This window comes from Oncorhynchus tshawytscha, linkage group LG02, assembly GCF_018296145.1.
Source record: "Oncorhynchus tshawytscha isolate Ot180627B linkage group LG02, Otsh_v2.0, whole genome shotgun sequence".
Taxonomy (NCBI): domain Eukaryota; kingdom Metazoa; phylum Chordata; class Actinopteri; order Salmoniformes; family Salmonidae; genus Oncorhynchus; species Oncorhynchus tshawytscha.
In genome coordinates this window covers 51,208,141-51,352,319 of record NC_056430.1, presented here as the reverse complement: position 1 = coordinate 51,352,319, position 144,179 = coordinate 51,208,141, and the positions used below count along the sequence as shown (strand labels likewise).

The following is a 144,179-nucleotide window of genomic DNA, read 5'->3' as shown; positions in this document are numbered from 1 at the left end:
AAACAGACACCCGACTGCTACTCCATCCTGGAACGAAAGTCAGGTACCGTCATGGCACCACAACACTATTCTTGCTCCAAAACCACACAAACCACTCACTCCCAAAACAGTCCTGCAGACAGAGAAGCTGGAAGCTACAAATTCAAATGTTTCTCAGACATCTTTAGTGATGTATGGGAGCTGTATGGACCAGAGCAATTCAGACAAGTGACCGCGTTTTCACAGCTCTTTATATGTACAGTGAGGGAATAAAGTATTTGATCCCCTGCTGAGTTTGTACATTTGCCCACTGACAAAGAAATGATCAGTCTATAATTTTAATGGTAGGTGTATTTGAACAGTGAGAGACAGAATAACAACAAAAAAATCCAGAAAAACGCATGTCGAAAATGTTATAAATTGATTTGCATCCCTTCTTTTTGGTTTAGTTTGAAATCCTCTTGTTGTGAAATACACTGTCTTGTATAACCACTTATTCAGCATGGTCACACCGGATGCACTGCAATATTCGACATTGACCGAGGTCCCCAGGATGTTGGCAGATGACTTGTGCATGCCATGCAATTTCAATAAAGACAAACAAATGTAAGAATCTAATTTAGATAATTCTGATAACTGTTGTAACTCTTGCTTTCTGCTCAGGAAGCTTTATCGTCTGGGATTCAGGCCGGTCCTAATAGGAAACGCAACAAAGGGAAGCAGCTGGGCAGCTGATGTTATGGAGCCTTCTAAAGATTCAGAGATGCTATGAGTATATGTTGAAGTTATTCTCCAGCTGTATTCCATTTGAATAAATACATACATGAAAATGCTGGGCTACGGATATAACCGTGGTTCTCTGAGTAGAGTAACGGGTCACCAAACGACCTATGGGAACACCTTTCACGTGATATGATTGAGATATTTCAGGGTAAGGAATGGTAAATAATGTGTTGTTTCATTTTGGAGTAATTTTATTGTAAATAAGAATAGAGTATGTTTCTGAACACTTCTACATTAATGTGGATGCTACCATGATTACGGAGGATCATGAATGAATTGTGAATAATGATGATTGAGAAAGTTACAGAGGAACATACTCCCAAGACATGCTAACCTCTCACCATTACCAATAATCTGTGTTAGCAGTTGACATTACTCTCCAATAACACAGACCCCAAGGCAAATTAGGGGGAGAATCAGGGGGAGAAAAATAGTTTTATTCAAAGAGGACAAATCATAGATGTTATGCTGAGAGGTATTCATTCTCCCCTGTCTTCAGTGATTCCTCTACAAACAAAGGGACAGGATGTAATTTATAACCCCCAACCCTAGCCTGTGGTTGAACAATTAGAATTCCTTGCAGTAACAGTGGGCCAATGACTAAACACAGGGATGCAAACTAGTCAGCTCTTGGCATAATTCGCTGTTTTGAATCCAAAATAGGTGACCTACGTGAATCGTGTAGATCCGATGAGTGACGCGCATTTGGAGCATTACTGTCTGTATTCAAGGCTCTGCCAATCGTTCACATAACAACAGAATGCAGCATGCGACTGAAGAGATAACCAATAGGCTCTATTCTATGCATTATACCGCCTCCAACTTTCTAATTGACTTCCTACCGGGTTGATGACTTACAGAGCGATTTCTGCTATTATTTTATCATTAGCTTGCTATCTAACTGTTGTCGATGCATTTCTGACTGAAATAGTTGACTACGTTTAAATTACAGCCATGCGAATGGGGTGCTAATATGAGGTTTCTGTGTTATGCACTATAGCCCATTACCATATATATGATTGAATATTATCTGCTGTTGGCTTGTGTGGATGTATGTATGTGTTATGCAACATAGCTGACTTGAAACATTGTTAAAAGTGTCAGGGCCAAGGGACTTTCTCATGATGGAAAAATACAGAAGACAGGGCACATTCAGAGCGTGGGGTTGCAGAACAAGCGGTCTTTTGTTAGATAACAGGAGCCAGGTGCGAGATAACGGTATGGAGCATGAGAGCCTGGATGTTCTTCACAGCAACACGTACATCTATCAACAGAAGCGCCAAGAGGCGGGGACCCGCCTGAGCGCCTGCAATAGGCTGAGCAAGTTTAAACCACGCCCAGCCTCTACTGTGATAGGCCAACAGACGGTTTGGAACTGTCTATCACAGTATAAAGAATACTGTTTACATACATCTTGTCAGTTCTCTGTTTTGCCCTGCGAGGTGGGACAGAGAGCCCGTATATACGAAAATTGCATTTACCACTTATTTGCTTAGCTAATAAAAAATACATAGTATACAATCGGTGACTCATTGTCATATTTATCCTGATACCAGATTTGAATTTACGCAACTCTAACACGAACGAACATTGTTCAGTTTCTTCCAAATTTAATGGTATTGTGAGTTTCCATAGTTTCCCGGTCGATGTAGAGCTCAGAGAGAAAAAGGTGGTTGGTGGCAGTACGTCGTGACAACTTTACTGTCACCTAACACACAAAGGTGTGTACTACACATTTCATCGAGAGTGACTTTGTTGAGGGAAAAATTGGGGGGCAACAATACCTACAAAGTGGTGTTGTTCCTACAGTCTTCGCATGGAACTGGCACATTCAAGAGACCTGGTGTTTGGGAAAGAAGACTGACACCTCCTGCTCCAACTGAGGAGGATGAATAACAAGGTGCGCTTATTGGCTTTAATTAGGCAATGGGTTTAGGGGTTGGGGAAAGAAATCAAGTAAACACAGAATAGCCAGAATACAAGACTGTATACATTGTTAGAGATGTGTAATTGATTAACTGAACTGTTGAACATTTGCTGAAATACATTATTTTAAACAAATATATTCTACTGCAGTTTTCTTCACAAGAACATCAATAGTTATTTTTCATGAAACCACTAAACTTGGCACCCATGCAGGGGATCCATTCAGGTGTGAGAGACACTTCTGCAAGTAGTGGTAAAAATAAAAGTGTTTAACCTTCTCTCTTAGTTTTTGAAACATGTAGATCTTTAGATATCCTTTCAACTAGGATGTCCTCCTGTGCACAGATGACAGATCACACCAGCTACAACCTGCGAGAAGAATTTGACCTTGCACCTGCCAGTAGTAAGCATGAAATCTCTTCAACTTCAGCTCTCCATTCTGTATCCTCAGGTAAAGGCAGTCAACCTAACTTGGTACATTTGGGCACTTGACCTCTAAGAGTCCAAAGTATAGTCTCACATTGGGATCAAATATGATGCCACCTGGAGAGGATCCTAACCACGGAGCATCTGGGTGCACTACGAAGCCACACGGAAAGAAGTTAACATTATTCAGTGTGCAATACTACTGTATAGCCACTGGCTCCATGGCTAGCCCCCTCTTCATCTCCACGGTCTGCACACCAGATCCCTTGAACATCCGCTCAGCTCGGTGGTCAGCTGAGGTCTCTCCCCGGACATGGCAAATCTCTCGGAAACGAGAGGATGCCATTCCGGGCTGCTGCTCTGCTCCCATGTAGCAACCTCGACTTTGTGTGACATCTCGTAGGTTGTCTCTAATGCCTTAACGTGGAACTGCTCCTGATGGCTAAGGATGTAAGCACACTGGGAAGACTGAAGCCTGTTGCCATCTAATGGAACTATTAGTGGAGCAGGGGCATCGGCAATCTTCACAATTTCACGGGTCTTTGGCTGTGGAAGTTGATAGGAAAGCACACTGCCAGCTTGCACTGGCCCAAAGGCGGACTCAACCAGGGGCACATCAGCTGACATTTCCATTGTTTTCACAAGAGGGGCAGTAAGTGGAGAAAAGTTGGCATACGTTTCTGAGATGCAGAGAAGCTTCATGTCAGGCATACGTATATCCATTGAGTGCTTTGTAGAAAACCTCTGCAAAACATTTTAAAACCTTAACATCAGGCTGGAGAGATTACTATGACAAAGACTCATGTAACTTTTCCAGAAACAGCACAAGCCCGAAAGTTGAAATAAAATCGATTAAAATATACAGATTTATAGATGATATATTTCCCCCGTCTTTGTCCCCAACATTTGTCATTACATCGTAAAGACACCACTGTTTAAGATCCACATCTTTTGAACTACCCTGCTCTCTTCGCCTGACTCCTGCACTCACTACTTATTGAAGCCGTGAAACAAACAAATCAATGTATTAATAATACAACAAGTTTTAATTGCCTTTTTGTTTTTCATTTTAGTTAAAGTAGTGCCATATTGTTTAAATTCATTTATAAAGTGAAAAATGTTAGGTTTTTGAATTAGACCATTTGCATTTGTGAATATGAAATTTACCTAGTATTATTAGCAGTTGAATTAAATCTACTACATTTTTATCTTATGTCAGAATTTCTGAAATAAATCATTTTATCAAAACCATCAAATAGTACAACCGGTCCTATTTTTTCGTAACAAAATTCTGTATGTCAATCCAAAAAATTCTACTAAAAACAAATGCAAAATTGTCTCCTTCTCCATTCCACAGAAATCACAGTTAAAGTCAATATTTAGCTTGAATCTTTCCAAAACATGTTTCACAAGATAAATTATATGTAACATTTTAAATATAACTTTGTTACTAATGCAATATTTGTTAGCAATTTTCCATGCTTTCCCCCATTGTATATCACCATAGATATTTGTCCAAAATAATCTTGCTGAGTGTCACGTTCTGACCATCGTTCGTATGTGTTTTCCTTGTTTTAGTGTTGGTCAGGACGTGAGCTGGGTGGGCATTCTATGTTGTGTCTAGTTTGTTTATTTCTGTGTTTGGCCTGATATGGTTCTCAATCAGAGGCAGGTGTAAGTCATTGTCTCTGATTGGGAACCATATTTAGGTAGCTTGTTTTGTGTTGGGGTTTGTGGGTGATTGTTTCCTGTCTTTGTGTCGATGCACCAGATAGGACTGTTTTTGGTTTTCACATTTGTTGTTTTGTAATTTGGAGTGTTCAGTTGGGATTTATTATTAAAGAAGATGAACACTCACCACGCTGCACTTTGGTCCTCTCTTTCCCAGGAAGAAAGCCGTTACAGGGACCTATTGTCCTTAAGGCTTTTAATACAGTCTTTTATCTCAAATTCAGATAACTCATCATCACAAAAATCCCTGAAATCATGATCTATCTTCTTAGCAATGTTTGCTACATTTTCTAAGAAAATATCCATATTGGAAGTTGACTGGGCTGATGTATAGACTCTGATAAAACTGGGCAACATGCCGAGAGATTTCTTTTGGATTGTCACTGGGAGTATTATTAATCATTCATTTACATATGGAAGTCTTTTCGCCTGCCTTTCCCCCTAAATTAAATAAATATTTTGTATTTTTCTCTCCCTCTTCCATCCATTTCCATCTTGTTCTTACAAACGCTCCCTGGGCCTTTTCCTCATAGATACAGTCTAACTCTATTTGCAATGAGAGCTCCAGTAATTCCTGATTAGTGAATTCAGTTTTTTTGTTGTATAATCCATTATTCCCTTTATGTCATATTCTTTCTCTCTCTTGGCACGAGCAATTTATTTCCCCATTGAAATGGCCAAAAGCCTTATATCAAATTTCATTAGCTCCCAGTAACTTCCAAACGTATTCATAACACAGGCACAATTCCAGTATTTATCAATAATTCATGCTACTTCCTTCTTAAATACTTAATTCTCTAGTAAAGTCTTCATTTTCTAGTAACCTTTACTAACTTTTTTTTGTTGACAAACCATGCATATTTATCTTTATTGAGATCCCTTTGTGGTCTGTTAAAATAGATGGTTCAATCGAGACTGTATCAACCTTGTCAGCCATATCTTCAGATATCAGCCAGAAATCAATACAGGATTGTATAGATAAATCTTTGGTACTTAATGTAAACAATCTTATCTGTGTTCTTATGTCTCCAAATATCTAGAACACCTAACCTTATACATATATCCCTTATCTCACAAACATAATTGCTATCCTTAGGAGGCCATATATCTAGATTATCATGTAACACTGTATTAAAATCTCCACCCCATATTTCTTTGGCCAATGGAAATTTAGACATAATTTTACTTATTTTCCTTTCAATGTCTCTAAATAAAATAACTTGTTATTGGAAGCATAAGTATTTACAAGAGTTAATTGAACGTGGTTGACATCTACCAATGGTATAATCCATCTCCCTGTAGAGGTTGACCGATTATGATTTTTCAACGCCGATATCGATTATTGGAGGACCAAAAAAGCTGATGCTGATTAATCGGCCGATTTTTATTTTTGTTTGTTTGTAATAATGACAATTACAACAATACTGAATGAACACTTATTTTAACTTAATATAATACATCAATAAAATCTATTTAGCCTCAAGTAAATAATGAAACATGTCTGTTATATTGGTTAAATTAATTGGTGCCCCAAAAAGACCGATTTCTGATTGTTATGAAAACTTGAAATCGGCCACTAATTAATCTGCCATTCCCATTAATCGGTCGACATCTACCCAGTCAGTATTATCTGCTTCATGACTCAATATGACCCTTAAAGTTGCCTTTTAAAACAGTGACACCTGCTGACCGATTAGTACCAAATGAAAACCAAATAGTATTCCCCCACTGACACTTCCAAAACGCAGTATCTGTGGAACAGGTATGAGTTTCTTGAATACAATTTTTAAAAGTCGGCACTCTTACCCTTACAATACAAAAATAAAGATTTCCTTTTCAAAATATTACGGATTCCCCTGGCATTAATAGATAAAACAGAAATTGACATTTACTATCACAGTGACTATATGAAGAATATTAAACTTGTATACGTTCACATAAATCGGGTTCTCACAAAAAGAAAAGTTCTTACTAGTTGCAAATAAAAACAGTCCTTTGCACCACGCAAGTGTTTGACCTAAATTATATATATTTTTAGACAATTGCAAATAACATTGTACCATAGATTGGTAAAACGAATAGCCATCAAGCTAACATTAAGTGTCAGTGCGAATTTCCCTGCCATAAAATATATACAGTGGGGCAAAAAAGTATTTAGTCAGCCACCAATTGTGCAAGTTCTCCCACTTAAAAATATGAGAGAGGCCTGTAATTTTCATCATAGGTACACTTCGACTATGACAGACAAAATTAGAAAAAAAATCCAGAAAATCACATTGTAGGAATTTTAATGAATGTATTTGCAAATGATGGTGGAAAATAAGTATTTGGTCACCTACAAACAAGCAAGATTTCTGGCTCTCACAGACCTGTAACTTCTTCTTTAAGAGGCTCCTCTGTCCTCCACTCGTTACCTGTATTAATGGCACCTGTTTGAACTTGTTATCAGTATAAAAGACATCTGTCCACAACCTCAAAACAGTCACACTCCAAACTCCACTATGGCCAAGACCAAAGACCTGTCAAAGGACACCAGAAACAAAATTGTAGACCTGCACCAGGCTGAAAAGACTGAATCTGCAATAGGTAAGCAAGCTTGGTTTGAAGAAATCAACTGTGGGAGCAATTATTAGAAAATGGAAGACATACAAGACCACTGATAATCTCCCTCGATCTGAGGCTCCACGCAAGATCTCACCCCGTGGGGTCAAAATGATCACAATGGTGAGCAAAAATCCCAGATCCACACAGGGGAACCTAGTGAATGACCTGCAGAGTGCTGGGACCAAAGTAACAAAGCCTACCATCAGTAACACACTACGCCGCCAGGGACTCAAATCCTGCAGTGCCAGACATATCCCCCTGCTTAAGCCAGTACATGTCCAGGCCCGTCTGAAGTTTGCTAGAGAGCATTTGGATGATCCAGAAGAAGATTGGGAGAATGTCATATGGTCAGATGAAACCAAAATATAACTTTTTGGTAAAAACTCAACTCATCGTGTTTGGAGGACAAAGAATGCTGAGTTGCATCCAAAGAACACCATACCTACTGTGAAGCATGGGGGTGGAAACATCATGCTTTGGGGCTGTTCTTCTGCAAAGGGACCAGGATGACTGATCCGTGTAAAGGAAAGAATGAATGGGGCCATGTATCGTGAGATTTTGAGTGAAAACCTCCTTCCATCAACAAAGGCATTGAAGATGAAACGTGGCTGGGTATTTCAGCATGACAATGATCCCAAACACACCGCCCGGGCAACGAAGGAGTGGCTCCGTAAGAAGCATTTCAAGGTCCTGGAGTGGCCTAGCCAGTCTCCAGACCTCAACCCCATAGAAAATCTTTGGAGGGAGTTGAAAGTCTGTGTTGCCCAGCAACAGCCCCAAAACATCACTGCTCTAGAGGAGATCTGCATGGAGGAATGGGCCAAAATACCAGCAACAGTGTGTGAAAACCTTGTGAAGACTTACAGAAAACGTTTGACCTCTGCTATATACCCTTTGTTGGCAATGACAAAGTATTGAGATAAACTTTTGTTATTGACCAAATACTTATTTTCCACCATAATTTGCAAATAAATTAATAAAAACAATGTGATTTTCTGGATTTTTTTCCCTCATTTTGTCTGTCATAGTTGAAGTGTACCTATGGTGACAATTACAGGCCTCTCTCGTCTTTTTAAGTGGGAGAACTTGCACAATTGGTGGCTGACTAAATACTTTTTTTTGCCCCACTGTATATATAAAATATTTGGCTCACACAAACAATGCTCTTTCCTCAAGAAATCTAAAGTTTTATCAGATGCAAATAAAACTCAGTCCTGCACAACTCCCTTGATAAATCCAGCAGTCATCAAGCTTGGAGTCAGCGTGAATTTCCCTTTCATTAACAAAAACCTTGGCTCCCGCAAAGTATGCACTTTTCCCTTCCTTCCTTGCTCTCTCAGTCATCGGCCACAGACAATTCCCGATCTTCTTTGTCAAATCCTCAGGTTGTTCTTCTTGAAATAGCCATTTTTCTTTGCAATTTTCCATGTCATATCCCTCGCTGTCCTGGAGATGAATCTCATGATCACGGTGGCTGGTTGTTTTCCCCATTTCTCAGCCTACCCAGGCGGTGCACAACATCCAGAGAACCTGCAACAACATTTTGTTTCTCCTCCGGGACTATTGCCCTGCAAATGTCCTTCACTCTTGCTTTGATGTTCTCGTCAGATTTTTCTACTATTTCATAAATTCGAAGATTCTATCTCCGACTAACCGGTCATTCTCGTTTACCTTTGACTCCATTTCAGTGAGTTTCGTCTGCTTTGCAACTTGAATATTAATGTTGCGTTCTGCTGCTTCAGAGTTTTTACTTCCTCAGCATTGAAATCAATTGATTTCTTCAGGTTAACGATACTGATAGTGTTCTTTTTTCCACCAAATCCATGATGTCATCTGCGCTCTCTTTGATTTTAGCCATGAGGGTGCGGACGATGTTGTCCTGTAGCTGGCTCAGTGATGGTTCACTTCTCAGCTTCTTTGGAAGTTGCTCCTTGGTTGGGGTATTCGGGTATGAATCACATTCACCCCTTTTTTTTTACACTGCAAGCATATGAGCGACAATGCCTATTTTCTCCTCGGAAGTTTCAACAACCATTATCTCAGCAACAGTTTGGTCATGTCCTGATTCCATGCTACTAGCTATGAAGACGTTAGCAGGCTAACTTAACGACACACGCTGAAATGTTTCGATAGCTAGCTTCTTCATTGGAAATCATCAAAAATATACAGTGCCTTGCGAAAGTATTCGCCCCCCTTGAACTTTGCGACCTTTTGCCACATTTCAGGCTTCAAAAAAACATAAAGATATAAAACTGTATTTTTTTGTGAAGAATCAACAACAAGTGGGACACAATCATGAAGTGGAACGACATTTATTGGATATTTCAAACTTTTTTAACAAATCAAAAATTGAAAAATTGGATTTCAATGGTTTGATTAATTACAAAATTATTCAAAATAGCTACATGGTTTGATTGGATATAATTTTTTGTAAAATAAATTGCAACTGCAGTCTAAAACTATAAACTTTGTTAGAAAACCCTAAAATTGTTCCTCAGCTGGAAATGTTATGCTCTCTCATGCCTGATCTTGAGCCCCCTCCCCGGCGATTTTCTAGTTACAGAAACAGCGCGCAATCTGGAAAGACAGCAGTAGGTTGCAAAGGCAGTTCGCCAGTTACAGCAGCGTGTCTGCTGAACGATAAACGAAGAGGTAGGTGAGATCACGGAGACCGGGGTGAGAAGGTGATGTATACACTATAGCCCTTACCATATCATATGTGATGGAATATTATTTGCTGTTGGCTTTTGTGGGTATATGTGTTATGCAACATAGCTGACTTGAGACATTGTTAACAGTTTCAGGGCCATGGGCCTTTCTCATGATGGGAAAAAAACAGAATAACATGAAGACAGGAACTGTGCAATGAGTTGTGGGGGGGCACATTCAGAACGTAGTGTTGCGAGAACAAACATTATTTTGTTAGATAACAGGAGCCAGGTGTGAGATAACTTTATTGAGTGTGTGAGCACATAGATATTCTACACAACTACAACGACTGACCGCTGAAGCGCTTAGGAGGCTGGGACCAGCTCGGGCGCCAACAATCAACGATAGGCTGAGTGAGTTTAAACCATGCCCAGTCTCTACTCTGACAGGTCGGCTCGGAAGCAGGAACTACTTCTGTCAAGAGTATATTATAATATCTTTGTCAGGAACAAGTCAGTTCTCTGTTTGCCCTGCGAGGTGTAACAGAGAGCCCGTATATACGTAAATTGAATTTACCACTTATTGCTTAGCTAATAAAAAGTACATAGTATACAATCGATGACTCAGCGTCATACTTATCCTGAACGTGATCTGGTGAAGGACTTCGCTGTACATTGGCGTGCCAGCCAATTGACCATTGCTGTCGTTGAACGGTGTACCTTACAAACTAGACCGGTCAACTAAAAAGGTAAGCAGACACCTATTGTGAATAAACTAAAGTTCTGCATATTGGCATTATCGAAATGTATTTTTGTGAGACACCTGTTCGATGTAAGTGACCAAATTTCATTAGTTTATATTGGTAAAGGATCATAGGGAATACATAGTGGTAAATGCAATTTTGAACTGATCGATCACTTTTATGGTATGACAGTGAATGTAATGTACTAGGTAGTTCGGTGAAGCTACTGGTTTATATGAGGGTGGGTCGGCGAACTTACTGGTGCGAGTGTGGATGAACGGCAATATAACAGCGAATGTAATGTACTCGGTGGGTCGGCGTACCTACTGGTTGGTGTGTGGGTGAGTTGGCCTACTTACTGGTGTGAATGAAGATTTGACAAGGACAAATCGAATGATTGTGGTACATTAGTCAGTCGGCGTACTGATGACGGGCTGAATGATCTACGGATAATAGTACAGGCAAGAGACCTGTGTTATATTCCAAATAAGATAAGTTCATCGAGTGACTGTGGTACATTAGTTATTAGTCGGCGCACAATAACAGTTTGAATGACCTAAGGGTAATGAGATGGGTTTTATTGGAAATAAGATAAGTTCACTGAATGAATGTAGTACATTGGGTATTGAGTGGGAATAGCTAATACCAGTTTGAACGACCTACGGGTATTTCTTGAAGTCATACTGTTAATTGACTAAGGAGGTAGCAACGTTAAATAAAAAGTGGTGAATTGGTGTTGGAAATAATTCAAAAAATGATATGATAAACACCCCAAATGTACTTAACAATGACTAGTCAGGAGGCTGAGAAGGTGTTGAAAACAACACTGGAAATTAACGGAGGTAAAGATGGAAAGGACTGGAAGAAACGAGGGGAAAAATTATACAGAGAATGGACAGAAGAGGGCAGTATTGCCGCGCCCAACAGGCTCACAGTCGAAGGGGAGCTTGGTAAAATACTGGAGACACTGAAACGAAAAACATATAAAAGCAGTTCGGAGTAGATAGAAAGAGTAAGGAGAATCCTCGCTGGGGAAAAGCTTGGCCCTTTGAATTGTAATATATTCTGGGAATTGTCTCAATAGCGTTGGTGGTTCAGAGGTCAAGTTTTTGCCTACAACGCGGGATACTCAGGTTCGTATCTCAGCCTTGACACCGATAGACTAAAATTCATTCAGATTGTAATTCAAATATTTGTAGGTTTTGCCCTGAAAAATACGGTTGTTAGTGTTTGTTCAAGATCTGAACTGAATGTTTTAATAGTTTGTTTAGGTTGAATTGAGAGACTAATTCATTCAAAATAATGGCGAGGCAATTTCTATATAATACGTTGTGTTTCCCAAATGATCTGCTGGAATAACCTATTGGGAATGGAGTCGTATTTTAAAATGCTGAATAATAAGATGAGACAGTTGCCTAAATCTGATGAATTCTAAATAATACTGAAGAGACAATTAGATTTGTGCCCATCGAAATGTTCTTATGAATTTAGCGAAGTACATGGTATGTTTAAATTTTGGGTAGAAGTTGGAAAGTAAAACTGCGTCATTACGTTGGATACACAATAACGTTACTCAAATTGATTTGACCATTGTTCAGGTACACTCTTTTCAGTACTTCTGGCAGTACAATTTTGATTGAGAAATGTTGATTGATGTTGTAAGTTCTATTCAAGATCCAACAGTTTTGATAAATTGGGTTTGGTTGATCGAAGCCGTACTACTGCTGCTGCAGTTAGCCAACAATGATTGGGCTGGGCTGAGCGCATGTTGCTGAGATCACTCACAATGCACTTTTGCAGTTGGGCAAGGATGTTGTGACTGAGGGTGACAGAGAAAATGGTTTGTGTCATTTAGAGGGAAATGTGTGCATTATAGCTTTGAGTAAACGTTTGGGTTTAAGGGGATTTCCATGTTGCCCAGAGACAAGATATCTTTCAAGGGGTACACTCACATATGGAATATTATGAGTTTTATTTTTAATTAAACAAGTTTTAAAAAATATATAGATAAAGGGTTCTTTAATATGTCTAATATGGTATGGAACACAAATGTAAAAGGGTGCTGTAACCTTTGACCTTTATCATGGCTTTCTCTTGTGGTCTGATCAGCCACAGTGGAGGGCCATTTGGATAATGAATTTGTGGTCATAGGTGATACTGTTTTTTAAGGTAAATTAATTATAATGTAGTTTATAGCTCTTGGACATAATTATAGTTTTGAACCACAGAAGAGAAAGTGGAATTGAGGCAGGATAAATTATGGGGAGCAGGGGAATAAACTCTAGTGAGGAAGAAGGCCAGGTTCAGGATTCTGTTTTAAACATAGTCTGTGAAGGTTTCAAATGGGCTACTATTGATTTAGTACTACAACAGGAACAGAAATCATATTAATCATCGATAATAAATGGGGGATGATGGTGTGAGGATTTATGTCCATGCTCGATAACCCACTACTATATCACGTCAGATTGAATTGTTTGAACAGCAGTTGCCTGTGTGTGTGTGTGTGTGTGTGTGTGTCAAGGACCGAGCAACATGCTGAGACTGCTGCATGTTGCAAAACTGTAGATAACAGCCCGGCAGATGCTTTGTCCTTGTGTTTGTATGTGACAATATTGAGCATATGGTGTGACTTGCTGTATCTTACAAAGTTGTGGTTAATCAGGTACAGGGAGGGGAGGCTCATCACAAGGTTTGATTGAATTAGAAAATACTGAATAACACAATAACAGATAACGGGAACTGAGTAGTTGCAGTAACTAGGGTATGGCACCAGAACAGTGAGAACCTATTGTTAGGGTTGCGTAAATTCGAATCTGGTATCAGGATAAATATAACAATGAGTCACCGATTGTATACTATGTATTTTTTATTAGCTAAGTAATAAATGGCAAATGCAACTTTTGTATATACGGGCTCACTGTAATACCACGCAGGGCAGAACATAGAACTGACAAGATGTATGTAAACAGTGTTCTTATACTATGATAGACATTGTCCCAACCAGTCTGTTGGCCTGTCACAGTATCGCAGGCGCTCAGGCGGGTTCCCGCCTCTTGGCGCTTCTTGAAGTCCTCCCTCCGTCGATGTATAGATTCCTACTGTTCTGGTATCACCCCCTAGTTATAACAGTTGCTCAGTTCCTGCTATTGTGTTGTTCAGTATTTTTCCATCTCAGTTAAACCTCTTGATGACCACCCCTCCCTATCACAACTTTGTAAGATACAGCAAGTCACACCATGTGCTCAATATTGTTACATACAAACACAAGGACAAAGCATCTGCTGGGCTGTTATCTACAGTTTTGCAACATGCAGCAGTCTCAGCATGTTGCTCGGTCCTTGACACAAATATCAAATATATCAAATATAGATCAAATATACTTCTAATCACACTTATGGATAAATAGAGTACTAACCTATTGCCCTGGTCTACTTAGTACACTGCATTTATATGGACATCAATACATGCATGCACTACTCGGACTGTGTTTATAGTACAGTATAGTATTTAAGAGAGACTGTGTAGAGTGATACTATCTCTGATTTGGAGGATTTAGACCTGTTCTCTCCTTCCTTCAGACCTCTGTCTCTTCAGGACCATTCTAGCCCAAGGCCCCAGAGGCCAGTCTCAGGTGCCAGACTTCACAGGGCCAGCTCAGCCACCAGAGGGTCAGAGGAGACCCAGGGGGACAGAGGAGAATGGGGGGCCCTGGTCAACATGGAACTTCTTGGGTAAACAATTCCTGTGGCAAAAGGTTTACGTGATGTAACCACCACACACGCAAATGCATTGAAAATGAGCTCTTTATTTTTTAGAGATCAACGTCTGATATACTATGGGGATGGGGCTTACTATCAAGCATGGCAGTTTTATTAGATATTTATAGACCCATGAATTATGGTCATCTTGGTCTAAAAGACATCCACTTCTTTGTGTACTCACAGAATGACAAAGAACTTATACCTGACCAAGATGGCTGCCATTGTCAGCACTTTCTAGAGTTATGAAGGTTTATCACAGGGCACTCTATGTTTCTAGGTTATTGTATCTCTATGTGTGTCCTGATGGCTGGTTCTTCTTCACAGGTTGCCTAACATTGGCAACACTTGCTTCCTAAACGCCACCCTGCAGTGCCTCCTGGTCCTGCCTTCCTTCTCAAAGGAAATCCTATGCCAGGAACAACTCTGGAACTCCTCCCCCTTCTCCAACCTGCTCAGGTAAAGGGAAGGCTCAAAAGCAGACACACAATCACCAACACATGATTTGTGGTCATAAATTAAAGAAGGGACACTCTTTTCACGGCACTTGTAGCCGGTTAGGAAAGCATTTTTGCTAACCCTTTCCCTAACCACGTCATATTCCGCTGTGTATTGCATTTATTTAATTATTTCCATTTTTTTGTTTTTTTCTTCGGAATCTTCATAACCCGCCGGAACAACAATGACACGATGATTATGATGTAGATATTTGTAGGCCAATTTGGAAACTGTAGAATGACTACATTGCCCGTAATATAATGCTCATCGACTGAACATTCCACATTAGTTTGGGAAATTTGGTAGTTTTTAAAATGCTCTGCAATTGAGAGCAGTATCCTAACCAAATATCTTAGGAGAATAAACAACACATTTTTGTTGTTTTGCTTCATTGTCAGTCCTCTAAGGTGAAATTGCATTGAATCGAATTAATCATTTCTAATGATGGAGTGCGGCTAGATAAAACATATTTGGATAAACTCATCTGCCTCTTCAGCCGTAAGCCCGTAGGTTGACCTAATTTACTCTCTGTCTCCGATACAGGTGTCTGTCTGATGTGCACCGTTCGGGTCTACCTGACAGTGGTGCAAACCAGGCCTCAAAAGCAGACCTCATGTGGAAGGTCAAGTACTCCTTGTCGGGATATGATTTGAAGTATCTTGGGGACACGCAACAGGTAACTAAGGCGCTACTCTCTTCTGAACATGCACTCTTTTTGCAAGGGTTCATTTTCTCTCAATAATTAGATTTTATCTTGGTATTTTTCTTTCTCATCATAGGACGCATACGAGTTACTTGTGAATATGCTGTGCCAGCTGAAGGAGAAGGGCATGATAGTGAAGATGCTCGGAGTGAACTATACCTGCCCTGTTTCCCAACTGGAGTTCCAGCTTGCGTCAGTGCGCACATGTACCAGGTAAAAGCTCCCATTGGTTGTAATGTATCTACTGGTAACATGATCTTTCTACAAATAATATTACAAAACACATGGCATAACATTGCAGAGACCTGAAACAGAAACCCGATGCATTTTTCTTCTCTTTGTCCTAAATTTGAAGCTGTGGGCGCGAGTCGTCCACCAGAGAGGATTACAATCACCTCTCATTGGACTTCAGCTCTGAGCGCACCTTGCTAAGCAGCCTAGCACTCACTTTCAAAGTCAGCACGTAGGGTTTAGCCCTGGGTGTAGAGACTAACACCCAGGGCAAGTTGCCCACTGCCTCAGAATACGGTATCTTATTATTGAAGTGGTATCACTCATTTTGTAATACTTCTGTTTCTAACCCAGGGCGAAAAGGTTGAATTCACATGTGCGGGCTGCAAAGGCTTCTACAGCTCAAAAGTGGAGCAGTTCCACACATGCCTCTTTATAACCTCTCATAACATTGGCAGTGTTTAATGAAAAGAGTGGTCATTGTGTCCTGAGACTTTAAGAGTAGTTACCTTCCTGAGCAGGTTGTAGGACTTAGGGATGAGCACAACCGAACAAATTTCACTCATCTGTTATTTTGTTGACTGGTTTCATTGTCTGTTCCTCTCTCTTCCTCTCTGTCTCTGGGCAGTGTGCTGATTCTGCATCTGAAGAGGTTTGGAGGACCTGGGGGGTTGGAGAAGCTGGAGACTCCTCTTTTGTTTCCTTCGGAGCTGAGGCTCTCCACCTTCTGTGGGGACACGGTGCCACCCCTGCACAGTGCCAGCCCATAGGCCCTCACCAACCAGACCCTCGCCAGCAAAGTACCCAGCCCACCTGGAGAGGCCAAAGATAGCGACCTCTGCTGTTCAGGTTGGTCATGGCACCACAACACTATTCTTGCTCCAAAACCACACAAGCCACCCACTCCCAAAATGGTCCTGCAGACAGAGAATCTAGAACACGGGTGTCAAACTCTGGCCCCTGGGCCAAATTTGGCCCGCGGGGTAATTATATTTGGCCCGCGAGACAATACCATATTACTACTAGAGCTGGCCCGCCGGTATTATACAGCGCATTCACCACTAATACTACGAATCCCATAATGCTCTGCTGTTTTCGCGCGCCAATCAGGACATGACCCATAAACGCTCTCTCCTCTGTGACAGTAGTCATAGCAACATAGACGCTACAACTGTCAGCGAGCTAACCCTTCCCAAAAATGGCGAAAAGAAAGGCAGAAAACAGGAGCTTTCTGGACAAGTGGGAGGCAGAATATCTGTTTACATATATGTAAAAGACAAACCTGTTTGTCTTGTTTGTGGAGTCAACGTGGCTGTAAGTAAGGAGTACAACATTAGACGACACTATGAAACGAAACACCATGACAAATACAAGGACCTGGACATGACTCAAAGGAGCCAGAAAGTAGAGGAGATGAAAAGAAGTTTGGTTTCACAACAGAATATGTTTAAAAAAGCCACATCACAAAGCGAGGCTGCTGTAAAGGCTAGTTATATAGTGGCAGCAGAGATCGCAAAATCAGCCCGGCCCTTTAATGAGGGAGAGTTCATGAAAAAGTGCATGATGAAGGTTTGTGACCTCGTATGCCCAGAGAAAAAACAAGCATTTTCAAACGTGAGCCTGAGCAGGAACACAGTAGCTGATCGCACATGTGATCTTGCCACCAATCTGTATGACCAGCTGATGGAAAAGGGAAAAGATTTTGTTGCGTTCTCCCTCGCTGTGGATGAGAGCTGCGACGCATCTGATACTGCTCAGCTGTCAGTATTCATCCGTGGAGTGGACTCAAATCTGTGTGTTACGGAGGAGCTATTAGGATTCAAATCAATGCATGGCACAACCACAGGAAAGGAAATCTTTGAGGAGGTTTCCAAATGTGTAACTGAAATAAAGCTGCCGTGGGATAAACTCGTTGGATTAACGACAGATGGTGCACCAGCGATGTGCGGTAAAAAGAGTGGACTGGTGGGCATGGTTCGGGAGAAGATGCGGGAAGAGAACTGTGCAGGTGAGCTAACTGTTTACCACTGCATCATACATCAGGAAGCACTGTGTGCCAAAGCCCTAAAGATGGAACATGTTATGACCACAGTAACACAGGTAGTTAACTTTATAAGAGCCAAAGGTCTAAATCACCGCCAGTTTAAATATTTTCTGGAGGAGTGTGGTTCGGAATACGCAGACGTGCCGTATCACACAGAGGTGAGATGGCTAAGCAGAGGAAAAGTACTGAACAGATGTTTCGAGCTGCGTGAGGAAATATGTCAATTCCTAGAAACCAAAGGGAAGGATACAGCAGAGCTCCGGGAGCAAAAGTTCCTGTGTGAGCTGGCCTTTCTCTGTGACATCTCGAGCCATCTCGATGCGCTGAACCTGCAGCTTCAGGGGCGGGGGCGCATCATCACAGACATGTACGCTGCAGTGAGGGCCTTCAAAACTAAACTGTGCCTGTGGGAGAATCAGATGCTGCAAGGAAACCCTTGCCATTTTCCCTGCTGCCAATCCATAAAAGCGCAGATCTCTACCGCCGTGTTCCCATGCGCAGTTTGCTGAAAAACTCAAGTGTTCTCGCCGCTGAGTTTAGCCGGCGATTTGCCGACTTCGATGCCCAGAAATGCAAGTTTGAACTGCTTAGTAATCCCTTCGCAGTTGATGTGGAAAATGCACCAACCAACATCCAAATGGAGCTGATTGAACTCCAGTGCAACGACACGCTGAAGTCAAAGTATGATGCTGTGGGCGCCGCACAGTTTCCACGGCTCATCCCTGACACATTGCCTCAGCTCCGCACCCAAGCTGCTCAGATGCTCTCCATGTTCGGCAGCACTTATCTATGCGAGCAACTTTTCTCCTCGATGAAGATGACCAAAACAACTCACAGGAGACGTCTGACTGATGAACATCTTCGCTCGATACTGAGGATTTCTTCAGCTCAGAGCTTGAGCCCAGACATTGATGAACTAGCATCCAAGAAGAGATGCCAGGTATCTGGCTTGGGCACATCAGATTAGACCAGTGTGCAATAATTAACGTTTTCTTTATGCACTTTTTCTTGCTACAAGGCATGGGCTTGAATGGTTGATTGATTTATTATCATTTTATTTGTAAAATTATTAGCCAGTGGAAAAAGTTTATTTTGGTATTTAAATCAGAAGGCTGCAAATAGAAAAGAGGCATACAATTTTTATTTAAATTTTATTTATTTAATAAATGAATGCCATTGATGTGTTTTTTCATTTGAAATTCGATTTTGCATGTCTCCACTATTAAATTATATATTGTATGGTAATAAGCGATGCTTGTTCCATATTCAATGTTAGAGCAAAACTTGTTTGGGTCCATATTAAAAGGTTAATTTGTTCAATGTTGGCCCGTGACTTTGTTCAGGTTTTACATTTTGGCCCACTGGGTATTTGAGTTTGACACCCCTGATCTAGAAGCTACAAATTAAAATGTATCTCAGACATCTTCAGTGATGTATGGGAGCTGTTTTAGACCAGAGAAATTCAGACAAGTGACCACGTTTTCACAGATCTTTATATGTATATTTGACCCCTCAGATTCAAATGACCAGGAACCAGGGAAAGTGCTGTGGACAGCCTCAGTGGTGAGGAGAGATAGAGAGTGAAACCAGTGAAAAATAAGTTACGACAGAACACTGAGATTGTTATGAGGAGTACACAATATAGTAGACCTCCCGCAGTAGACTAGTAGTGTAGTGGACTGTAAGACAGTGTGGTGGACTGTAGCGGAAATGAGAATCCAATGATCACATGTGTTCTTACTGAAGAAGCAGCCAGTGAAGTCAGTGAATGGCTACTACCAGCTGACGCGGGAGGCTCCGCAAACTCCGGTAAGTAAATTATTATATAACAATACCTTAAAACAAAAATGCCTATGCACAGTACATATGGCATAGGCTGAATCCCAAATCACTCCCATCTCCTCGGCTCTCAATTTGCGCATTCACACTCTGCCATATAAACAAGTATCCCAAAGCTGAGGGAGTGAAAATTATTGAGGGTGAAGGCCAGGGATAATAATCATTTGTAGCCTGCAAATTGACCATAAGAAGCCCAAACAGATATCATATTTGACTAATTTCAAACCTTGCTTACATTTCTGTACAATGATTTGCTGGTGTTTTTACAGTTTTTTTAACAATTACATTTTTTTTTGCTCAGAAAACATGGGGGGACCAAATTAAATCATCCGTGGGCTAACTCTGATGTAGGGTTTAATTAGACCCTCCAATAGCCACTTCGGCCAGGCGAGCAAGGCTGCAGGCTTCAGAGCAAAGTGCCATCCCGACAAGCACTGCAATATGTTTAGAGTTCACGCAATTTAATTCAAAGGAATGGAGAGGCATGCCTAATTATATGCCACGTGTATTTCTTTAACCCAGATTTCCAAACTTGACACATGTAACAGATAAAATACCTTCCAAATGAACTGTTATAACACACTCCATTACCCACAAGAGCCTGACGCTTGACCTCAAGTCTGCCTTCTTTGTGCCACAGGGCACTACATTAGTGACATCTTGAATGCAAGTGGAAACTGGTTCTACTGTAACCACAGCCAGGTCTCAATGTACAATGAAGCCACTGTGCTGAGGACCAGAGCCCAGAGTGCTTACCTGCTCTTCTATTTGTTCAGGTACTGCTTACTCCCTTTATCTATATTCTTGTGTTGCTATATATATGTGTACTGTATGTACAGTAAGTGGTTCCTTTCACCCTTCAGAGCAGGAGAGGAGGCCCCAGCACACAGGGCCTAACAGGGCCACCAGTCCCAGCCTCAACAGGTGCAGCACTTGGACCAGCCTCAACAGGGGTAGTTCCAGGCCCAGACTCAACACCCTCAGACCTGCCTCGACAGGGGTAGAACCAGGCCCAGTCTCAAAACCCCCAGCCTCAACAGGGGCAGCACTGACCCAGCCTCACATCCCCAGCCCAACCTCAACACCTCCATGTTTGCCCCTCTTCATGTTTTTCCCTGACAACATTCCCACTGTTGTGTAAAAGGAAAAGAAAAATAACTTAAGGAATCGGACCTCCAACCCCCCCTACAAAAAAATGATGACTGGTCTGTCAATCATGCGGCTCAAGGGAGACTTGATCTTCAACACAAGCATGAGCATCCTTTTCAGTAACATATGTCATAAATATCTGCCCTTGTTTTGACTACTTCACCTAATCTATAAAGCGGATGTAAAAAATAAAGTATACACACTAAATGTAGAACACATGTAAATGTGGGGGATAGAGTCTCTGATTATTTAGAGGGAATAAAATACCTTCTATTTGAAATCCTCCTGTTTGGAAATACACTGTGGTGTATAACCTTATTCAGCAAGGTCACACCGGATCCACTGCGATATTCTACATTGATCCAGATCCCCAGGATATTGGGAGATTACTTGTGCATGTCATGCAATTTCAATAAAGAAAAACAAACTGAAGATAATCCAATTGAAGATAATTCTGTTAACCGTTCTAACTCTTTCAGCTCAGGAAGCTTTATCGTCTGGGATTCAGGCCGGTCCTAATAGGTAAGGAGACATGCTATGAGTATATTTTGAAGTTACTTTCCAGTTGTATTTACCATTTGAATGAATACAGACATGAAAATGCTGACCTATGGATGTAGCCTTGGTTCTCTGAGTGAGATGCTTAATATCAAAAGTGATGCCACACCCTTACTGTACCCATGTGACCTGTCACCACAAAAGGGGGTGTGACGTGACATACTGTCTTTTATTCACTCACGTACAGTCCCCTATGTATTTATTTCGACAGTTGAAGCTACAACTTTTAATTTGGTTCTATACTCAAGCATTTTGGATTTGAGATAAAATTGTTTCATATGACTATATAGAATAGAATGTCACCTTTTATTTAAGGGTAATGATAAATAAGGTAAATAATGTATTGTGCCAATTTATTGTAAAAAAGAATAGAATATGTTTCTGAACACTTCTACATTAAAGTGTATGCTACCATGATTACGGATTATCATGAATGAGTGAGAAAGTTAGAGGATCATACCCCCAAGACATGCTAACCTCTCACCATTACCAATAATAGGGGAGGTCAGCATTTTTGGGGGGCATGCAATTTACACCGCTGTAACTTTATCACTCATTATTCACGATTCTTTCATGATTATCTTCAATTATGGTATTCTATTCTTTACAATAACAGTGACTCCAAACTGACACAATACATTATTTATTATTCATTTCTATTACATTACATTTTATGTATTGAAAATTATTTAAATTAAGTATTCACACCCCCAAGTCAATACTTTGTTGAAGCACATTTGGCAGCGATCACAGCTGTGAGTATTTCTGGGTAAAGCTCTAAGAACTTTCCACACCTGGATTGTGCAGTATTTGCCCATTATTCTTTAAGCTCTGTCAAATTGGTTGTTGATCATAGCTAGACAACCAATTTCAGGTCTTGCCATCGATTTAAGTCAAAACTGTAACTTTGCCTGCCACTCAGGAACATTCACTGTGTTCTTGGCAAGCAACTCCAGTGTATATTTGGCTGGCTAGCTACTAGCAAGCCTTTACTAGCAATACAAAACCGATTGTCATTGCTAGCTAAAGTTAACCAAATATATTCTATGTTAGCTAGCAGGCCAGCCATTGAACTTCAGCTGGCTAGCTAACAGCAAGCTTTAACTTGGTCTTTTTAAGGCATTTAATATTAAGAGTTAGCTTACTAGCTATTCAAATGAAATCAAATCACAATCCATAGATAGATAGAGTTAACCAAATAGGTTCAATGTTAGCTAGTTAGCAACGCGAAATGGCATTCTGAGAAAACATCGCTAATGTTACAGACATTTCACACATGTAAGTTAATGTTAGCTAGCAAGCCAGCCATCGAAGTTAGGTTGACAAACCAATTGTCAGAGCTAGCTTAAGTTAACCAAATAGGTTCCATGTCACCCAGCAAACAATGACCTGTCGGTGCGGCAGCGTTTTTTGGGGTGGCACGCCATCAGCGGCACACGCTCATCGGTACACTAGCGTTTCTTAAGCTCGACTGAAGACAGAAGAAGAGACAACCAACTTACTAGTTACAGCATCAGCACACACTCTGGAAAGGCAGTATGTCAGTTACAGCAGCACGTTCCCCTGAACGATAACGAAAAGGTCATGTTAGGTGAGAAGCCTAACCACGGCGATGGGGGTGAGAAGGTGATGAAGCGTACTTCATGAGCTGTAACCGAAAAACTGGCATTTGGAAAGTTCGAGGTGAGGGAACAAGTATTAGCAGGATCAAATTCTCCATTAACTAGTGTCATATATATATATATATATATGTAAACATTCATACACATAGCTCATTTATTATACAGCGCCAAGCCAAACCGCCTGACTCAAGTCATCTTACCTACCCCTGTTAAAACAGGAACTAGCTCACACAGCCAGCAATAAAACTACCCCCCTAACACTATCCCCTCAGCTTTGTTGTCTCCTGACCCCAGGAAACAAAGACATTCCATTGCAAGAACACATACACCCAGCCATAAAACTGACCCCCTCTGCTCTCCTGTGTCAGATTTCCTGATACACAAATGTCTCCTTGTATAAACACACATCTCACCCCCTCTACTGGTCAGGGAGCTCAGAGAACAAGACTCTGCTATGCACCAATGGGGCCCGCTCTGGCTAGAGCAAGGCCCGCCTCCAACCCTTTGTGACCAGTCAGAAGACCAAAACGACAAGACTCCACCTACTTTATTCTATGTATAAAAATGAATGTAACCTTTGTATAAGGCCTCTTTTTCACCTGACTCCTTGCCGAGTTATATGAACTAGATCCATGCACGTAAAACTGCGGGACAAGATATCTTTTGACTCATTAAAACTGTCTTTTGTTACAACTGAAATCCACTCTGTCCAGCGTCCATGATTTGGTCTCAACTCTCCAATAAATAAACACTAACTGAACACTAGCCAGCCAGAGAAATGTTGAGCAACATTAGCCAAGTTAACAGATCCAATAATTGAGTTTATGGTGTGAAAATGAGCTTGCTAATAAAGCCAGACAGCTAACATTAAGCTAGCTAACATCACATCAGATGAGCTAACATTAGTAACCCAACCAATTCGCTATAGTATACAACTACTTGCCGTTCTTTGTTGCTTACTGTGCCAAATCAAATGTATTTATATAGCCCTTCTGACATCAGTTGATATATATCAAAGTGCTGTTCAGAAAACCAGCCTATAATCACAAACCGCAAGCAATGCAGGTGTAGAAGCACGGTGGCTAGGAAAAACTCCCTAGAAAGGCCAAAACCTAGGAAGAAACCTAGAGAGGAACCAGGCAATGTGGGGTGGCCAGTCCTCTTCTGGCTGTGCCGGGTGGAGATTATAACAGAACATGGCCAAGATGCTCAAATGTTCATAAATGACCAGCATGGTCAAATAATAATAGTCACAGTATTTGTCGAGGGTGCAACAAGTCAGCACCTCAGGAGTAAATGTCAGTTGGCTTTTCATAGCCGATCATTGAGAGTATCTCTACCACTCCTGCTGTCTCTATAGAGTTGAAAACAGCAGGTCTGGGACAGGTAGCACGTCCAGTGAACAGGTCAGGGTTAGAATTCCATACCCTGACAATCTCTGTGAAACTAGTTAACCACTATATGTTAACTAATGTTTTCCCTCTACAGTATGTGGTTCATTTTCAGATTGAGAGAATTAGGTGAAGTGTAGCCCAAAGATATTGTTTTTGTTGTGTTGAACTTGACAGTAATGTGTGAGTGAGGGGGGGATTATATATATATATTTTTACTCAGTGAACATTATTTCTGCACACATATAACCTTGTGGCCACCATAATACAGCAAAAATGCATGTTTCAGTGCAACAAAACAAATGTGTCACTTTTTTTGTCCCTCACCAGATTGCATTCTTGAAAAAGGTACAGAATGGTAGGTAGTTTCAGTCCAGGGCGGCGTGACAAGGTACAGAACGCCAGGCAAGCAGAATGGTCAAAACCGGAACTATAGAAAAAGACAGGCGCAAGGGGAAAACCACTGGTACGATTGACGGACAAAATGAACTGGCAACGGAGAACACAGGTATAAATACACTGGGGAAGATGGGCGACACCTGAGGGGGAAGATGGGCTACACCTGAGGGGGTAGAGACGAGCACAAAGACAGGAGAAACAGATCAGCGTGTGACAACGGACCTGCTCAAATTGATTTGCAAATCACCATTAAAAGGCGCCCCTTTCCTGATGTGTGGTGCCACATATAAACGTTGCCCTGTGGAATCCTCTGGAGAGAACAGCTGGATCACCTATCGATCACCTTGCTCGCGCATCTGTTTCTAAAAACCCAGTCGGCGTCTTTGTTGTCCCAGTAAAAAGCCAAGGTGATGATAAATTAAAGTTTGTTTAAGTTATGGTTATTGTTTGATAGGTTATATCATGACACATAGTATGGCTAAGGTTAATGTTAACAAGGACCCTAGGAACTGTCATGTGTCAATAAGTCAATAGTGCCTTTAGACGCTAAAGTTAGACCAGTTAACATAACGTTAGCTATGTTGGCAGACAACTTTAGGTTTGGCCAACTAACATTACATGGACAATAAAAAGTGCCCTACGAGTTAACATTGTCGAGTTACAAACAGTAACCAGCTAAAAGTTTGCAAATAGTAAAGCGATTTGACTAGTTAGCTATGCTAGCTAGTCAACGGTCTTCAGAACAAACTAGCAAGCTGCAGGGGTCTCGTGAGTGGCCTTTGGAACTGCACTGTTGTAACGTTAGCTTGGCTAAATTGTAAAGATCAACCTTAAAACTAGGTTACTTAAAATTATTGCTACAATTAACTATTTAGCCCTGTTCACTCACCAAATTGACCTGAATTTATCTCATTTACCTCTCATCCAGCTGCACGGAGGCATACTCATCACGTTAATAATATTCTAGCATACCTCTTCGGTGTCACTTTAATTCAGAGTTTAGAGCTGAGACACATTTAAATACTGAGTAAAAGGTAATGTGGTCAACAAAAATGAGCACCAATTATAATCGCCATTTCACCGATTTACGCACCAATAGAATTAACTGTAAATATTTTTAACACTGTTCTGCGATCAGCCAAAGGTATTTATTTTTGCTCCACAGCTGAAGGAACATCATATTCTGAGAAAAAGCACTAAAGAAGTGACATACAATCAGGTCTAACCTACGCACAGTATTTGACTAATTAATGTGCTACTATTGTGTCCACGAAATTAGCTGATGCATTTTCATTTGTTTACAATTGACAAGTTTAAACAACAATAAAGTGAAAATACTGACTAAAGCAAATATGTCATTTTTTGGAAATACTCAGCCCTCATGTGTCTTCAATGATATATTTAGTTTTTAATTAGGACTACATCAGTCTAGTATTGGTGTTATATGTTCAGTGTAGCATTATCTGCATGCATAGTAAAAACTTTCCACCATCCTTAGACACACACAAAGAAACATACCATGGAGATTCATTTACATTTAATTTTTGTGTTGTTGCCCTTCATATATAACCAGTGACCAATCTTGCATTGTTTTGTTGTCGACGTAAAGTGATGTTGAACATTTCAGCGTTGTTTGATTTTCTTTGCAGATATCCAGTCTACATACCAAAAGTTTCCAGGTGAAATGTCCAGTTACTGGAGTAAACGTAGAAAAATTCAGAGGGGAGTTGCACAAGATTTGTTAAAACTGAAGTCATGATTGTTATAAGCAATTTTGTGCAAGTGGCTCTTCCAATGCAGGAGTGAAATAGTAGGGTTTAGCCAGCTGATGTTTGCACACTAAGTGGTAGTGAGGATGGGGATAATGAGAGCTTCACTGAGAGCACAGAGGTTGAGCATTGAAAAAAATACAGACGAGGAGGATGAGATCAGAAAGTTACTTTCGGATTGGGCTCTTAGGAAACTAATTTTATTAACGAAAGGATAAGATGCCATTATTAGTTACATTGTTTTAGTTCGAACGTGCAGACTGGCACTAAGAACAGAACAGCGGAAACGTTTCCCTTGTCAGTATGAGGATTCTGTGTTATGCACTATAGCCCGTTACCATATATGTGATTGAATATTATCTGCTGTTGGCTTGTGTGGATGTATGTATGTGTTATGCAACATAGCTGACTTGAAACATTGTTAACAAGTTTCAGGGCCACGGGCCTTTCTCATGATGGAAAAATACAGAATAACATGAAGACAGGAAATGTGCAATGAGTTGAGGGGGGGGGGGACATTCAGAACGTAGTGTTGTGAGAACAAACTGTATTTTGTTAAACAACAGGAGCCAGGTGCGAGATAACGGTATCGAGCATGAGCGCATAGATATTCTTCACAGCAACAGTTACATCTATCAACTGAAGCGCTGAGGGGGCTGGGAACATTCTCTGCGCCAACAATCAACGATAGGCTGGGTGAGTTTAAACCACGCCCAGTCTCTACTCCGACAGGCCGGCTCGGAAGCAGGAACTGTTTCTGTCAGGGTATATTTATAATGTCTTTGTCAGGTACAAGTCAGTTCTCTGTTTGCCCTGCGAGGTGGGACAGAGAGCCCGTATATACGAAAATTGCATTTGCCACTTATTGGTTAGCTAATAAAAAATACATAGTATACAATCGGTGACTCAATGTCATACTTATCCTGATACCAGATTCGAATTGACGCAACTCTAACAATAGTCAGCTCCATTATTAGTGCAATGCCCCTTAAAGTGTTGCCAGTATGGCGGGGGTCCCCCCTCCCTTCCCCATTGAACCGCACACGCTTTCAGTTGATACAGCTGGAGAACTGCAAGGCAATCAAATCCCATTGTGTGCCACTCGGGAGCCATGAACAATATATATTGTTCTGCTAATAACAGGGATAATAATATATCTGTGAGAATATCCAACAGGCTTTTATCTAATAATAATCATAATAAATTGCTTTTGTTTAAAATATAACAATATTTTGGAAATCATTTCGTTTTCAAATAACGTAAAATGAGTGAGAAAAAGGCCATTCTTGAACATGCATGGCGTGAGGAGACATTGTTACTAATTTGTAAATAAAGCCAGTTTGTTATTTAGAATTATTTATTTCGGTTTTTAGAGGGAGAGAAACCAAAAACTAGTCATCTCGTGGGTCTCCCAGTCAAGACCAGCACAGGTATTGAACCAACACAGCTTGCACGGCTATGCAGTATCTTAGACTGTTGCACCACTCAGGAGCTGTACAATGTGACTGTTTGGGAGTGGTCTACAGTACTACAGTAAGAGCAAAATAATCCTAACAAAATAATAAAAAGTTTTGGTAAGTAACACTGTAGTCGTGCACAATTATCAGTTTCTATTTAGGTTTATATTGCCCATTTATTGTCAGTTAGAAACACAGTAGGACCGAAAAGCATAATCAGTGCTCTTAACGCCCCCTTGCGCTGGGCTGGAGCAATGAAGTGGTGACGCAGGGTACCGTACTAAACCACAAATTACCTCTAAATCCCGCAGCAGAATCGCACAACTATTATTGGAGCAACCACTGTTTTGTTAGGTCCTGATCTGGCTATGCCAAATGGCTATGAGCTACACTCGTTCATTTAGCAGAATTTGCTTAAAATTCTGTGGCAGTACTTTATATTATGAAGAACACAATTGAACAAAGCTGAATAAAATTGAAAGGATATTTTCTCAAAACAATTTGAGGGGGTGCAAACGTGGCTATTCTATGTTGAGCGGTTAACAAATAAATAGGTACTCCTGTATGCTTAATTTAGAATTATTAAATGTAACTTCAGTTGTTCTACAAACATTTGGCTATATGTTTTGATTTTTAATACATTGTAAGGCTGCATGATGCGGATCTAATGATGATTTGAAAAAGTCGCTTGAAAAGTCATGAGCTCTACTTAGTTTTTTTGCGCCGGCTGTACACGCTCAATTTGACAAGCACTAGATAATGCCTCAAATTTCACTGCGGCATCCTCTTTGTGTGGCCGTAATGCACCCTAAAGAAATCCATGCCTTTTGTGGCCAGTGGCCGTTGTGCCCTCGACCTGGAGTTCTGTGTTGTGCCCTTCTCTATGAGTGCTGCCCGCTCTGTAGCACCTCTCACTCACATGGCTTTCCATCACTTGATCAGGTCTTTCTCACAGGCTACAAGTGAAGACAGACACATCACTTGACCAATTCTGAGGTTGCATATTGAAGACATTGGAAGAATTCTCTGCATTAACTTTTCGTCAGCCAACAAGATTAGTAGGCCTAACAAACAGCAAAAGCAATAGCCTATGTCAATCTACTATCTCCCATAGTACATGAAGTCGGAACTATTCTATTCAAGAAATAAATATTCCAAACAGTCTGGGACAACCACTTGCATCATTTTTTTTTAGAGAATGATTTATTTCCGCTTTTATTTCTTTCATCACAGTCCAAGTGGGTCAGAAGTTTAAATACACTCAATTAGTATTTGGCAGCATTGCCTTTAAATTGTTTAACTTGGGTCAAACGTTTCGGGTAGCCTTCCACAAGCTTCCCACAATAAGTTGGGTGAATTTTGGCCCATTCCTCCTTACAGAGCTGATGTAACGGAGTCAGGTTTGTAGGCCTCCTTGCTCGCACATGCTTTTTCAGTTCTGCCCACAAATTTGGAATTGGAAGTATGCTTGGGGTCATTGTCCATTTGGAAGACCCATTTGCGACCAAGCTTTAACTTCCTGACTGACAGTCAATGTCTTGAGATGTTGCTCCAATATATCCACATAATTGTCCTACCTCATGAAGTGCACCAGTCCCTCCTCGCAGCAAAGCACCCCCACAACATGATGCTGCCACCCCCGTGCTTCACGGTTGGGATGATGTTTTTCGGCTTGCAAGCCTCCCCCTTTTCCTCCAAACATAACAATGTTCATTATGGCCAAACAGTTCTATTTTTGTTTCATCAGACCATTAGACATTTCTCCAAAAAGTACCATCTTTGTCCCCATGTGCAGTTGCAAACCGTGGTCTGGCTTTTTTATGGCGGTTTTGGAGCAGTGGCTTCGTCCTTGCTGAGTGGCCTTTCAGGATATGTCGATATAGGACTCGTTCTACTGTAGACAGATACTTTTGTACCTGTTTACTCCAGCATCTTCACAAGGTCCTTTCCTGTTGTTCTGGGATTGATTTGCACTTTTCACACCCAAGTACGTTCATCTCTAGGAGACAGAACACGTCTCCTTCCTGAGCGGTATGATGGCTGCGTGGTCCCATGGTGTTCATACTTGAATACAATTGTTTGTACAGATGGACATGGTACCTTCAGTCGTTTGGAAATTACTCCCAAGAATGAACCAGACTTGTTTTTCTGAGGTCTTGGCTGATTTCTTTTGACTTTCCCATGATGTCAACCAAAGAGGCACTGAGTTTGAAGGTAGGCCTTGAAATACATCCACAGGTTCACCTCCATTTGACTCAAATTATGTCAATTAGCCTATCAGAAGCTTCTGAATCCACGACATAATTTTATCGAATTTTCCATGCTGTTTAAAGGCACAGTCAAGTTAGTGTATGTAAACTTCTGACCCACTGGAATTGTGAAACATTGAATTAGTGAAATAATCACTCTGTAAACAAATGTTGGAAAAATTGTGTCATGCACAAAGTAGATGTCCTAACCGACTTGCCAAAACTAGTGTGTTAACAAGAAATGTGTGGAGTGTTTGAAAAACTAGTTTTAATGACTCCAACCGAACTGTATACACTAACCCTATATGAATATACTATTGTAAATATAGGCAAAATGGTCCCCCCCGAAACCAAGTTATTTGCCATCTACAGACCATGTGTTATAAAATATTACGCAGAATGTGCAGATTTACCTCCCTGTTGCCCATGTAAAATATGATACAAAATTGAGGGACACAGATTAACATATGTTATGAACTCGATTGTGAGGTCAGGTTTCATGGTCAGTGAGTGTGGAGATTGCAGTTGATTTAGATTTGGTACTGTAGTAGAAAGGTAAATAATGATTGTTGGAAAAACTACCACACCACCAGTACCACAGTAGCTAGTTCATAATAACTGCTATACAGTCACTTTGTTCTATTGCCTTGTAAATGCACAGAACTTTAGAATAGTTCGCTAACTACTTCTCATACTACCCCCCCTTCAGGATTGAGAAGTTTTAACCTGTGTGTTGTTATCTTGTTTACATCTGAGTGACTGTATAGCAGTTATTATGAAGTAGCTACTGTGGTACTGGTGGTGTGGTAGTTTTTCCAACAATCATTATTTACCTTTCTACTACAGTACCAAATCTAAGACGGTAAACTAACGTAGGCTAATGGGATTAGCACGAGTTTGTAAGTAACAACAACATTTCCCAAGACATAAGGCATATCTGATATTGGCAGAAAGCTTACATTCTTGGTAATCTAACGGCATTGTCCAATTTACAGTAGCTATTACAGTGAAAGAAAATCATGCTATTGTTTGAGGAGTGCACAGTTTGAACTTGAAGTTATTAATAAACCAATTAGGCACATTTGGGAAGACTTGATACAACATTCTGAACAGAAATGCAATGGTTCATTGGATCGGTCTTAAACGTGCACATACACTGCTGCCATCTAGTGGCCAAAATCTAAATTGCAGTGTGTCCACAAAACATGTATTGTAAGAAATATGAACTCACATTTCTGAAGGACGCACACTAAAACAAAGAATCTTAACTAGAGATAATCACAGAAGATGGCTGGAACTTATCATGGCTTGTGTACTTTCTCCTCAGTTAGACATCGCCCAGCATGTTCTGCTCCACATCACCGGTGGGCGGAGCTAAAGCTCTCCTATGATTAACTAATGTTTACTCTCAATAGTCTTTCATACACTGGAAGTGGCGGTTACTTAACGTGACCAACGGTTTGCCTTGAGATTGACTATTTGGGCCAGTGTTGGTACTTCTGACAGTATAGCAATGCCACCCACCACGAGGGCGGCAAATGCAAATAGTTATCATCTGAGATTGTTATTTTCACTTTAAGGGATGGTGACCCCAGCTAGGAGCGAAAGAGCACCTAGCTTTCCCGGGGCTCGCCTTCCTTTTTGTCTTTCTTCCAAGCTAAGTCATTCGCCCGGATGTCGAAGCACTTGGTTTTCTTGATTGTCCTCCGGTGGCTCTCCTTTTTTCTCATGCACCCTGTCCATGTTCAGTCTCACCTTGATTGATAATATAAATAAATGCAATTATATTTCACATGATTTCAAATACATCTCTTGGAAGGCCTGAAAATACATCTCTTGGAAGGCCTGAAAATATATCTCTTGGAAGGCCAGAAAATAAATGAACAGCGGGCAATCATTTGTACCTGGTCAAAAACCTCCACATCCTACTCAGTCCGTGCCTAAAGGTGGTCTTCAAAGGCGCTCTGATCAGGTTCGACAACTTCCACCATATCAGGTGTTGTATCAGTGACCTCAAAGTACGGTATACAAAAACAGAAATAGAACAACACTAGGTCAATCACCCTCCCTCCCACAGCAGGCGATAGGGTGAGTACTCTGGAGGCCTGGACACTGCTGTGTTTTGTGCAAAAATAATTACCTTCAGATTGTCCTTCCACCATTCCTGGTACCCGTCAAGGGACTTGCCCATGGCAGTACCGTTGGTCCATTCATCCAAACATGGAGTCACTATACACCTACACATTCACATTATATATAACTCACTGTACTATCAGTGTCAATTTCAAAGAAAAATGCCCCTCTAAATTACTGGACGCCTATGCGAAACAATGCTACAACCATTACGTTATTAACCACTAACATGTAAGCTGACATGGACTAAAACCAACTAGGCTAGAGATAACTAGCGCTTAGCCAAGCTAAATTTGGTTAGCATCTAGCTAGCGAACTGTTAAACACATTTTATCATGACATCACATATTTTCATATATTATTAAACTCAGCGTTTGTTCATAGAAAATAAACAAATTGGACCTAAAACATTGATGAAAAAAAGTACAGAAAGTTAGGACGCCATGTTAACCTCTTCTCTTACATGCAAACCATTAAAAACCTAGCTTAACTCCATTACTTATATTGGGGAAAATACCAACCAGTATTTCACTTGGTTAAAACTCCTTTCAATTGCATTCAAACATCATCAAACTCATGGACTATGTAATTAACCTTGTGTAACCCTCTCACCAGGCTCGAATTTGACTCTCACGATATTACCTTACTTAGAATATCTCAACAGCATGGGATATTAGGTGAGAAGGACATCTCCAATAAGAATCCCTACTGTAAACTCGCTAGGGTGATGACAACTAGAGTATTAACTTCAGATAGAATGATTATAGAATTTTGTTATTATATAAGGGTAAGCTTTCCTATGTATTTAAATGAAATTGAAACAGTAAATTACTCTACCAATGCAACAGACATAAGGTGCAATGCACCACATCTAAAGAAATGAAAATAATAAACCCCAAACATTTTTCACAACCCATATCCAAATTTACTGGCAAGCTTGCTTAACCGTTGGCACGCGTTTGGAGCTCCAAAATAAGTACAACATACATAAAGTCCAGAAGCACCCCACCGTTGTGGTTACTCACTACTCATAGATATTTCCTCAGCGAAGAATAGCAGTTCCGTGCAGGTGTCCTCACAAGATCCACAGAAAGCACAGCTATCAATGCAGTACTTCTTAGCAGCAACAGATATCCCATGGACGCATGAACTCATTAATCTTCCTTCCACAAGCAATTCTCTCCAGGTCTTGCAGGATTGTAGGCTAACCTCTAGGCTGTCAAATACCTCCACGATGAGACGGTAGCTTTAGTCTCTACTAAGTCTTTGTTATCAAAATAATAATAACTCTTATAAAATCGGTATTTCCCTTCAAACTTCGGTAGGTATGGGTTTAGTTCTATTTTTATCATTTTTCTTCACCAACACTGATAATGTATCGCCATCTTTTTTCAACGTCTCTTTTTCCCAGGCCTCATGTTAACCAGGTCAACTCTCCCATTGGCCACAGCTTAACAAGCTACCTTATTGGTCAAAACGTTAACTTAAAAGTAAACCAACCTATTCACTTGTACATTAAATAATTATATATTCAAAAGAAATGCATTAATGACATTACAATTCATATGCCTATGGATGTGTAGCTGATCTGTGTATGGACCCTAAAACTTTAGCTTCTGAACTAATATACATACCAATCTATGAACCTCATCTATCATAGTTGTTGTATCAACTTCAAGTCTGAATGGCATTAATGAAGCCTATGGATTGAGTAGAATATAATACATTTATTGTGTCAAGGATGCAAGTTCTATATACACATGTACTGTAGTTATTACCATGCATGAGATTCCCATATTGTAGCCTGTACATTGAATATATTCACTGATCATGTCCTCTTCTTTGGCAAATAAAGGTGCGGTTCAGGTATGAATCTCTGAGACATTTTTTTTTCAGTCATATCAAACGCCATTATTTGAATGATGCTGTGTCTGCATGTATGTATTACATTTTTTGACCCCTTGGTCAGCTCGCTCTCGGAAAGTAAAGAAAACAGCTTATTTTTTATAGATATGAAAACAATAACTGAGATATGACCATTCAATCTAAAGCAGCAGATGTCATTTTTAGCATACGTCAATACAGTCAGGCAGGTGCTGACTTCCTTTGTGTCTGATTTTTTTTTGCTTTCAGAACAACATTTTTTGCTTGAAAATATAAAAAGGTTTTGCTCTCAACAAAAAGACACAAATGTACCTCCATAGCATATAACAATTTGCCTATGAATAACCACACCTTCATACAAACAAACATGCTACTCTATGCAGAATTCTTAAAGCACAACCGAAGTTGCTGCCATATCCTGCCAGCGCGCCCACAAGCCAGCCACTCAGGAGCAGATTGATGACGTGTGGATGAGGGAAAGGAATAAGATAGGAACAACAATTGGTTGCAAGTTGGGGAGGAGGGCTAATAGCTGAACACCAGATTTGCCCTAACAACCAAGGGGGTAAGCTTGCCGGTAATATGTAATAAAGTAATGACTTTTCAAGTAACTTACCTTACACGTTATGTTGGCTGACAACTTGTTAGCTACATTGATGTGATTATTCTCGTCATTCTTAGTTTAGCTAAATGGTATAGTCGTTGTGCTTTCTTAACGGACATTCGGGTGCTTTTGTAAATTCGCTCTGGCTATCTCTAGGCTGGACAATAGAACGAGACAAAATTCATCCAAAGCAGGAAAACGGCTTAAGAATGTTGGTTGGCAAAACTGGAACACTAGCGAGAGCCCATAGCGAATTAATGGAATCAAAAGTTCACAGAGCCTGTTTTGCGTGATAACGTAAAACTGTGTCATTACGTGGAATACACAATTAACGTCACTCAAATTGTCTGGCCATCTCAACAAAAAAAAAAAAAATTGACATTTGTTCAGGTACAGACTAGACTGTCTTGTTTTGCAAGACAATTCAGTATGTTTACACATTAATATTACATCCCCCTTCTTTTAAAACAAAAGAAACATGTTTACATATTCTAAGCGTTTCATTTGAATACATGCTCTGTAGTTTGAACTCAAGGTAAGTAACCATTTATATTGCATACTACACCAACTGAATCAACATAGACTCTGAAACAATAATCCAACATACTGTTACTTTTCAAACAAGGGATTCTCAGCAACTCAGCTTTCACTGTAGAAATAACATCTTAACATTTCAAACAAATACAATACCAAAGTATTTCAAGTGAACTTTCAATAACAAGTTTACAGTCTGGAACTCTTTTAGGGCAGCGATCCGCCTACACCCTTTGACATTTCACAGGTCTAGGACAGCTCTGGGCTTGACCTCTCTTCCTGACCTTGTGCGATATGATGCTGAGCATGCTTCTGTGTCAGTCAATATTTCTTGTGGTGTTGCAGGTAAGTATGGTGTATGTTGTGCTGTGTGTGTGTTTAGTCCATCAAGTTCTCTTTCAGGGGAACAGTTAATCTCATCAGTGTGTTGTTCTTTTTTTGTGTTCAGTAGGTGACGACGATTGCGGCGGTACACCGCTCCTTCTGCGGTGCGGACGTGATATGAACGTTCAGTATCAGCTGGCTGGATGACAACTGCTGGCTTCCAGAGGCCATGCTCCTGGATTCTAACTGACTCTCCGTCGAATCAGTCAGGTGGTAATGGTCTAGCTGACCGGTGGTAGTATCGCTTTTGTTGTTGTCTCTGTGCACATTTTTCATGCATTTCCTTGTAGCTGACGACCTCAGGTTGCAGCTGCTGGTTGGTGCTGGGAAGGATTGAGCGAAGTCTGCGGCTCATCAACAGCTGGGCTGGTGATTTGAAGTTGTCAACTGGAGTGCTGCGGTATTCAAGGAGACCGAGGTAGGGGTCTCTCATCTGCTTTTGCTTTATCCATGAGTGATTTAGCAATCTGCACAGATTTTTCAGCAAGGCCAATACTTTGAGGGTAATGCGGGCTTGTTGGTGGCATGTGTGAACTCCCATGCTTTTGTGAAGGATTCAAACTAATTTGATTTATAACAGGGCCCATTGTCAGATGTTAAAGTCTCTTCAATGCCATGCCTGGCAAAGGCTGCTTTCAGCTTGTGTATCACAGCTGCAGATGTGGTGCTGTGAAGCTTGTCGAGTTCGAAGTGTCTGCTGTAGTAGTCCACTGTTACGATGTAGTCCTCGTTGTTCCAGGTGAACAGATCAGTTGCCACGACCTGCCAGGGTCGGTCTGGGATACAAAATCTCTTCTCTGAGACTGGTGGGAATAATGATTTCTCTCCTTTGGAAATTATTCCGTTGATCTGTGATAGTTCATCACGATGGTTCCAGAATTCTGAGACAATGTGAAGGCATTTTCTCCTCTCAGGCCATCCATCCTGTATGACTTTCATCAGCTGTGTGAGTTGTGAGTCCTTTTTTGTTTCTGCTTGGATCTCTTTCAGTTTTGTGTCACTAACTGGTAAATTGCTGTACACAGTGTGCACTTCCATGTCTTCACTGAGGCTACTGTCCTTATAGGTACTTATAGGTAACTTCCTGGAGAGTGTGTCTGCAACAGGGATGTCTTCGCCTGGACGGTGAGTGATTGTGAAGTCGTATTTTTGTAGTTGAAGGATCATTCTCTGTAGCTTTGGCAGGGCTGCGGCTAGTGGTTTCCTCACGATTGACTCAAGGGGCTTGTGGTCAGATTCCACAATGACTTGTCGTCAATATATGTACTGATGGAGACGTTTAAATCCGAACAGAATGGTGTAGAGCTCCTTTTCGTAGTAGGCAAGGATTGGTCCTGGTTCTCTCGTGATCAAGTCTTTCACATTCTAGAAAGCAATGTCGTGTCAAGCTGCTGTACTTTTTCAGAGGAATAATGTTTACTTGTGCACCAGTTGTCTAGTTTGAACTTTAGCTTTGTGCCTTGTGTTCCTATCTCTATGTCAGCAAAGGCTTGCTCTGTCTCTGATATTTGACTTTTCTGTGTCACTGAATCAATAAACAGTTCATCAGCGTTTGACTCTTTGATTGACATTTTATTTTCACTCACCGTGTGTACTGTTTTTCCACAGTAAGCTCTGCACACTTTTACAAAGTATTTCCATTTTCCACATTTAGTACACTGTTTGCCTTTAGCTGGGCAATTTCCTTGTTCGCCATGCACTTTGTATCCACAATATCCACGTTTTGAGTCTGTGTCGCTCTGTTTTGGAGTTATGTCTCTCTCCGTTCTAAAACGCGCTCTAATGTGCACCAGAGGTGTGCTTTCATGTCTGCCTGACTCGGTGCACTGCTTGTTCACGTGATGCGCTGGTGCTACTGCGCAAAATGGTTTTCATCTGAGCCTGTGCTAGCTCGTGAGATCTGGCTATGTCTATAGTTTTGTCCAGCGTTACCTCAGACCCAACATTCAAAAGTTTCTCTCTCACCCGCGGTGAGTGTATTCCAAATGCAATACGGTCCCTGACCATCTCATCCTTGTTTGCATAATCACAGTCTTTCACAAGCAGACGCAGGTCTGTCACAAACTGTTCAAAAGACTCGCTAGCACCCTGTACCTTCTCATGGAATTTGTACCTAGCGAAAATCGTATTAATCTTCGGAGCAACATATGCTTCAAAACGATCGTAGTATGTTTTCAGTACCTTTGATTCAGCCTCGGTAAGTGTCCATGTGTTGTAAATATCTCTCCTTTTTTCACCGATCCAGAGGAGCAAGTAGCTGCAACATTAGCTCCACATGCTGTTTGTACTTGCCATGCATCGGGTAAGTTTGTAGACTGCCAGTCCATTCGATGTGAAGGAACTCCAGAAAAATCCATATTGTAAGACCTTTTACTCTGACAACATGTCTTGTTTTGCACACTTTGTACAAAATAATCAAATGCAGTACTACAGGATATTTCTTAACGTAGCTCTTTATTAGCTAGCTATAACAGGCATGTTCACGTATCGCCAACCAGGATCAAACTGACCATGACTTAACCATTTGGGTGGTCTTAACCAATCATAGCACAGTATGATATAGCGGTAAAATGCATCCAATTACAATTCAGTATGTTTATACATATGAATATTACACAGACTCCCACTCTTTTCTGTACTTTTGGCTGTACATGTTTGATTGGGGCATGTTGATTGATGTTGTAAGTCCTGTACAAGATCAAACATTCGTGACCAACTATATTCATTGGGTTTGGCTCGTCGAACCCGTACTACTACTACTGCTGCTGCAGTCAGCCAACAATGATTTGCAATTTGCTGAAATTGCTGCTGCTGCCTGTGCAAGAGCTGAGCGCCTGCTGCTGACATCACTCACAATGCACTTTTGCAGCCAGGCACGTGTGTTGTGTTGTGACTGAGTGTGTGACAGAGAAAATCGTTTTTGTGTCATTTAGAGGGAAAATGCGTGCATTTTAGCGTTTGAGTCACTTTTCAAAAGTTGCTAAAAGTTCCAAATACATTTTTAAAAGTAGCTAAATTTGTTGCTAGGTGCTGTTTGAAAAAAAAAGTTGCCAGGGTAGTCTGAAAAGTTGCTAAATCTAGCAACAAAATTGCTAAATTGGCATCACTGCCCTTGCAGACAAGGGGAACAACTACTTCAAGGTCTCAGAGCTAGTGATGTCACGATTAAAACGCTATCAGCTCGCACCCTGCTAACTAGCTAGCACCTGACTTGAAAAAAAAGCTAAATATACACATTGTGAGATATTTGGCGAAATAGACAGACATGCCTATATTTCCCCCATAGGAAACAATGGGAAAACAACCGAGTTCCAATATTATTATTGTTGTTTACATTTTAACTATAAAACAACATGAGCAGGTCTCATTGTCAACAATAGCGAAGCAGGCATTGTGACGTTGAACAATACGCTAGGAATAGAACATTCGGAAGGCGAGTTGGTGCTATGGTGCTCAATAGAACTAACAGGAGCTGGCAGGGTGAAAAATGCACTAAAATAAGGCCTGTTGTTTTTGCGATTACTTCAAAACGATGGCAAGCTTGACTGCCTTGCAAGGCCAGAACGCTCAAATCAACCCTACTCCTCGGCCTGCACGTCCACTCCAAGAGTGAAATGGTCTGAATTTACAAACTGACAATTTTTCTCTGAATGGAAACATCATAATATTAACTTTACGCCTGCAGGGGCAGTATTGAGTAGCTTGGATGAAAAGGTGCCCATTTTAAATGGCCAGCTCTTCAGTCTCAGTTGCTAATATATGCATATTATTATTAGTATTGGATAGAAAACACTCTAAAGTTTCCAAAACTGTCAAAATATTGTCTGTGAGTATAACAGAACTGATATTGCAGGCGAAACCCTGAGGAAAATCAAAACAGGAAGTGGCTTCTATTTTGAAAACTCAATGTTCCATAGCCTCCCTTTGCTGGATTTAAAGGGATATGAACCAGATTCCTTTTCCTATCGCTTCCTCAAGGTGTCAACAGTCTTCAGACATAGTTTCAGGCTTTTATTTAGAAAAATGAGCCGGAACGATAACATCGCGTCAAGTGGTCACATGAGTTTTGCTCGCGCAACAGAGTTTGGACAGCCATTGTTTCCCCCTCTCCTACTGTGAAAGACATTTGCGGTTGATATATTATCGATTATATATTTTAAAAACAACCTGAGGATTGATTATAAAAAACGTTTTGACATGTTTCTGTGGACATTATGGAAACTATTTTGAATTTGTCTGCGTTGTCGTGGCCGCTCTTTCCTGTGGATTTCTGAACATTACGCGACGAACAAACTGAGGTATTTTGGATATAAAAATAATCTTTATGGAACAAACGGAACATTTGTTGTGTAACTGGGAGTCTCATGAGTGAAAACATCTGAAGATCATCAAAGGTAAACTATTAATTTGATTGCTTTTCTGATTTTCATGACCAAGCTTCCTGATGCTAAGTGTACTTAATGTTTTGTCATGCGATCGATAAACTTACACAAACGCTTGGATTGCTTTCGCTGAAAAGCATAATTTCAAAATCTGACACGACAGGTGGATTAACAAAACAAAAGGCTAGGCTCACTCTGAACAGTCACTGCTATCCGGATTCCTTGAGACATGCTTACCCAGAACCCTAAACTAACACTAAACTTATCTCTTTTACATTTGTACTTGATAGATAGGGACATCCCAAGGCTACCGAATAGCATGGACCCTCTGCTAAGTCATATGAACTCCTCACTAAATAATATTGCCTACATCTTTCGACAATACGTTATCAACCAAAAAATATTATTTTCAAATAAACCAAATTTGCCTTAACACAGTAGGCCTAAATATTTCCTAACGGTATCACAACTTAAATATAGCCCACTTACTCCTCATTTGGATCAAGTACATCTTGGTAATTATTTTTCTCTAAGGAAACTAAAATCGCTTCTGCCGCGACTAACAAATTAATGTATGTGTCACTGCCGAGCTCTCAAATACCATACCAGTCTCTCACTCAATGAACGGTCACTACTATCCGGATTCCTTGGGACGTCCCTACCCTAAACCAACACTAAACTTAACCATTTTACATTTATACTAAATAGAGATAGGGACATCCCAAGGATGCCGAATTGTACGGACCCTCTGGAAAAGTCTATGAACTGCTCTATTCGACTCAAGGGACATCCCAAGGATCCTCATAGCATCTATGAACTCATCTATTTGACTGAAAGCCATGGGCACAACTCTTATCGGTTGTCTGATAGGCTACTGGGAATTAGTAACAACACAGTTTGTGATTGCCTAACAACATAAAGATCTGTAGATGGCGAGATAAGATAACATAACATACCATGCCATGAGGTGTTGAGGGAAAGACAGATTACCTATAGATTGGACATCATCTTTTCTAGGCCATTGGCGATAACAGGAAATACACAAGCCATAAGCTACACTATAGTTCAAGGTACCTACGTTGGAATGCTGCTTGCACTGCAAAGATTGTATGTTTCTGACTTTCACTAACACGTGGCGCAGGCGTTGGTAACATGTCATGTCAGTCAGACACGTGACGCAGGTGTCATGCAGACGTTAGTAAGGCATTGGTATCATGTCATGTCAGTCAGACGTTCAATGCTAGGCAACAGCTACACGGTTGTACATGTCTCTTATCACCCCCCCATACCTGCACTCTAACAGACTGAGAGACTCTAATGGGAGGAGCTAACTACACACTCGCTTCGAACACACCGACAGCGTCATTGCACAAAATAGTACGCAGCATCATCTGGATATGTTTGCAACAAAAGTTCAACTTTCACCTTTTGCTACCATTTCTGGCAAGCCATCTACGTATACAGTTTGACGCATATGTTCGATAGATCCAACATATGCACCACGCTGAACGCACTGCAACAATTTCTGCAACGCAAAGCTGCAAGGCAAATGCAGCGTTTTATTGGAAATTAATGTAATTCTGGTGTACCAAAATGCAATGACGCTGTCGGGGTGATCGAAGCGTCAGACAAGACGGGTGAAAGAGAGAAAGGGGAGCACAAGCAAATCTGAGATGTTGCTACACAGTAGAGGTCAATGGAGAAAGAGTAGGGACAGAAAGGTGGAGAGAGAGAACACTGGAACTACTTTGTCTCGAAGGCTGTCTGTGTAGAGATACGTAACAGCACAGTATCAGCCTAGTCCTTGAGGTTCAAGTTATTGAGAATTTTCCAGACCATGTGTGTCAATTATTAATTGTAGAAGAGTTAGTAAGATGGGAGCGCTCTATCTATGTGCTCTGGGTCATTTGACAATATTAGACATGCACCTGTCTGGGGGGTTTGGGCACGACTGGTTATTGTAACTGTGTTATGGCCTACTATGTATTGTTGCTATGGTTACACCTCTTGGGTCTTTTCCAGAACATGGGTGTCCCTTTCAGAGGAGTTAGCAGGATGACATGTCTGGTTATTTCTCTAAGGTACCAAAGACTGTTGCTAGGGTCCTACATGCATGCACCTGTCTTAGTCGAAAACATGTCTGTCCATTTGGACTATTTCTGTGGCTCTACGGGTTCTGTGCCAAGTGCAGCCTCAGCAAGATATAACACATGACTCAACTGTGCCATTCAGCCAGGAGTCATGTCCTGTAGTCCTTCTAATAAAGGAAAAAATGGACCTGATGGAAACCCTGCCCATTAATCCTGTGTTTTCCCGCCTTAATTCTAGCCTTAACGTCAGAGTACAGGCTGAACCAATTTAGAAGACATGCTCACTGCTTTCTCAGTGTAACCCACCACACTCAATCCATAGGCAGAGCCAATGATTTGTGGGCAGACGATAGAATATAGGCCCACTATTCTGCCTCAGCAGATATATGATGCCTCAATATTCCCTCAACTTTAGTGACCGGAATAATAGTCAAGTAACACTAGGTTACAGTGCTATTTCCCAGCACGGCAGGATAGCCTAGTGGTTAGAGCGTTGGGCCAGTAACCGAAAGGTTGCAAGTTCGAATTCCCGAGCTGACAAGGTTACAAATCTGTCGTTCTGCCCCTGAACAGGGGCAGAACGACAGATTTGTTCCTAGGCCGTCATTGAAAATAAGAATTTGTTCTTAACTGACTTGCCTAGTAAAATAAATAAAAAACAATGACACAGTGTCAAACAAAGGTCATGTTGCACATCTCTCTCTCTCTCTCTCTCTTCTGTTAAAAAAGAGCCCACAGCCACAATTCCTTCACCAACCGGTGGAGTGCAGGAGACCTGAATCGGGGGCGCCGACCTGAATTAGTGCGCCGTCTCCCCCTTGGCGATTTATATAGGCTAATGTCGTCCTGTTGTCTGACCAGACCAGCAGGTCGTGTCCCCGTAGGGTGGACATGAAGTGGGTCAGAACCGTTTCCAATTCCAGGAGGTTGATGTGACGTCCCGATTGGGACCACACGCCTCCGCCTGCCCGAGCCTGACATGTCCCTCCCCATCCAGTCAGACAAGCATCTGTGAACACTGGAACGTAGGATGACACTCTGCCTATTGCGACCCCTTGTGCCATTACGCATGGGTCTCTCCAATAGTTTAGATCCGCTCTGAGCGAGACGACGGTGCCTCACTGGGTCCAGTCGTAGTTGAGCAAACCTTCGCTCTGTTTTGCGCATATGCAAAGACCCAGCGTAACCACGGAGTGGGCAGACGACATGAGACCCAAAAGTGTAATGACGGAATCAACTGTCACCATGTGATCAACAAGGCAGCCCGTCGAGGATCCGAAATTCGCGCCCTCATAGTCAGTGTCTATCTGTAACCCCAGATAGACAATCTGCTGACTGGGCCAAGGCGCACTCTTTTTCCAATTCACAGCGAACCCCAGACGTGTGAGGTGAATCACTGTCTGTGTCGTGTGTGTGATTGCCAGCTCTGCTGACGGGGCCAAAACCAGTAGGTCGTCTAGGTAGGCTAATAGCCTTATCCCTTGATGGCACAATGGCTCCAATGCCTTCTCCACACATTTGGAAAACATGCGAGGAACCAGAGCGTACCCGAATGGCATTCTCGCGTACTCGTACGCCACCCCTTGAAAGGCGAAACGCAGAAACTTCCTGTGACGCGGAAGTACCGGCACATGAAAGTATGCGTCCTTTAGATCTATGCTTACACAAAAGTATCTGTTGTGAATACATTCCAGTAGACGTTTTTTTGTGAGCATTCGGAAAGGCTGTTTGGCTACGCTCTTGTTGAGAGTGCGTAAATCCAATATCGGCCTCATTCCCCCCATCATTTTTAACTACTGTGACCGCCTCCTTCGCCAAAAGTTTCGTAATCTCTTTCACAAGAGTGGCTACTTTCTCTGGCATCTTCATCACCGTCTCCACCACACCCGAGAACGGGGGTGGGGTTCGATGGAATTGAATGGCATAACCCTTCTCCAACGTCCGACTTAGCCAGGAGGAGAGGGTTCGCTGCCAGTGTTCTGAGAGCGGGAAAGCCACAAAGCTGTTGTACAGACAATAGGAAGGACCTGTATTCCTCTATGGCCCAAGCCGCCGCTGTCTCCCAACACTGAAGTAGTGGGACAGCCCGAGGTGGGCCCCCTTTGAAAGGGGGAGGGAACACTAACGCGTTCTGTGAGAATCGGGGGCGCCGACACTTCGGTTATACATGTAACCTTGTGGTTCCAGCCCTCCGTGAACTCAACACGGGTCTACGCTAAACTAATTGAGGCGCCGGCCTGAATTAGTGCGCCGTCTCCCAACAGTGATTGCTTCATCAGCCCACTATGGGGCTGTGTACGCATGCTGCTATTAAAACCCATATCTACTTCACTCCTCAGTGTGTGTAGTGTTGGGTTTTTATGAGGTATAGCATGACGGCTCGTTACGAGCATCCGTCTTGCTTTCCTCTCGTCATTCCCACTCACAGTGTCCCTCTGTGTGTGCTCAGCTCCACAATGGGCTGCTTTGCACACAGAGTGGTGAGAGGAAGAGAGGCTGCCAAGAGGGCAATATTATTAGCTGCTGCTACAGCTTGTGTACTTAGAACAAAGGACTTCTCAGCCAGCTCTGCTGTGAGGCTGTCCTTAGTCGTCGGTAATGTGGGTCTCTTGGCAGACGGCCAAGTGCTCGAACCTGGCACGAGGTGCTAGTGCGGCCTAGGGATCTCTTGAGGCCGTTCTCCGTCAACGTTAGCGAACGGGATATACGCCTTTACCAGCGCTCTGGCCGTCAAAGACGTTTCCCATGCACCCTCCACATATTTGACGAACGAGGGCATGGTCGGTGCCAAAAGTACCGCTGCCCGTCTTGGTCTGGAATAGGTGCCGCCAAACATCAAATCCACTTCCGAAACGGAGGGAATGGAGGGCAGTGTAATTTCCAGCCTGCTTGTAGCCCGCTCAATGAGCCCTGTAAAATCAGAGTGCAGAGAGGCCACTGCATAGGAGGAGGCTGTTGAAAATTCAGAGCCCATCTGTTATATAAATAATCAAATATCAAGCATTACTAGCTGGCCAACGCTCTGGTTAAACCGGATGTCCTCAGATAACTCTGGGCCCAGTGTCCTCAGTCAAGTTTAGAGCCTACGTGCAATAACATGATTATCCGAAGGACACATGGCTGCCATCACTCAAATATACTCCCCTGTAAATTACAAAGAACATCCTGCAACACTAACGAGCTTAGAGTGCCAAACTATTTCACTGACATTGATCCTTGCATGCACTCCTGCAAAGACAGGAAACACCTGAGCCTAAAGCAGTCACTGCCAGTTCCCCTTATCTCACGCTTCCTTGACACACAGACATCTCATACGCACGTACACTCACACTCCACCCCCCTCTACTGGTCGGGTGCCAAGAGCAGAGGACTCTGCTGTGCACCAATGGGGCTCCTGCTCTGGCTAGAGCAGGCCCGCCTCCAACTCTTCAGGACCAGTCAGAAGACCAACACGACGAGACTCCACCTACATTATTCTGTTTATACATTCTGCTGCAAACTCTGTCTAAAGCAGCCTAATTAGCTGACTCCTGACAGAGCCATATTTTTAGGTCCGTGCACGCTCAACTGCAGGACAAGATATCTCTGACTTTAAATAAACTGCCCTTTTGCTACACCTGATTCCACTCTGTCCAGCGTCGTTGTTTTGCACTCCCTCTCCAGTATGTGAACACCAACAATCTCCTCCTCGCATAAGGATGAGAAAATGCTCTCTCCCTAGGGAGGGGGGTCTTTTCAGCCTCGGTCAGTAGACTGGATTCTTTCGGAGAAAAACCTTGACACTTCCCAACATCCTCATCCTCTCTAGAGGAGCCGTCATCATATGACGCCTCAGAGTCTGAGGCTATCATAGACATGGCGTCCTCTAGAGGGAAATCCTCACTGAAAAATGCCCATCACTGTTTCCTCTCCTTTAAAGAAAGGAGTGAACAGCTAGAGCATTCCGGGGGATCTGTGAGGCCGCCCCTAGCGTGCTTTGAACCTAAGCACACAAAACATAGTTTGTGCTGGTCCAAAGCCGCCATAGTGGAGCAGCAACACTGAGCTCTTAAAACAGCTTTTGGGGGTGGAAAAGGTGTGCTCATTGAAGGACGACGTCAACAACAGGATATCGACGACTGGTTCGTCCTGAGATCTCTTCTCTTCTAGGCTTCTTCAGTCCAGTCCTGTCGCTGAAGATAATGGGAGGCTGATTGAGGGGAAGCGTCTCCTTATATAGGGACACCTCAGGCTATTAGTTGCCTAGGCAGCGGGGTAAACCACTAGGAGCAGAGCTCCCCTATGGTGCGGAGCTCCACGATGTAGGACAGTTCTAGCTGCTACAAAAGTCGCAAACTTTATGTGCTTGCCATGATGTGTATCCTTTTTCTAGATTGTACTCTAACAAATGGTTTTCAAAATGTACTTAAGTACTTTTTTACTGTAAAAGTACATCCTTTGAAAAATACTCAAACAAATACAAGTACACAGAAAAGCTACTCAATTACAGGAACGTGAGTAGCCTTTAATTCATTACTTCCACCTCTGACTGTCACGAATCCCGCTTCCTGAGTCTGTGTTTGCCTGTGTTTCTGTCATGGAGTGTGTTTCCGGTGTCCTGGAACGCACCCTGTCTGGTTGCCGGGCGAATTAGCTTGTTGGGAGATCATGTTCACCCACACCTGTATCCCATCAGTAATCTGCACACCTGTCCTGATCATCACCTCTCCCCTTCAAAAGCTCTGACCTGACATCCATTCCCTGCCGGATCGTTAGCCATGAACAGTATGTTGTGCCCACGAACCAGCCTCCAGTTTATAGAGTTTGTTTTGTTTTGTTTTATTGTTTTGTACGTCTTGCTTGCCTTTAACTTACCGCCGTTTGATTGTCTACAGCCATTCACCCGGAACCCATACCCCATCCATGTCTGCTCGTCGCCAGTGTGTTGTTATCCATTGGATCTGCCTACCCACTCCCATCAACCCACCTCTGCTGCCCGCTCCTCCACCCGGAACTATCTACCTCCACGTTCTCATTAATTAATAAATACACACCATCTTCTTACTCACCTTGTCCTGGTCTGCTTCTGGGTCCAAATCTGGTAAACCCTGACACTGACCAAAATAGAAATACTCGGCAACCTTAATGGTTTGAATGTTGGATTCTATTTTTTCCATTTGTAGGACAGTACAAGCTTGCTTTGGTCGATTTGGATGGAATTCCTACAGCACACCAAGAAGATCTGAGAGGGTGTTCTGTGTGTATATCTTTTCTCAATGTCCACTCACACAACACCTTACATAACTTCAGAATTATTACCTTCCTCATCAAAGTTGTCACTTGTCTCATGAGTATCATCACCAACAAGATTTTCATTGTCGTGGAAATATTCAGTCAATAGTTTTTCTCAAATAATGGAACTGGTGATTTCAAATATACTTTATTACAAAGTAACAGATGCCGAGCTTTGGCACACTTTTTATACAGGTTTCATCCTTACATCACACACATAGTAACTCCTTTTATGTTAATGATTCATCCCATCTGGCATTTAGCCACCAATATCTTTTTGCCTTGCACTAATTTTAGTTTGGTTTTACATTAGGGCATAGAAACATTAGGCCATAGCAATGGTACAAGAATAAACAGACATGCCCACTCCCAAGACAGGTCCATGTCTAATGGTGTCTAATGACCTAGACACACATATAGAGTGCACTTATTCTGCTGATTTCTCTTAAGATGTATAATGGGCACACATGTATTGGAAAATTCCCAATAGGTGTAACCATTGCAACAGTAAATATTAGGCCATAGCAATGGTACAAAAATAAACAGGCATGCCCACTCCCAAGACAGATGCATGTCTAATGGTGCCTAATGACCTAGACACACATAAAGTTAACTTATTTTAATCTAAGATGTCACACCCGTACTGGAAAATTCCCAATATCATCAATTAAGCAGTGCAGATACACATCATCTTCTTCATGATTAGGCTCCTCGTGGAGATTCTATTCCGGATTAACGTCTTCTAACACTTGAGAATCATTAATATCCTCTAGTGAAGATGATGAATTGGCAAACGATTGGAGTATTCTTAATGTGCGCTTTTGTTTCGTCCAATAACTTCTGCCAGACCTAACTGCCTTTGGACAGCCACTACTACTACAAGTCAATTATGCTACAGATAAACTGACTAAATTCAGAGGTTGACTGACCTTTACTCTGAGGCTTTTGTTCAGTGTAGGTTTAAGCAAATCAGTGGGAAAAAAGACTTGAACCATATACTTGAAGTGAAGAATGTGGGTTAAGTATATGGGATATGGTACAGCTAAATTATGGACACATCATTTGATAGAGTAAAGTTACTTGTCTTGCAAAAGTTACGCAGTTACACATTAAATTTACAATTTTACTGTATCCATATTAGCTAGCTAACTATTGAATATCACCAGAGAAAAGTTTTGAGTTAGAAGTGCACACATCTAGATGCTAGACTGTGGTAATGTTAGTCCAAAACCAGTAACCTTAAAATAGCAACCTAGTACATAGATGTATAAGCTTACTCCCTTGCACATTTTCATCTCAAGTTAGTTATGCTCCCTTTAATAGATGTTACTTAGCTAACGACTTAGATATTACAAAGTGATCTTAGTCAATTTATACTTTGTAATATGTTTATGCTAAATGTGAGCTAGCGTGGCTAACGCGCTAACCTAAGCTAACATCATAATGGCTATAAACAGAAGTTAACCTTGGGTAAGTGAAAGATTTGACCTATGGTGGCGGTTTAACTTTAAAATACATATTTGTGCGTTGAAACAGCGAATTCGCTGACAAGACTTACTTTTGTAAAACGGCTACAAAGTCAACATTAAATAACTTCTAGCTCTTGCTAAATTAGTTTTGTTGGCCAGACAAACAATGTGACCATCGGTAAAATATTCAAACCATTTAGTCTAGGTAGCTTACCCGTTTACTGAGTTTTAAAAAATCGCAAAACAATTAATGTTAACAAATGTTATGGCTGAGCCGATTGCTTACCTGTCAGTTTGTGAAGTCGACCATTCCCTCATTAAAAACCATTCACATTTAAACACGGCTCGCGTACATCTTCAGTGAGTTGCGGGATCGATCCTGGAATGTTCTCGACCGCGAGGGGCCGCTGATGGCTGATTTTGGGCTATCTCAGCACCAAAGCTCAGTCATGTTTTCTGGGAAGGTTTATAGCTAGCTAATATTGACATTATATTTAATATTGACACATAAACGTTATTTTATGAAACCCACCAGGGACACCAATGACTTCTGCCACATTTCCTTCACTCTGCATTTTTATTTGTTTGTTTCTACTTTAAAAGTCAGTCACATCATAGAGTTCTGGGATCCCCACCACAGCAATAATCAATTTCTCCTCCATTCTTCTGGTTAAAGCTAGCGATGGACTCATGTAGAAACAACAAACATTGATTCATCAATCAACTAAACTTCTAGCAATCAACTAAACTTCTGGCAGGACCCTACACCAACCCCTGTGATTGGTCATCTCCCAACATTAGCTAGATTCTTTACATCCACTTTTTCACAAGACGACAACCTCACACTCAACGTCAACAAAACTAAGGAGATGATTGTGGACTTCAGGAAACAGCAGAGGGAACACCCCCCTATCCACATCGATGGAACAGTAGTGGAGAGGGTAGCAAGTTTTAAGTTCCTCGGCATACACATCACAGACAAACTGAATTGGTCCACTCACACAGACAGCATCGTGAAGAAGGCGCAGCAGCGCCTCTTCAACCTCAGGAGGCTGAAGAAATTCGGCTTGTCACCAAAAGCACTCACAAACTTCTACAGATGCACAATCGAGAGCATCCTGGCGGGCTGTATCACCGCCTGGTACGGCAACTGCTCCGCCCTCAACCGTAAGGCTCTCCAGAGGGTAGTGAGGTCTGCACAACGCATCACCGGGGGCAAACTACCTGCCCTCCAGGACACCTACACCACCCAATGTTACAGGAAGGCCATAAAGATCATCAAGGACATCAACCACCCGAGCCACTGCCTGTTCACCCCGCTATCATCCAGAAGGCGAGGTCCGTACAGGTGCATCAAAGCTGGGACCGAGAGACTGAAAAACAGCTTCTATCTCAAGGCCATCAGACTGTTAAACAGCCACCACTAACATTGAGTGGCTGCTGCCAACACACTGACACTGACTCAACTCCAGCCACTTTAATAATGGGAATTGATGGGAAATGATGTAAATATATCACTAGCCACTTTAACTATGCCACTTTGTTTACATACTCATCTCATATGTATATACTGTACTCGATACCAGCTACTGTATCTTGCCTATGCTGCTCTGTACCATCACTCATTCATATATCCTTATGTACATATTCTTTATCCCCTTACACTGTGTATAAGACAGTAGTTTTGGAATTGTTAGTTAGATTACTTGTTGGTTATTACTGCATTGTCGGAACTAGAAGCACAAGCATTTCGCTACACTCGCATTAACATCTGCTAACCATAAAATTTGATTTGATTTGATTTGGTTTGCTGGTTTTCTCAGGAGTCCCTAAATAATTAAACACGAATTAAAGTGTCATACTTATGTCAAAACACCCCTAAAGTTAGCTTGCTTATTGCGATTTTCCTAAATTAACTTGACAACCGTGCTTCTACACCTGCATTGCTTGCTGTTTGGGGTTTTAGGCTGGGTTTCTGTACAGCACTTTGAGATATCAGCTGATGTACGAAGGGCTAATATAAATTAATTTGATTTGATTTGATGCCAAAAAAAAACACTACTATACCCACTACTTCTATTAACCATGTGAAAGTGCCCAGGGACACCCCAAATATCAGTAGGAATATCACAAACAGTGGTTCAGATATTCCTAGCCTCACCCAGGGAGGGAGAAATGTCCCTCTAACTGGGCGAGGTTCCTTTATCAGGGTTAGAGGGGTTTGATGCCCCCATTACCTGAGTCAGGAATATCTTCATTTGGAATCACATTTAGGCTGTTCAAATCAGCTCTGACTTCAGTCAGTGTTCTAGAAGGAATTGGGGCTGGAGTGCAATGTGTAAGGTGGTGCCAAGGTGCGCCTGATTTACCTTTGACCTGGACTGAGTGGGAAGTAACCTCCTTCACTTCGTACGGTCCAGTCCACCTGGGTTCCAGCCACTTTCTCTTGTGGACTTTAACCCTCACCCAGTCACCAACATTTACCTTCAGTAGTGGCGTGTCCCCCGGCAGCTCCCCGTCCTGGACCTTGTGAACCTGGGTAGAGAGTGCTGCAGAGAGAACCGTCAGTTTTTTCACATAATTAGACATTACAATTTGTTGTTCATCAAGAGCGGGCATATGACCTCCCTCCCTTGGTGGACCAGGCATGACTCTTCCAGACACTTTTGCTATCTTAGCTTTCAGCTTTTGGTTTAACGTTCCACCAGATTTTGGGACCGGGAGTGGTACACAGAACCAAATCTGTGTGTTATGCCAAATCTTTCTTCCACCTGTCTCAGGTGTTTGTTAAATGTGAGCCATTTGTCAAATTTGATTTGTCTTGGGATGCCATACCTGGGTATTAGTTTGGTTTGTAGCCACTGTAATGAAGTGCTATTTCCTATGCAAATGACCAGCTTACTGCTATTGCATTGCTATAACTGAGACAACATATAGCAATGTATTTTCACAGTAAAACATGGTAGGGCCAGACAGGAACGCACACACCCACACACACACGCAGCCCCTCCCCTTTTGGATGGGCTCCAAAGACAAAGAACTCTGTCGAGAACCAATGGGATACTGACACCAGTCTGGAGGAGACTGTCTATCATCTACGAACAACCTACTAGGAGCCAGGACTACCAGAATCTACCTACGTCATTTCAATGTATAAAATGACCTGTACAATTGTGAACTGCCTCTTTTTTTTCTTTCCAATGGTTCGCTTGAGAACTTGACGAAACGGAGCCGTGCACGTAATTGCCAGATATCATTACTTTGAATAAACGGCCTTTACTATACCGTATCCGCCTTGTCCAGCGTCTCGACTTGGTCTCGTTTCTCATATACCTATTCATCAACACCACTTAACGACTGAACTAGCATCCCCCTTCGCTGGTAGTATTGCTTCTACCCATTTGGAGAACCTATCTACCATAACTAGGAGATAGCGTTTGCCTTTAGATACATTGTCGGGGCCCATGTCGGTGTAGTCTATACTAATGTCCTGAAAACATGCATTAGGTACTAAGTATGAGCCCATTGGTGTTTGATATGGTTTCTTTGGGTTGTGGCTGTCACAAACATTGCATTCGTCATAAAATAAGTCATCGTCATAAAAAAAATTAAAAAATCTGTCATATTTTCATGTGAGGGTGCCACCAGATGTGCGAGACCTTTTGAAGGGTCTTTAGTTGCCTTCGTGTGTGTGGGGCCATGTGCTTCTCTTAAAAGTTCTGGGTCCATTTGTGTGGACTGCTCCATGGGCATAGGCTGAGTCTGTATAGATATTCACAGTCTTTCCTTTTCCTCTGATGAGGGCCTGCGTCAATCCGATGATTTCAGCTAATTGGGCAGGTGCTGGTTGAGGGATGATGGCTGATTCAAGGGTGACGTGTGAGCCGTCTGGGAGTTGCTATTTGTCACATAGCCATGTGTATGTGACAAATAAAATTTGATTTGATTTGATAGGCTGCTATGTTTCCTCCTTCTCCTTTGTAGCAGCAGCCATCAGTGTACAGCCATTGGTCGGGATTGGTCAGTGGTTCATTCTTCAGGTCTGGTCTCAGTTTGACCTTGTAGCCCTTGGTGGCTAGGAAGTCTGGCAGTGTTTTTGTTATTTGTAGGCAGAGGTTAGATGTAGGAGCGCCTAGTAGTAGATCGTCAACGTATATGGAATCAGATGACAGGATTTGGGGGAACTTGATAGCAGAATAGGTGCATCCTGTGTCTACCAGGAACTGATGGGGGACACCCTCAACTTCGCACATCATTGTTGGTTCAGTGTGCTGTTGAAAATGTTGTCTCCCTTCTCCTGCCGTGGGTGGTGGGCATCTTTATGGCCAGGGCATGGTGTTCCCTGCCATACTTTGGAACTGTGGTTGGTTGTAATCTTGCTGTTTCTGCTGCATGTGATTAGGAGAGGGTCCTCCTCTTCCTCTTCCTGGTTCCCCTCCACGTCCTCTTTCTCTCCATTGCAGTTGCTGCGGGGAGAGTGGTTTCCTGCAATCTCTGGCAAAGTGACCGGGAATTCCGCAGTTATAACACTGGTAGTTTCCCCCTCTGTATGGTCCAGTGTAGGGGCCCTGTTGTGGCTGTTGCTGTTGCAGGATATACTGCTGTGGGGGAGGATATTGGGGTGGTGGGGGGTTGCTCACACACAATCTGTATGGCGGAGGTTCTGCTCTCTCTCTCTCTTGTCCCCTTCGTTTTGAACATGTATATCTTGTTCCTCTCAGTCTCACTTGCTCTTGCTTCCTCTAGCTCTCTCTGCATAATTTGGAGTTCCCCCCTGTAGGAGGTCTCCCGCTAAAGTAACCTGCTTGTGTCCATTTTACCCTTATCACCTCCCATACTTCGTTCACTTTCCTGTACTGTTCCTTTCCTCCCGCTCTATCAGTCATGTGCTGTTCTAAGTATTCATTGAACTTGAGTTTGGGTGTATTTGGGCCAGACATGTTATCACAAAATAATTACGTGAACTGCTAAGGTAATTATTAACGCGGTTAGGCAAGATATAACTAAGGCAGTGATTATCTGAAAAAAGGTCTTATTTGGCTCCTAATTCCTGTTCTAGCTCATTTGGTAATGTCTGAAATGTGTCCTCTAGGTTTGAGTCAGTCCTGTACTATGTCCTGTGTAATATGTGTTTATTTCCATCTTTGTATACTTAGCCCGTCCTTGGTTGAAACCAAGGATGTATTTGCGGTATCGGGACAGACTCAACTCTTGTACCCCACCCTCGTATTCAAAGGTTCTATCGGTATGTGATTACAGCTACGTGTGTGTTTCTCCGGTAGTTTATTTGAATTTGTTCAGCGATTTATTTAGGTATTTTCTAGAAATGAATCGTCGATTTCCTTTTGGAACGATGTATCAGTAAATTTAGGCAATTCTATAACAATCGTCAGAATAATTCTAGTACTTTAGGAAATATGAAAAAACAGACAATAAAAAAAATAAAAAATTGTTCAGCTAATTATTTAAATACTTAAAAGAAATAATTTAGCAATCCCCTCTTGGGACAATATGTTAGCAAATTCAAGCGGTTCTATAACATTTGTCAGAATAATCTCTTTAGGAAATATCGAAAAATAGAAGAACTTTAAAAAATTGTTCTGCGATTTATTTAAATACTTTCTGTAAATAATTCAGTAACTTCCTTTATGAACTTATATCAGTAAATTCCAGCGATTCTATAACAATTGTCAGAACAATTTTAAACTTTAGGCAATATCAACAGGAATGAAAAAAGCGAAAATCAGTGTTTGAGGCCGGCGGCTGTCAATCAAAGTTGCACGGCGATTCGACTACTAAGGTAGCTTTGTCTATCAGCACGTGTGCATAATAGCCCAGTTACGTATCTCAACCTAGCGGTTACTCCGCGACAAACGTTTCTCTCAATTTAATTTCCCCGGTCTCAAAATCATGGAACGTTAACTCTGGTTCATATGTTTTCTCAATACTACATTCATTCATACGAAATTCACATTGAAATTCCAACATCCATAATTGTGTCCATTACGTGCTATAACACAGCCTCTTATTTAACTTCACCTCTATACACAACCTGGTAAATATATAATCAGGACAGTTTTCCATGCAGATTTCAGAACAAATAGGGTCCCAAAGGAATTTAACACATTGGTCAATCACAATTCACACATTCCTATTAAAATAACTCACACCTTCAGTATCCATTATACACTAGAACACAGCCTCGGTTCAACACTTCACTTCGTACACAACCTATTCAGTAGGACAGTTTTCTATGCAGATTTTCATGAACGAACCGGATCCCGGGGGGAATCTAGCATATTGGTCAAACACAATTCACTTATCCATTATAATAACTCAATAACTCAGACCAATTAATAAAAATAAAAACGAGCAAAACAAGATATCCTTGATCAATGCCTTAGGTTTTTATGTAAAAGAAAATTTGGCAACGATTCATACTCACGTCAGTACTTTCTGATCAAAATTTGGTTTAGACTATAATACAATATGCAGATTTCAATTTAACAGGCTCACCTTTTAAGTAGAGCGCTCCGATCAGATTTCCTGAGGCAAGACAAATGGCTGTGGACAGGTCACTCTTCCGTCTGATTTTGAGCCGCTGATCTGTTTCGTCCTCTCACACTAACTTATCATAGATCGAATCCAGGAATAACCATCCTCTGCTACCATTTTGTTAGTGTTTACATACTGGAGAGGGAATGCAAAACAACGACGCTGGACAGAGTGGAATCAGGTGTATCAAAAAGGCAATTTATTGAGTCAAAAATATTTTGTCCTGCCGTTATCGTGCATGGACCTAAGCAATGTGACTCTGTGAGGAGTCAGAATCATTAGGCTGCCCAGCCAGAGTTTACAGCAGAATGTATACACAGGATAATGTAGGTGGAGTCTCGTCGTGTTGGTCTTCTGACTTTTCCTGAAGAGTTGGAGGCGGGCCTGCTCTAGCCAGAGGCAGGAGCCCCATTGGTGCACAGCAAAGTCCTTTGCTCTTGGCACCCGACCAGTAGGGGGTATAGTGTGAGTGTACAGTGCTCATGAAATGTATGTGTGTCGAGGAAAGCGTGGATTTAGGGACTGGTAATGTCTGCTTTAGGCTCAGGTGTTTCCTGTTTATGCAGGAGTGCATGTAGGGTTCAATGTCAGTGAGATAGCTTGGCACTTCTAAGCTTGTTAGTGTTGCAGGCTGCTCTTTGTAGTTTACAGGGGAGTATATTTGCGTGATGGCAGCTGTGTGTCCTTCGGATAATCATGTTATTGCACGTAGGCTCTAAACTTGACTGAGGACACTGGGCCCAGAGTTATCTGAGGGCATCCGGTTTAACCAGAGTGTTGGTCTGCTAGTAGTGCTCGATATTAGAATTATTTATATAACAAGCGCCAAGAGGCGGGGACCCACCTGAGCGCCTGCAATAGGCTGAGCAAGTTTAAACCACGCCCAGCCTCTACTGTGATAGGCCAACAGACGGGTTGGAACTATGTCTATCACAGTATAAAGAGTACTGTTTACATACATCCTGGCAGTTCTCTGTTCTGCCCTGCGTGGTATTACAGTGAGCCCGTATATACGAAAGTTGCATTTGCCATTTATTACTTAGCTAATAAAAAATACATAGTATAAAATCGGTGACTCATTGTTATATTTATCCTAATACCAGATTCAAATTTACGCAACCCTAACAGAGCAACTGAACTCCTACTCAAGCACGTGGCAGATAAAGGATATAAGGTCAAACGGGAAAAAGGGCAATGCTGCAGGAGAACTGTACAATTCCTGGGGAGGGTGCTCTCAGGACAAGACAGGCAGAGTCATCAGCCCAGAGGACTTCTATTCTGGAGCACCCTAAACCCATCAATGTGCAACACTTGCTGTCCTTTCTGGGCCTCACTGGGTATAGCAGGACTCATGTGCCCGAATACTGCTTGAAAGTTGAACCACTCAGAGCCATTCTTAGACAGGCTGGTAACAGGAATCTCACAGCCAAGCTCACTTGGATGCCGAAGCTGCGTTCATAGCACTAAAACAAACCCTTGCCCAAGCAGAGGCCCTATCCCTACCTGACTACACCATTCCATTTAGATTGGATGTTTCTGAACAGGATGGCTATGTCCATTCCATCCTTTATCAGAAACAAAAGGGGGAGAGAAGAGTGTTACATTACTACAGTGCACAACTGGACAACATTGAATGTGGCCAAACTGATTGTGCGAGACACATTGCTGCTCTGTCTAAAGCAATAGGGAAAACAGCTCATATCGTTATGAGACATCCTCTGGAAATCAACACAGATCATGGAGTAACAGCTTTTATTAGCTCAAAATTGTTCACTCTCTCCAGCAAAAGAAAATCAAACATCACAAAAATGATCACAGCAAAACACATTACCTATGTTACAGGTGCAACCAACATGACAGACGGGATGGAACACGGAGAACCGCACATTTGTGAGGACAGGGCAGCAAAACAAGTAAAGGTCAGGATGGACCTCGAGAATGTCCTGTTGGAAGGAACAGCAGAGACTCTGTTTACGGACGGTTGTTGTTACAGACACCAGGAGAAGGTAACATAGCATCCTATGCAGTGGTGAAGCAAGGAGGAGGGACAGAAACACACGAGGTGGTAGAATCAAAGAGATTGGACCCATCTGAGGCCTCAGCCCAGCTGGCTGAACTCAGAGCTCTGGAACTGAGCAAATTGAAAAGAGTGAACATCTACACAGATTCTGCATACGCACATGGCATTGCACATATAGATGGCCCACAATGGATGAGGAGGGGCTACCTGACCAGCTCAAAGAACCCATAAAACACAAACAGGAAGTGCAACGACTACTTGAAGAGATACAGCTGCCAAGGAATGTGTCCATCATGAAATGTAAAGGGCACAGTAAAGAAGGCACCAGTGTGAGACAAGGCAACGACAGGGCAGACCAAGCGGCCAAAGAAGCTGGAGGATATACTGCACAACAGATGGTACAAAGGACAAAAGAAATACAGGAAGAACTAACAATGGATACAGTTAGGCAACTGCAAGAAGCAACGGATGTATACGAACAGACTGTTTGGAATAGGCATGGAGCCAGAAGAGATCAACAAGGCATCTGGAGGGCACACACTGGAAAGACGGTAGCACCCACCAAGTTACTAAGGTCAATGATACGAGAAGAACACAACAAAGCGCATGGGGGTTGGAAGAGCGTGGCCAAAGCTCTGGAAATATTGTGGTGGCACCCTCATATGCAGGACATGACAAGGGAAGTTTCAGACAGCTGTGACATCTGCCAAGGCTACAACAACAAAATCTCATTGGGAGCGGTAATAGGAAGCTTTCCTGTACCTGATGCACTGTTCCAGGATGTGTGCATTGACTTCACTGACATGGGACAAGACAATCGGGTGGAATGGAAAAGATACCTGTTGGTAATGGTGGATAGGTTCACCAGGTGGGTGGAAGCTATCCCCACAGCAAGGGAGGATGCACAGGCAGTTATCAAATGGCCTTATCCCAAGGTTCGGAGTTCCTCGAATGATCCGGTCCGACAATGGTTCTCACTTCAACAATAAACACCTGAAATAGGTGGAGCAAGCCATTAGGGATTACCCATAAATTTGGGTCAGTATATCACCCTCCATCCCAGGGCCTTATGGAGAGGGCCAATCAGACTCTGAAACCAAAAATGGCTAAAATAATGGCAGGGACCAAGCTAAAATGGATAGATGCGTTACCCCTAGCTTTAATGTCTATGAGAAACTCCCCAGGGTCAGATATTCATCTTACTCCACATGAATTGATGACAGGAAGGAGAATGCCAGGTCCACCCGCTGATAACATGAGTTTGCCTGGTTTAGACATTGCTAAAGTCAGATACACAGACTACATGCAGGCTCTAACCTCTCTTGTCAAAAGACTGTCCGAACAGGTGGTGGAGGTCCGTACTCCTGCTGTTGAGACCACAGATGAGAACAGGGACATCCTGGTTGGTGACTGGGTGAGAGTGAAGGTGCACTCGAGGAAGTGGACACAACCCAGGTGGGAAGGGACCATTCCAAGTCAAGGAAGTATCAAGCCACTCCTTGAGGGTAAGAGAGGTCCATAGAGACATCTGGTACCACCAAAACACCAACCAAGCAGGACACCAGATCAAGTAGGTGAAGCTCTTGGTGAGTTACAGCCATAAAATATGGAATGGCACAACCTTCTGTTGGTGACCACACTGGTAGGACTAGTAGCCCATACTACAGGAAGCATGGTTATCACTCTAGAGGAAGGAGAGTCTCAGGTGCTCACTATACAGCACCTTGTAAGATATGGACATGGAGAAATGGGGCAAGGAGGATAGGGGATATCTGTCCGATACACACCCCAGGAGGCTGTAATGTTCTGACGTCCTACGCAAGACAACGACAAACTTATCTGTGTAATGGGAAGTGGTGTCCCTATTGGGACTACATGATAACTAATGTGGGAAAGTTTTGGGAATGGAGGAGAGGTTACCCATATAGTATTGGGGATCTCTCTAAGGTGGGGAGATTCTCAATGATTTGGAAATCTCCTGGAAGGGACATTTGTAAAGGTGATGAAATCCTTCTAACCATCAAAACCATTAAGCTCTCTGATGCAGGTACTTACACCCTTGGACAGGACAGACCTGGGGCCGACACGATGGGCCTGTTTTTCATTTAGGTGCTGCCAAAACCACAGAGGTCCCAGATGAGCCAGGACCAGACACCCTCTTCCACCCCTCCTAACCCGAGACTGCCACCACCCACCACTGTGCCAAACCCCGTTCAGGTAATTAATGTTAGGGACTTTTCAGATAGCGATCAACTAGGTACAGAGACTGGTTACGATGGAAGGGACAATTTGTGGTTATCCTACATGAGATATACAGCAAGAACTCTGAAAAGACAGGATTGTGTCATGTGTAGCCATGCTAGACCTATTCTGGCAACACACCCATTTGCATTAGGGAAAGGAGAGGGGTGGTTGTGTATTCTGAGGGGTTTCTATGAAGTCAAACCCAATTCAACCCTGTGTACCTCTTTGAGCCTAGTGTTCCCTTCCTCCCCAGCGGGCCCCATTGGGTGTTAAGTCCTACGGGGGAAACTACAGCTGCATCACCGGAACAGGAACAGGTATGAACTATGGACGGTTGCCCCCAGCAGACTGTGTCAGTTATGTGACCATTAATGACTACTGGCCAATAGGGGGCCTAAACCAAACTAGTGGTTTAGCTGATGTATGGTGGATATGTGGACCCAATAGAGTTCTAACACCCATTCTTAGAGGGAACTGGCAGGGCACATGTGCTCTGGCCAGTTTAATAATACCACTAACCATCATTGACTTTACTGCTGAACAGCTGCTGGGCTCCGTAACAGAGGGACCTGTGAATAATCCATTCGTGCTTGGGAGGCATAGACGTACTGCTCCCTGGACAGCGGATGTGGTGGATATACACACCAACCTGTTGGGGGTACCAGTGGGGGTTCCTCATGAATTCCAAGCCCTGAGTAGAAATGATGGGTTTTGGCATCTGATGCCTATTGTAGGGCCAGCCATAGTGGATGCACAGCAATCTGCATGGATAAATTACATTTATTACAACCAACAGCGCTTTGTGGATTTCTCCCGTGGTGCACTTACTGGTATGTCAGAACAGTTGGAGGTTACCTCTAGGGTGGCCAGGCAGAATAGGTTGGCCTTGGATATGATTCTCGCTAATCTGGCTGTCAGAATATCGGAGCATACCTCATGTCTCGAGGGGGTCCCCGAGACGACGAGTGACGACTGCACCCCAATGTTGTTCTCCAAATAGGGGAACGGTTCAGGAGAGCCGAGGTGGACCTGTTCGCGTCATGGGTGAACGCGCAATGTCCCCTATGGTTTTCTCTACAAGCCCAGGATGAACCGCCACTAGGGATAGATGCTTTTGCAAACCAGTGGCCAGAGGTTCTCCTGTACGCATTTCCACAGCTCGTTCTGTACTCAGCGTAGTTGAGGGCAGAACTTGAGTTAAGCATGACTAAAGGGCTGTGTTCCTATTAGGTCCGGACAATTATTTACAGACAGATTATTTCACTTATAATTCACTGTATCAAAATTCCAGTGGGTCAGAAGTTTACATACACTAAGACACTGACTGTGCCTTTAAACAGCTTGGAAAATTCCAGAAATTATGTCATGTGTTTAGAAGCTTCTGATAGGATAATTGAAATCATTTGAGTCAATTGGAGGTGTACCTGTGGATGTATTTCAAGGCCTACATTCAAACTCACGGCCTCTTTGCTTGACATCACAGAAAAACCACAAGAAATAAGCCAAGACCTCAGAAAAAAAAATGTAGACCTCCACAAGTCTGGTTCATCTTTGGGAGTAATTTCCAAACGCCTGAAGGTACCATGTTCATCTGTACAAACAATAGTATGCAAGTATAAACACCATGGGACCACGCAGCCGTCATACCGCTCAGGATGGAGATGCATTCTGTCTCCTAGAGATGAACATAATTTGGTGTGAAAAGTGAAAATCAATCGCAGAACAACAGCAAAGGACCTTGTGAAGATGCTGGAGGAAACAGGTGCAAAAGTATCTATATCCACAGTACAACGAGGACTATATCAACATAACCTGAAAGGCCGCTAAGCAAGGAAGAAGACACTGCTCCAAACCCGCCATGACAAAGCTAGACTACGGTTTGCAACTGCACATGGGGACAAAGATCATACTTTTTGGAGAAATGGCCTCTAGTCTGATGAAACAAAAATAGAATTGTTTGGCCATAATGACCATCGTTATGTTTGGAGGAAAAAGGGGGAGACTTGCAAGCCGAAGAACATCCTCCCAACCGTGAAGCACGGGGGTGACAGCAACATGTTGTGGGGGTGCTTTGCTGCAAGGAGGGACTGGTGCACTTTACAAAATAGATGGCATCATGAGGTAGGACAATTATGTGGATATATTGGAGCAACATCTCAAGACATCAGTCAGGAAGTTAAAGCTTGGTCGCAAATGGATCTTCCAAATGGACAATGACCCCAAGCATACTTCCAATTCCAAATTTGTGGGCAGAACTGAAAAGGCGTGTGCGAGCAAGGAGGCCTACAAACCTGACTCAGTTACACCAGCTCTGTCAGGAGGAATGGGCCAAAATTCACCCAACTTATTGTGGGAAGCTTGTGGAAGGCTACCCAAAACATTTGACCCAAGTTAAACAATTTAAAGGCAATGCTACCAAATACTAATTGAGTGTATGTAAACTTCTGACCCACTTGGACTGTGATGAAAGAAATAAAAGCTGAAATAAATCATTCTCTATTATTCTGACAATTCACATTCTTAAAATGAAGTGGTGATCCTAACTGACCTAAGACATGGAATATTTACTAGGATTAAATTTCAGGAATTGGGAAAACTGAGTTTAAATGTATTTGGCTCAGGTGTATGTAAACTTCCGACTTCAACTGTATGTACCCCACACATACAATTATCTGTAAGGTCCCTCAATCGAGCAGTGACTTTCAAACACAAATTACACCACAAACACCAGGGAGGTTTTCCAATGCCTCGCAAAGAATGGCACCGATTGGTAGAACGGTAAAAAAAAAAAAAAGAAGCAGACATTGAATATCACATTGAGCGTGGTGAACTTATTAATTACACTTTGGATGGTGTATCAATACACCTAGTCACTACAAAGATACAGGCTTCCTTCCTAACTTCACCATGAGGCCAATGGTAAACAGTTAAAGAGTTTAATGGTTTGATAGGGGAAAATTGAGAATGGATCAACAACATTGTAGTTACACGGAACTGTAAATGTAATAGATTTGAATCGTAAATAATGTATTGTGTCATTTTGGTGTCACTTTATTGTAAATAAGAATAGAATAACATGATTAAAGATAATCATGAATGAATCGTGAATTATGATGAGTAAGTTACAGAGGTATAAATATCATACCCCCCAAAAAATGCTAACCTCCCCTATTATTGATAATGGTGAGAGGTTAGCATGTCTTGGGGGTATGATCCTCTTTCTCACTCATCATTATTCATGATTCATTCATGATAATCCAAAATCATGGTAGCATCCACATTAATGTAGAAGTGTTCGGAAAAATACTCAATTCTTATTTACAATAAAATTACTCCAAAATATTTACCATTCATTACCCTTAAATAAAAGGTGACATTCCTTAGTCACCCCATATGAAACATTCTATCTCAAATCCAAAATGCTGGAGTATAGAGCCAAAGTAAAAGTTGTAGCTTCACTGTCAAAATAAATACTTAGGGAAGTGTACGTGGGTGAAGAAAAGTACGTCACGTCACACCCTTTTATGGTGACAGGTCACATGGGTACAGTAAGGGTGTGGCATCACTGTAAACATCTTTGACATTAAGCATCTCAATCATATCACGTGAAAGGGAAGGAGTTCCCATAGGTCGTTTGGTGACCCATTACTCTACTCAGATACTCTACTCAGAGAACCAAGATTATATCCGTAGCCCAGCATTTTCATGTCTGTATTTATTCAAATGGTAAATACAACTGGAGAGTAACTTCAAAATATACTCATAGCATCTCTGAATCTTTGTGTCATTCCACCTCCAGACCTGATTGAGGGCTAAAAGGCTCCATAACATCAGCTGCCCAGCTGCTTCCCTTTGTCGCGTTTCCTATTAGGACCAGACGATAAAGATTCCTGAGCTGAAAGAGTTACAACGGTTAACAGAATGATCTTCAATTGGATTATTTTAAGTTTGTTTTTCTTTATTGAAATTGCATGGCATGCACAAGTAATCTCCCGATATCCTGGGGACCTGGATCAATGTTGAATATTGCAGTGCATCCAGTGTGACCATGCTGATTAAGAGGTTATACACCACAGTATATTTCACAACAGGAGGTTTTAAAACTTAACCAAATATAAGAGATGTTATACCCTCTAAATAATCAGACACTTTATCCACCACATTTATATGTGTACTACATTTAGTGTGTATACTGTATTCGTTTTTTTACATGCACTTTATACATTCGGCGAAGTAGTCGAAACAAGGGCAGATATTTATGACATACGCTACTGAAAAGGATGCTCTAAGCTAGTGTTGAAGATCAAGTCTCCCTTGAGCCGCATGATAGACAGACCAGTCATCATTTTCTGTAGGGTGAGGGGGGGGTCTGAAGTCCGATTCCTCAAGTGATTTATTTTTTTAGACACAGCAGTGGGAATGTCGTCAGGGAAAAATATGAAGAGGGGCAAACGTGGAGGTGTTGAGGCTGGGCTGGGGATGTGAGCCTGGGCCATTGCTGCCCCTGTTGAGGCTGGGCAGGGGGTGTTGAAGCTGGGCCTGGTGCTGCCCCTGTTGAGGAAGATATGAGGATGTTGAGGCTGGGCCTGGGACTACCCCTGTTGAAGCTGGGTTGAGGGTATTTAGTCTGGGCCTTTTGAGGCTGAGCTTGGTGTGTGGAGGCTGGTCCAGGTGCTGCCCCTGTTGGGGCGGTGGCCCTGTTAGGCCCTGTGTGCTGGGGCCTCCTGCTCCCATGCCCTGAAGGGTGAAAGGAACCACTTACTGTACATACAGTACACATATATAGCAACACAAGAATATAGATGGCGAGAGTACTTGAACATATAGAAGAGCAGGTAAGCACTCCGGGCTCTGGTCCTCAGCACAGTGGCTTCATTGGACATTGACACTTGGCTGTCGTTACAGCAGAACCAGTTTACACTTGCATTCAAGATGTCACTAATGTAGTGCCCTGTGGCACAAAGAAGACAGACATGAGGTCAAGGGTCAGGCTCTTGTGGGTAATGGAGTGTGTTATAACAGTTAAACAGTTCATTTGTAAGATATTTTATCTGTTACATGTGTCAAGTTTGGAAATCAGAGATAAAGAAATACACGTGGTATATAATTAGGCATGCCCCTCCATTCCTTTGGATTAAATTGCGTGAACTCTAAACATATTGCTTGTCGGGATTTCACTTCGCTCTGAAGCCTGCAGCCTTGCTCGCTTAGCCGAAGTAGCTATTGGAGGGTCTAATTATCCCCTACACCAGGGTTCCCCAACTGGCGGCCCGTGGGATGAATTTGGCCCACGGGTGATTTTATTTGGCCACACCATGTTTTCTGACTAAAAAAATATATAATTGTTAAAAGACTGTAAAAACACCAGCACATCAGTTCCAGGTGATTTTCATTTTGGAAAGATATACGTGATTGTACACAAATGTAAGCAAGGTTTGGAAATAGTCAAATATAATATCTGTTTGGGCTTCTTAAGGTCAATTTGCAGTCGACAAATTATTATTATCCCCAGCCTTCACCCTGGATACTTGTTTATATGGCAGAGGCGCACGTGAACGCGCAAATTGAGGGCCGAGGAGAAGGGAGTGATTTGGGATTCAGCCTATGCTATATGTACTGTGCATCTGCATGTGTGTGTTTTACGGTATTTACTTACCGGAGTTTGCGGAGCCTCCCAAATGAGAGACTACGCCAGTCAGCTGGTAGTAGCCAATCACTGACTTCACTGGCTGCTGCTTCTGTAAGAAAACACATGTGATCATTGGATTCTCATTTCCCCTACAGTCCACCACACTGTCTACAGTCCACTACACTACTCGTCTACTGCAGGTCTACTATATCATGTACTCCTCATAACTATCTCAGTGTTCTCTCATAACTTATATTTCACTGGTTTCACTCTCTATCTCTCCTCACCACTGAGGCTGTCCACAGCACTTTCCCTGGTTCCTGGTCATTTGAATCTGAGGGGTCAAAACGTGGTCGCTTGTCTGAATTGCTCTGGTCTAAAACAGCTTCCGTACATCACTGAAGATGTCTGAGAAACATTTTACATTTGCAGCTTCTAGCTTCTCTGTCTGCAGGACCGTTTTGGGAGAGTGTGGCTTGTGTGGTATTGGAACAAGAAGAGTGTTGTGATGCCATGACCTACCTGAACAGCAGAGGGGGCTATCTTTGGCCTCTCCAGGTAGGTTGGAGACTTGGCTGGCGAGGGTCTGGTGGATGGACACCTGGATATTGGGGGTCTGGTTGGTGAGGGCCTGTGGGCTGGCACTGTGCAGGGGTGGCACCGTATCCCCACAGAAGGTGGAGAGCCTCAGCTCCGAAGGAAACAAAAGAGGAGCCTCCAGCTTCTCCAACCCCCCAGGTCCTCCAAACCTCTTCAGATGCAGAACCAGCACACTGCCCAGAGACAGAGAGGAACAGACAATGAAACCAGTCAACAAATAACAGATGAGTGAAATGTGTTCGGTGGTGCTCATCCCTAAGTCCTACAACCTGCTCGGGAAGTAATTACTCCTAAATGCTCAGGACACAATGACCACTCATTTCATTAAATACTGCCAGTTCTATGAGAGGTTATAAAGGGGCAACTCACAGAGGCAGTGTGTGGAACTGCTCCGCCTTTGAGGCGTGGAGGCCCTTGCAGCCTGCACATCTGAATTCAACCTTTTCGCCCTGGGTTAGAAACAAAAGCATTACAAAATGAGTGATACCACTACAATAATAAGACACCGTATTCTGAGACAGTGGGCAGCTTGCCCTGGGTGTTAGTCTCTACACCCAGGGCTAAACCCTACGTGCTGACTTTGAAAGTGAGTGCTAGGCTGCTTAGCAAGGTGCGATCAGAGCTGATGTCCAATGAGAGGTGATTGTAGTCCTCTCTGGTGGACGACTCGCGCCCACAGCTTCAGAAGCAGAACAAAGACAAGAAAAATACATCAGGTTTCTGTTTCAGGTCTCTACAATGTTATGCCATGTGTTTTGTAATATCATTTGAAGAAAGATCATGTTACCAGTAGATATATTACAACCAATGGGAGCTCTTACCTGGTACATGTGCGCACTGAGACAAGCTGGAACTCCAGCTGGGAAACAGGGCAGGTATAGTTCACCCCGAGTGTCTTCAGTATCATGCCCGCCTCCTTCAGCTGGCACAGCATATTCACAAGTAACTCGTGTGCGTCCTTTGATAAGAAAGAAAAATACCAAGATAAAATCTAATTATTGAGAGAAAATGAACCCTTGCAAAAAGAGTACATGTTCAGAAGAGAGTAGTGCCTCAGTTACCTGTTGCGTGTCCCCCAGATACTTCAAATCATATCCCGACAAGGAGTACTTGACCTTCCACATGAGGTCTGCTTTTGAGGCCTGGTTTACGCCACTGTCAGGTAGACCCGAACATCGGTGCACATCAGACAGACAACTGTAGGGGAGACAGAGAGTAAATTAGCAGCTGACTGGATGGTGTCATCCTACTGGCTTACGGCTGAAGAGGCAGATGAGTATATCCAAATATTTTTTATCTTGCGGCACGCCATCATTAGAAATTATTAATTCGATTCAATATCACCTTTGAGGACTGACAATGAAGCAAAACAACAAAAATGTGTTGTTTATTCTCCTAAGATATTTGGTTTGGATACTGCTCTCAATTCCAGAGCATTTTAAAAGCTACCAAATGTCCCATAATAATGTGGGATGTTCAGTCAATGACCTGTATGGGTAATATAGTCACTTCTACAGTTTCCAAATTGGCCTACAAATATCTACATCATAATCATTGTGTCATTGTTGTTCCTCTGGGTTATGAAGATTCCCGAAAACAAAACAAAAATGGAAATAAATAAATGTAGCGGAATATGAAGTGGTTACGGTTAGGGAAAGGGTTAGCAAAAATGCTTTCCTAACCTGCTACGAAAATCACTTTCTATAGAAGTGGCATGAAGAGTGTGTCCCTCCTTGAATTTATGAACAGAAATAATGGGTGGGTGGGGGTGTGTCTACTTTTGTGCCTTCCCTTACCTGAGCAGGTTGGAGAAGGGGGAGGAGCTCCAGAGTTGTTCCTGGCGTAGCATTTCCTTTGAGAAGGAAGGCAGGACCAGGAGGCACTGCAGGGTGGCGTTTAGGAAGCAAGTGTTGCCAATGTTAGGCAACCTGTGAAGAAGAACCAGCCATCAGTACACACATAGAGATACAATATCCTAGAAACATTGAGTGGCCTATGTCATAAACCTTCATAACTCTAGAAAGTGCTGACAATGGCAGCCATCTTGGTCAGGGATAAGTTCTATGTCACTCTATGAGTACACAAAGAAGTGGATGTCATTTAGACCAAGATTACCATAATTCATGGGTTTATAAATATCTAATAAAACAGACATGCTTGATAGTAAGCCCCATCCCCATAGTATATCAGACATTGATCTCTAAACAATAAAGAGCTTATTTTCAATGCATCTGCATTGTGTTGTGGTTGCATTTGCAGTGTGTTTTGGTTTACCCAAGAAGTTCCATGTTGACCAGGGCACCCCGTTCTCCTCTGACCTTCTGGTGGCTGAGCTGGCCCTGGGAAGAGTCTGGCTTCTGGCACCTGAGCCTGACCTCTGGGGCCTTGGGCTAGAGTGGTCCTGAAGAGACAGAGGTCTGAAGGAAGGAGATAAATAGGTGTAACGCTTCCAAAGCAGAGATAGTATCACTACACAGTATCTCTCTTAAATACTATACTCAACTATAAACACAGTCTGAGTAGTTATGAATGTATTGATGTCCATATAAATGCAGTGTACTAAGTAGACCAGGGCAATAGGTTAGTACTCTATTTATCCACTAGATGTGATTAGAAGAGCCTAAAACTGCAGTTTGAGGAAAATAACTTTCTGGGACTGTGTTATCAAGCATCTCAGAGTAGGAGTTTGATCTAGGATCAGTATTTCCTTTTAGATCATAATAAATCAGATTATTATGGACAGAGAGGACCTGATCCTAGATTAGCTCTCATACTCTTGATTAACACTGACCCTGGTCTTGTAGCTCTAAAGCCAACTCTTCAAGGGGACTCTAGGATGGCACTGTACTTGTTTTATTTTTGTTTGAATTACCTGACTGTTGCGCCCTCTTGGCTGGTGTCTCCATGACTGTCCAGAGGGTTGGTAGGAGAGGGAGAACTAGGACGGGACACCACTGGAGAGGATTTCACTGGGGAAGGGTGTTTGGCAGGTGACTTGGGGAGAGAGGGCTGTTTAGCAGGAGAGCAAGGCTGAGAGGAACAGTTAACAGGAGAGGGAGGTGGATAGAGGCCTAAATTATTAGCTATCTATCCTCAACCTCAAATAACACAGTATAGACAAGTTACATTGAGTGACATTTGCAAAAGCTGAACTTCATATACATTTCAGGTACACTTTTTATGTATTCGTCAATCAGAATCTACTTTTACTTAATTCTTCCCACTAGGTCTAAGAGAAAAATACTACTCCAGAATTGAAGTAGTTGTTAATTGATTAAATGACCTGATTTCATACCTTTTGCACCAGCAGAAACAAGCCATGTCGATAACCAATTAAGACTGATACATTTCCACATTACATCATTTTTCAAATTGGCTTTAAGACCATTGTGATGTCATCGGTCAAGTATGACACCACAGTCTGGCAACCCAATCTAGAATTGTTTAAAATAGAGTTCAATTTTCAAATATGTTTTATTGAAAGAAAAGTTCTGCAGTATACATACAATATTGTAGATATGCTCCATTGTTTTCTTGTTCCTTTTTTTACATAGTTTTTTTATTTTTTTATTGTTTATTTGAACATGCCACCACAATAAATGCATTTTAAGTGCCTTCATCTTCCTTGTTTTTTGATAGCTTCCATGTTGTTTGTGGGTTGGTCATCGGTTTATTGAAATGCTAAATGCTTTTTCTCATATTCCCCAGCAGATGGACAAGGGTTGGTCAAAAGAATGTGAACAGGTTTAGCCTAAACCTCAAATAACAATCCAGATTGGTTAGGGACAGTTTTCCGTATTCAATCTTGCCCTGAGGGCAGCTCTGCCTCAAGGGCAGAATGAATGTGATTGGTTCAATTAAAGCTCAATGGTCAGTGGGCAGAGCTTAAAGTGCCCAGTGAAAGTTAATAACCAATCTGATGGAGCTTAAGAATTTTGAAAAGACTAAATGGCCAAATGTGGCAGAATCCAGGTGTGGAAAGCTCCTAGATTTACTCAGAAACAGCTGTAATCGCTGCCAAATGTGTTTCAACAAGGTATCGACTTAGGGGTGTGAATACTTACAGTATGTAAATTTAATATTTTATTTAATTTCCAATACATTTGCAAACATTTCAAAAAATATGTTTTAACTTTGTCGTTATGGGGTATTTTGTATAATTGGGTGAGAGAAAAAATATATTTACTCAATTCTAAATGCAGGCTGTAACATAACAAAATGTGGAAAAAGTCTAGGGGTGTGAATACTTTCTGAAGGCACTGTATGTGAAGATGAATCCACTAATTAAGTCACTCTGGTTAGGCGCGTCTGCTAAATGACTAAAATGTAAACCTAATATGAATTAATTGTAAATTATGTATTGTGTCACGTTGGAGTCACTTATTGTAAATAAGAATAGAACACCATGATTAAAGATAGTCATGAATGAATCGTGAATAACGATGAGTGAGAAAGTTTGAGGTATAAATATCATACCCCCCCAAAAATGCTAACCCCCCCAAAAATGCTAACCACCCCAATGTAAGAATATTTTAAGATAATACACAACGCAGAGGACTAGAGGTCAATAGGGAATTAACAATCAATGGAAATAGTTGTTTTTCAGTTCAACATCTGTTTAGAATCTGTGTAGGAATTTCAGTCCTGTACTCATAGCTACATGTGTCAAGTTGTCATTGGTCCAAATACATTGAGCCTGAAAGAGGATACTTGTTATTTGCAGGAATGCAATCTGGTGAGGGCCCAAAAAGGTGACACTTTCGTTTTGTTGCACTGAAACATGCAAAAGAAATCCCTGCTAGTGTCACGCCCTGACCTTAGAGATCCTTATTATTCTCTACGTTTGGTTAGGTCAGGGTGTGACTCGGGTGGGGAAGTCTATGTTTTCTGTTTCTTTGTTTTTGGCTGAGTGTGGTTCCCAATCAGAGGCTATCGTCGTCTGTGATTGGGGATCATACTTTTTCCCACCATTAGGTTGTGGGATCTTGTTTTCTGTTTAGTTTCTATAGAATGACAGAACTGTGCGCTTTCGTTTTTTTGACTTTGTTATTTTGTTTGGTGTCATCAATAAAGATACGATGTACGCCTACCACGCTGCGCCTTGGTTTCCTTCTACCAACGAGAGCCGTTACAGCTAAAGAGAAGTGAAGGTTTTAACTAATTAAACAACAAAGAATATGATCTACATGATCATTCTCTGTGTGTAAAATAAAAAATGTTTAATGTGAACCTAACTCAAAGCTAAAAAATTATATAAAGAAATCAGTCCAATGTTATTTGTTACCTTGCCTTTACTGCAAATGACACTCAAGTCTTGAGAAATAACAATACACTAATATTACAGTTAGCCATGACAGCCTTTATAATGCAACACTTATGACCACACATATCTAAATATTGCACTTGGGAAAAAAACATCTTAATAACCCTTGGATGCAATGCTGGTCAAAATTTACCCTCCCTAATGTTTTTTTTTTGCTGTATTAACCACCCCCAAAATTTCATCATCTAATATTCCAGAAATTAATTAAACAATGTGTCTTTAATGTTCTAACATCCTATTTTTGTTTTTTAATTTCTTATTTTTTAAGTAAAAAGAGGTTTTGCATCACTACCCCAAATTTTCAAATATAGGGTCAAATATGACCCGTATATAGTTCCCAAGGAATTCACTGCATTGCGTCGTCAAATTGACCTTTCTTTTTGCTACAAAAATAAAATCCAAGTAATTAATATATTTATTAAATATCTTGTTTTTAATGTTCATTATTCACAGTTTTCATTTCTCCTTTTTAACTAATTGAGTAAAATGAGTTTCATTAGGAGGCTCATAAGAATGTTGCCAGATATACAACCAAAATGGTTTTACAGATGCCAATCTGAGGTATCCAATTCAGATGACACAGACTACAGTTGAAGTCGGAAGCTTACATACATCTTAGGCAAATACATTTAAACTCAGTTTTTCACAATTCCTGACATTTAGTCCTAGTAAGAATTCCCTGTCTTAGGTCAGTTAGGATCACCACTTTATTATAAGAACGTGAAATGTCAGAATAATAGAGAATGATTTATTTCAGCTTTCATCACATTCCCAGTGGGTCAGAAGTTTACATACACTCAATTAGTATTTGGCAGCATTGCCTTTAAATTGTTTAACTTGGGTCAAATGTTTTGGGTAGCCTTCCACAAGCTTCCCACAATAAGTTGGGTGAATTTTGGCCCATTCCTCCTTACAGAGCTGATGTAACTGAGTCAGGTTTGTAGGCCTCCTTGCTCGCAGATGCTTTTTCAGTTCTGTCCACAAATTTGGAATTGGAAGTATGCTTGGGGTCATTGTCCACTTGGAAGACCCATTTGCGGCCAAGCTTTAACTTCTTGACTGATGTCTTGAGATGTTGCTTCAATATATCCACATAATTGTCCTACCTCATGATGCCATCTATTTTGTGAAGTGCACCAGTCCCTCCTCGCAGCAAAGCACCCCCACCGTGCTTCACGGTTGGGATGATGTTCTTCGGCTTGCAAGCCGCCCCCTTTTCCTCCAAACATAACGATGGTCATTATGGCCAAACATTTATTTTTTTCTTTCATCAGACTAGAGGCCATTTCTCCAAAAAGTATGATCTTTGTCCCTATGTGCAGTTGCAAACCGTAGTCTGGCTTTTTTATGCCGGTTTTGGAGCAGTGTCTTCTTCCTTGTTGAGCGGCCTTTCAGGTTATGTCAATATAGGACTCATTTTACTGTGGATATAGATACTTTTGTACATGTTTCCTCCAGCTTCTTTACAAGGTCTTTTGCTGTTGTTCTGGGATTGATTTGCACTTTTCAGACTAAAGTACGTTCATCTCTAGGAGACACCGCTTATCCTTCCTGAGCGGTATGACGGCTGCGTGCTCCCATGGTGTTAATACTTGCGTACTATTGTTTGTACAGATGAACGTGGTACCTTCGGGCATTTGGAAATTGCTCCCAAGGATGAACCAGACTTGTGGAGGTCTACAATTGTTTTCTGAGGTCTTGGCTGATTTCTTTAGATTTTCCCATGATATCAAGCAAAGAGGCACTGAGTTTGAAGGTAGGCCTTGAAATCCATTCACAGGTACACCTCCAATTGACTCAAATGATGTCAATTAGCCTATCAGAAGCTTCTAAAGCCATGACATAATTTTCGGGAATTTTCCAAGCTGTTTAAAGGCACAGTCAACTTAGTGTATGTAAACTTCTGACCCACTGGAATTGTGATACAGTGAATTAAGTGAAATAATCTGTCTGTAAACAATTGTTGAAACAATTACTTGTGTCATGTACAAAGTAGATGTCCTAACTGACTTGCCAAAACTATAGTTTGTTAACAAGAAATTTGTGGAGTGGTTGAAAAACAAGTTTTAATGACTCCAACCTAACATGCTGACCAGACCGGACACGTATCCTGCGCGAGCACTGAGCGTCTGAGTTGCCAAGGGCTAAAATAGAACTCCTTTCTATTTCTGTTGCAGATCACGCTGAAAGTCCTGCCTCTCCCATCTCCTCATTGGTTATAGAAGCAGGTACCCACGTGCCATCTCCTCATTGGCTATACCCACGTGGGTGACTGAAAGACGAACTGCAAGGTACAAACTCCAGTCCAGTTGGTGGCGGAATTCACCTTAAATTGGTTGCTAACCGCAATACCAAGTCTGGATGTTCCGCCTCCCATTAATTCATTGGATCTCACAACAAACATACGTCCCCTACTTCCTGTAAACAAAAGCCAACGTGGGTCCTTGAAAGATGGACGAGGAGAGATTTTTCATCGAAGTAGAGAAGTACTCACTTTTATATGACCCATCTTCAAAATTCTACAAGGATCCAACTAATAAAGATGCGTTATGGAGAGACTGCAAAGACCATGCACATTTCAGGTAAAGTATAACAACCCAATGTTCATCCTTGGTATAAAACGAACTAGCTAGCGTTAGCTGAATGTAAATGCCATGTGTCTGTATGCTTTTATAAGACAGAAATGGTGGAATTGTACAATAGTTTTAAAGTGTAGAATGAATACTCAAAACAAATGAAGATGTCAAAGTTGATAAACTACACACACACACTCTCACACAGTGCATCTAAGTAGGCCTAGCCACAACGATTCTGTCCTGGAAGTCAATTCTGCCTTCCACTGAGGTGAAATACTTTGTAAACTTTTCTCTGACAGAAACTGCGTCCTGACCTGCTCTGTTGGCCTGGATGACTATGCCTCTCATGCCTTGCCTCATCCCTGCCCCACCCTGCTGTAGCCACATCTGTAGCCACATAGGGTATCAACCTTGCTTGGCAGTAGGTTTATTTTTTGGTAGAGGATCCTCCATCTGGCCGCAAGGATCCCGAATGCCTTCTCCAGTCATTCAAGCTCGACAGAGACGATAGTTGAAGATTTCTTTCTGGTAGCTGATGTTATGCCCGGCATATGGCCTCATCAGGTAGGGCTTTAGTGGGAAGGCAGCGTCCCCCACAATTATGTATGGTATCTTTCCTAAATCTTTGCCCCCAAGCAGAAAGGCATCTTGGGGCACCTGCAGGGTTTTTGATGCAATTGCCCTTCCAAGTGGGGAGTTGGCATAGACTTCTCCGTCACTCTTTCTCCCAAAATCCCCCACTTGAATAGCTGTGAAGCGGTAATTGGCATCCACAAGGGCGAGTAACACCACAGAGTTTAAAAACGATTTAAAAACAATTTAAAAACGTCTCCCTGAGTTTGGTTGTTTGGTGATCATAATATGTTTTCCATCAACCGATCCCAAACAATTGGGAAAGTCCCATTTTTCATGAAACTCTTGAGAAGTTTATCTTCAGGTTTCCTCAGTGGGTTGTGGCAGATGGATCGCCAGCATCTTCCTCTCTATGGCCTAACAGGTCTCCATAATGCACTGCGACACTGTCTCGAATCCAAGACGATAGGTGAAGAACAGGCTGCAAATAGAGTCTCCAGATGCCAAATACCTGTAATGACAAAATAAATGTTTTGTTATTGGATAACAATCAATTGTATTTTACTCGTCACAGAAGTTGAATTGTGCAAAACCAGATGGAAGTCCCTCCGTGACACTTTTGTAAGGCACCTACGGAAGGCCCAGCCCAGTGGTTCTGGGGAACCAATCAGAAAGAATGGAAATACATGAAAATATGATCATTCTTGATCCCTTAAGTCCAGCCAAGAAGGTAAGTTATAATATACATTTGAATTTATTGCACAGAATTTTAAATCTCATCAAATTGCAGTATTGCTGGCTTTATTTTCTACCTGCTAAGTCACTACATGATTGGTTCATGTCAGCTGGTATCCCATTTCTGAATGAGTGATTATATAGGCCTATAGATTACGAATCAGTCTCTTATTACAGAGGAATGATGAAAACCAGCAGTATTAGACATTATGGCCTAGATTTCAGAAATATGATTTATTGAGCCTGAGCTGAGGTTTCGAAAGTTTACTTAAAACACTTTTAACTTTTCATTTATGTTGACCTTTTTTCAGCTGAAGGCAACCTCATCCTTGAAAATGCTGATTCGCCTCAGACACAACCTATGGAACCCGATGACACTGAAGACGACGTGGTGTCCCTGAGCCATGACCCTGTGCAGGCACAGCTCAAGACTGGCAGCCAAGAAAAAGAAAACAGAAAGTCAACTATCAAGATGTGGATGAAGAGCTGCTTGCATTTGTCAGGAAGCCAATCCATTCTGCTGTTACCTCAGAGGAGGAGGCATTTGTGCTCAGCCTTGTACCAGAGCTGAAGAAAATAGCAAGAAACAAGGGACGTCTGAAAGTGCAATTACTGTCATTGATTGTAAACTGGGATGACCAGTATGCAACACCTCTGCTACCACCTCTACCACCACAATGGCTCTTTGATGCTCCACATGGAAGAGCTGGACTGCGGCCTATGATGTACGGCCAGCCCAGGCATCAATACTCCTACTCACCAGGATCTAGGTCTCCCAACACATAACTGGGATGACCAGCAGGCAACACCACTGCCACCACCACGGCCCGCAAATACTCCGCACGGAAGAGGTGGACTGCAGCCAATCATGTACGATGAGCCCAGGGATCAATACTCACCAGAACCTAGGTCTCCAACACATAGCTGGGATGACAGTACATTCAGTACATTCTCTCAAGAGAGCTAGGACAGAGACTCCCAGCCACATCAATAATCATCTCTGAAAAGGCAGAACCCAGCCCTGCGCATACTTAGGCCCATGTTCTGTTTTAGTGTTTTAAAAAGGGAAACATTTATGTATGCACTATTTGCACTTTGTTGTTGCAGTTATATATGCATTGCACCTTGCATTTAACTTTGTTTTAATTGTTTGTTTTTGCTATTCATATTGTTATTGGGAGGGATATGCCGTATTTGTTTACATGCCTTGATGTGACCGTTAATGTCACCTACAACATGTTCACCATGCCTTGATGTGACTGTTAATGTCACGTACCTGTTCACCGTGCCTTGATGTGACTGTTAATGTCACCTACACGTTCACCATGCCTTGATGAGACTGTTAATGTCACCTACAACAGGTGCACCATGCCATGTTTTGACTGTTTGTCACCTTGAATAATAATAAATAAAAGACTAAACAAAGAACAGTGTGTCTTACTTACCTTGAACATAATGAAGACACTATAACTGGTCATCTGCTTCCTAGATGTAATGGAACATAGGCCTAACATCTGTGGAGCATCATGATCACAAGCTTGCTGGAGTTTCTTTACATCCATGCACCTGCTTACACAATACAACCTTTTCCAATAACTAACCTTAGAGTGACAGCTAGTCTTTGCTTAGGCTCTACTGGGGTCCTGTAGTTGATCGTCTGCTTGGTGAGGTCTGGGCCAACAAAAGACAGTCTCCATCTCTTCTGCACTCATCCGGAAGTATCGGTGATGTGGGCAGGGTCCAAGAGCAGCTCCTGGACAAGGTGGTAGTATTGCCCATGCTCCCTTCTCAGCACATTTATGGGATGCACCCATAACTTCCTCCTCCTTCCCTGTGCGCCTCAATAATACAAGGGCGACCAAGTTCTGTTTTAGCAGGTTAATTCATGCATTTCAGAAAAGCATAAAGTATTGTTTATTTTTAGTTGTATAATATTAGTTTCTTATTTCATGGGCTTTTATTCAGTAAATGCATTGTTTATATCTCATACCAGAGTGGTTTGGTTGTAAGGTGAAAGAGACTGGCTAATTACAGTAATCAGCCAACCATGTATATTATTGGCATAATGGAGTCTGAGAGGAAAGTGCCTAAATGTGTAAAACAATTTGCGTTTATTGAATGTATTAACTCCTGTCCTGGCATCACTATTGTACAATATGCAATCATGTACTTACCCATGTTATCACTCCTCAATCGCGGTGAAATCAGAAGAATCAAAATACATTTCAACAGGGTCACTGGAAAATGCAGGCAAGAAAAGGCGCTAAAAACAGCGTTCCGCCCCCAAAATAATATAATTGGTTCAGAGTTTGCTTTGATATTTTAACCTGAGTGTCGTGATAACGTGTGGTGTGGGGGACAAAATCAATTTGCGCACGATGGTGCACGCACTTGGCGGCCGGTTTGGGTTCCGTGTAAGTGTATGGAAACTTCCGACTTCAACTGTATATGCCTGTGGGTCAAGTTGGAGTTGCTACCTGGTAGTCCAGCTGTCCTAGATGATTCTACAGATGTGGAGAACTCCTCAGAGTGAAAACCAGTCTTACTGGACTGAACCCCCCACTAAAGGCAGGACCAGAAGCCATAACATCCTGAGGAACTGCCCAGGGCCTGCTCCAGGGTCAACAGTTATTTCACCAAAAGTTGCCTGAGAACTGTTCATTAGTGACAACAGCATTGAGGAGGTCCTAAAGAGTACACATTTAGAAGGACAGATAACAGGAACAGCAAAAGGGATAGAGTGGCAAGAGGTCAACAAAAAGAGGTACTAAATGCCTTTATTGGCATGGAAAAAAGGTGGGATGTCTCCACAGGAGCTACTTTTGGATCCACAGCAGAATCCAATGTATAAGGCCACCATGTCGGTCGGAAGATATGAGGATATCCGTCGCTACCTGAGGCTTGATGACAAGAGGAACAGAGTGTTCAGAGAGGCAACGGACCACCTGGCAGACTTGCGGTATGTGTGGGACCTTTTCCTAGAAAACTGTAGAGGAAGGTTCATCCCCAGCGACTGCGCCACAGTGGATGAGGAGCTTTCCTCCAGACGTGACGCTTGACATTCCATCCAAAGAGTTCAATCTTGGTTTCATCAGACCAGAGACTTGTTTCTCATGGTCTGGGAGTCCTTTAGGTGCCTTTTGGCAAATTGCAAGTGGGCTGTCATCTGCATTTTACTGAGGAGTGGCTTCCGTCTGGCCACTCTACCATAAAGGCCTGATTGTTGGACTGCTGCAGAGATGGTTGTCCTTCTGGAAGGTTCTCCCACCTCCACAGAAGAACTGAGGCAATGGAAAGATGTGGGTTGATGAAAGAGAACCAAGCCAGCACCACCACTCAGAGCAGCCAAGGCCAGAAGAGGAAGAGGTGCCAGCTCTGCCCAAGCGCAAAGGATAGAAAAGTCAGCTGCTGGTGTTCTCAGTGCAACACATCCGTCTGCAAAGAGCAGTCACATGCTTGTGGTTTGTAACAAATGCATGGACTAAGACAGCATAAGTAAGCATCACACACACTTTGTTCCTTTTAGTGTTCACGTTTTCTAAATTCACAATTGTTAGTGTTGTCATTTATATTGATGACGAACTTTGGATTTTCAAATAAATGTTTTGAAATATTATAAAACATGCTTAAGATGGTTTTATTTTGTTGCTCACACTAAAAAGGTTGAATGTGAAAAATATGCTCATATTTTCAATAGCTGTTATGCATTTTCATCATATGTTATCATTGAAATGTGTATCAAAATGTTGAAGAGTGACAAAAAACATTTCAAACAATAAAATAATTATTGAAAAGGTCCAAATCAGAACTCAAAAGATTTATGTTCCACAAAATTGATAATATTTTAGACCCATATAAATAAAACATATATTACATTAACGGTTCATTTTGACCCGGCATATGCATTCTTGGGGCGTCATGTTTACTATGCATCTTAGAGTTAAAGTAGAAATAGAATGAAACAAACAGGCATTTTATATTTGATCTATTATAGTAGACACCGAGCAAGTGCACAAGACTGCATGTGTGCAAAAATAACTTTCAGAGTAAAAAATAATAATAGTAAAATCACACAAAAGTGTTACTGTCAAGTTCAACACAACAAAAGCCATATCTTTGGGCTACACTGCACGTAATATCATTGTACAATATCTGCCTGTGGACATCTGTTCTACAATGTGCAGCAGAGCATGATACCCTTTGTTGGCATAATTGATCTCTTTCAGGCAGAGAGTACACCTGGCATACCTCTTTTTATCCACTGAGAGTGAAAGTGTATGGCGTTTCTTTCACCTATATTGGCATCCAGCATAAGCCAGGCCCAGCTCCAGCTACACTTGATCCCTGAATCCACTTGTTTAACAAGCAACGCCTCATTTTCACCTAATTCTCTCATTCTAAAAATTAACCATAAACTGTCGAGGGAAAACATTAGTTCACAGACAGGAGTTAGTTCGTTAGCTAGTTAACATTTCACACAGATTGTCAGGGTCCAGTAAGCAACTAACGTGTTATAACTTGAGGAACGGCAAGGAGTCGTATAACGTTACCAATTAATACTATAGCGAATTGGTTAGGTAACTAACGTTAGCTCATTTGATGCTGTAACGTTAGCTAGCTGTTTGGCTTTATTAGCCAGCTAAGTTTCAAACAATACACTCAATTATTTGATCAGCTAAGTTTGCTAATGTTGCTCAACATTTCTCAGGCTAGCTAAAGGAGAATTCGATCCAGCTATAGCAAGATACAATACTAACAATACTTGTTTCGCCACACTTTCTCCCTCACCTCAAACTTTCAAAATGCCAGTTGTTTTTCGATTACAGCTCACGAAGTACGCTTCATCGCCTTCTCACCCCGGTCTCCGTGATCTCACCTACCTCTTCGTTATCGTTCAGCGGACGCGCTGCTGTAACTGGCGAACTGCCTTTGCACCCCACTGCTGTCTTTCTGCAACTAGAAAATAGCCCTTATGCCCTTATATCGGACGTTCTGAACACACTTCATACCGGCGACAGTCTAGTTGTTATCGACGATATAACATTACTACCACTGTGTCGCAGTTTTTTACTAGTTGTCTTCAGGACTTGCCTCAAATTAATATTCATCATGTACATCGAATTGTTAAATCAGCCTCCTTGACTCCAGCTAGCAATAATTAAAAGGGGTTCAATATGTATATAGGAAGCTACTTAGATAAGTATGTAGGTGAATAACGTTACCAAGTCAGTGACAGATATAACGTTAGCTAGCGACAACCATATTAGCTAGCTAATTTAACTATTAACTGTAGCTAGCTAGATAGTTACTTCGTAAAATGATACAACGTTGACAGAATCTACCTGAGAACGTGTGTATTTTCGTTAGCTTGGTTAAGTTATGCTTGCTAGCCATATTTGCTAGCTAAAAATAATTGTTATTCATGTCTTCTAAACATTATCTAACGAAGATACATTGACAGGGGAGATTACCGTGAGGGCTGCCTGTCACAGGTCCATGGGGAAGAGTGAAAAGCCGTACAGCATGAGAGTAGGGAAAGGTTATAGATGGCTACTAGGGACCTTGTTAAACATCTCCTGTGGGACACTGTCATCATGGTCAAAATGTGTTGGAAACAGCGTCAACGTTTAATCTTATCAATAGATAGATATTAATGGTGGGTCCCAATCCCAATTTAGAATTGCCCACAGGTTATTTGTTAAAGATCTGTTGATGCAGTGTTTGGTAATTGTGTTACACAATGTATTCCTGTATAGTTAAATGAGCCCCTAGTTAAGAAGACCAGACACTACTGTTTATTGTTATTTATGGGGCATCATTCTTGTTTCTCACTTCAGTCTTTCATCACACTTATCTTCACAGATGGTGTTAAAGCACTCCGTACCAGGGATCGTGGTCCAACGCCACTGCTCCTGTGTTGCAGGAAGTGCTGTGTGCAATCATCTGGTGGCCCTTCTTTACCAGACAGCGCACTACTCTCAACTAAACATTCCTGCTGCACAGACACAGAACAGCTTTGGCACGAGCCAAGAACACTTGTGAGTCTATCAATATCCATAAAAAAATGCACCTGAAAAGTATTCAGCCTATGTAACAGTAAATCCTTGTTAATTATTGTGTGAAGCCAGGTCCGGTTGATGGGATAGAGTTCCGTAAACCTACTGGTGTGCTGATGGAATAAGGTAAGTCGGAGGTTCCTAGAATGGAAACATTTCTAAAACATTTTCTTGTGATTTTTTAAAATCTATAAATCTGTACATTTTAATCCATTTTATTTCAACTTTTGGGCTTGTGCTGTTTCTGGAAAAGTCTGTGTCTGCTATGAGTCTGTGTCATAGTAATCTCTCCAACCTGATGTTAAAGTTTTAAAATGTTTTGCAGAAGTTGGCTCTACAAAGCACTCAATGGATATGCCTGACATGGACCTTCTCCGCGTCTCAGAAACGTATGCCAACTTTTCTCCACTTACTGCCCCTCTTGTGACAACAATAGAAATGTCAGCTGATGTGCCCCTGGTTGAGTCCGCCTTTGGGCCAGTGCAAGCTGGCAATGTGCTGTCCTATCAACTTCCACAGCCAAAGACCCGTGAAATTGTGAAAATTGCCGATGCCCCTTCTCCACTAATACTTCCGGTAGATGGCAACAGGCTTCAGTCTTCCCAGTGTGCTTACATCCTTAGCCACCAGGGGCAGTTCCAGGTCAAGGCATTAGAGACAACCTACGAGATGTCACACAAAGTTGAGGTTGCTTACAAGGGAGCAGAGCAGCAGCCCGGAATGGCATCAGCTCAGGAAAATGAGAATAACATCGTCTCGTTTCCGAGAGGTTTGCCATGTCCGGGGAGAGACCTCAGCGGACCGCCTAGCTGAGCGGATGTTCAAGGGATCTGGTGTGCAGACCGTGGAGATGAAGAGGGGGCTAGCCATGGAGCCAGTGGCTGTACAGGAGTACTGCACACTGAAGAACGTTAACTTCTTTCCATGTGGCTTCGTAGTGCACCCAGATGCTCCGTGGTTAGGATCCTCTCCAGATGGCATCATATTTGATCCCAGTGTGAGACCACACTTTGGACTCTTAGAGGTCAAGTGCCCAAATGTACAAAGTTATGTTGACTGCCTTTACCTGAGGATACAGAATGGAGAGCTGAAGTTGAAGAGATTTAATGCTTACTACTGGCAGGTGCAAGGTCAAATTCTTCTCACAGGTTGTAGCTGGTGTGACTTTGTCATCTGTGCACAGGTGGACATCCTAGTTGAAAGGATATCTAAAGATCTACAGGTTTAAAAAAATATAAGAGAGAAGGTTGAACACTTTTATTTTTACCACTACTTGCAGAAGTGTCTCTCGCACCTGAATGGATCCCCTGCATGGGTGCCGAGTTTAGTGGTTTCATGAAAAATAAGTATTGATGTTCTTGTGAAGAAAACTGCAGTATAATATATTTGTTTAAAATAATGTATTTCAGCAAATGTTCAACAGTTCAGTAAATCAATTACACATCTCTAACATTGTATACAGTCTTGCATTCTGGCTATTCTGTGTTTACTTGATTTCTTTCCCCCACCCCTAAACTCATTGCCTAATTAAAGCCAATACAAGCTCCACACAAACTGATATTCACTACAACACAAATGATTGATACATGTCGTAGATAAACAAATTATTATTTTGCTACTACCAAATAAACACATGTACATTTACACTGGCTTGGCCCATGCTCTGACCAAAGGTCCATTTTGATAGTTGACCAAAAGGCAAACAATTGGTTGATGCTGCCTGAGATGGTCAGGGGGATGACTGTGTCAAACAGCTTGTGCTCCTTTACTCTGCAGATCATTCTTTCAACATGTACTCTCAGCCTGGCAATGGATTGGGTCTCCCTAACCTCATGCGCTGGCATCTGTGTGCATCTTGACAGAAATGCTGGCCGGTAGACCTTGCACGGAACAATGTCATCTACGAGAAAGCCCTTATCCACCATAATGGCCATGTCAGGGGAGAGTAAGGAAATCATTCCAGACTGCTTGGAGATCTTGTCACTCACAGATCCAGCACACAACGATGACATAAAAGTGACAGCTCCATGTGGTGACGTTCCCAACATGCCCTTAAAGGTACAGTGTGACTTGTAGGAAGAAAACACCTCACTCTGCAGTAGGAGTGAAGATGGTGTCTGGCAGCGGAGTTCAGTGCAGTCGATCACTATCTGGGTGTCTGGATAGTCCTTGAACTCGGGTGGCAGGTGGGCTTTGACGGTTTCCCTGGGGATCCATATCCGTGCTGATCCAAGCAGACAGTAGAGGAAGTTGGCCCAAGAGATGATAATCCGGCTCACTGTCGATTGGTGGATGCTGAACCAATGGGCCAAATCCTTCTGCTTCAGACCCAGCGACAGATGAGTCATAAACAAGAAGAACTCGTCGATTGATGGCAGTGTCTGAGCGTAAAGAAAAATGTTTTAGTACAATATAGTCCTTATATTCGGTCCATAACAAAAAGTAAATCATGTTTTGAAATTACAGTAAGATCAAATAATATTCTAAGTATTTAATGAAGTTGTCCCTTACCGGTTTTCTTCGAGTAACCCTTTTTTCAGATGGATTGGTGCTTGTGACTTATAAATTTGGTCTCTGCTGCCCGCTCAGTCAAGTGCCAGAAGGCCATCAGGTGGGTGTAGTTTGCAAATCTAAAGACAGACCCAGAGTATTTGAATACCAAAAAAACTCATTAGTATTATTGCCCATCTTCTCTGAGCATCAAGTAGCACTAGACATGACCAAGCTGCTATTGTAGCCTGTTTTACTTGTTACTGCAATTCTACTGTAATTCATAGCAGCTATCATCACAGCAGTGAATTTGTTTTAAATGTTCCATTATTTAACCTGGGAAGTGGACTAGGAACCAAATCTTATTTGCATCGACGACCTGGGAGCATTTTTGGGGGTTAACTGAAATCTAATGTAAAGACAATATACAGTTGAAGTCGGAAGTTTACATACACTTAGGTTGGAGTCATTGAAACTCGTTTTTCAACCACTCCACAAATTTCTTGTTAACAAACTAGTTTTGGCAAGTCGGTTAGGACATCTACTTTGTGCATGACACAATACATTTGTCCAACAATTGTTTACAGACAGATTATTTCACATATAACTCACTGTATCACAATTACAGTGGGTCAGAAGTTTACATACATTAAGTTGACTGTGCCTTTAAACAGCTTGATAAAATCCAGAAAATTATTCCATGGCTTTAGAAGCTTCTGATAGGCTAATTGACATCATTTGAGTCAATTGGAGGTGTATCTGTGGAAATATTTCAAGGCCTACCTTCAAACTCAGTGCCTCTTTGCTTGACTTCATGGGAAAATCAAAAGAAATTAGCCAAGATCTCAGAAGAAAAATTGTAGACCTCCATAAGTCTGGTTCATCCTTGGGAACAATTTCCAAATGCCTGAAGGTACCACGTTGATCTGTACAAACAATAGTACGCAAGTATAAACACCATGGGACCACGCAGCCGTCATACCGCTCAGGAAGGAAACGCGTTCTGTGAACGTACTTTGGTGTGAAAAGTGTAAATCAATCCCAGAACAACAGCAAAGGACCTTGTGAAGATGCTGGAGGAAACAGTTACAAAAGTATCTATACACATAGTAAACCGAGTCCTATATCGACATAACCTGAAAGGCCGCTCAGCAAGGAAGATGCCACTGCTCCAAAACCGCCATAAAAAAGCCAGACTACAGTTTGCAACGCACATGGGGACAAAGATCATACTTTTTGGAGAAATGTCCTCTAGTCTGATGAATCAAAAATAGAACTGTTTGGCCATAATGACCATCGTTATGTTTGGAGGAAAAAGAGGGAGGCTTGCAAGCCAAAGAACACCATCCCAACCGTGAAGCACGGGGGTGGCAGCATCATGTTGTGGGAGTGCTTTGATGCAGGAGGGACTGGTGCACTTTACAAAATAGATGGCATCGTGAGGAAAGGAAAATGATGTGGATATATTGAAGCAACATCTCAAGACATCAGTCAAGAAGTTAAAGCTTGAGGAATGGTAGGTAGGACGCCATGGTAGGACGCCATGTGCGACTGACGTGTTTTCCGTTTGCTCCCGTGGTATTCTTAAAGTTTACGTGAATTCTGCAGCAGAACCATATTTATTTTCAAATATTAATTTGGTGATCCCTTTCCGTAAAAACCAAGACTACTTTGCTTCTGAATGTCAGCATGTCGACCAAACATAAGGCCAAAAGCATGACTTTGAGAAAGCCTTTATACATTTAATTTATTTTCTCTCTCAATGCTTGTTATAAGACTGGGAATACAATTATATACATCTACAAGTGGTGCTTTTGTCATTCCGTTTGCACAAGGGATTCGCCTTTTTTTTATTTGAAAAAAAAAACCATACAAATCTTTCTTTTTGCTGCTTGATCCACTAACAAAATGCGACTTTAAAGAGCGGGACTGTGGGTTTAGGTTTAAGACCGCACTCTCACAGACATACTGTGTGAAGAGAACATGTTCTATTTAGGCTTGTACCTCGTTTGGGGAGGTATTGTCTGGGATGGGGGGAGGGGGTGGGCAGGTTGAATTGTTCAGTTCTAATGTTGTCATTCTGTCTTTTTAGTTTTTTTCCTGTTTTTTTTTTCTGTACTTTTTCCAAACATTTACCACCGTACATTATTACTCTGAGACAAGTTATTCTGGGGGTTTTGGGCGCTCATTGCTTTTCCATTCTATGCTCTAATGACAGGGTTGAATAACGGGAATGCCCAGAGGGGCCGAAATAATGCGATCAAGTACATTTCTTGGAACACCAAAGGGGTTAACAACCCGGTGAAGCGTAAGAGGGTGTTGACACACTTAAAGGGTTTGAATGCAAATATTGCATTTCTACAAGAGACTCACTTGAGGACTGGTGAGCATTTTAGGATGCGTAAGGACTGGGTTGGTCAAGTGTTCCACTCGAACTTTCATAGTAAATCAAGAGGTGCTGCTATTCTGGTTGATAAAGCTCCTCCCTTTGTAGCTTCTGAGGTTATTGCTGATCCTAAGGGACGATACGTCATAGTAACCGGTGAACTGTTTTCTACCCCTCTTGTTTTGGCTAGTGTTTATGCTCCCAATTGGGATGACACAAGTTTCATTTCTTCCTTTCTGTCTGCTATTCCCAATTTAGATTCTCATTTGTTGATTTTAGGGGGGGATTTCAACTGTAAAATGTCCCCAGTTCTTGACAAGTCCTCACAAACAAATACAGGCCCATCTAAATGTGCCCTACTTATTCAACCCTTTCTTCAGAAATATGCTATGTTTCCTACATCCTACAGATAGACAGTATTCCTTTTATTCTCTTGTTCATCAAACATACTCCCGGATTGATTACTTCTTTTTGGACAAAAAACTTCTGCCTAACCTTCGGCAGTGTACTTACGAGAGTATTGTTATCTCTGACCATTCACCATTAGTGCTTGAACTAGAGTTTCCCCAGCGACCTCCTATGTGTTATCAATGGCGTTTCAACCCCATTTTACTCTCAGATAAGGAGTTTGTCAATTTCATTTCTTCTGAAATCACCTTATTCCTAGAAACTAATTCAACACCAGGTATGTCCTGCTCTACCATATGGGAGTCTCTCAAAGCATACCTACGTGGCCAAATTATTTCTTATACAGCCAACAAAAACAGAGTTCGCTCCCAGCGACTTCGGGACCTGAGCGAGTCCATAGCCACATTGGATGAGAAGTATGCTACGGATCCTTCCTCTGATCTGCATAAAGAGCGCCAACTACTCCAATCTGAATTTGATGAGCTTTCTACCAGGCAAGCTGAACAGTTACTCTTGCGAGCTCGATACAAAGTCTATGAACAAGGCGACAAGGCCAGTAAACTCCTTGCGCATCAGATCCGTAAATCTGAGGCCTCACGTTTAATCCCACAAATAAGGACCCCGTCTGGTGCCACCACAGTTATCCATAAAGATAAATAAATATTGGGTGAGGGATGTGTTGTGCTCTCTGAAACTAGAAAAAATTCAATTCAATTCACGTGGGAACCCCAAAATGTTTGATGAGGCTTGGGCTCCATTCCGGTCTTACTTTAAACAGTCCATCCTCTGATGGCATTCCAATTAATACTAAAATAAGTCTGTGACTTAAGGGTTGGAGGAGCTTCTCTCTGTGTTTTTGCTGGGGGAGGGGCATTAAGGTCCATGTGCTTATTGATTGTGATCCGCAGATGCCTTGTTCATCTTGCCCGGGCAGAGACTGAAGTGTGAGCTTGTTTTTCCCAGTTATTTTTACATTTTGTTCATGCCTACATGAATAATCATTCTATTTTTATTTTATTTTTTATTTTAAAGCATTGTGAACTTTTTTTTTTTTGATCCAGTGGATGGTCGGTCTGTGGCCATGACTCTCTGTGAGTGGTTGCATTTCTCCACCCTTATCCCTTGACTGTTTACAGGAACAATGGTGAGGTGTTTGCTCTGTCCCTGTACTATAGATTGCCCTTTAACCTCTGTAGCCTTCTGCCTGGTGTGTTTAACTTGTCTAAAGTATGGTATCTTTAAAGCTATTTTTTTATTTGTATTTTTATTTGTATTTTTTTTCTAGTTGAGTATATTATTTATATTGCTTTGTCTTGTCTGTGTGTGTGTGTGTAAAACTTAATAAACAGTTGTTGTTTTTTAAATGTAAAAAGAGGTTAAAGCTTCGTTGCAAATGGGTCTTGATGACCCCAAGCATACTGCCAAAGTTGTGGCGAAATGGCTTAACGACAACAACGTCACGGTATTGGAGTGGCAATCACAAAGCCCTGACCTTAATCCTATAGAACATTTGTGGGCAGAACAGAAAAGGTGTGTGCAAGCTAGTAGGCCAACAAAACTGACTCAGTTACACCAGCTCTGTCAGCAGAAATGGGCCAAAATTCACCCAACTTGTTGTGGAATTGTGAAAAACTGAGTTTAAATGTATTTGGCTAAGGTGTATGTAAACTTCCGACTTCAACTGTGCATTCAATGTGCCTACTTATGCTAAGATACGCTAGCCTAGTTTTAAATAACAATGAACACGTTCTTAAAGGTAAGATGGACTTTGGGATAATAATAATAATTCATAGTAAATAAAACAATAGTAATGCTGGATAACAATAAATCGTTACTGTACCTTGTGTAAAAATGCATATCCTCGTCAGAACCAGAAAATCACACCAAAGCCGTGTTGGGCGGTCAGTTTCTCCAGCTTGGCTCGAAGCTCCTCAATTTCTCTTACGTGCTCATGATTTGCCATTAGGGCCGTGTCCATGGCTGCAGGTTCAGGGGCTGCACAGTAATCATGTGTCTGGACCTGATCAGAGATGGCACAGTCCATAGGCAGCGCACCTTGTTCTTCATCCTCCTCAGTCAGAGCAGGAGGCTTCAGTCTTCTTTCCCAAACACCAGGTCTCTTTTCATTGTGCCAGTTCCATGAGAAGACTGTAGGAACAAAACCTATTTTTAGGAATTGTCGCTCCCCAATTTTTCCTTCAACAAAGTCACTGTCATTAGCACCTCATACGCAGGGCTGTAATTTAAACGTAGCCATTGCAAACTATTTCAGTCAGAAATGCATCAACAACAGTTAGATAGCTATCAAGCTAATGATAAAAACAATAGCAGAAATCGCTGCAGGAACTCATCAACCCTGTAGGAAGTAAATTAGAACATTGGAGGCGGTATAATGCACAGAGCCTATTGATTGTCTCTTCTCTCTTCAGTCACGTGCTACATCCTGTTGTTATGTGAACGAATGGCTGAGCCTTGGATACATCCAGTATTGCCCCAAACGCGCATTACTTGTTCACTTACAGCCAGTAGTGATCATAACACCCCCACCCCCCTTGTTGAGGCTGGGCAGGGAGTGTTGAAGCAGGGCTTGGTGCTACCCCTGTTGAGGAAGGTCTAAGGATGTTGAGGCTGGGCCTGGGACTACCCCTGTTGAAGCTGGGCTGAGGGTATTTAGTCTAGGCCTGGTACAACCCCTGTTGAGACTGGGCTGAGCCTTTTGAGGCTGAGCTTGGTGTGTGGAGGCTGGTCCAGGTGCTGCCCCTGTTGAGGCTGGTGCTGGTGGACCTGTTAGGCCCTGTGTGCTGGGGCCTAATGCTCTCCTGCCCTGAAGGGTGAAAGGAACCACTTACTGTACATACAGTACAAATATATAGCAACACAAGTATATAGATGAAAAGAGTAAGCAGTACCTGAACATATAGAAGAGCAGGTAAGCACTCCGGGCTCTGGTCCTCAGCACAGTGGCTTCATTGGACATTGACACTTGGCTGTCGTTACAGCAGAACCAGTTTCCACTGGCATTCAAGATGTCACTAATGTAGTGCCCTGTGGAACAAAGAAGACAGTCTCGAGGTCAAGGGTCAGGCTCTTGTGGGTAATGGAGTGTGTTATAACAGTTAAACAGTTCATTTGGAAGGTATTTTATCTGTTACAAGTGTCAAGTTTGGAAATCAGAGATAAGCACATACACGTGGCATGCCTCTCCATTCCTTTGAATTAAATTGCGCAAACTCTAAACATATAGCAGTGCTTGTCGGGATGGCACTTCGCTCTGAAGCCTGCAGCCTTGCTCGCTTGGTCTAAGGCTATCGGAGGGTCTAATTATCCCCTACACCAGGGTTCCCCAACTGGCGGGCCGTGGCATTTTATTTGGCCTACCCCATGTTTTCTGAGCAAACAATTGTAATTGTTAAAAGACTAAAAACACCAGCAAATCAGTTCCAAGTGATTTTCACTTTGGAAATCTGATCCAAAGTCTTCCTACGCCTAATAAAGAGATATACGTGATTGTACACAAATGTAAGCAAGGTTTGAAATTAGTCAAATATGATATCTGTTTGGGCTTCTTACGGTCAATTTGCAGTCTACAAATTATTATTATCCCCGGCCTTCAAACCTTGATCATTTTCATTGCAGAGGCGCACGTGAATGCGCATATTTAAAAGTCGAGGAGAAGGGAGTTATTTGGGATTCAGCCTATGCCATATGTACTGTGCATCTGCATGTGTGTGTTTTAAGGTATTTACCTACCGGAGTTTGCGGAGCCTCCCAAATGAGAGACTACGCCGGTCAACTGGTAGTAGCCAATCACTGACTTCACTGGCTGCTGCTTCTGTAAGAAAACACATATGATCATTGGATTCTCATTTCCCCTACACACCACCACACTGTCTACAGTCCACTACACTACTCGTCTACTGCAGGAGGTCGACTAGATCATGTACTCCTCATAACTATCTCAGTGTTCTGTCAAAACTTATATTTCACTGGTTTCACTCTCTATCTCTCCACTACACTACTTGTCTACTGCAGGAGGTCGACTAGATCATGTACTCCTCATAACTATCTCAGTGTTCTGTCATAACTTATATTTCAATGGTTTCACTCTCTATCTCTCCTCACCACTGAGGCTGTCCACAGCACTTTCCCTGGTTCCTGGTCATTTGAATCTGAGGGGTCAAATATACATATAAAGAGCTGTGAAAACGTGGTCGCTTGTCTGAATTGCTCTGGTCTAAAACAGCTTCCGTACATCACTGAAGATGTCTGAGAAACATTTTAATTTGCAGCTTCTAGCTTCTCTGTCTGCAGGACCGTTTTGGGAGTGGGTGGATTGTGTGGTGTTGGAACAAGAATAGTGTTGTGATGCCATGACCTACCTGAACAGCAGAGGGCGCAATCTTTGGCCTCTCCAGGTGGGTTGGGGACTTGGCTGGCGAGGGTCTGGGGGATGGACACCTGGATATTGGGGGTCTGGTTGGTGAGGGCCTGTGGGCTGGCACTGTGCAGGGGTGGCACCGTGTCCCCACAGAAGGTGGAGAGCCTCAGCTCCGAAGGAAACAAAAGAGGAGCCTCCAGCTTCTCCAACCCCCCAGGTCCTCCAAACCTCTTCAGATGCAGAACCAGCACACTGCCCAGAGACAGAGAGGAACAGACAGACAATGAAACCAGTCAACAAATAACAGATGAGTGAAATTTGTTTGGTGGTGCTAAGGAAGGTAATTACTCCTAAATGCTCAGGACACAATGACCACTCATTTAATTAAATACTGCCAGTTCTATGAGAGGTTATACAGGGGCAACTCACAGAGGCAGTGTGTGGAACTGCTCCACCTTTGAGGCGTGGAGGCCCTTGCAGCCCTCACATGTGAATTCAACCTTTTCTCCCTGGGTTAGAAACAAAAGCATTACAAAATGAGTGATACCACTACAATAATAAGATACCGTATTCTGAGACAGTGGGCAGCTTGCCCTGGGTGTTAGTCTCTACACCCAGGGCTAAACCCTACGTGCTGACTTTGAAAGTGAGTGCTAGGCTGCTTAGCAAGGTGCGCTCAGAGCTGAAGTCCAATGAGAGGTGATTGTAGTCCTCTCTGGTGGATGACTCGCGCCCACAGCTTCAGAAGCAGGACAAAGAGAAGAAAAATGCATCAGGTTTCTGTTTCAGGTCTCTACAATGTTATGCCATGTGTTTTGTAATATCATTTGAAGAAAGATCATGTTACCAGTAGATATATTACAACCAATGGGAGCTCTTACCTGGTACATGTGCGCACTGAGACAAGCTGGAACTCCAGCTGGGAAACAGGGCAGGTATAGTTCACCCCGAGCGTCTTCAGTATCATGCCCTCCTCCTTCAGCTGGCACAGCATATTCACAAGTAACTCGTGTGCGTCCTATGATGAGAAAGAAAAATACCAAGATAAAATCTAATTATTGAGAGAAAATGAACCCTTGCAAAAAGAGTGCATGTTCAGAAGAGAGTAGTGCCTCAGTTACCTGTTGCGTGTCCCCCAGATACTTCAAATCATATCCCGACAAGGAGTACTTGACCTTCCACATGAGGTCTGCTTTTGAGGCATGGTTTGCGCCACTGTCAGGTAGACCCGAGGTGCACATCAGACAGACACCTGTAGGGGAGAAAGAGAGTAAATTAGCAGCTGACTGGATGGTGTGAACCTACTGGCTTACGGCTGAAGAGGCAGATGAGCATATCCAAATATTTTTTATCTTGCGGCACCCCATTATTAGAAATGCATTCAATATAATTTCACCTTTGAGGACTTGAAGCAAAACCAAAAATGTGTTGTTTATTCTCCTAAGATATTTGGTTTGGATACTGCTCTCATTTCCAGAGCATTTTAAAAGCTACCAAATGTCCCATACTAAACAATGACCATGGGTAAAATCATTCTACAGTTTCCAAATACAAAATAAATAAATGTCATTGTTGTTCCTCGTTATGAAGATTGAAAACAAAACAAAAATGGAAATAAATAAATAAACAGAATATGAAGTGGTTATGGTTAGGGAAAGGGTTAGCAAAAGTGCTTTCCTAACCTGCTACGAAAATCACTTTCTATAGAAGTGGCATGAAGAGTGTGTCCCTCCTTGAATTTATGAACACAAATAATGGATGGGTGGGGGTGTGTCTACTTTTGTGCCTTCCCTTACCTGAGCAAGTTGGAGAAGGGGAGGAGCTCCAGAGTTGTTCCTGGCGTAGGATTTCCTTTGAGAAGGAAGGCAGGACCAGGAGGCACTGCAGGGTGGCGTTTAGGAAGCAAGTGTTGCCAATGATAGGCAACCTGTGAAGAAGAACCAGCCATCAGTACACACATAGAGATACAATATCCTAGAAACATTGAGTGGCCTATGTCATAAACCTTCATAGCTCTAGAAAGTGCTGACAATGCCAGCCATCTTGGTCAGGGATAAGTTCTATGTTACTCTATGAGTACACAAAGAAGTGGATGTCCTTTAGACCAAGATTACCATAATTCATGGGTTTATAAATATCTAATAAAACTGACATGCTTGATAGAAAGCCCCATCCCCATAGTATATCAGACATGGATCTCTAAACAATAAAGAGCTTATTTTCAATGCATCTGCATTGTGTTGTGGTTGCATTTGCGGTGTGTTTTGGTTTACCCAAGAAGTTCCATGTTGACCAGGGCCCCCGTTTCTCCTCTGGCCCCCTGGGTCTCCTCTGACCTTCTGGTGGCTGAGCTGGCCCTGGGAAGAGTCTGGCTTCTGGCACCTGAGCCTGACCTCTGGGGCCTTGGGCTAGAGTGGTCCTGAAGAGACAGAGGTCTGAAGGAAGGAGAGAAATAGGTGTAAAGCTTCCAAAGCAGAGATAGTATCACTACACAGTATCTCTCTTAAATACTATACTCAACTATAAACACAGTCTAAGTAGTAATGCATGTATTGATTACGATATAAATGCAGTATACTAAGTAGACCAGGGCAATAGGTTGGTATTCTATTTATCCACTAGATGTGATTAGAAGAGCCTAAAACTACAGTTTGAGGAAAGTAACTTTCTGGGACTGTGTTATCAAGCGTCTCAGAGTAGGAGTTTGATCTAGGATCAGTTTTTCCTTTTAGATCATAATAAATCAGATTATTATGGATAGAGAGGACCTGATCCTAGATTAGCTCTCATACTCTTGATTAACACTGACCCTGGTCTTGTAGCTCTAAAGCCAACTCTTCAAGGGGACTCTAGGATGGCACTGTACTTATTTTATTTTTGTTTGAATTACCTGACTGTTGCACCCTCTTGGCTGGTGTCTCCATGACTGTCCAGAGGGTTGGTAGGAGAGAGAGAACTAGGGCAGGACACCACTAGAGAGAATTTCACTGGGGAAGGGTGTTTGGCAGGTGACCTGGGGAGAGAGGGCTGTTTAGCAGGAGAGCAAGAATGAGAGGAACAGTTAACAGGAGAGGGAGGTGGATAGAGGGAGGAGAGTTGGTCAGAGAGTGAGGGGTCAGAGGTGGCGGAGGCATTCCGTTCAGAACGGTCAGTTGGAATTGGAGAGGGGGATGAAGTGCTACTCTCCTTCTTATTTCTTGTCTTCTGCTCCACATCAATTGAATTGGTTTTCTGCCATTTTTTCTGTTGACAAGAATATGTGTTAGTGCTAAATAATTTCCCCCCAATCCCCATATTAATAGGAACAGGTAGGCCTAAATCAGAGGAACTTGGCTATCTATCCTCAACCTCAAATAACACAGTTTAGACAAGTTACATTGAGTGGCATTTGCAAAAGCTGAACTTCATATACATTTCATGTATACTTTTTATGTATTCGTCAATCAGAATGTACTTTTACTTAATTCTTCCCACTAGGTCTAAGAGAAAAATACTACTCCAGAATTGAAGTAGTTGTTAATTGATTAAATGACCTGATTTCATACCTTTTTGCACCAGCAGAAACAAGCCATGTCGATAACCAATTAAGACTGATACATTTCCACATTACATCATTTTTCAAATTGGCTTTAAGACCATTGTGATGTCATCGGTCATGTATGACACCACAGTCTGGCAACCCAATCTAGAATTGTTTAAAATATAGAGTTCAATTATCAAAGATGTTTTATTGAAAGCAAAGTTCTGCAATATACATACAATATTGTAGATATGCTCCATAGTTTTATGTTCCTTTTTTTACACACAGTTTTTATATATTGTTTAATTGAACATGCCACCACAATAAATGCATTTTAAATGCCTACATCTTCCTTGTTTTTTGATAGCTTCCATGTTGTTTGTGGGTTGGTCATCGGTTTATTGAAATGCTAAATGTTTTTTCTCTTATTCACCAGCAGATGGACAAAGGGTTGGTCAAAAGAATGTGAACAGGTTTAGCCTAAACCTCAAATAACAATCCAGATTGGTTAGGGACAGTTTTCCGTATTCAATCTTGCCCTGAGGGCAGCTCTGCCTCAAGGGCAGAATGAATGTGATTGGTTCAATTAAAGCTCAATGGTCAGTGGGCAGAGCTTAAAGTGCCCAGTGAAAGTTAATAACCAATCTGATGGAGCTTAAGAATTTTGAAAAGACTAAATGGCCAAATGTGGCAGAATCCAGGTGTGGAAAGCTCCTAGATTTACTCAGAAACAGCTGTAATCGCTGCCAAATGTGTTTCAACAAGGTATCGACTTAGGGGTGTGAATACTTACAGTATGTAAATTTAATATTTTATTTAATTTCCAATACATTTGCAAACATTTCAAAAAATATGTTTTAACTTTGTCGTTATGGGGTATTTTGTATAATTGGGTGAGAGAAAAAATATATTTACTCAATTCTAAATGCAGGCTGTAACATAACAAAATGTGGAAAAAGTCTAGGGGTGTGAATACTTTCTGAAGGCACTGTATGTGAAGATGAATCCACTAATTAAGTCACTCTGGTTAGGCGCGTCTGCTAAATGACTAAAATGTAAACCTAATATGAATTAATTGTAAATTATGTATTGTGTCACGTTGGAGTCACTTATTGTAAATAAGAATAGAACACCATGATTAAAGATAGTCATGAATGAATCGTGAATAACGATGAGTGAGAAAGTTTGAGGTATAAATATCATACCCCCCCAAAAATGCTAACCCCCCCAAAAATGCTAACCACCCCAATGTAAGAATATTTTAAGATAATACACAACGCAGAGGACTAGAGGTCAATAGGGAATTAACAATCAATGGAAATAGTTGTTTTTCAGTTCAACATCTGTTTAGAATCTGTGTAGGAATTTCAGTCCTGTACTCATAGCTACATGTGTCAAGTTGTCATTGGTCCAAATACATTGAGCCTGAAAGAGGATACTTGTTATTTGCAGGAATGCAATCTGGTGAGGGCCCAAAAAGGTGACACTTTCGTTTTGTTGCACTGAAACATGCAAAAGAAATCCCTGCTAGTGTCACGCCCTGACCTTAGAGATCCTTATTATTCTCTACGTTTGGTTAGGTCAGGGTGTGACTCGGGTGGGGAAGTCTATGTTTTCTGTTTCTTTGTTTTTGGCTGAGTGTGGTTCCCAATCAGAGGCTATCGTCGTCTGTGATTGGGGATCATACTTTTTCCCACCATTAGGTTGTGGGATCTTGTTTTCTGTTTAGTTTCTATAGAATGACAGAACTGTGCGCTTTCGTTTTTTTGACTTTGTTATTTTGTTTGGTGTCATCAATAAAGATACGATGTACGCCTACCACGCTGCGCCTTGGTTTCCTTCTACCAACGAGAGCCGTTACAGCTAAAGAGAAGTGAAGGTTTTAACTAATTAAACAACAAAGAATATGATCTACATGATCATTCTCTGTGTGTAAAATAAAAAATGTTTAATGTGAACCTAACTCAAAGCTAAAAAATTATATAAAGAAATCAGTCCAATGTTATTTGTTACCTTGCCTTTACTGCAAATGACACTCAAGTCTCGAGAAAAAAACAATACACTAATATTACAGTTAGCCAATGACAGCCTTTATAATGCAACACTTATGACCACACACATCTAAATATTGCACTTGGGAAAAAAACATCTTAATAACCCTTGGATGCAATGCTGGTCAAATTTACCCTCCCTAATGTTTTTTTTTTTTTTGCTGTATTAACCACCCCCAAAATTTCATCATCTAATATTCCAGAAATTAATTAAACAATGTGTCTATAATGTTTTAACATCCTATTTTTGTTTTTTAATTTCTTATTTGTTTAAGTAAAATTATTTTTGCATCACTACCCCAAGTTTTCATATGTGGGTCAAATATGACCCTGATGTATTTCCTATGGAATTGACCACATTGCACTTGTCAAACTGACCCTTCTTTTTGCTACAACAATAAAATCAAAGTAAATAATCAAATATTTATTAAATATCTTGTTTTTAATGTTCATTAATCACCTTTTTCATTTCTCCTTTTTAACTCATTGAGTAAAAGGAGTTTCATGAGGAGGCTCATAAGAATGCTGCCAGATATACAACCAAAATGGTTTTACAGATGCCAATCTGAGGTATCCAATTCAGATGACACAGACTACAGTTGAAGTCGGAAGCTTACATACATCTTAGGCAAATACATTTAAACTCAGTTTTTCACAATTCCTGACATTTAGTCCTAGTAAGAATTCCCTGTCTTAGGTCAGTTAGGATCACCACTTTATTATAAGAACGTGAAATGTCAGAATAATAGAGAATGATTTATTTCAGCTTTCATCACATTCCCAGTGGGTCAGAAGTTTACATACACTCAATTAGTATTTGGCAGCATTGCCTTTAAATTGTTTAACTTGGGTCAAATGTTTTGGGTAGCCTTCCACAAGCTTCCCACAATAAGTTGGGTGAATTTTGGCCCATTCCTCCTGACAGAGCTGGTGTAACTGAGTCAGGTTTGTAGGCCTCCTTGCTCGCACACGCTTTTTCAGTTCTGTCCACAAATTTGGAATTGGAAGTATGCTTGGGGTCATTGTCCACTTGGAAGACCCATTTGCGGCCAAGCTTTAACTTCTTGACTGATGTCTTGAGATGTTGCTTCAATATATCCACATAATTGTCCTACCTCATGATGCCATCTATTTTGTGAAGTGCACCAGTCCCTCCTCGCAGCAAAGCACCCCCACCGTGCTTCACGGTTGGGATGATGTTCTTCGGCTTGCAAGCCGCCCCCTTTTCCTCCAAACATAACGATGGTCATTATGGCCAAACATTTATATTTTTCTTTCATCAGACTAGAGGACATTTCTCCAAAAAGTATGATCTTTGTCCCTATGTGCAGTTGCAAACCGTAGTCTGGCTTTTTTATGCCGGTTTTGGAGCAGTGTCTTCTTCCTTGTTGAGCGGCCTTTCAGGTTATGTCAATATAGGACTCATTTTACTGTGGATATAGATACTTTTGTACATGTTTCCTCCAGCTTCTTTACAAGGTCTTTTGCTGTTGTTCTGGGATTGATTTGCACTTTTCAGACTAAAGTACGTTCATCTCTAGGAGACACCGCTTATCCTTCCTGAACGGTATGACGGCTGTGTGGTACCATGGTGTTTATACTTGCGTACTATTGTTTGTACAGATGAACGTGATACCTTCGGGCATTTGGAAATTGCTCCCAAGGATGAACCAGACCTGTGGAGGTCTACCATTTGTTTTCTGAGGTCTTGGCTGATTTTTTACAAGATGTCAAGCAAAGAGGCACAGAGTTTGAAGGTAGGCCTTGAAATGCATCCACAGGTACACCTCCAATTGACTCAAATGATGTCAATTAGCCTATCAGAAGCTTCTAAAGCCATGCCATAATTTTCTGGAATTTTCCAAGCTGTTTAAAGGCACAGTCAACTTAGTGTATGTAAACTTCTGACCCACTGGAATTGTGATACAGTGAATTAAGTGAAATAATCTGTCTGTAAACAATTGTTGAAACAATGACTTGTGTCATGTAAAAAGTAGATGTCCTAACTGACTTGCTAAAACTATAGTTTGTTAACAAGAAATTTGTGGAGTGGTTGAAAAGAAGTTTTAATGACTCCAACCTAACATGCTGACCAGACCGGACACGTCTCCTGCGCGAGCACTGAGCGTCTGAGTTGCCAAGGGCTAAAATAGAACTCCTTTCTATTTCTGTTGCAGATCACGCTGAAAGTCCTGCCTCTCCCATCTCCTCATTGGTTATAGAAGCAGGTACCCACGTGCCATCTCCTCATTGGCTATACCCACGTGGGTGACTGAAAGACGAACTGCAAGGTACAAACTCCAGTCCAGTTGGTGGCGGAATTCACCTTAAATTGGTTGCTAACCGCAATACCAAGTCTGGATGTTCCGCCTCCCATTAATTCATTGGATCTCACAACAAACATACGTCCCCTACTTCCTGTAAACAAAAGCCAACGTGGGTGCTTGAAAGATGGACGAGGAGAGATTTTTCATCGAAGTAGAGAAGTACTCACTTTTATATGACCCGTCTTCAAAATTCTACAAGGATCCAACTAATAAAGATGCGTTATGGAGAGAGATTGCAAATACCATGCACAATTCAAGTAAAGTATAACAACCCAATGTTCATCCTTGGTATAAAACGAACTAGCTAGCGTTAGCTGAATGTAAATGCCATGTGTGCTGTATGCTTTTTTAAATACAGAAATGGTGGAATTGTACAATAGTTTTAAAGTGTAGAATGAATACACAAAACAAATGAAGATGTCAAAGTTGAACTTACTGTCCCATGTTAATAAACTACACACACACACACTCTCACACAGTGCATCTAAGTAGGCCTAGCTGCAACCATTCTGTCCTGGAAGTCAATTCTGCCTTCCACAGAGGTGAAATACTTAGTAAACTTTTCTCTGACAGAAACTGCCTCCTGACCTGCTCTGCTGGCCTGGATGGCTATGCCTCTCATGCCTTGCCTCATCCCTGCCCCACCCTGCTGTAGCCACATCTGTAGCCACATAGGGTATCAACCTTGCTTGGCAGTAGGTTTATTTTTTGGTAGAGGATCCTCCATCTGGCCGCAAGGATCCCGAATGCCTTCTCCAGTCATTCAAGCTCGACAGAGACGATAGTTGAAGATTTCTTTCTGGTAGCTGATGTTATGCCCGGCATATGGCCTCATCAGGTAGGGCTTTAGTGGGAAGGCAGCGTCCCCCACCATTATGTATGGTATCTTTCCTAAATCTTTGCCCCCAAGCAGAAAGGCATCTTGGGGCACCTGCAGGGTTTTTGATGCAATTGCCCTTCCAAGTGGGGAGTTGGCATAGACTTCTCCGTCACTCTTTCTCCCAAAATCCCCCACTTGAATAGCTGTGAAGCGGTAATTGGCATCCACAAGGGCGAGTAACACCACAGAGTTTAAAAAACGATTTAAAAACAATTTAAAAACGTCTCCCTGAGTTTGGTTGTTTGGTGATCATAATATGTTTTCCATCAACCGATCCCAAACAATTGGGAAAGTCCCATTTTTCATGAAACTCTTGAGAAGTTTATCTCCAGGTTTCCTCAGTGGGTCGTGGCAGATGGATCGCCAGCATCTTCCTCTCTATGGCCTAACAGGTCTCCATAATGCACTGCGACACTGTCTCGAATCCAAGACGATAGGTGAAGAACAGGCTGCAAATAGAGTCTCCAGATGCCAAATACCTGTAATGACAAAATAAATGTTTTGTTATTGGATAACAATCAATTGTATTTTACTCTTCACAGAAGTTGAATTGTGCAAAACCAGATGGAAGTCCCTCCGTGACACTTTTGTAAGGCACCTACGGAAGGCCCAGCCCAGTGGTTCTGGGGAACCAATCAGAAAGAATGGAAATACATGAAAATATGATCATTCTTGATCCCTTAAGTCCAGCCAAGAAGGTAAGTTATAATATACATTTGAATTTATTGCACAGAATTTTAAATCTCATCAAATTGCAGTATTGCTGGCTTTATTTTCTACCTGCTAAGTCACTACATGATTGGTTCATGTCAGCTGGTATCCCATTTCTGAATGAGTGATTATATAGGCCTATAGATTACGAATCAGTCTCTTATTACAGAGGAATGATGAAAACCAGCAGTATTAGACATTATGGCCTAGATTTCAGAAATATGATTTATTGAGCCTGAGCTGAGGTTTCGAAAGTTTACTTAAAACACTTTTAACTTTTCATTTATGTTGACCTTTTTTCAGCTCAAGGCAACCTCATCCTTGAAAATGCTGATTCGCCTCAGACACAACCTATGGAACCCGATGACACTGAAGACGACGTGGTGTCCCTGAGCCATGACCCTGTGCTTCAGATGCCTGAACAACAGTCAAGACCAACCACTACAGGCACAGCTCAAGACTGGCAGCCAAGAAAAAGAAAACAGAAAGTCAACTATCAAGATGTGGATGAAGAGCTGCTTGCATTTGTCAGGAAGCCAATCCATTCTGCTGTTACCTCAGAGGAGGAGGCATTTGTGCTCAGCCTTGTACCAGAGCTGAAGAAAATAGCAAGAAACAAGGGACGTCTGAAAGTGCAATTACTGTCATTGATTGTAAACTGGGATGACCAGTATGCAACACCTCTGCTACCACCTCTACCACCACAATGGCTCTTTGATGCTCCACATGGAAGAGCTGGACTGCGGCCTATGATGTACGGCCAGCCCAGGCATCAATACTCCTACTCACCAGGATCTAGGTCTCCCAACACATAACTGGGATGACCAGCAGGCAACACCACTGCCACCACCACGGCCCGCAAATACTCCGCACGGAAGAGGTGGACTGCAGCCAATCATGTACGATGAGCCCAGGGATCAATACTCACCAGAACCTAGGTCTCCAACATATAGCTGGGATGACAGTACATTCAGTACATTCTCTCAAGAGAGCTAGGACAGAGACTCCCAGCCACATCAATAATCATCTCTGAAAAGGCAGAACCCAGCCCTGCGCATACTTAGGCCCATGTTCTGTTTTAGTGTTTTAAAAAGGGAAACATTTATGTATGCACTATTTGCACTTTGTTGTTGCAGTTATATATGCATTGCACCTTGCATTTAACTTTGTTTTAATTGTTTGTTTTTGCTATTCATATTGTTATTGGGAGGGATATGCCGTATTTGTTTACATGCCTTGATGTGACCGTTAATGTCACCTACAACATGTTCACCATGCCTTGATGTGACTGTTAATGTCACGTACCTGTTCACCGTGCCTTGATGTGACTGTTAATGTCACCTACACGTTCACCATGCCTTGATGAGACTGTTAATGTCACCTACAACAGGTGCACCATGCCATGTTTTGACTGTTTGTCACCTTGAATAATAATAAATAAAAGACTAAACAAAGAACAGTGTGTCTTACTTACCTTGAACATAATGAAGACACTATAACTGGTCATCTGCTTCCTAGATGTAATGGAACATAGGCCTAACATCTGTGGAGCATCATGATCACAAGCTTGCTGGAGTTTCTTTACATCCATGCACCTGCTTACACAATACAACCTTTTCCAATAACTAACCTTAGAGTGACAGCTAGTCTTTGCTTAGGCTCTACTGGGGTCCTGTAGTTGATCGTCTGCTTGGTGAGGTCTGGGCCAACAAAAGACAGTCTCCATCTCTTCTGCACTCATCCGGAAGTATCGGTGATGTGGGCAGGGTCCAAGAGCAGCTCCTGGACAAGGTGGTAGTATTGCCCATGCTCCCTTCTCAGCACATTTATGGGATGCACCCATAACTTCCTCCTCCTTCCCTGTGCGCCTCAATAATACAAGGGCGACCAAGTTCTGTTTTAGCAGGTTAATTCATGCATTTCAGAAAAGCATAAAGTATTGTTTATTTTTAGTTGTATAATATTAGTTTCTTATTTCATGGGCTTTTATTCAGTAAATGCATTGTTTATATCTCATACCAGAGTGGTTTGGTTGTAAGGTGAAAGAGACTGGCTAATTACAGTAATCAGCCAACCATGTATATTATTGGCATAATGGAGTCTGAGAGGAAAGTGCCTAAATGTGTAAAACAATTTGCGTTTATTGAATGTATTAACTCCTGTCCTGGCATCACTATTGTACAATATGCAATCATGTACTTACCCATGTTATCACTCCTCAATCGCGGTGAAATCAGAAGAATCAAAATACATTTCAACAGGGTCACTGGAAAATGCAGGCAAGAAAAGGCGCTAAAAACAGCGTTCCGCCCCCAAAATAATATAATTGGTTCAGAGTTTGCTTTGATATTTTAACCTGAGTGTCGTGATAACGTGTGGTGTGGGGGGACAAAATCAATTTGCGCACGATGGTGCACGCACTTGGCGGCCGGTTTGGGTTCCGTGTAAGTGTATGGAAACTTCCGACTTCAACTGTATATGCCTGTGGGTCAAGTTGGAGTTGCTACCTGGTAGTCCAGCTGTCCTAGATGATTCTACAGATGTGGAGAACTCCTCAGAGTGAAAACCAGTCTTACTGGACTGAACCCCCCACTAAAGGCAGGACCAGAAGCCATAACATCCTGAGGAACTGCCCAGGGCCTGCTCCAGGGTCAACAGTTATTTCACCAAAAGTTGCCTGAGAACTGTTCATTAGTGACAACAGCATTGAGGAGGTCCTAAAGAGTACACATTTAGAAGGACAGATAACAGGAACAGCAAAAGGGATAGAGTGGCAAGAGGTCAACAAAGAGGAACTAAAGGCCTTTATTGGCATGGTGAAAAGGTGGGCTGTCTCCACACGGGAGCTATTTTTGGATCCACTGCAGAATCCAATGTATAAGTCCACCAGGTCGGTCGGAAGATGTGAGGATATCCGTCGCTACCTGAGGCTGGATGACAAGACGACCAGAGTGTTCAGAGAGGCAACAGACCACCTGGCAGCCTTCTGGTATGTGTCCTATCGACCTGCAGAGGAAGGTTCATCCCCAGCGACTACGTCAGTGGATGAGCAGTTTTCCTCCAGACATGACGCTTGGCATTCCATCCAAAGAGTTTAATCCTGGGTTCATCAGACCAGAGACTCTTGTTTCTCATGGACTGAGAGTCCTTTAGGTGCCTTTTGGCAAACTCCAAGCGGGCTGTCATGTGCCTTTTACTGAGCAGTGACTTCCGTCTGGCCACTCTACCATAAAGGCCTGGTTGTTGGAGTGCTGCAGAGATGGTTGTCCTTCTGGAAGTTTCTCCCATCTTCACAGAAGAACTGAGGCAATGGAAAATGTGGGGTGATGAAAGAGAGCCACCACCACTCAGAGCAGCCAAGGCCAGAAGAGGAAGAGGTGCCAGCTCTGCCCAAGCGCAAAGGATAGAAAAGTCAGCTGCTGGTGTTCTCAGTGCAACACATCCGTCTGCAAAGAGCAGTCACATGCTTGTGGTTTGTAACAAATGCATGGACTAAGACAGCATAAGTAAGCATCACACACACTTTGTTCCTTTTAGTGTTCACGTTTTCTAAATTCACAATTGTTAGTGTTGTCATTTATATTGATGACGAACTTTGGATTTTCAAATAAATGTTTTGAAATATTATAAAACATGCTTAAGATGGTTTTATTTTGTTGCTCACACTAAAAAGGTTGAATGTGAAAAATATGCTCATATTTTCAATAGCTGTTATGCATTTTCATCATATGTTATCATTGAAATGTGTATCAAAATGTTGAAGAGTGACAAAAAACATTTCAAACAATAAAATAATTATTGAAAAGGTCCAAATCAGAACTCAAAAGATTTATGTTCCACAAAATTGATAATATTTTAGACCCATATAAATAAAACATATATTACATTAACGGTTCATTTTGACCCGGCATATGCATTCTTGGGGCGTCATGTTTACTATGCATCTTAGAGTTAAAGTAGAAATAGAATGAAACAAACAGGCATTTTATATTTGATCTATTATAGTAGACACCGAGCAAGTGCACAAGGCTACATGTGTGAAAAATAACCTTCAGAGTAAAAAAATAAATAGAATAAAAATCACACAAAAGTGTTACTGTCAAGTTCAACACAACAAAAGCCATATCTTTGGGCTACACTGCACGTAATAACATTGTACAAGTTCTGCCTGTGAACATCTGTTCTACAATGTGCAGCAGAGCATGATACCCTTTGTTGGCACAATTGATCTCTTTCAGGCCGAGAGTACACCTGGCATACCTCTTTTTATCCACTGAGAGTGAAAGTGTATGGCGTTTCTTTCACCTATATTGGCATCCAGCATAAACCAGGCCCAGCTCCAGCTACACTTGATCCCTGAATCCACTTGTTTAACAAGCAACGCCTCATTTTCACCTAATTCTCTCATTCTAAAAATTAACCATAAACTGTCGAGGGAAAACATTAGTTCACAGACAGGAGTTAGTTCGTTAGCTAGTTAACATTTCACACAGATTGTCAGGGTCCAGTAAGCAACTAACGTGTTATAACTTGAGGAACGGCAAGGAGTCGTATAACGTTACCAATTAATACTATAGCGAATTGGTTAGGTAACTAACGTTAGCTCATTTGATGCTGTAACGTTAGCTAGCTGTTTGGCTTTATTAGCCAGCTAAGTTTCAAACAATAAACCAATTATTTGATCAGCTAAGTTTGCTAATGTTGCTCAACATTTCTCAGGCTAGCTAAAGGAGAATTCGATCCAGCTATAGCAAGATACAATACTAACAATACTTGTTTCGCCACACTTTCTCCCTCACCTCAAACTTTCAAAATGCCAGTTGTTTTTCGATTACAGCTCACGAAGTACGCTTCATCGCCTTCTCACCCCGGTCTCCGTGATCTCACCTACCTCTTCGTTATCGTTCAGCGGACGCGCTGCTGTAACTGGCGAACTGCCTTTGCACCCCACTGCTGTCTTTCTGCAACTAGAAAATAGCCCTTATGCCCTTATATCGGACGTTCTGAACACACTTCATACCGGCGACAGTCTAGTTGTTATCGACGATATAACATTACTACCACTGTGTCGCAGTTTTTTACTAGTTGTCTTCAGGACTTGCCTCAAATTAATATTCATCATGTACATCGAATTGTTAAATCAGCCTATTAGACTCCAGCTAGCAATAATTAAAATGGGTTCAATATGTATATAGGAAGCTACTTAGATAAGTATGTAGGTGAATAACGTTACCAAGTCAGTGACAGATATAACGTTAGCTAGCGACAATCATATTAGCTAGCTAATTTAACTATTAACTGTAGCTAGCTAGATAGTTACTTCGTAAAATGATGTAACGTTGGCAGAATCTACCTGAGAACGTGTGTATTTTCGTTAGCTTGGTTAAGTTATGCTTGCTAGCTATATTTGCTAGCTAAAAATAATTGTTATTCATGTCTTCTAAACATTATCTAACGAAGATACATTGACAGGGGAGATTACCGTGAGGGCTGCCCGTCACAGGTCCATGGGGAAGAGTGAAAAGCCGTACAGCATGAGAGTAGGGAAAGGTTATAGATGGCTACTAGGGACCTTGTTAAACATCTCCTGTGGGACACTGTCATCATGGTCAAAATGTGTTGGAAACAGCGTCAACGTTTAATCTTATCAATAGATAGATATTAATGGTGGGTCCCAATCCCAATTTAGAATTGCCCACAGGTTATTTGTTAAAGATCTGTTGATGCAGTGTTTGGTAATTGTGTTACTGAGACACAATGTATTCCTGTATAGTTAAATGAGCCCCTAGTTAAGAAGACCAGACACTACTGTTTATTGTTATTTATGGGCCGCATCATTCTTGTTTCTCACTTCAGTCTTTCATCACACTTATCTTCACAGATGGTGTTAAAGCACTCCGTACCAGGGATCGTGGTCCAACGCCACTGCTCCTGTGTTGCAGGAAGTGCTGTGTGCAATCATCTGGTGGCCCTTCTTTACCAGACAGCGCACTACTCTCAACTAAACATTCCTGCTGCACAGACACAGAACAGCTTTGGCACGAGCCAAGAACACTTGTGAGTCTATCAATATCCATAAAAAAATGCACCTGAAAAGTATTCAGCCTATGTAACAGTAAATCCTTGTTAATTAGGGTGTGAAGCCAGGTCCGGTTGATGGGATAGAGTTCCGTAAACCTACTAACTGGTGTGCTGATGGAATAAGGTAAGTCGGAGGTTCCTAGAATGGAAACATTTCGAAAACATTTTCTTGTGATTTTTTAAAATCTATAAATCTGTATATTTTAATCCATTTAATTTCAACTTTTGGGCTTGTGCTGTTTCTGGAAAAGTCTGTGTCTACTATGAGTCTGTGTCATAGTAATCTCTCCAACCTGATGTTAAGGTTTTAAAATGTTTTGCAGAAGTTGTCTCTACAAAGCACTCCATGGATATATGCCTGACATGGACCTTCTCCGCGTCTCAGAAACGTATGCCAACTTTTCTCCACTTACTGCCCCTCTTGTGACAACAATAGAAATGTCAGCTGATGTGCCCCTGGTTGAGTCCGCCTTTGGGCCAATGCAAGCTGGCAGTGTGCTGTCCTATCAACTTCCACAGCCAAAGACCCGTGAAATTGTGAAAATTGCCGATGCCCCTTCTCCACTAATACGTTAGATGGCAACAGGCTTCAGTCTTCCCAGTGTGCTTACGTCCTTAGCCATCAGGGGCAGTTCCAGGTCAAGGCATTAGAGACAACCTACGAGATGTCACACAAAGTCAAGGTTGCTACAAGGGAGCAGAGCAGCAGCCCGGAATGGCATCAGCTCAGGAAAATGAGAATAACATCATCTCGTTTCCGAGAGGTTTGCCATGTCCGGGAGAGACCTCAGCGGACCGCCTAGCTGAGCGGATGTTCAAGGGATCTTGAACACAAAGGGACTTTGTCATCTGTGCACAGGAGGACATCCTAGTTGAAAGGGTATCTAAAGATCTACAGGTTTCAAAAACTATAAGAGAGAAGGTTGAACACTTTTATTTTTACCACTACTTGCAGAAGTGTCTCTCGCACCTGAATGGATCCCCTGCATGGGTGCCGAGTTTAGTGGTTTCATGAAAAATAAGTATTGATGTTCTTGTGAAGAAAACTGCAGTATAATATATTTGTTTAAAATAATGTATTCCACAAATGTTCAACAGTTCAGTAAATCAATTACACATCTCTAACATTGTATGCAGTCTTGCATTCTGGCTATTCTGTGTTTACTTGATTTCTTTCCCCCACCCTAAATTCATTGCCTAATTAAAGCCAATTACAAGCTCCACACAAACGGATATTCACTACAACACAAATGATTGATACATGTCGTAGATAAACAAATTATTATTTTGCTACTACTAAATAAACACATGTACAGTAAGGAAATAATTCCAGACTGCTTGAATATCTCTTTGTCAATCACAGATCCAGCACACAACGATGACATAAAAGTGACAGCTCCATGTGGTGACATTCCCAACATGCCCTTAAAGGTACAGTGTGACTTGTAGGAAGTGTTAAGGGAATTTTATCAATAATGACTAATTATGTATACATTTCAATCAGGACTGACTAATCAGAATACTATTATGTTACTGTATATGTACTAATCAGAATACTATTATGTTACTGTATATGTATGAATTTTCTTTTTAATCCTTGTACTGAATATAATGTGTGTAAATATAATCAAGAATTAGAACAATGACTGTCTGTTCCTTGGTAGAAATGAATGAACTATATCGCCAGACTGGCTAGAATGTTTATCTACACAGGCTGACCTTGACTCTATGCGAGGTGGGAAGGCTTGAGAACTATAGAGCCTTTGTACCAGTGTTGAGAAGAGACGGAACAGTTTAGAAAACGCTGACGTCATTTTCAGTTTATAACCTGTGATAAAATGTATAATGGGCAGTACTCACGAGAATAAACGCAGCTGGTTGATTTCAAAGACTGGTCTCTGTCCATTTTATACAAATAAGGGTCTTACAAACCCTTATGAATGATTCATTTTAATTGGGTATTAAAACCGAGGAATTTAATTCCTGCAACAGGAAGAAAACACCTCACTCTGCCATAGTAGTGAAGATGTTGTCTGGCAGCGGAGTTCAGTGCAGTCGATCACTATCTGGGTGTCTGGATAGTCCTTGAACTTTCCCTGGGGATCCATATCCGTGCTGATCCAAGCAGACAGTAGAGGAAGTTGGCCCAAGAGATGATAATCCGGCTCCCTGTCGATTGGTGGATGCTGAACCAATGGGCCAAATCTTTCTGCTTCAGACCCAGCGACAGATGAGTCATAAACAAGAAGAACTCGTCGATTGATGGCAGTATCTGAAGGGAAAGAAAAACGTTTTAGTACAATAAAGTGCTTATATTCGGTCCGTAACATAAAGTAAATCATGTTTTGAAATTACAGTAAGATCAAATAATATTCTAAGTATTTAATGAAGTTGTCCCTTACCGGTTTTTTCGAGTAACACTTGTTTCAGATGGATTGGTGCTTGTGACTTATAAACTTGGTCTCTGCTGCCCGCTCAGTCAAGTGCCAGAAGGCCATCAGGTGAGTGTAGATTGCAAATCTAAAGACAGACCCAGAGGCCCATCTTCTCTAAGCATCAAGTAGCACTAGACATGACCAAGCTGCTATTGTAGCCTGTTTTACTTGTTACTGCAATTCTACTGTAATTCATAGCAGCTATCATCACAGCAGTGAATTTGTTTTAAATGTTCCATTATTTAACCTGGGAAGTGGACTAAGAACCAAATCTTATTTGCAGCAACGACCTGGGAGCATTTTTGGGTGTTAACTGAAATCTAATGTAAAGACAATATACAGTTGAAGTCGGAAGTTTACATACACTTCGGTTGGAGTCATTGAAACTCGTTTTTCAACCACTCCACAAATTTCTTGTTAACAAACTATAGTTTTGGCAAGTCGGTTAGGACATCTACTTTGTGCATGACACAATACATTTTTCCAACAATTGTTTACAGACAGATTATTTCACTTATAACTCACTGTATCACTATTACAGTGGGTCAGAAGCTTACATACACTAAGTTGACTGTGCCTTTAAACAGCTTGATAAAATCCAGAAAATTATTCCATGGCTTTAGAAACTTTTGATAGGCTAATTGACATCATTTGAGTCAATTGGAAGTGTGTCTGTGGAAATATTTCAAGGCCTACCTTCAAACTCAGTGCCTCTTTGCTTGACTTCATGGGAAATTCAAAATAAATCAGCCAAGATCTCAGAAAAAAATTGTAGACCTCCATAAGTCTGGTTCATCCTTGGGAACAATTTCCAAATGCCTGAAGGTACCACGTTCATCTGTACAAACAATAGTACGCAAGTATAAACACCATGGGACCACGCAGGAAGGGGACCACCGCTCAGCACCATGGGACCACCGCTCAGGAAGGAAACGCGTTCTGTGAACGTACTTTGGTGTGAAAAGTGTAAATCAATCCCAGAACAACAGCAAAGGACCTTGTGAAGATGCTGCAGGAAACGGTTACAAAAGTATCTATACACACAGTAAACCGAGTCCTATATCGACATAACCTGAAAGGCCGCTCAGCAAGGAAGATGCCACTGCTCCAAAACCGCCATAAAAAAGCCAGACTACAGTTTGCAACGCACATGGGGACAAAGATCGTACTTTTTGGAGAAATGTCCTCTGGTCTGATGAATCAAAAATAGAACTGTTTGGCCATAATGACCATCGTTATGTTTGGAGGAAAAAGGGGAGGCTTGCAAGGCAAAGAACACCATCCCAACCGTGAAGCACGGGGTGGCAGCATCATGTTGTGGGAGTGCTTTGATGCAGGAGGGACTGGTGCACTTCACAAAATAGATGGCATCGTGAGGAAAGGAAAATTATGTGGATATATTGAAGCAACATCTCAAGACATCAGTCAAGAAGTTAAAGCTTGGTTGCAAATGGGTCTTGATGACCCCAAGCATACTACCAAAGTTGTGGCAAAATGGCTTAACGACAACAACGTCAAGGTATTGGAGTGGCAATCACAAAGCCCTGACCTTAATCCTATAGAACATTTGTGGGCAGAACAGAAAAAGTGTGTGCAAGCTAGGAGGCCAACAAAACTGACTCAGTTACACCAGCTCTGTCAGCAGAAATGGGCCAAAATTCACCCAACTTGTTGTGGAAGGCTACCTGAAACGTTTGACCCAAGTTAAATAATGTAAAGGCAATGCAACCAAATACTAATTGAGTGTATGTAAACTTCTGACCCACTGAAAATGTGATGAAAGCAATAAAAGCTTAAATAAATAATTCTCTCTCCTATTATTCTGAGATTTTGACATTCTTAAAATAAAGTGATGATCCTAACTTACCTAAGACTGGGAATTTTTACAAGTATTAAATGTCAGGAATTGTGAAAAACTGAGTTTAAATGTATTTGGCTAAGGTATATGTAAACTTCCGACTTCAACTGTGCATTCAATGTGCCTACTTATGCTAAAATACGCTAGCCTAGTTTTAAATAACAATGAACACGTTCTTAAAAGGTAAGATGGACTTTGGGATAATAATAATAATAATTCATAGTAAATAAAACAATAGTAATGCTGGATAACAATAAATCGTTACTGTACCTTGTGTAAAAATGCATATCCTCGTCAGAACCAGAAAATCGCACCAAAGCCGTGTTGGGCAGTCAGTTACTCCAGCTTGGCTCGAAGCTCCTCAATTACTCTTACGTGCTCATGATTTGCCATTAGGGCCGTGTCCAGGGCTGCGGGTTTCAGGGGCTGCACAGTAATCATGTGTCTGGACCTAATCAGAGGTGGCACAGTCCATAGGCAGCGCACCTTGTTCTTCATCCTCCTCAGTCGGAGCAGGAGGTTTCAGTCTTCTTTCCCAAACACCAGGTCTCTTTTCATTGTGCCAGTTCCATGAGAAGACTGTAGGAACAAAACCTCTTTTTAGGTATTGTCGCTCCCCAATTCCTTCAACAAAGTCACTCTCATTAGCACCTCATTCGCAGGGCTGTAATTTAAACGAAACCATTGCGAACTATTTCAGTCAGAAATGCATCGACAACAGTTAGATAGCTATCAGCTATTGATAAAAACAATAGCAGAAATCGCTGCAGGAAGTCATCAACCCTGTAGGAAGTAAATTAGAACATTGGAGGCGATATAATGCACAGAGCTTATTGATTGTCTCTTCTCTCTACAGTCACGTGCTGCATTCTGTTGTTATGTGAACGATTGGCTAAGCCTTGGATATATCCAGTATTTCCCCAAACACACATTACTTGTTCACTTACAGCCAGTAGTGATCATAACACCCCCACCCCCTTGTTGAGGCTGGGCAGGGAGTGTTGAAGCAGGGCTTGGTGCTACCCCTGTTGAGGAAGGTCTAAGGATGTTGAGGCTGAGCCTGGGACTACCCCTGTTGAAGCTGGGCTGAGGGTATTTAGTCTAGGCCTGGTACAACCCCTGTTGAGACTGGGCTGAGCCTTTTGAGGCTGAGCTTGGTGTGTGGAGGCTGGTCCAGGTGCTGCCCCTGTTGAGGCTGGCGCTGGTGGACCTGTTAGGCCCTGTGTGCTGGGGCCTAATGCTCTCCTGCCCTGAAGGGTGAAAGGAACCACTTACTGTACATACAGTACAAATATATAGCAACACAAGTATATAGATGAAAAGAGTAAGCAGTACCTGAACATATAGAAGCCTTGCTCGCTTGGTCTAAGAGGCTATCGGAGGGTCTAATTATCCCCTACACCAGGGTTCCCCAACTGGCAGACCGTGGGATGAATTTGGCCCACGGGTGATTTTATTTGGCCGACCCCATGTTTTCTGAGCAAAAAATTGTATTTGTTAAAAGACTGTAAAAACACCAGCAAATCAGTTCCAAGTGATTTTCACTTTGGAAATCTGATCCAAAGTCTTCCTACACCTAATAGAGAGATATACGTGATTGTACACAAATGTAAGCAAGGTTTGAAATTAGTCAAATATGATATCTGTTTGGGCTTTTTACAGTCAATTTGCAGTCTACAAATTATTATTATCCCTGGCCTTCAACCCTCAATCATTAGATTAGAACTTGACAATCGTTACGTTTGGAGGAAAAAGGGGGAGGCTTGCAAGCCAAAGAACACCATCCCAACCGTGAAGCACGGGGGTGGCAGCATCATGTCGTGGGTGTGCTTTGCTGCAGGTGGGACTGGTGCACTTCACAAAATAGATGGCATCATGAGGGAGGAAGATTAGGTCGACATATTGAAGCAACATCTCAAGACATCAGTCAGGAAGTTAAAGCTTGGTTGCAAATGGGTCTTACAAATGGACAATGACCCCAAGCATACTTCCAAAGTTGTGGCAAAATGGCTTGAGGACAACAAAGTCAAGGTATTGAAGTGGCCATCACGAAGCCCTGATCTCAATCCTATAGAACATTTGTGGGCAGAACTGAAAAAGTGTGTGCGAGTAAGGAGGCCTACAAACCTGACTCAGTTACACCAGCTCTGTCAGGAGGAATGGGCTAAAATTCACCCAACTTATTGTGGGAAGCTTGTGGAAGGCTACCCGGAATGTTTGATTATTATTCTGACATTTCACATTCCTAAAATAAACTGGTGATCCTAACTGACTTAAGGCTGATTTTTTACTAGGATTAAATGTCAGGAATGGTGAAAAAACTGAGTTTAAATGTATTTGTCTAAGTTGTATGTAAAACTTCCGACATCAACTATATCAATCACATCTTTGCTAATGCTGTAGAACTTTGTTCTAAGCTATATCTGTACCCATTGGATGCAGTGATCACAGTATAGTGGCTATATCCAGGAAACCCAACAGCTGGGCCTAAAATAGTGTATAAGGGATCATACAAAATATTTTGCTGTGACTCTTATGTGGATGATGTTAAAAATATTTGTTGGTCTGATGTGATTAATGATAAGCATCCAGACGCTGCACTTGATGAATTTATGAAATTGCTTCCTATTATTGATAAACATGCACCTACTAAGAAACTGACTGTTAACGCTCCATGGATTGATGAGGAACTGAAAAACTGTATGGTTGAAATGCATGGGGAAAAAGGAGTGGCTACGTCTGGCTGTACATATGACTGGCTTACTTACTGCAAATTAAGAAATTATGAGACTAAACTCAACAAAAATAAGAAACTTTATTTTGAAGCCAAGATCAATCATATAAAGAATGAAGGAAAAAACTTTGGAGTACTTTAAATGAAATTATGGGCAGAAAGACAATTTCATCGAATCAGATGGCTTATTCATCACAAAACCATTCGATGTTACAAATTATTTGAATGATTATTTAATTGGCAAAGCGGGCAAACTTAGGCAGAAAATGCCCATGACAAACAGTGAGCAATTATATTCATGCATAAAAAAAAAGAATAATGAAAGAAAAGCAGTGCAAATTTGAATTTTAGTGTGGGAGAGGTGGGAAAATTATTGTTAACGATCAATAATGACAAACCTCCTGGTATTGACAACATAGATGGAAAGCTACTGAGGATGGTGGCTGACATTATAGCCACTCCTATCTGTCATATTTTTAATATGAGCCTCGAGGAAAGTCTTTGTCCTCGTGCCTGGAGGGAAACCAAAGTAATTCCGCTACCCAAGAGTGGTAAACAGGCCTTTACTGGTTCTAACAGCAGACCTATAAGCTTGCTGCCAGCTCTTAGCAAACTGTTGTAAAAAACTGTGTTTGATCAAATACAATGTTATTTCTCTGTAAACAAATTAACAGACTTCCAGCATGCTTATAGAGAAGGGCACTCAACATGTACTGCACTGACACAAATGACTGATGATTGGTTGAAAGAAATTGCTAATAAGACGATTGTGGGAGCTGTACTGTTATATTTCAGTGCAGCCTTTGATATTATTGACCATAACCTGTTGTTTAGAACTTAAGTGCTATGGCTTTTCAACCTCTGCCATATCGTGAAATCAGAGCTATCTATCTAATAGAACTCAACGGGTTTTCTTTAATGGAAGTGTCTCTAATGTCAAACATGTAAAGTGTGGTGTACCGCAGGGCAGCTCTCTAGGCCCTCTACTCTTTTCTATTTTTACCAATGACCTGCCACTGGCATCAAACAAACCATGTATGCTGATGATTCAACCATATATGCATCAGCAACCACAGCTAATGAAGTCACTGAAACCCTTAACAAAGAGTTGCAGTCTGTTTTGGAATGGGTGGCCAGTAATAAACTGGTCCTGAACATCTTTTAAACTAAGAGCATTGTATTTGATACAAATCATTCCTTAAGTGCTAGACCTCAGCTGAAACTGGTAATGAATGGTGTGGCGGTTGAACAAGTTGAGAAGACTAAATTACTTGGCGTTACCTTAGATTGTAAACTGCCATGGTCAAAACATATAGATTCCATGGTTGCAAAGATGGGGAGAGAGAATAAAGAGATGCTCTGCTTTTTTGACACCACACTCCAAAAAGCAAGTTCTGCAGGCTCTAGTTTAGTCTAATCTTCATTATTGTCCAGTCGTGTGGTTGAGTGCTGCAAAGAAAGACCTAGTTAAGCTGCAGCTGGCCCAGAACAGAGTGGCACATTTTGCTCTTAATTGTAATCAGAGGGTTGATATAAATAATATGCATGCCAGTCTCTCTTGGCTAAGAGTTGAGGAGAGACTGACTGCATCACTTCTTCTTTTTATAAGAAACGTGTTGAAAATCCCAAATTGTTTGCATAGTCAACTTACACACAGCTCTAACACACACACACTTATCCCACAAGACATGCTACCAGGGGTCTTTTCATAGTCCCCAAATCCAGAACAAATTCAAGAAAACATAGAGTATTACATAGAGACCTTATTGCATGGAACTTCCTTCCATCTAATACTGCTCATATAAACAGCCAACCTGGTTTCAAAAAACAGATATAGCAACACCTCGTGGCACAACGCCTCTTGACCTAGATAGTTTGTGTGTATGCATTGATATGTAGGCTATGTGTGCCTTTAAAAAAAAGTATGTAGTTCTGTCCTTGAGCTGTTCATGTCTAATGATGTTCTGTATTATGTCATTCTGTATTATGTTTCATGTTTTGTGTGGACCCCAGGAAGAGTAGCTGCTGTTTTTGCAACAGCTAATGGGGATCCTAATAAAATACCAAATAATCACCCACCATAATAATAGATTATTACTTTACTTGTGAGCTCAATAGATTATTATATATATATGTTTTCAAAAAAAGAGTGTGGATCATCATTATTTGGCCCACATAGATTAGCTAGCCAGATCTGTTTTTGGTCCAATAGCATATTTAAAATAATCCATATATTCCTTGCGGATCTGTTTGCACAATTGGATCAAAATTTGTATTAATTAGTTTAATCACCCCTTTTGAGTATCTTTGACAATGACAAAAATATATTTCTCCTTCACAGTCCTTTTTCCACACAACCTCATCTATATTTGTAGAATGAGTTTCCTGTAAACAATAGATATTATATTCTTTCTCTTTTAGCCATGTAAAAATGTATATATTTTTATGATCTGCTAAGCCATTACAATTATTAAATCCTTTTAATTCAATAAATTCATTAAGTAAACTGAAATTCCAAATCACATGGAAACCACATTTGATACCATTCCATTTACTCCATTCTAGCCATTATAATGAGCCGTTCTCCCCTCAGCAGCCTCCACTGATGTATATGTTGGGTTTCTTTAATGTCCTCGAGTATGGTCAGTTCTCTTGAGATCATTGTTGATCTCTCATTATTAGTGGTAGGGGTTGGTCTCTTCTTAATAGTGGTAGGGGCACTTCATGTCCAAATCACCCTAAAGTATCTAAAATCATTGTCTAGCTCAATGTAGTTACTTATAGATGATCTGGACATGAAGCGCAAAAAATGCTAACATCGGTACCATTGACTTGCAGTTAGCATTTGGACACAGTGGCCAGATAAACAAAACCAATGCATGGATTGCTGTCATATCTTGTCCAAAGACTGCCTACAGGGTAAGAAAACTTTTAAGGTGTTCACATGTTAGAGTTATCTTAAAACTTGGCATTTTAAAGGTGCAATATGCAAAAATCCCCCCGCTATTTCCTGGTAGCTGAAATATTAATATTTATAATTATTATAATAATTCATTACCCCCCTCTCTCCAACCAGAGTTTTATGACTTAACAACCGGATTACAAATACCTGGCGGAAACTCTCCCTTCTGTTCTGTAGTATGGAGAAGTCAAAAATCCTTTATGTGTAAAGAGAGACTCTGCCCAAAATTTTAACATCAAAAGGTTGGACATTGAAACAATATTTCTAATGTAAATAATGTTTGAAATGGTTGGTGGGGCTCCAAACAATAATCATGTCAAATCAGTTGTTGTTTTGTGATATCATTAAAGATGGTATAACTAAATAACAGTAACTCTACAAATGTATACATCCCAGTTATCAGATTTACATCGTAATGTTGTGGATCTTATATGATTAAATTTGAAATTATTTGTGAGAAGATGAAATGTGATTTTTTCATATAGACTTTTGCCAAGTCAGTAACCACGCCCACATGAGCACAGACATTATGCCAAAAGGATGGAACGCCCCTTTTGCCAGAGTGCTTAAAGAATTTACATTAGACCAGACAGCGTGGAGCAGTGGCTATACGGCTGACAAATTGTTTGTCAGCCCGGTTGCTACAGGTGTGTAAAAAGGTTTAAAACGACTAGACCAGTATACGTGCAGCGTGAGCTGAATACGTGACAAACGGTCTAAAACTACAAGATCCTCTGAAACTCAACAGAGAAGAAGGAGACTAAACATGCCCCGCCTGCAGCTCTGCATGTAACATAGTCTAGGAAACTCGACCGAAGATGAGAAAAGAAGAACATTTCCCTATCAAACGACCATCGTCTGATGTATCCAGTCTAACGAACCCTTGCAGAACAAAGTAAGATACTACAACTACTAAGGACATGGTGACCTCTGGTGGACAACCAGAGACTTACACAACCAGAGACTTTCTGTCTAACTATTCGTCACAGACGGATCGGGCGATTTCAACAGAGAGAGATGATAAAGACATACAAGCGTAAATATTTCTAAATCTGAATGAGCGGTTGTTGGGGTGCTAAATAACCATGTTCACGATGAGAATATTATTATTCAACTGTATGTACGATAGTTGAATTCCTTTGTCTCTCCTTCTCCCGCTCTTTCATTCCCCACCCCTTTCATTGTGTAACCAGCCGTCATATCAGGTTAGTCCACTAGGGACTTTTCATTGCATAATGTTAGTAATCAATTCAACCTATACTGTGTGTGTTTCTGTATTTCTGTAACATTATTTCATTAGTTAGTAAATAAATAATTAAGCCAATTTGTGTAAGCTGAGTAATCATGTAGACTAGGGTTTTTGCAGATTTATAGAATGTTATGAATTTCAGAATGAGACTGATATGAGGTAAAAATACATTAATAAGTGACTGTTATCTATAGATATGAATATATCTTATAAGAGTTTAATTCTGGAGATAGTAACTCGTTAAATACGTTTTCCCGTGGTGCACCAAGTTACAGAGTTAATTGTTACATGATTCATTTAATCAATTAAACATAGTTAATTGATTTGATAAGATAACAGTCATCGCATTAATGGTAGTCATGTCACGATATCAGGCATATAATACTCCAAATGGTCAAAATGTCCACTTGTCACATATGATCATAGGAAGTCAGGTTCTGAAGACAAAAGTCAGTGAAACATGTCCAGATGGCCTATATAATGACTATAAATGTCAATATGTTAAGTCCTGAGCATGCTGTTACATTGCTGAAATGCAATGTAACAGCAATGTAAATGCCCAATTGTCTGGCTTGTTGAACTCTGTACGTGGTTTCTCTTTCGCTCGTTGGTGTTGAATTCAGCCTGCTCATTTGGTGATGGTAAATCACTGCATAAATTTATTGGAAATGGACAGTGTCCTTTGGCCACATGATATATTGCCAGTGCAAATAGTTGCAGTATTAAATGTTGGCACTGGCCATATATCATATGGACACTGTTCATTGACAATATATTAAAATGGGCATTTACGAACATGCATTGGACATACAGTTAAAGGGATTAAACTAATAAAGTCACTGGGACACTACTGTATATGATATATTGCAACTTCATACTTCCCTTTTAGGATATGAAAGGCACCTCGTACTCATTATATCGATAGCCAAGATGGTGCCGACAGAGATGGTCGCCTCGCTTCAGGTCCTTAGGAAACTATGCAGTAATTTGTTTTTTCATGTATTATTTTATTATTTATTTATTTATTGTTAGCAAAGAAAATCTCAAGTGTTATTACATACAGCCGGGAAGAACTATTGGATATAAAAGCGACATCAAATTCCCAACATTACGACCAGGAATATAACTTTCCCGAAGTGGATCCTTTGTTCGGAACTCCACCTTTGACATGGGTTCTTATCCCAGAGGCCGATCCAAAACAAAGCGGTCGCCGCAGGAGAGGCAAACGGAGCGGCCTACTGGTCAGATTTAGAAGGCGAGCACACCATCCCCCGCTTCCGAGCATATTATTCGCCAATGTCCAATCTCTGGACAACAAGGTGGACGAAATTAGAGCATGAGTTGCCTTCCAGAGAGACATCAGAGATTGTAACATTCTTTGTTTCACGGAAACATGGCTCACTCAGGAAAGGTTGTCAGAGTCGGTACAGCCGGTTTCTTCACCCATCGCACGACAGAAACAAACAACTATCTGGTAAGAAGAAGGGCGGGGGTGTATGCCTTTATGATTAACAACTCATGATGTGATCATAACAGCATACAGGAACTCAAGTCATTTTGTTCACCTGACTTAGAATTCCTTACAATCAAATACTGACCGCATTATCTACCAAGAGAATTCTCTTAGATTATAGTCACAGCCCCCAGTGGCGCAGTGGTCAAGGGCGCTGTACGGCAGCGCCAGCTGTGCCATCAGAGACTCTGGGTTCGTGCCCAGGCTCTGTCGTAACCGGCCACGACCGGGAGGTCCGTGGGGCGACGCACAATTGGCCTAGCGTCGTCCGGGTTAGGGAGGGATTGGTCGGTAGGGATGTCCTTGTCTCATCGCGCACCAGCGACTCCTGTGGCGGGCCGGGCGCAGTGCGCGCTAACCAAGGTTGCCAGGTGCACGGTGTTTCCTCCGACACATTGGTGCGGCTGGCTTCCGGGTTGGATGCGCGCTGTGTTAAGAAGAGGTGCGGCTTGGTTGGGTTGTGTATCGGAGGACGCATGACTTTCAACCTTCGTCTCTCCTGAGGCCGTACGGGAGTTGTAGCGATGAGACAAGGTAGTAGCTACTAACAATTGGATACCACGAAATTGGGGAGAAAAAGGGATTTAAAAAAATTTAAAAGCATATCAGTATAGAGACAAAGTAGAGTTGCGGCTCAATGGCTCAAACAAGAGACGTATGTGGCAGGGTCTACAGTCAATCACGGATTACAAAAAGAAAAACAGTCCCGTCCTGGATATCAAAGTCTTGCTTACAGACAAATTAAACAACTTCTTAGCTCGCTTTGAGGACAATATGGTGCCACTGACACGCCCCGCTACCAAAGCCTGTGGGCTCTCCTTCACCGTGGCCAACGTGAGTAAAACATTTAAACCTATTAACCCTCGCAAGGCTGCCGGCCCAGACGGCATCCCTAGCCCTGTCCTCAGAGCATGCGCTGACCAGCTGGTTGGTCTGTTTACGGACATATTCATTCAATCCTTGTCCCAGTCTGCTGTGCCCACATACTTCAAGATGGCCACCATTGTTCCTGTTCCCAAGCAAGCTAAGGTAACTGAACTAACTGACTATCGCCCAGCAGCCCTCACTTCACTTGTCATCATGGAGTGCTTTGAGCGACTAGCCAAGGATCATATCACCTCCACCCTACTTGATACCCTAGACCCACTTCAATTTGCTTACCACCCCAATAGGTCCTTAGACGACACAATCGCCATCACACTGCCCTATCACACCTGGACAAGAGGAATGTAAGAATGCTGTTCATTGACTACAGCTCAGCATTTAACACTATAGTACCCTCCAAACTCGTCATTAAGATCCCTGGGTCTGGACCCCACCCTGTAAATACTGGGTCCTGGACTTTCTGGACTTTCTGACGGGCCTCCCCCAGGTGGTGATGGTAGGAAACATCTCCACCTCGCTGATCCTCAACACTGGGGCCCCACAAGGGTGCGTTTTCAGCCCTCTCCTGTACTCCCTGTTCACCCATTACTGCGTGGCCATTCACGCCTCCAACTCAATCATCAAGTTTGCAGACAACACTACAGTGGTAGGCTTGATTACCAACAACGATGAGACGGCCTACAGGGAGGAGGTGAGGCCCTTTGGAGTGTGGTGTCAAAAATAACCTCTCACTCAACGTCAACAAAACAAAGGAGATGATTGTGGACTTCAAGAAACAGCAGAGGGTGCATCCCCCCATTCACATCAATGGGGCAATAGTGGAGAAAGTGGAAAGTTTCAAGTTCCTCGGCGTACACATCACAGACAGTGTGGTGAAGAAGGCGCAACAAGAAAGAAATTTGGCTTCTCACCTAAAACACTTACTAACGTTTACAGATGCACAATCTAGAGCATCCTGTCGGGCTGTATCACCTGGTACGGCAGCTGCTCCACCCTCCAGGCTTTCCAGAGGGTAGTGCGGTCTGCACAACGCATCACTGGGGGCAAACTACCTGCCCGCCAGGACACCTACACCACCCGATGTCACAGGAAGGCCAAAAAGATCATCAAGGACAACAACCACCCGAGCCACTGCCTGTTCACCCCGCTATCATCCATTAGGCAAGGTCAGTACAGGTGTATTAAAACTGGGACCAAGAGACCGAAAAACAGCTTCTATCTCAAGGCCATCAGACTGTTAAACAGCCATCATCACTAACATAGAGTGGCTGCTGCCAACATACAGACTCAAATCTCTTGCCAGTTTAATACATGTAATAAATAGATTTAATAAAGGTATCACTCATCACTTTAAATAACGGCACTTCAATAATGTCAACATATCCTACATTACGCATCTCATGTGTATATACTGTATTCTATACCATCTACTGCATCTTGCCTATGCCGCATGGCCATCGCTCATCCATATGTACATATTCTTATTCATCCCTTTACATTTGTGTGTATAAGGTAGTTGTTGTGAATTTATTAGATTACTTGTTAGATTTTACTACACTGTCGGAACTAGAAGCAACAAGCATTTCACTACACTCTCATTAACATCTGCTAACCATGTGTATGTGACCAATAAAATGTGATTTGATTTGATATCTGGAGGGGTACCAGTGGCCCTGAACACGTGGCAAAGGGAATTTGTAAATAGCATGCATGGAAGCAGAGTTAGGGCATAACATGTAAACCAATGTTATCCTAAGGGAGAAACTCTGTGTGCAAAGCTGTCATCAAGTCAAAGGGTGGCTATTTGAAGAATCTCAAATATAAAATATATTTTGATTTGTTTAACACTTTTTTGGTCACTACATGATTCCATATGTGTTATTTCATAGTTTTTATGTCTTCACTATTATTCTACAATGTAGAAAATAGTACAAATAAATAAAAACCCTTGAATGAGTAGGTGTTCTAAAACCATTGACCGGTAGTGTATGTCATTAAGTCGAAAAATTGTTGTAGCAAACGCAGATTACTCCTTCAACCTAATTTGAACCAATTTGCCATTGTGATATCGACTCAGTCAAATCCCCTTCATTTTTTTCCAACTATTACATGAAAACATCCAATCTTTGTATTATATTCTTAACACTACAGCCAACAGTAGTTCAATTTTTTACTGATGCATAAATGTCAAATGGCATTTGGATTGTCAATGTTTTTTTACTTTCCCTTTTTGCCTTTATGAATTGTTCAAACAAAATTTTTCATTCTCCATGTTATTGATTTCTTTTCTATTAATTTACAGTTAATAAGTTTAAACAACAATCTTTACATGAACAATTTAAAAAAAATACATTCTGTGAGTTAAAGATGAAATAGTTGTATCTCTGTGTTTATTCTGTAGTCTAGGTTCAATCTTCATTTAGGTTCAATTGAATAGGGACAAATGTGTCGTTTATTTCTATTTCATTGATATTCATTAGTGTGACTTTTTTTTAGCAAGACCTCACAGCGTGTAGGCTATATTCCTTCTCATTTAAATCCATAGGACATTCTATCTCTGGGTCACTATTCACATGTAGGCACAAGTAAGACCTCGATCGGTAAACATTAGTAATACATAGTAGTAAAGATGACCTACCAGTTACATGCAGATCCACACTTGTTTCTCATGTATAATATACTTTTCTGTGATTGTACATAGGTCATGTTTAATGCCTATTTCACAATAGTTTCTGTCTCCTTCATGTAGATGAAAAGAATAGAAAAGTATTGCCAAATAATGTCTTCAGTGTCAAGCAGAAAACCACTTCACATAAACTTTGACATTAGATTAAGATCAGCCCAGTGTTTCCCAACCCTGGTCCTTGAGTACCCACAACAGGACTTGTTGTGTGGGTCGCTATGTCAACTTCCTGGTCATCTAACAGTAGATGTTGTGGTTGGAAACAACATCCTGTACCTCACAATGGGGAAGAAAACAGTGTCTTTGAGAAGACCTATGTGTAAGAGATATGTGGACTAATAACAACAAGATAACGCATGTAAAATAAACTGTCTGTAAAATGTAACTCAGCAAAAAAAGAAATGTCCTCTCACTGTCAACTGCATTTATTTTCAGCAAACTTAACATGTGTAAATATTTGTATGAACATAACAAGATTCAACAACTGAGACATAAACTGAATAAGTTCCACAGACTTGTGACTAGCAGACATGGAATAATGTGTCCCTGAACAAACGCGGGGTCAAAATCAAAAGTAACAGTCAGAATCTGGTGTACTGCATTAAGTACTGCAATGTATCTCCTCCTCATGGACTGCACCAGATTTCCCAGTTCTTGCTGTGAGATGTTACCCCAATCTTCCACCAAGGCACCCGTAAGTTCCTGGACATTTCTGGGGGGAATGGCCCTAGCCCTCACCCTCCGATCCAACAGGTCCCAGACGTGCTCATTGGGATTGAGATCTGGGCTCTTCGCTGGCCATGGCAGAACACTGACATCCCTGTCTTGCAGGAAATCACTCACAGAACGAGCAGTATGGCTGGTGGCATTTTCATGCTGGAGATTCATGTCAGGATGAGCCTGCAGGAAGGGTACCAAATTAGGGAGGAGGATGTCTTCCCTGTAACGCACAGCATTGAGATTGCCTGCAATGACAACAAGCTCAGTCCGATGATGCTGTGACACACCGCCCCAGACCATGACGGACCCTCCACCTCCAAATCGATCCCGCTCCTGAGTACAGGCCTCGGTGTAACGCTCATTCCTTCGACAATAAACGCGAATCCGACCATCACCCCTGGTGAGACAAAACTGCAACTCGTCAGTGAAGAGCACTTTTTGCAAGTCCTGTCTGGTCCAGCGACAGTGGGTTTGTACCCAATTGGTGATGTTGTTTCAGGTGATGTCTGGTGAGGACCTGCCTTACAACAGGCCTACAAGCACTCAGTCCAGTCTCTCTCAGCCTATTTGCGGATAGTCTGAGCACTGATGGAGGGATTGTGTGTTCCTGGTGTAACTCGGGCAGTTGTTGTTGCCATCCTGTACATGTCCCGCAGGTGTGATGTTCGGATGTACCGATCCTGTGCAGGTGTTGTTACATGTGGTCTGCCACTGCGAGGACGATCAGCTGTCCGTCCTGTCTCCCTGTAGAGCTGTCTTAGGCGTCTCACAGTATGGACATTGCAATTTATTAGTCCTCATTCCTTCTTGCAGCATGCCTAAGGCACGTTCACGCAGATGAGCAGGGACCCTGGGCATCTTTATTTTGGTGTTTTTCAGTCAGTAGAAAGGCCTCTTTAGTGTCCTAAGTTTTCATAACTGTGACCTTAATTGCCTACCATTTGTAAGCTGTTATTATCTTAACGACCGTTCCACAAGTGCATGTTCATGAATTGTTTATGGTTCATTGACAAGCATGGGAAACAGTGTTTAAACCCTTTACAATGAAGATCTGTGAAGTTATTTGGATTTTTACGAATTATCTTTGAAAGACAGGGTCCTGAAAAAGGGACGTTTCTTTTTTTGTAAGTTTATAAGGAATTTGAAAGGATTTTTACTTTTACTTCTGATACTTAAATATATTTGAGCAATTACATTTACATTTGATCATTAAGTATATTTAAAACCAAATACTTTTAGACTTTTAATCAAGTAGGATTTTACTTGGTGACTTTCACTTTTACTTGAATCATTTTCTATTAAGGTATCTTTACTTTCACTGAAATATAATTGGGTACTTTTTCCACCACTGATCTGTGCCACAAAATGAGTGACAACAAGTTACAAAACCTGGACAGATCATTTCAAGTCATCAGTCTCAAGTCAAAGTCTAGAAACAGCAGGGGTTCAAACTGTAGAAACCAGTTCCTATATTTGAATACTAAAATAGGAATTTTTCAAACAAAACTATGCTACATTTTTATCTCTGGGACCCTCACGGTGACACAACTGAGCAACATTAATGTATAAAACTAGTTGCTATGATAAATGTTTTTTTGTTGTTGTGCACTCTCCTCAAACAATAGCATGTTATTTTTTCCCCCTGTAATAGCTACTGTAAATTGGACAGTGCAGTTAAATTAATAATAATTGAAGCTTTCTACACATATAAGACATGTCTATGTTCTGGAAAGTTGGATTTTATGTACAACGTCATTCTAGTCACATTAGCGCACGTTAGCAACAACCGTCCCAGTATAGGGACACCGATCCCGTAGAGGTTTTTGACCAGCATGGCTACCACAGCATTCTGCAGTGATACGTCATCCCATCTGGTTGTACATAGTGGGACTATCATTTGTTTTTCAACAGGACAATGACCCAACACACCTCCAGGCTTTGTAAGGGCTATTCCACTAAGAAGGAAAGTGATGGAGTGCTGCATCAGATGACCTGGCCTCCACAATCACCCAACCTCAACCCAATTGAGATGGTTTGGGATGAGTTGGACCGCAGAGTGAAGGAAAAGCAGCCAACAAGTGCTCAGCATATGTGGGAACTGCTTCAAGGCTGTTGGAAAGGCATTCCAGGTGAAGCTGGTTGAGAGAATACCAAGCGTGTGCAAAACTGTCATCAAGGCAAAGGGTGGCTACTTTGAAGAATCTCAAATAGAAAATAACACTTTTAACACTTTTTTGTTGCTACATGATTCCATATGTGTTATGTCATCGTTTTGATGTCTTCACTATTATTCTACAATTTAGAAAATTGTAAACATAAAGTAAAAACCCTTCAATGAGCAGGTGTGTCCAGACTGTATTTACATATAAATATATACATTTACAAAAAAAATATATGGGGGATTGAAAATGCTGCAGACAATTACCTTGATGGAAGCTACAATATATCTGCAATGTTAAAGCTAATCTATCCCCCATTTTTTTTTTAAAGATATGTGTGACATGTTGGGGGTGTCAAAGAAGCCAACATCCTGTTGACACCACCCTGTTTGATACTCGGCGGTTGGAAATGTGTGTTTCACACATTCATGGTAAACCTACGCACAAAAGTACAATTCTAGTATGCAAGGATGAGTCACGATACACACTGTATAGTCACATTTCTCATAATCATTTACATTTCTCAGTAATTACAGTAACTTCAAAATTAAGTTTGTGAGATGCTTTCAGTAGTCAAAAGTGGTCTAATGTTGAGTAGTAGTACTACATTAGGAAATAGTGTTTTAGTGTGGATGACAAGTCCAACACCGTATGCAAACTGACAGGGGTTTATTGGCAGCACTGACACATGTGACTTGTTGTCATTCCACCATATTCCCAGCCTACTTTTGACCCCAGCCTGTGAAAGACAAAAATAAATAAATCTGTAATGCAGTGTATGATATCACATATATCATAATTTCTATATACTGAATATAAAATATAAATGCAACTATTTCAAATATTATGCTGAATTACAGTTCATATAAGAAAACCAGTCAATGTAAATAAATTCATTAACCTCTAATCTATGGATTTCGCATGACTGGGCAGGGGTGCAGTCATGGGTCGGCCTTGGAAAACCAGGCCCAGCCAATCAGAATGAGTTTTCCCCCCACAAAAGGCTTTATTACACAGAAATACTCTTCAGCACTCCCCCGCAGGTGAAGAAGTCGGATCTGGAGGTGCTGATTACCACAATTGTTATCATCTTTAAGAGAGTGTTTCATCTTGAGTGTACTATCTTAAAAATAGTGTTTTCGTCACGCGTGTTATCCTAAGGAGTGTTCAAATACGAGTTTTCTATCTTACAAGTGTGAATATACTTTAAAGTTTGCATGTTTTCTCCTAGAAGTGCTTTACATACCAGGCTTACATCCTATGTTCTTATACATATTCTCGTCCCGGTGCTGATTCATTGTGTGTGCTCTGTAGACCCTAGTCCTAGCCGGTGGGGGGATACTAGTGACTCTTTCTAAATTGTAATTTATTGCTCTTGTTGTAATAAACCATGGCCCTTTTGTTAAACCTATTGATGTCAGTTATTTGACGTACATGTGTTTAACTTGTCCTCAGGACCTCCCACTCGTGTGACAAAAAGGTGGCGTTGTACAGTTCACGCAATTATACACAGCATTCCAGGTGTTGCTTTTAACCACCTCATAGGATTGAATTATAAATCGGATGGATATGTACTGAATAATATACCTGCTCATCGTCTACTCCTTTCCCGTCCATCTTTGCTTGCCCCGTGTGTACAATGTTAAAATTGTACAAATTAAACTATAGATATATATGAAATAATGACACAATAATGATGAGAGATCTGTTCAACATAACCCCACATGTCTTTAGGCAACTGCATATTTGATTATGTATACATTTTAAAATAAAATAAAATATTTGCGTAAGAATGGAGCAGAGTAGTTGAAGATAGTTACAAAATATACAAATACATACTTTGTATTTATTTAATCATATACAGTATTAAACTTTATCAATCATGAATAAGCAGTGGTAAAACCCCAATTCTTCCAAATAAACCCAGGACAACATGTGCATGCAACAAGTACATAAAACATCTTAGTCAAAAAGCCATACCTTTTCATTTGTAGATCCAACAGGCACCGATAGAGGAGTGCAGGGCAGCCATAGCAAAGATGACATAAAGGGGACAATATAGCCACCATCACTGATCAGAGGAAGGTGTAGCTAAAGACAGGAAGAGCATCAATAGACTGAGAAGGGGAAGGTGTCTTTGACCCCCTGGATTGATCTGTTTCAAGGAAATACACTGAATACACAATTGAATTGATTGTCTTGTCTCATGAGTGGATCATAGAAATGTGTGAAAGCTTAAAGGTCCAGTGCAGCTGTTTTTATCTCAATATCAAATCATTCCTGGGTAACAATTAAGTTCCTTACTGTGATTTTTTTTGTCCATTAAAATGGACAAAAATAATAAAAAAATAGCTACTTCGCAAAGGGCAATTTCTCAAGCAAGGATTTTGCTAGGAATGTCTAGGAGTGGGGAAGAGATCTGAAAATTGCGCATTTTGTTGTGTTACAGCCTGAATTCAAAATTGATGAAATATTTGTTTAAATCTGACTCATCTACACACAATAACCCATAATAACAAAGTGAAAACATGTTTTTAGAAATGTTTGCAAATACATTGAAAATGAAATACAGAAATATCTCATTGACATAGTCTCTAAGAGCTTTCCACACCGATTGTGCAACATTTGCCCATTATTCTTTTAAAAATTATTCAAGCTCTGTCAAATTGATTGTTGATCATTACTAGACAACCATTTTCAGGTCTTGCAATATATATTTTTAAGTGGATTGAAGTCAAAACTGTAACTCGGCCACTCAGGAACATTCTTCTTGGCAAACAACTCCAGTGTAGATTTGGCCCTGTGTTTAAGATTATTGTCCTGCTGAAAGGTGAATTAATCTCCCTCTGGTGGAAAGCAGAATGAACCAGATTTTCCTCTAGGATTTTGCCTGTGATTAGCTCCTTTTTTATCCTGAATAACTGCCGAGTCCTTGACGATTACAACATCTGCTAACCATGTGTACGTGACCAATACAATTTGATTTGATAACCATAATGTGATGCAACCACCACTATGATTGAAAATATAGAGAGTGGTACTCAGTAATGTGTTGTATTGGATTTGCCCAAAACATAACACTTTATATTAAGTTAATTGCTTTGCCACATTTTTTGCAGTTTTACTTTTGGAATATTTCTATTCTGTACAGGCTTAATTTTCACTCTTGTCAATTAGGTAAGTAATTGTGGAGTAGTAACTACAATGTTGTTGATCCATAATCAGTTCTCTTCTATCATAGCCTTTAAACTCTGTAACTTTTAGTCAACATTGACCTCATGGTGACATACCTGAGTGGTTTCCTTTATCAGGACAAGACCCAGATGCAGACAGTTTGAATCACAGATGTTTATTACAAAACAAGGGGCAGGGAAAAGGTAAGTAAAGGCAAGCAAAGAGTTGTAAATCCAAATCAGAGTAAGGCAGGTACAGGACGGCAGACAGGATCAGGACAGGCAGAAAGGTCAGAGCTGGGAAGACTAAGAAAAACGACTGCACAGGAAACACGCTGGTAGAACTTGACGGGACACAACGAACAGGCAACAGACAAACAGAAAAAGCAGGTATAAATACACAGGAGATAATGGGGGACAAAAAGTGAGACACCTGGTGGGGGGTGAAGCTAAGCATCACACAGGTGAAACAGATCAGGGTGTGACATCCTTCCCCTTCGGCAACTGCGTAAGGAAGGACAGCTGTATCTTTGTAGTGACTGGGTGTATTGATACCCCACCCAAAGTGTAATTAATAACTGCTCTAAGGGATATTCAATGTCTACCAATAGGTGCCATTCTTTGCGAGGCATTGGAATACCTCCCTGGTCTTTGTAGTTGAATGTGTTTGAAATTCACTGCTCGACTGAGGGACCTTACAGAGATGAGGTAGTCATTCAAAGATCAGAGCGAGTCTTATGCAACTTATTATGTGGCTTGTTAAGCACATTTTTACTCCTGAACTTATTTAAGCATGCCATAACAAAGGAGTTGAATACTTATTGACTCATGACATTTCAGCTTTTCATTTTTTGTTCATTTGTAAAAATGTCTAAAAACAATACCTCTTTGGCATTATGGGTGGTTGTGTGTAGGCCAGTGACCAAAACAAATCTATATTTAACCTATTTTAATTCAGGCTGTAACACAACAAAATTAGTTTTAAAAAATCAAGGGGTGTGAATACTTTGAAGGCACTGTATATACAGTACAGTAGGCCTACTAGTGATTGCCATTGGCAGTAGAACAAAAATATAGCAAGCCAAAGTTGCCTAATAAGTAAAGTGCTCTGTGCATTCTCAGATCACCTTGTCAACAACATATCAACAATGTGCTAACAAAAACAAAAATCATCAACGTCAACATCAACATCTCTAGCCACTTTAATAATTATTAATTGGGTGTAATAAATGTATCACTAGTCACTTTAAACAATGCCACTTTACATAATGTTTACATACCCTACATTATTCATCTCATATGTATATACTGTACCCTATACCATCTACTGCATCTTGCCATCTTTATGTAATACATGTATCACTAGCCACTTTAAACAATGCCACTTTATATAATGTTTGCATTACCCTACATTATTAATCTCATATGTATATACTGTACTCTATACCATCTACTGCATCTTACCTATGCCACACGGCCATCGCTCATCCATATATTTATTTGTACATATTCTTATTCATTCCTTTACATTGTGTGTATAAGGTAGTTGTTGTGTAATTGTTAGATTACTTGTTATATATTACTGCATAGTCGGAACGAGAAGAACAAGCATTTCGCTACACCCGCATAAACATCTGCTAACCATGTGTACTGTATGTGACCAATAAAATTTGATTTGAACATCACTATGTATGACGCTGCAAGCTTGGCACACCTGCATTTGGGGAGTTTCTCCCATTCTTCTCTGCAGATCCTCTTAAGTTCTGTCAGGTTGTATGGGGAGCACAGCTATTTTCATGATTCTCCAGAGATGTTCGATCAGGTTCAAGTCCGGGCTCTGGCTGGGCCACTCAAGGACATTCAGAGACTTGTCCCGAAGCCACTCCTGCGTTTTCTTGGCTGTGTACTGACAGTCATTGTCCTGTTGGACGATGAACCTTTGCCCCAGTCTGAGGTTCTGAGCGCTCTGGAGCAGGTTTTCATCAAGGATCTATCTGTACTTTTCTCCGTTCATCTTTCCCTCGATCCTGACTAGTCTCCCACTTCCTGCCTCTGAAAAACATCCCCACAGCATGATTCTGCCACCACCATGCTTCACCGTAGGGATGGTGCCAGGTTTCCAACAGACATGACGCTTGGCATTCAGGCCAAAGAGTTCTTGGTTTCATCAGACCGGAAAATCTTATTTCTCGTTGTCTGAGAGTCCTTTAGGTGCCCTTTTGCAAACACCAAGCAGTCTGTCATGTGCCTTTTACTGAGGAGTGGCTTCCGTCTGGCCACTCTACCATAAAGGCCTATTTGGTAGAGTGCTGCAGAGATGGTTGTACTTCTGGAAGGTTCTCCCATCTCTACAGAGAATTCTGAAGCTCTGTCAGAGTGACCATCAGGTTCTTGGTCACCTCCCTGACCAAGGCCTTTCTCCCCCGATTGCTCAATTTGTCTGGGCGGCCAGCTCTAGGAAGAGTCTTGGTGGTTCCAAACTTCTTCCATTCAAGAATGACGGAGGCCACTGTGTTCTTGGGGACATTCAATACTGCCTACATTTTTTGGTACCCTTCCCCAAATCTGTGCCTCAACACAATCCTGTCTCAGAGCTCCACGGACAATTCCTTCGTCCTCATGGCTTGGTTTTTGATCTGACATGCACTGTCAACTGTGGGACCTTATATAGACAGCTGTGTGCCTTTCCTAATCATGTCCAATCAGTTGAATTTACCACAGGTGGACTCCAATCAAGTTGTAGAAACATCTCAAGGATGACCAATGGAAACAGGATGCACCTGAGCTCAATTGAGTCTCATACCAAAGGGTCTGAATACTTATGCAAACAAGGTATTCAGTTCATTTTTTTTGTTGTATATATTTGCAAACATTTCTAAAAACAATTTTTTTCACTTTGTCATTATGGGGTATTGTGTGTAGATCGATGAGGTAAAAAAGCCATGTAATCAATTTGAGCTGTAACGTAACAAAATGTGGAAAAAAGGGAAGGGGTCTGAATACTTTCCGAATGCACTGTACATATGACCCCTGGGCTAAAACTCTGTTGTAGCACAAGCAAGGATCTGGCGCCCTCCTGTGTCTCTCTGAATAAACAGCAAGTTGCATACCATTTTGGGGCACCATTTGGATAATGTCAGACAAATTCAGAACATTCTTACTGAAGGTATTAGACTGGACTAAGAAAGAAAGAGAAAATTAAGAGCCACTCTAGTTTTGGAAAGCCCTGTCTTAAAACCGTCAATAAATCCTTTGATTAAACTGACATCATGGATGGGACCATGTTCATGATCTATAATAGTTACTATAATGGAAAGTAAATTGCAATCTTTAATGATGTGTAACACCTTTCAGAAACATTTGCTAGTAGCCTAGTATGTGAGTAGAGAGTTCATGTTATTTGTGATGCTCCCCTGGCTGGTTGGAAAGTATATTTTTTTGCTTGTGGTTTCACATGTTCCACAGTCACACATTCAACAACAGATGACCATATCATAGGCATTTCTTTTAAAAATACCACATCTAATGAATATGTTCCAAGATTCCACTGAGTTTGATTTATATACATTGCTATAAAATAAATGATCAACTGCATTTTTTAACAGACAACAATCACTGGATTGTAGAAGACAACAGATGTGTGGAGACATAATAGTACAATCTAAGTATGCACTGACTAATGAAGTAGCTGAAAAGTATAGCGGTACAAACACAGGTCACGGCAGAATGCTGTAGATAACCAATGCATTATTGGACTTCATAGGAAGAAACAGTACATTTTACAGGAGAAAACAGAGGTGGGACCAAGTCACTATAATTCAAGTCACAAGGTTCAAGTCTTAAAATCGAGTCCCAAGTAGAACTGGTCGAGTCTTGGGTCAAGTATCAAATCAAGTCCAAGTTGTGCATTCTAAGAGCAAGTCAAGTTTTTTCAAATCTATACAGGCAATGACTTATTCAGCTACAAATCTTTGTCTATTTATTGAGGCTACCAGACAGACCTTTTTATTATTTTGTCTACAACGCATTTTGATGATGTAATAATGAATTGTAACAGTAAAATTCCAAATGCAAGCTTCATACAGTGCCTTGCGAAAGTATTCGGCCCCCTTGAACTTTGCGACCTTTTGCCACATTTCAGGCTTCAAACATAAAGATATAAAACTGTATTTTTTTGTGAAGAATCAACAACAAGTGGGACACAATCATGAAGTGGAACGACATTTATTGGATATTTCAAACTTTTTTAACAAATCAAAAACTGAAAAATTGGGCGTGCAAAATGATTCAGCCCCTTTACTTTCAGTGCAGCAAACTCTCTCCAGAAGTTCAGTGTGGATATCTGAATGATCCAATGTTGACCTAAATGACTAATGATGATAAATACAATCCACCTGTGTGTAATCAAGTCTCCGTATAAATGCACCTGCACTGTGATAGTCTCAGAGGTCCGTTAAAAGCGCAGAGCGCATCATGAAGAACAAGGAACACACCAGGCAGGTCCGAGATACTGTTGTGAAGAAGTTTAAAGCCGGATTTGGATACAAAAAGATTTCCCAAGCTTTAAACATCCCAAGGAGCACTGTGCAAGCGATAATATCGAAAAGGAAGGAGTATCAGACCACTGCAAATCTACCAAGACCTGGCCGTCCCTCTAAACTTTCAGCTCATACAAGGAGAAGACTGATCAGAGATGCAGCCAAGAGGCCCATGATCACTCTGGATGAACTGCAGAGATCTACAGCTGAGGTGGGAGACTCTGTCCATAGGACAACAATCAGTCGTATATTGCACAAATCTGGCCTTTATGGAAGAGTGGCAAGAAGAAAGCCATTTCTTAAAGATATCCATAAAAAGTGTTGTTTAAAGTTTGCCACAAGCCACCTGGGAGACACCCCAAACATGTGGAAGAAGGTGCTCTGGTCAGATGAAACCAAAATGGAACTTTTTGGCAACAATGCAAAACGTTATGTTTGGCGTAAAAGCAACACAGCTCATCACCCTGAACACACCATCCCCACTGTCAAACATGGTGGTGGCAGCATCATGGTTTGGGCCTGCTTTTCTTCAGCAGGGACAGGGAAGATGGTTAAAATTGATGGGAAGATGGATGGAGCCAAATACAGGACCATTCTGGAAGAAAACCTGATGGAGTCTGCAAAAGACCTGAGACTGGGACGGAGATTTGTCTTCCAACAAGACAATGATCCAAAACATAAAGCAAAATCTACAATGGAATGGTTCAAAAATAAACATATCCAGGTGTTAGAATGGCCAAGTCAAAGTCCAGACCTGAATCCAATCGATAATCTGTGGAAAGAACTGAAAACTGCTGTTCACAAATGCTCTCCATCCAACCTCACTGAGCTCGAGCTGTTTTGCAAGGAGGAATGGGAAAAAGTTTCAGTCTCTCAATGTGCAAAACTGATAGAGACATACCCCAAGCGACTTACAGCTGTAATCGCAGCAAAAGGTGGCGCTACAAAGTATTAACTCAAGGGGGCTGAATAATTTTGCACGCCCAATTTTTCAGTTTTTGATTTGTTAAAAAAGTTTGAAATGTCCAATAAATGTCGTTCCACTTCATGATTGTGTCCCACTTGTTGTTGATTCTTCACAAAAAAATACAGTTTTATATCTTTATGTTCTCTTTCTTTCTTAGTCCAGTCTAGCCTGAAATGTGGCAAAAGGTCGCAAAGTTCAAGGGGGCCGAATACTTTCGCAAGGCACTGTAGCTGTACAGCAAATCAGCAATCTGTTCTGCTAGGTCAGTAGCTTTCAAATCAAAAAAGGTGTGGTTCAAAACACCCGAACACGGGTGCACAATAGCTGCGCAAATGTAATTACAGCCATAAACGTCATGCGTTTTCAAAACGCAAGATACAGAAATAAACTGCGTTTTACACCTACATTTTGAGCTGCATGTCATTAATGTTAGCAGTCAATATCTACTTGGGATATCTTGTCACATTGTCCATTCTCTGGAGTTCAATCCCATAAGTATTGAAGGTAGTGCGATTTGTTACAGCTATCTTCAGACATATAGCCAGTAGCACCACTGAGCCTATATAATTATGACCCACTCAAACTAGGCCTATCTGAAATATGAAAATGATCAATGACATCACCAGGTAGCCTATTGTTGTGACAAAGATGAGTCCGTAGCAGATTGATAGATGATACTTTATATGGATAATATTGACTTAGGTTGGCTACTCTGTTTTTTCCAGGCAAAACCAGACAAAATTGAACAAGCTCTTGCTAGTCACTAATGTGTAGCACTATATGTGCGACCACCTTTGCGCGCCAATGCTGATGACTGGTCATTGGTCAACAGTAAAGACGTCCTACTTTTTAGTTCGGAAGCACAGATTAGATGTTTTTGACACAATAACTAGCACATGAATGCGACATCTGTACCAGTGGTGTAAAGTACTCAATTAAAAATACTTTAAAGTACTACTTAAGTCGTTTATTTGGGTATCTGTACTTTACTTTACTATTTATATTTTTGACTACTTTTACTTCACTACATTCCTAAAGAAAAGTATGTACTTTTTACTCCATACATTTTCCCTGACACCCAAAAGTACACATTACATTTTAAATGCTTAGTGGGACAGGAAAATTGTCTAATTCACACACTTATCTGGTCAACCCTACTGCCTCAGATCTGGCGGACTCACTAAACACATGCTTCATTTGTAAATTATGTCTAAGTATTGGAGCATGTCCCTGGCTATCCGTAAATAAATAAAAAACAAGAATGCTTAATATAAGGAATTTGAACGGACTTTTACTTTTACTTTTGATACTTAAGTATATCTAAAACCAAATACTTTTAGACTTTTACTCAAGCAGGATTTTACTGGGTGACTTTCCCTTTTACTTGAATAATTTTCTATTAAGGTATCTTTACTTTCACAAAAATATAATTGGGTACTTTTTCCACCACTGATCTGTGTCACAAAATGAGTTACAAAGTTACAAACGTTACAAAACCTGGCTAGATCATTTCAAGTCACCAGTCACAAGTCAAAGTCAAGTCTTGATGCTCCAAGTCAAGTCTCAAGTTATTTTATTTGTGACTTGAGTCAAGGTCATGTGACTGGAGTCCACACCTCTGGGAGAAAATCTAACCACAACAATACAGTACCAGATCAACAATATCAGTACCAGCAGGTATACAAACTTAAAGAAATATCACATCAGCATGTTCCAGCTACAACTGCAGCTGCTAAAAAATACATAGGATCACACTAGTTAGGTGTGTTCTTTCCTAGTTAGGTGTGTTCTTTCCTAGTTAGGTGTGTTCTTTCCTAGTTAGGCGTGTTCTTTCCTAGTTAGGTGTGTTCTTTCCATCTCCATTTGAGAAATGTAAGGCGCTGTAAAGTACTCCTTCCCCCCCTCCCTGTTAAAATGAAAATAGCATAGGTTTGTGTATTCTACTATTACAGTACATGTTTAAACATTAATACAAAATTCAAGGCCTTTGCATTTAATTGTTAAATAGACCTAGCCATTAGCTAGGATACAAAACCTTATTGATGTGGACCGAGCCTAGTTTTTGGACAGTACAGTTTAACATTGTGATCAATTAACAAGATCAATGATCAATTTACCAGTAATGTGTTTGCTTGTCCTGTTGTATTCTGTGCTGCTCTGCATGTGCACATTGTCTGTTTGTATTGTAATTTCATTTGTTTTAAATGAGCTGCCCAGGGACTGCAGTTACAAGTTTGTCGGCTGGCTTAAACTGGCACTTTTACAATAATGTTGATTAATGTGCACTGTTCCTGTAAAACTACATTTGGTAAAGTAAAAGTAAATACCTACATACCTGCACATCGTCGTTGCCTCGCTGATCTATTTTCCGTCTCTCCTGTTCATTGTTTCCTGTGGGTACAAAGAAGCTATTTCAAAATGTGATTCAACAATTTTCATACATTTTAATTTCTGTCAAACAACTGATATACTGTATAATTATTCAGTGGGGCCGGAATTATTGACACCCTCGATAAAGATGAGCAACATTTACTGAATCAAATTTTAAAAAATCTAATATTGAGCTATATTGTATGCAACAACAACAGATAGGCAGGGTACTTACAATGTAGGACAATCAGGACAATGAATATTCTCCCCATATTTACAGATGTTAACTGTGAGGTGAGTGAGACACTTGCGTTTTCTACCCAAGGGTCTTTCATTATGGTTACCATACATGGACAGATACACAGAGCAGCTAAGTTATTGGTTCACTGTAAGAAATGCCCCCTCCTCCTTTACGCCCCGCCTGATTATGAGTAGATTCATACAAAAAGCAAATGCCAACCACCAAAGTCTTACGTTTTTCTAATGAACCCAGCCAAACCAACCAAGATCACTGGACGTACTTCATAATTGACACTGATGGCATAGCTGAAATATGTAAGTGTGCCATGTTTTAGAACACCCCTGTGGACATACCAATTTAAAATAATTGCATTATATCTTTTACTGAATTACTTTTCAGCAAGAACCCCTCCAAAGAGCATCTTCTAAATGATTTTCTGCCTCACAAAAGCAGCCATCCTGCCATCCCACCACCGGCTGTACCATTTAGATAGTGACATGGTGCATAGACAGATGATAAACAATACATTTGTTAGACCATTGTAGCTAAAGTATTAACTCTCTGTGTCATTAACTAAGACCATGTCATGTTTTACCCCTCAGTCAGTTGCAGTGCTAGTAATAGGTCAAATAATGGTAAAACAGTGACCTCTATCAGTGTTTTTTGGTTTTGCACAGATGTTTCATTGCAATACAGGGTAAAGCATCAAATCAAACTTTATTTGTCACATGCGCAGAACACAACAAGAGTAGACCTTACTGTGAAATGCTTACTTACAAGCCTTTAACCAAAAGTGCAGCTCAAGAAGAGTTAAGAAAATATTTACCAAATAAACTAAAGTAAAAAATTATAAAAAGTAACACAATAACAAGGCTATAAACAGGGGGTACCGGTATTGAGTCAGTGTGCGGGGGTACAGGTTAGAGGTAATTTGTACATGTAGGTAGAGGTGAAGTGACTATGCATAGATAATAAACAGCGAGTAGCAGCAGTGTACAAAACAAATGGAGGGTGGGGGTCAATGTAATAGTCTGGTGGTCATTTGATCAGCAGACTTATGGCTTGGGGGTAGAAGCTGTTCAGGAGCCTTTTGGTCCTAGACTTGGCGCTCCGGTACCGCTTGCCGTGCGGTAGCAGAGAAAACTGTCTATGAGTTGGGTGACTGGAGTCTCTGACAATTTTATGGATTTTCCTCTGACACCGCCTATTATATAGGTCCTGGATTGCAGGAAGCTTGGCCCCAGTAATGTATTGGGCCGTACTCACTACCCTCTGTAGCGCCTTACGGTCAGATGCCGAGCAGTTGCCATACCAGGCGGTGATGCAACCGGTCAGGATGCTCTCGATGGTGCAGCTGTAGATGTTAATGGGGGCCTGTTCGGCCCGCCTTTTCCTGTAGTACATGATCAGCTCCTTTGTTTTGCTCACATTGAGGGAGAGGTTGTTGTCCTGGCACCACACTGCCAGTTCTCTGACCTCCTCCCTATAGGCTGTCTCATCGTTGTCGGTGATCAGGCCTACCACTGTTGTGTCGTCAGCAAACTCAATGATGGTGTTGGAGTTGTATTTGGCCACACAGTCGTGGGTGAACAGGGAGTACAGGAGGGGACAAAGTACACACCCCTGAGGGCGCCCAATGTTGAGGATCAGCATGACAGACGTGTTATTGCCTACCCTTACCAGGATCCAGTTGCAGAGGGAGGTGTTTAGTCCCATGGTCCTTATCTTAGTGATGAGCTTCGTGGGCACTATGGTGTTGAATGCTGCGCTGCAGTCAATGAACAGCATCCTCACATAGGTGATCCTTTTGTCCAGGTGGGAAAGGGCAGTGTGGAGTGCAATTGAGATTGCATCATCTGTGGATCTGTTGGGGCGGTATGCAAATTGGCGTGGGTCTAGGGTATCTTGGAGGATGCTGTTGATGTGAGCCATAACCAGCCTTTCAAAGCACTTCTTGGCTACCAATGTGAGTGCTACGGGGCAGTAATCATTTAGGCAGGTTACCTTCGCTTCCTTGGGCACAGGTACTATGGTGGTCTGCTTGAAACATGTAGGTATTACAAACTCAGTCAGGGAGAGGATGAAAATGTCAGTGAAGACTCTTGCCAGTTGGTCCGCGCATGCTTTGAGTACACGTCCTGCTAATCCATCTGGCCCCGCGGTTTTGTGAATTTTGACCTGTTTAAAGGTTTTGTTCACATCGGCTAGCGAGAGCATTATCACACAGTCATCCAGATCAGCTGGTGCTCCCGTGCATGATTCAGTGTTGCTTGCCACGAAGCGAGCATAAAAGGCATTTCGCTTGTCTGGTAGGCTCGCGTCACTGGGCGGCTCGCGTCACTGGGCAGCTCGCGTCCGGGTTACCCTTTGTAGTCCGTTGTAGTTTTCAAGCCCTACCACATCCGATGAGCATCACAGCCGGTGTAGTAGGATTCAATCTTAATCCTGTATTGATGCTTAGCTTGTTTGATGATTTTTTATGAGGGCATGGATTTCTTATAGGCATCTGGATTAGTGTCCCACTACTTGAAAGCGGCAGCTCTAGCCTTTAGCTCGATACGGATGTTGCCTGTAATCCATGGCTTCTGGTTGGGATATGGTCACTGTGGGGACGACGTCATCGATGCACTTATTGATGAAGCCGATGACTAAGTTGGTATTTTCCTCAATGCCATTGGATGAAGCCCGGAACATATTCACATATTCACATACTCAGTGAAACATAAGATATTACAGTTTTTAATGTCTCGTTGGTATTATAATCGTAAATCATCACTTTTATTTTCCAATGATTGCATGTCTCTTAATACCGAAACAACTTCTGGACATCAGAACGGGGATTACTCACCACGAACTGGAAGAAGCTTATTCCTTTAATGAGTCCGATGAGAAAGATACACTGCTCTCCCGGGAACAGGCCCAGATCCCCGTCATTTGGGTGAAGAAAAGGCAGAGGAAAAAAGGACGCAGATTAGGCTGCCTTTTGAGAATCCATAGGCGAGCGAGTGAACTCCCCCTGCCATCAATTCTACTTGCTACTAGCAAGTAGAATTGATACTAGCAAGTAGAATTGATGGCAGGGGGAGTTCACTCGCTCGCCTATGGATTCTCAAAAGGCAGCCTAATCTGCGTCCTTTTTTCCTCTGCCTTTTCTTCACCCAAATGACGGGGATCTGGGCCTGTTCCCGGGAGAGCAGTGTATCTTTCTCATCGGACTCATTAAAGGAATAAGCTTCTTCCAGTTCGTGGTGAGTAATCCCCGTTCTGATGTCCAGAAGTTGTTTCGGTATTAAGAGATGGTAGCAGAAACATTATGCACAAAATAAGTTTAAAAATAAGTTGCAAACAATGCAAAAAAACCTAACAAAATAGCACAATTGGTTACGGGCTTGTAAAACGTCAGCCATCCACTTCAGCGCCATCTTATCCCAACATTGATGTGGACATTTACAGTGCATTCGGAAAGTATTCAGACCCCTTGACTTTTTTCACATTTTGTTACATTACAGCCTTATTCTAAATTGTATTAAATCCTTTTTTCCTCATCAATCTACACACAATACCCCATAATTTCATTTTTGAAAAATGTATAAAAAATAAAAAGATCTATCTGTACTTTGCTCCATTCATCTTTCCCTCGATCCTGACTAATCCTGACTCCCACAGCATCCCCACAGCATGATGCTGCCACCACCATACTTCACCGTAGGGATGGTGCAAGGTTACTCCAGGCGTGACGCTTGGCATTCAGGCATTCAATCTTGATTTCATCAGACCAGAGAATCTTATTTCTCATGGTCTGAGAGTCCTTTAGGTGCCTTTTTGCAAATTCCAAGCAGTCTGTCATGAGCCTTTTACTGCCTAGTGATGTCACCAGGCAGAACAAAAGTCAATCCTGCCAAAACAAAAAATTCATGCAGGTTTTTTGAACAGCTCTTACACTAAAAGAGCATTATTATAATTTTCACAATTTCACAGTATTATTCCAACCTAATAGTGTGGAAATATATATAAAGCACAGGGAAATCACGTTTTTTGACTGAACTGGGCCTTTAATTGAAAGCACAGTGCACAATTTAACATATAACATCATTGACTACCATGACATAGGACACTTAAATAGGTCAGAAATATTGATTTCAACATGAATCTGTTAGTCCAGACCCCCCCTCCTACTTGTACTCAACCTCGTCAACCTGCACAGCAGGCACCACAGGATTAGTTATGATTTCAACAGGGTGGCAAGTGACTGTAGTGTTAGTTGTCTCAGTTACACAGTCAATGATGTTGGTAGAACCAACTCTGTGGCAATACTACCCCAGCCTAACCCAAGAAATGACAAACGCTAACAAAATAGCCATTCAAGTCTTTGACTTTGCACAGCATTGAATGCCAAGCAACTTACTTTACAATGGGCCAAACTTTCACACAATCTCCCTCTCAAATCGGATCAATACATCAATACACAGCAAACACCCAATATGACAAGAGATCAATAATCAGCCAGCGAACAGAGCACGCCCGGTTTAAGTGTGCCAATCCAATAGATTATTAGCATCAACATCAATCTGTTGTACCATGTGATCGAGTCTACTGTTTTTGTCTACTAAATAACCTTGAGAATGACAGTGGTGAGATGTACCAGTGGGCCTAGGCTGCGCCAATAGCCTGCTCAGGAGACCTATTAACCACAGGGAAACAGGCCACTAGAACTACAGCAAACAGGCCATTAGAACTACAGGGAGTGGATACAGATAGTTCTCACAACCAGGCAGTCACACACAGTCAGGGCTGCGTTTAGTACCAAAAAAACATAATTAAATGGAAATGGTGCTGTACTGAACTGAGGTGTTGGGTTGTGGTTTGGGAAATGCTGCCAGCATAGTTGCTCCCTCTTTAAATACGTAATTTAATGAGTTTATTTTGCATGGCCCGCTGCCCCAGGTGGGTAAAGTTTTCACTTTAGGTGTAACGATCTTCTTCATCTGAGGAACAGGAAAGATCGGACCAAAACGCTGCTTGGTAAGTGTCCATGTTAATTTAATATCACTGAACGCGAAATACAAAATAACCAAGTGAAACAACGAAAATCGAAACAGTCCTGAAAGGTGACACAGCACAAAACAGGAAACAACTACCCACAAACACAGGCTACCTAAGTATGGTTCTCAATCAGAGACAATGATAGACAGCTGCCTCTGATTGGGAGCCATACCAGGCCAAACACAGAAATACAAAACATAGAACAAAAACATAGAATGCACACCCCAACTCACGCCCTGACCAAACCAAAAATATAGACATAAAAAGGAACTAAGGTCAGGACGTGACATTAGGACCAATGGAATGGTATAAAATGTGCAAGCCACACCCACCGGAGGCACCGAACGATGCAAAATGAAATTGCACACTCATTGCTAAAAGTCACACCCCGCCACACCCACCAAACGGAGCAAGACTCCCTCAAAGTTTATTAAATAACTATGGCGAATATTTCGCGTACAAGCTGTTACGCTTAACCAAGTTTATTCTTCCCAGAGGATCAATACAGCTGCATTAGACAAAGACATTTTCACAGAAGAACTGATATTTAACCCTTCCTCCTAGGCTGAGTCTCCTCCTAAACATCTGTACAAATATTGTATATTTTATTGCTAGGCAGGACACTAAGTGATACGGGCCATAAACTTTTCTTCCTCACTTAACAACTTCTTATGGCTAGGGGTTCCGCTAGTGGCAACCCTCGACAACATTCCGCTGAAAAGGCAGTGCGCGAATTTCAAAAATATTTTCTAGAAATATGAATCTTTCACACATTAACAAGTACAATACACCAAATGAAAGATAAACTTCTTGTTAATCTACCCATCATGTCCGATTACAAAAAGGCTTTACAGCGAAAGCACAACATATGATTATGTTAGGTCAGAGCCGAGTCACAAAAACACACACAGACATTTTTCCAGCCAAAGAGATGAGTCACAAAAAGCAGAAAAATAGATAAAATGAATCACTAACCTTTGATGATCTTCATCAGATGACACTCATAGGACATCATGTTACACAATACATGTAACATGAAGTATGTTTTGTTCGATAAAGTGCATTATCTAAAAATCTCAGTTTACATTGGTGCGTTACATTCAGGAATGTTTTGCTTCCAAAACATCTGGTGATTTTGCAGAGAGCCACATCAATTTACAGAAATACTCATAATAAACATTGATAAAAGATACAAGTGTTATTCACAGAATTAAAGATAGACTTCTCCTTAACTTCTTGGTGACAGGGGGCAGTATTTTCATGTCCGGATGAAATGCATGCCAAAATTCAACTGCCTCCTACTCATTCCCAGAAGATGAGATATGCATATTATTAGTAGATTTGGATAGAAAATACTCTGAAGTTTCTAAAACTGTTTGAATCATGTCTGTGAGTATAACAGGACTTATTTAGCAGGCGAAACCCCGAGGACAAACCATTCAGATTTTTTTGTTGTTGAGGTCACTCTTTTCAATGGGTTTTCATTGGGAATCCAGATTTCTAAGGGACCTTCTTGTAGTTCCTTGTAGTCCGCTTCCACTGGATGTCAGTCTTTAGAAATTGGTTGAGGTTATTCCTTTGTGTAATGAAGAAGTATGGCCATCTTGAACGAGGGTCACTTGAAGTGTACTGTTAGATAGAGGCGCGTGACCAGAAAGCTAGCTACAGTTTGTTTTCTTCCTGTATTGAACACAGATCATCCCATCTTCAATTTTATATATTATATACATTCAAAAATACCTAAAGTTGTATTACAAAAGTAGTTTGAAATGTTTTGGCAAAGTTTACAAGTAACTTTAGAGATATTTTGTAGTGACGTTGCGCAAGTTGGAACCGGTGATTTTC

At 41.5% G+C, this 144,179-nt stretch overlaps 2 protein-coding genes and 3 long non-coding RNA genes across 13 annotated transcripts; 2 read left to right on the top strand and 3 right to left on the bottom strand.

Moving 5' to 3' along the window:
• Positions 1-11,755: 11,755 nt before the first annotated feature.
• LOC112267431 (ubiquitin carboxyl-terminal hydrolase 37-like) lies at positions 11,756-21,936 on the top strand. Of its 5 annotated transcripts, none has more exons than XR_002956087.2 (9): positions 11,756-11,973; positions 14,422-14,574; positions 14,929-15,060; positions 15,643-15,775; positions 15,879-16,015; positions 16,662-16,882; positions 19,594-19,886; positions 20,557-20,692; positions 20,780-21,932. XR_002956087.2 is itself a non-coding variant. In XM_024445703.2 (6 exons), exons 2-6 carry the CDS (start codon positions 14,561-14,563, stop codon positions 16,801-16,803), a joined length of 558 nt encoding a protein of 185 aa, XP_024301471.1. In that variant the 5' UTR covers positions 11,756-11,973; positions 14,422-14,560; the 3' UTR covers positions 16,804-17,068. The 5 variants fall into 5 exon arrangements, 1 of the variants encoding a protein (XP_024301471.1); XR_002956089.2 differs by having other exon boundaries at positions 19,824-19,886; positions 20,780-21,930; XR_002956085.2 differs by having other exon boundaries at positions 19,594-20,692; positions 20,780-21,936.
• Positions 21,937-64,264: 42,328 nt separating this feature from the next.
• LOC112267456 (ubiquitin carboxyl-terminal hydrolase 37-like) lies at positions 64,265-128,152 on the bottom strand. Of its 4 annotated transcripts, none has more exons than XM_042300593.1 (11): positions 127,983-128,152; positions 94,125-94,477; positions 93,508-93,669; positions 68,106-68,237; positions 67,371-67,506; positions 67,131-67,267; positions 66,889-66,988; positions 66,679-66,758; positions 66,232-66,482; positions 65,737-65,818; positions 64,265-64,817 (listed from the first exon to the last, which is right to left on the bottom strand). In XM_042300593.1, exons 1-11 carry the CDS (start codon positions 128,046-128,048, stop codon positions 64,781-64,783), a joined length of 1,536 nt encoding a protein of 511 aa, XP_042156527.1. In that variant the 5' UTR covers positions 128,049-128,152; the 3' UTR covers positions 64,265-64,780. The 4 variants fall into 4 exon arrangements, with proteins under 4 accessions (XP_042156527.1, XP_024301489.2, XP_024301484.2 ...); XM_024445721.2 differs by lacking the exons at positions 93,508-93,669; positions 94,125-94,477; positions 127,983-128,152 and adding exons at positions 68,584-68,726; positions 69,182-69,303; positions 80,305-80,393; XM_024445716.2 differs by lacking the exons at positions 93,508-93,669; positions 94,125-94,477; positions 127,983-128,152 and adding exons at positions 68,584-68,726; positions 69,182-69,339; positions 80,305-80,392.
• On the top strand, positions 80,966-83,220 carry LOC121839968. The gene is made up of 3 exons (XR_006079254.1): positions 80,966-81,554; positions 81,641-81,698; positions 81,898-83,220. It is a non-coding gene; the product is annotated as an uncharacterized LOC121839968 (long non-coding RNA).
• On the bottom strand, positions 98,793-105,947 carry LOC121839966. Of its 2 annotated transcripts, XR_006079251.1 has the most exons (4): positions 105,523-105,947; positions 102,927-102,989; positions 102,354-102,583; positions 98,793-100,491 (listed from the first exon to the last, which is right to left on the bottom strand). It is a non-coding gene; the product is annotated as an uncharacterized LOC121839966 (long non-coding RNA). The 2 variants fall into 2 exon arrangements; XR_006079252.1 differs by lacking the exon at positions 102,927-102,989 and having other exon boundaries at positions 99,738-100,491; positions 105,523-105,805.
• Positions 108,431-112,572, bottom strand: LOC121839967. Its single transcript, XR_006079253.1, has 5 exons — positions 112,433-112,572; positions 112,045-112,347; positions 111,368-111,676; positions 109,207-109,324; positions 108,431-109,076 (listed from the first exon to the last, which is right to left on the bottom strand). It is a non-coding gene; the product is annotated as an uncharacterized LOC121839967 (long non-coding RNA).
• Positions 128,153-144,179: the final 16,027 nt, after the last annotated feature.

Coding starts and splice junctions, on each gene's coding strand:
- LOC112267431 (XM_024445703.2), top strand. Junction 15,061..15,642: donor CCCTTCTCCAACCTGCTCAG/GTAAAGGGAAGG, acceptor TCTCCGATACAG/GTGTCTGTCTGATGTGCACC. Junction 15,776..15,878: donor ATCTTGGGGACACGCAACAG/GTAACTAAGGCG, acceptor TTCTCATCATAG/GACGCATACGAGTTACTTGT.
- LOC112267456 (XM_042300593.1), bottom strand. CDS start 128,048: ATGTCATCTTTGCTATGGCTGCCCTGCACTCCTCTATCGGTGCCTGTT. Junction 94,478..127,982: donor TTGGATCTACAAATGAAAAG/GTATGGCTTTTT, acceptor TCTTGTCAACAG/AAAAAATGGCAGAAAACCAA. Junction 65,819..66,231: donor TAGCCCCCTCTGCTGTTCAG/GTAGGTCATGGC, acceptor GTTTTCTTACAG/AAGCAGCAGCCAGTGAAGTC.